The 127,647-nt window shown below is 39.4% G+C and overlaps 7 protein-coding genes and 3 non-coding genes across 16 annotated transcripts in view; 5 read left to right on the forward strand and 5 right to left on the reverse strand.

The window, feature by feature from the left end:
* LOC113067411 (tripartite motif-containing protein 35-like) overlaps positions 1–7,234 on the reverse strand; it is a 9,667-nt gene extending 2,433 nt beyond the window's left edge. The window contains exons 1-6 of the mRNA XM_026239808.1: positions 6,839–7,234; positions 6,342–6,437; positions 3,667–3,897; positions 3,562–3,584; positions 3,370–3,491; positions 1–560 (exon numbers count right to left, since the gene is read on the reverse strand). The exon at positions 1–560 is cut by the window's left edge and continues 2,433 nt beyond it. Of these exons, the coding sequence (XP_026095593.1) occupies positions 46–560; positions 3,370–3,491; positions 3,562–3,584; positions 3,667–3,897; positions 6,342–6,437; positions 6,839–7,234 (1,383 nt within the window). The 3' untranslated portion in view covers positions 1–45. The remainder of the gene's footprint in view (positions 561–3,369; positions 3,492–3,561; positions 3,585–3,666; positions 3,898–6,341; positions 6,438–6,838) is intronic.
* A 13,600-nt stretch (positions 7,235–20,834) lies between these two features.
* Positions 20,835–32,681, reverse strand: poldip3 (polymerase (DNA-directed), delta interacting protein 3). Of its 3 annotated transcripts, none has more exons than XM_026239823.1 (10): positions 32,537–32,681; positions 31,882–31,991; positions 31,489–31,814; positions 31,328–31,375; positions 31,147–31,236; positions 22,445–22,630; positions 21,562–21,639; positions 21,347–21,476; positions 21,182–21,248; positions 20,835–21,100 (listed from the first exon to the last, which is right to left on the reverse strand). In XM_026239823.1, exons 1-10 carry the CDS (start codon positions 32,602–32,604, stop codon positions 20,905–20,907), a joined length of 1,299 nt encoding a protein of 432 aa, XP_026095608.1. In that variant the 5' UTR covers positions 32,605–32,681; the 3' UTR covers positions 20,835–20,904. The 3 variants fall into 3 exon arrangements, with proteins under 3 accessions (XP_026095608.1, XP_026095607.1, XP_026095609.1); XM_026239822.1 differs by having other exon boundaries at positions 31,328–31,378; XM_026239824.1 differs by lacking the exon at positions 31,328–31,375.
* A 932-nt stretch (positions 32,682–33,613) lies between these two features.
* Positions 33,614–37,815, reverse strand: LOC113067463 (uncharacterized). 3 transcript variants are annotated; one of them, XM_026239886.1, is made up of 5 exons: positions 36,508–37,815; positions 35,018–36,339; positions 34,870–34,935; positions 34,714–34,768; positions 33,614–34,594 (listed from the first exon to the last, which is right to left on the reverse strand). In XM_026239886.1, exons 2-5 carry the CDS (start codon positions 35,241–35,243, stop codon positions 34,507–34,509), a joined length of 435 nt encoding a protein of 144 aa, XP_026095671.1. In that variant the 5' UTR covers positions 35,244–36,339; positions 36,508–37,815; the 3' UTR covers positions 33,614–34,506. The 3 variants fall into 3 exon arrangements, with proteins under 3 accessions (XP_026095671.1, XP_026095670.1, XP_026095669.1); XM_026239885.1 differs by lacking the exon at positions 34,714–34,768 and having other exon boundaries at positions 37,161–37,815; XM_026239884.1 differs by lacking the exon at positions 34,714–34,768.
* A 96-nt stretch (positions 37,816–37,911) lies between these two features.
* On the forward strand, positions 37,912–38,065 carry LOC113067899 (U12 minor spliceosomal RNA). Its single transcript, XR_003279454.1, has one exon. It is a non-coding gene; the product is annotated as a U12 minor spliceosomal RNA (small nuclear RNA).
* Positions 38,066–38,351: 286 nt separating this feature from the next.
* Positions 38,352–53,791, forward strand: fam234b (family with sequence similarity 234 member B). 2 transcript variants are annotated; one of them, XM_026239749.1, is made up of 13 exons: positions 38,352–38,594; positions 43,009–43,389; positions 43,458–43,574; positions 44,455–44,631; positions 44,709–44,824; positions 45,652–45,802; positions 47,538–47,676; positions 49,951–50,148; positions 50,682–50,760; positions 51,215–51,376; positions 51,455–51,557; positions 52,175–52,380; positions 52,661–53,791. In XM_026239749.1, the coding sequence occupies exons 1-13, from the start codon at positions 38,489–38,491 to the stop codon at positions 52,661–52,663; spliced, it is 1,938 nt and encodes a 645-aa protein (XP_026095534.1). In that variant the 5' UTR covers positions 38,352–38,488; the 3' UTR covers positions 52,664–53,791. The 2 variants fall into 2 exon arrangements, with proteins under 2 accessions (XP_026095534.1, XP_026095533.1); XM_026239748.1 differs by having other exon boundaries at positions 51,215–51,557.
* LOC113067903 (U12 minor spliceosomal RNA) lies at positions 41,085–41,238 on the forward strand. The gene has a single exon (XR_003279458.1). It is a non-coding gene; the product is annotated as a U12 minor spliceosomal RNA (small nuclear RNA).
* LOC113067900 (U12 minor spliceosomal RNA) lies at positions 42,346–42,499 on the forward strand. Its single transcript, XR_003279455.1, has one exon. It is a non-coding gene; the product is annotated as a U12 minor spliceosomal RNA (small nuclear RNA).
* Positions 53,792–58,007: 4,216 nt separating the features above from the next.
* On the forward strand, positions 58,008–71,475 carry LOC113067410 (tripartite motif-containing protein 35-like). Of its 2 annotated transcripts, XM_026239807.1 has the most exons (7): positions 58,244–58,639; positions 59,070–59,165; positions 64,959–65,189; positions 65,276–65,298; positions 65,369–65,490; positions 69,496–69,769; positions 69,800–71,475. In XM_026239807.1, exons 1-7 carry the CDS (start codon positions 58,244–58,246, stop codon positions 70,014–70,016), a joined length of 1,359 nt encoding a protein of 452 aa, XP_026095592.1. In that variant the 3' UTR covers positions 70,017–71,475. The 2 variants fall into 2 exon arrangements, with proteins under 2 accessions (XP_026095591.1, XP_026095592.1); XM_026239806.1 differs by having other exon boundaries at positions 58,008–58,639; positions 69,496–71,475.
* A 14,143-nt stretch (positions 71,476–85,618) lies between these two features.
* Positions 85,619–92,419, reverse strand: LOC113067578 (zinc finger BED domain-containing protein 4-like). The gene is made up of 4 exons (XM_026239944.1): positions 92,368–92,419; positions 90,968–91,930; positions 90,686–90,865; positions 85,619–85,659 (listed from the first exon to the last, which is right to left on the reverse strand). Exons 1-4 carry the CDS (start codon positions 92,417–92,419, stop codon positions 85,619–85,621), a joined length of 1,236 nt encoding a protein of 411 aa, XP_026095729.1.
* A 2,068-nt stretch (positions 92,420–94,487) lies between these two features.
* On the reverse strand, positions 94,488–108,639 carry LOC113067412 (tripartite motif-containing protein 35-like). Its single transcript, XM_026239809.1, has 6 exons — positions 108,244–108,639; positions 107,806–107,901; positions 106,055–106,285; positions 105,753–105,775; positions 98,067–98,188; positions 94,488–95,816 (listed from the first exon to the last, which is right to left on the reverse strand). Exons 1-6 carry the CDS (start codon positions 108,637–108,639, stop codon positions 95,311–95,313), a joined length of 1,374 nt encoding a protein of 457 aa, XP_026095594.1. The 3' UTR covers positions 94,488–95,310.
* Between the last annotated feature and the right edge of the window lie 19,008 nt (positions 108,640–127,647).

Consider the following 127,647-nt stretch of genomic DNA (forward strand, 5'->3'; position numbering starts at 1 on the left):
CATTGGTCAGATATGATTAAGATGATTTAGTCTAATCCTTTATCATCAACTATTGATCGATAAGATCCTCAGAGAAGAATGATAACAGGAGAAGAATGGAAAGAGTGTGTGAGTGAAGGAGGTTGTGAATGTGTGTAGATGTGTGTTAGTTACAGGATCAGAGAATGACACTTTTCCTCTGTCATAGTCCAGATTCACTCTCACACGATCAAACTTACGTTTAACACGAACACCAGAACCTGGAAACCCTCCGTACACAAAACTCCAGACACCGTACTGATCATACCACACACTCCAGACATCAGTCTTATAGAAACCCCATCCCTTCCTCTGGTTTGATGCTGTAGTTACTCCAAGACTCCAGTATTCACTCTGTTTAACCTCCACATCCCAGCAGTGTGTTCCTGAGTTAAAACCCTCTGAACCCAGAACACAGAGATGAGAGTCAAATCTCTCTGGATTATCAGGAACAGGTTGATCACCGCTGACTCTCACACTGGTCAGATCATCAGACAGAACGAGACGAGGATCAGCCGTGTTTGGATCCAGAATCACAGGAGCTGATGACACACACACACACACAGATCATGATCAAGAGTGAACACAACACAGATGATTATGAATTATGAGACTCTCATCACTGTCAGTCATTCTGTGTCTGATTGATTCATCAAGACTGAACGTTCAGACAGAAACAGTGAGGGACACAAACTGAAAACAGATTCATTTATATTCAGTTATAGTCAGAAGATGCTTTTAATACAAAATATTACATTTGAACAGAACTTTACACATGATTTCATGTTCAAATGAGATTATAATAATAATACAGAAATAATGATTATATCTTTATGCTTATCCTCACTGTTTCTCTCGTATGAATCACAAAGCTTTTAATAAATACTATCTATTATGATGATGATGATGATGATTATTATTATTATTGTTTTTATTATAATAATTATTATTATTAATTAATTAATTAACACTAGATAGTATTCCTCCATAATGTGGTGAAATAATAATAATAATAATAAATGTTATTAAAAATTCACAACAACACTCTCTCACACACGCACACACACACACACACTTTCATTTGTTCATTTAGCAGACACTTTTAAAAAAGTGACTCACAAATGATGAGAATAGAGTCAATCAAAAACAACACAAAGAGCAAAGATATATAAGAGCTATAACAAGTCTCAGTTAGATTAACACAGTACACGTAGCTTTTAAATAATATAATAAATAGAAAACTGATAGAATAGAACAAGAATACAGCAAGCTAGTGTTAGGGGTCTTTTTTTGCTTTTGTTAACTTTATAATAAATGAAAAGAAAACCGTTAGAATAGAAGAGGAATAAAATGAACAGAGAAGCTTTTTAAAAAAAACAAAAAAACAAGTAGTTAGTAAATGAATGGAGTGCCAGTCTAAAAGGGACAATATTTTATAAAGAATAGAATTAGAATAGAGTGTGCTAGAGTTGGCGGGGAGCGGGGCGTCATGACCTGATTATTATTTATTACTCGGAGTGTACTTGGATCATGGCACACTATAGATCAACATAATCTATATAACCTGAGAATCAAGATCTAGTCAGTGTGTTTGGGAATGTTTCGAGCGGTTCTTCAGTGGTTCTTTGGGAGGTTTAGGTGATATATAGCACCACTGCTGTACATTAAGATGTTTTTAACTGTGTGTGCACTTGGATGGAGAAGACAAATTACAAGTGTGGGTTACATTATTATACTCCATTCTTCTACAGATTTTGTAATTGTAGTTTTAATGTTCAATTCAACTTAATTTACTAATTTACTAATTTACTAATACATCAGATGTTTATTTTTTTTATTTTTTTTTTGACCCTCGAATTGCGATGCAAGGATGGATAAAATGATTAAGTGATTTATGTTATTCCCACAGTAATAATTTTATAACATCACATCTGACGAGGAGGTTGCATTTTAACAGAGTAAGGGTTTTATGTCATTTGAAATATATATTTTATAACAAATTTAATTTATAGTGATATATACCGGTTACTTACATGCCGTGCGAGTTTAAACGGGCAGAAACTTTTCTCTCAGAAAACATTTCCCTTGACTCGCAGTGAAGATACGGAGGTTTTAAAAGAGAGAAACAAGGTTGTTTAATCAATTATAAATGTGCTCAAGGATTGTCGGTCAGACCCTTGAGAAGTTTTATGATTCAGCTTATTATAAGAATTTGTTAAGACTGTCTAATAATATAGTTTCTGTTCATAACCATGTCCTGCGTAATGAGTTTGAATTATTATCATCAAACCGGACATACAGAGTCCCAAGATTGAAGAAAGTTAGGCTGAAACATTCTTGTGTGCATCAGGCGATCCTCGAAGAAACTTCATAAAAATCAAGAGTATTGTGAACAGATGTATAAGTGTAGCAGAGCGTGAGGTATAATGTGACCGAGTTTATATTTAATGTGAATTTAACATTGAAAGTTACTGTGAATAAAAACATTAGTGAGGCTACTAATCATAACACTTTCATTGTAGAGAAAGAGAGTAAAGAACATTTTCACTAACAGTCTAGAGTTCAAGCACTCTCAAAAACTCCCATTAAAAGCAGTATAAAATTAATATCTTACAGATTCATACAAACATCTGCACTTTGTTATTTCTGAAGAGATAATTCACCAGAAAGAGTTATTCAGTCTGCGAGCGAGTGAAGAAAACACTGTTTCAGCGATGACTTTCAGCCTCTGATTGGTCGATGCTTTCATAATCTCAACAGTATCGTGTGTGATTGGTTATAATGTGTAGTACTGTAAAAACATGTCTGTCTCTGGCTCAATCCCTTTCAGCGAACAAACACAGATTTGAATTGATGCAGCTGATGATATGACACACTGAACATTATAATCACGTCGGTGTGATTGTATTAAATGTAGAAAATATGTATTGGTTATTTTTTTTCTTTTGGAAGAGATGCGTTTTTAGCTGATTCTTGGAGAATATTGTTATTCTCGCTCTCTTATTCTCTGTATATATAAACCTAATTCAAAATATTAATAAATAATTAAATAAATAATTATTAATAAAATATAAACAGTAGTTATCATTTGTTTTTTTTTAGAAATGTTTCTGTCCGTCTGCTCAAATAAAGAGTGTTAAAAACTGCTGAAATCACTTCTGTGTGTTTCGTGAGACTGAAAATGAAAGTGAAGCGCACTGAATTGTGGGATTGATTATTTCTAGAAGTGAGCTGCTGATTTTGGTGCAGTAGATGATCAGGTTCTTCACAGATCATGCTGAAATCTGTCAATATTGCATCATTTCCAGTGTGTGTGTGTATGAAGCTCAGATCTTCTGCAGTCAGACTCACTGTTCTGGACGATGTCCTGCATCTTCTTCCAGACTCTGAAGGACAGGTTCCCCAAGTAACGTGACACATGAATCAAAGCTCCAGAAGGAGTCTGTGGATCCGGCTGTGATGAGATCTGGACTCTGGAAGAACATTCAGGATCAGAACTGAAGTGACTCTGGATCAGAAGCAGAGAGAGAGAAGATCACTCACCTTTCCATCGAGACCGGAAACTCCTGCAGAACAAACACAACATTGATCAATCTATCAATCAATCAACCATACATCAGTCAATCAGTGTATGATCTGAAATCAGACCTTCAGAAAGCAGACGTCACTGTCTTTCATCTTCTCCTCTGTGTCTTTGATTGTGTGTGAAAGAGCTGAGATGTGTCTGTTCATCTCCTCCAGCTTCTCCTTCATCATCTGCTTCTTCTGCTCCTCTTCCTCTCTCAGTGCAGTGATTGTAGCTTCTTCTTCATCTCTGAGAAACTGATGAAGCTTCTCAAACTGATGTTTAATCTGACACTCTGTGTGCTCAGCTTGAGACTGAAATCAAACCACATTCACTTCAATCGTCTCCATCAACACACATCAACACATCACATCATTCAGATCTGAGAGAAACTCAGAGACAGATATATAACAGATCCAGAAGAAGATTGATGATCCTCATTTACACAAATAATCAACTGGAGTCCATTATATTAAATATATCAGATCATAACTGTATATAGTGATCTACAGCTGTAATGAAAATGACTCTTGTTACAATCCCCTGCTCTTCAGAAAACAGAAATGGATGCGCAATGAGTCTCCTGGACCTCTGAACCCTTAAAATATATTATTCTGATATTGGCACCCTTCTCAGAGAAAGTTTTTGATCTATATTTTGCTCATTTTAAAAGAGTAGCATCCACACTGAAGAAGTTTCAATGTGTGTCGGTGTCTGTTGGTGTAATCTCCACTGCTACTAGTACTGCTGGTTCTTCTATGTCTGATTGGACTTCATGTAAATCTGAACCTGGAGTCACCAGGACACAGGTTTTAGCCAAAAGGCAAAGTACATCTTTCTCATCTGACTGCCCAGGAGAGAGTAGATATTACTGAGTTAATTAACTCTTTCCCTTCCTTGTTCCCTGATGCTCCAACTCGTACCTCTGTTATTCATCATGGTATTGATGTTGGTACAGCACCATCTATTAAACAACATGCATATCATGTTAATCCCAGGAAGAGGGGAATACTAGGTAAGGAAGTCAAATATCTTTTGACTCACGATCTTGCTGAGCCCAGTTTGAGTGCATGGATCTCCTCTGTCTGCTGGTTAATAAGCCAGATGGGACGTATTGTTTTTGCTCCGACTATAGAAAGCTTAATGCGAATAGAAAGCCTGACTGTTATACTTTACCACGGTGTAATGATTGCCTTGATAGAGTTGGCTCAGCTCAAATTGGTTCTCCTGAAAGGATACTGGCAGACAGTGGTGTATTGTAACAAAGTAATAATACTTTGTTATAGTACTTAAGTATCTGTACTTTACTTGAGTTTTTATATTTCAGCCAACTTTTACTTTTACTCCACTACATTTCCTAATTAAAATGTATACTTTTACTCTAATTCATTTCCCAAAGTATATTCATTACTAATCAGCTTAGATTCAGTTGAATAAATGATCCAGTATTTCACCAAATGCTCCGAATGAATGAATCTCCATTACTCACTCATTAACAGTCACTTGTTGGCACTTACTGGTGGTTTAACTTCCACATTTCTACTATTTTGTTCATGTTAGAAATTTCAAATATCAGTATTTAATGTTTTATTTTAAAAACAAACCTTTATTTATCCATCTGTAACTGTAATCTATGTCCTCTCTGAGATATATAAACTGTAAATACACCTAAATGCTTTTTCAGATGCTGATAGCAGAAATGTTTTCTTATGTTGGAATGAAAGACACTAAGTACAGATGAAGTGATTCTTATTCTGACCCAAAAATAAGAAATGGATAAAAAGAGTTAAAATTAAACAAAATCTTGCTACCCAAGCTGTTTATGAACATATTTTACATATATATATAATTTACCAAAATCATTTTCTGGTTAGATACTGTACTTTTACTTGAGTATGACTTTCACCACTGCTGCCATGTGCTTTAACCAATCCAGCTAAAGAGTTATCTGCTTTTGTGACACCTGACAATTTCTTACAGTATAAAGTTATGCCATTTGGAGTACGAAATGCTCCAGGTACATGTCAAAGTCTTGTTAACAGTGTTTTATATGGGATGCATGGATGTGAGGCCTTCATTAATGATATGGTTTGATAAAGTAATACTCTGACTGATGTTTTCTCATTTTGCCGCTGCTAACCTTACTATAAACCTGGATTAATGTGAGTTTGGGGGAGCCAGGGGTACATATCTTGGTAAGGTGATGGGTGGTGGCAGGTTAGGCCTGTAGAAGCAAAGATTGAGCTATCTGTGAGTTCCCTGTGTTTGAAAACCAACATGAACTTCACAGATTTATGGGTTTGGCAGAGTACTGTAGAGGATTTAGTAGAAACTTTACTACTGTTGTGGTGCCACTATCTGATCTTCTTAGTACCAAAGTGCCACTTGTGTGGTCAGAGAAGTGTCAGGAAGCATTTAACAATGTAAAAATGTTGTGGGCACCAGCTGTGCTTTTGGCCCCTATATTTGAAGCATACTTTTAGATTTGCAGTGTATGCCAGTGAGAGTTGGGCACAGGCTTTTCTAAATTTGTTATTTTCCCTTTTAATATTGATATTTCGTTGCATTTAGACATATATTTAAAATATCTTCTTGTTGTTTTTCTTTTTCCAAAAAACATTGTTTATTTTTTATTGCTTAATTTCTTTTTCCAATAAATTATAAATTAATTTAAACCCTATTTCGTTGTCTATCTCCCTCTTTATGTTGTGGTCTTGGAACGAGCTCGACCGTAACACTCTGGATTCTGTTTCCTCACCTTGATGTGTTCAGCTGTTTTCTCAAACTCTCCTTTTGTTTTTTCATTGTCTTTCAGTTTCTCCTGTAATGATTTCAGTGCTGTATTGAGCTCCTCCTAGAATTAAATGAAATAAAACTCCGTAAAACACCAGATTATAGTGAAAAAAGGAGATACAACCATACAGTGACATGATTATATAATGCAGTGCAAAAGTATTTGCCCCCATCCTGATTTATCATACTATCTCATATAAGATTCATTCAGAAATTAAAATCTGCCATAAAACAAAGGCAACCTGAGTGAACACAAAGTTATTTATCGAAGCAAAAAAAGTTCTCCAATACCGACTGGGCACGTGTGAAAAAGTATTTCCCCCTTAGTTAATAATTCCTAAACTCTATAAAACTTTATTGATAACGGCGTTCAGCTGAACTAAACACAACCAGATCTGATCAGATCAACTCTTAAACAGGACTTTTATAACAACATGAAGCTGAGAAAGCCATTTTTCTCACCTTATATGATGAAACCACTTCATCGATGGGTCTGAATTTATGATTGTCGTGTTTCTGAGAGTTAACACACACTAAACACACCGGCTGTTTGTCCTCCAGACAGAAGAGTTTGAGTTTCTCACTGTGTAAACTGCAGATCTCTTCAGATCCTGATGAACGAACCTCATTTCTCTCCTTCAGGAACGACTCACACAAGTTTTTTAATGCAAGACTAACTGGAGGCTGTTCTTTTGATGATCTTCTCCTGCAGACGGGACACTCCTGTGTTTTCTTAATTCTCCAGAACTGTTGAAGACACTCTTTACAGACACTGTGACTACATGATAAAACAACAGGATTCTTGAAGATTTCCTGACATACAGGACAAGAAAAATCATCTTCAGATAGAGAAGCCATTTTCACTCTTAGAGCTCCAGTGATCTAAACTTTACTTTCACTTTCTGAACGACAGATTGAAAAACAAATCCCCTTGAGAATCACAAATATTTAATATCTATTCAGAACCAAACTTCACAAAGATCCTTCTGTAAAGTGTTTCTCTTGGTTCTTCACTGATGGCTGGTTCTTTATTGTTTTTGTCAGTAGAGAAGAGAGTCAGTGTGAGAGAAGCAGAAATAACACGTCAGTCTCTTCCTGGTAAGAGCTGTGAGAGGGAGGAGCTTATGATCACATGACTGTGTTTAAACAAGTCTGACAGGTGACAGGTTTCTTCAGGTAAAATCTTTTTAAAATCTTTCAATTCTATTCAAAATGAACTAAAATAAATTACTATAAATTGTTGGATAAAATACAAAAGAACACTGAAAATACACAAATATTAACAATAACCCCCCTAAACCCTTACATTCAGGCCTGGATGAAGAATTCAGAGGCCCCTGGGCACAATATCTTGTAAGGATCCAATCATTCCTCCATGGACAGTTGACATCTTTATGGAATGCCAAATAATTCATTTCAAAATCGACTCTGGCGCAGATGGCACTATAATATCTGAGAAAGAGTGAGTGAAGTGACATTCAGCCAAGTATGGTGACCCATACTCATAATTCATGCTCTGCATTTAATCCATGCAAAGTGTACACACACAGTAGTGAACACACACACACATACACACACACTAGCCCCCACCATAGCAAAGAAACTGCACTTGTTAAAATTACAAATGACCTGCTCCTTGCGTCAGATCAAGGCTGCATCTCATTTCTAGTTTTACTTGATCTTAGTGCTGCGTTCGACACCATAGATCATGACATACTCATAGATCGATTACAAAACTATACAGGTATTCAAGGGCAGGCTCTAAGATGGTTTAGATCCTACCTGTCCGATCGCTACCATTTTGTTTACTTGAATGGGGTGTCATCTCATTTATCATCAGTAAAATATGGAGTGCCACAAGGATCCGTCCTAGGTCACCTTCTATTTTCAATATACATGTTGCCCCTTGGTAATATTATTAGAAAATACGGGATTAGCTTCCACTGTTATGCTGATGATACTCAACTATTATCTCAAGACCAGATGAAACTTATAAATTATCTAAGCTAACAGAGTGTGTTAAAAATGTAAAAGATTGGATGACCAATAATTTTCTCCAATTAAATTCAGATAAGACAGAGATATTAATTATTGGACCAAAAAACACTACACAGAATCTTGTAGATTACAATCTGCAACTAGACGGATGTACTGTTACTTCCTCTACAGTCAGAAATCTGTGTGTTATATTAGACAGCAACTTGTCTTTTGAAAATCATATTTCCAATGTTACAAAAACTGCATTCTTCCATCTTAGAAACATTGCCAAGCTACGAAACATGTTATCTGTTTCTGATGCAGAAAAGCTAGTTCATGCATTCATGACCTCTAGACTGGACTATTGTAATGCACTTCTAGGTGGTTGTCCTGCTTCTTCAATAACCAAGCTACAGGTAATCCAAAATGCAACAGCTAGAGTCCTTACGAGGTCAAGAAAATATGATCATATTACCCCAATTTTACAGTCTCTGCACGGGCTACCTATTAAGTTCCGTATCAGTTACAAATTATCATTACTTGCCTATAAGGCCCTAAATGGTTTAGCTCCTGCGTACCTAACTAGCCTTCTACCACGCTACAACCCATCACGCACCCTAAGGTCACAAAACGCTGGACTTTTGGTCGTTCCTAGGATAGCAAAGTCCACTAAAGGAGGTAGAGCTTTCTCATATTTGGCTCCCAAACTCTGGAATAGCCTTCCTGATAATGTTCGGGGTTCAGACACACTCTCTCTGTTTAAATCTAGATTAAAAACACATCTCTTTCGCCAAGCATTCGAATAATATATCTTTTACATTGTGAGTGTAGTTGCATCTGATCAAAGGTGCATTTTTATTCATTAGCTTGGGTTAAACTAATTTTACTTTGTTGGATCAGCAGCTATGCTAATGAAGTCTCTATTTGTTTCTCTGTTTCTGCTGGGATCTTCATCCCGTGGTAACTAGGATTTACACAAGCTCCAGTCTGGATCCAGAACACCTGAGAAGAGATGATGCTGACCCTCAGAGGACCTCAGATGATGCTAACCCTGAATCAACAACAGAACTAACAATTATTGCTACAAGTGTGACTGCATCATATAATAACTATTAATTAATAATATTGATAGTTCTTCATCTAGCTGACTACGTCTTGTATTATTATTATTAATTTACATTTTTCTAAAATCCTGTCAAACGTGCACAAACTACTAGCTACTACTAAATATTGTAGAAGTTACTTTGTAATGATTTGTATTGTAAAAAGCTATACAAATAAACTTGAATTGAATTGAATTAAATTGAACACACTCCCGGAGCAGTGTTCATCATTTATGCTGCAGCGCCCGGGGAGCAGTTGGGGGTTCAGTGCCTTTCTCAAGGACACCTCAGTCGTGGTGTTGCCAGCCCGAGGCTTGAACCCACAACCCTAGGGTTAGGAGTCAAACTCTCTAATAACTAGGCCACAAAGAGAAAAGCTATTAAAGCCTGAGAAATAAGATACCACCGAGCTAAACAAATGTCATACTGAACAATCCTGTTGGCAAGCTTGGTTGAATGGGCCAGATGAGATCAAACGTAAGCATTAAATATTTTTATACATACAGTCATGGCCAAAAATATTGGCACCCTTGGTAAATGTGATCAAAAAAGGCTGTGAAAATGAATCTGCATTGTTAATCCTTTTGATATTGTATTTTTTTAAAAAATCACAAAAATCTAACCTTTCATTGAATAATAATAATTTAAAATGGGGGGAAATATCATTATGAAATTAATGTTTTTCTCTAATTCACACTGGACACAATTAAGGCACCCTATTTTTATTTTTGTGTTAACACTATTACATAGTGTTTATTTTTAAAAACTCCTTTTGGAGTAATAACAGGTCTGAGTTTTCTTCTATAATGCCTGATGAGGTTAGAGAACACCTGACAAGATATCAGAGACCATTCCTTCATCCAGAATCACTCCAGACACTTTAGATTCCCAGCTCCATGTGTGTGCTTCTCATTTTGCGTAGGGTTCAGGTCAGAGGACTGGAATGGTCATAGCAGAAGATTGGTTTTGAGCCCATTTCTGTGTTGTTTTTGAGGTTTGTGTTTGAGTTATTGTACGGTTGGAAGATCCAAACATAGACCATTATAAAATGTCTAACAGAGTCAGTCACTTTTTTATTTTTTATCTGTTGGTATTTGATAGAATCAAAGATGCCATGTGTCTAAACAAGATGTCCAGGACCTCCAGTAGAAATATAGGCCCACAACATAAAAAATACAGCAGTAGATTTCATTGTACACACGGGGTACTTTTTATCCCTGTGTTCACCAAACCCATCTTGAGTGATTGCTGCTAAAAAGCTAATTTTTCTAATGTTTCATCTCACCACAGAAGCCAGTCTCATTTAAAGTTCCAGTCGTGTCTGATAACTGAATATGCTTTAGTTTGTTTTTGGATGAGCTAGGAGAGTTTTTCTTGAAACCCTCCCAAATAACATCTGGTGATGTAGGTGCTGTTTGACATTTTTTTAAAAGACTAAACTGTTTTCTGCAATTCTCCAGCTGTGATCCTTGAAGAGTCTTTAGCTACTCAAACTATCCTTCTCAAAACTCTCAGTGCATTAGGAAGCTACAGAGACACATATCCTCTTCCAGGCAGATTTATAAAATTTTCTGTCGATTGAAAACTCTTCATTATTGCCCTGATGATGGAAATGGGAATTTTCACTGCTCTAGCTCTTTTTTTATTTTTTTTAAGCCACTTCACTAATTTGTTTAAGCTCAATTATCTTTTGCTGCACATAAGAAATATATTCTTTGTTTTGTTTTGTTTTTTCATTGTGATGGATAGTTAAGGCCATTTGGGCGTGGTTTTCCTTCATATTTATATTTCTGTGAATCAGGAAGCCATAGCTGGATAAAATCATGTTCATAATCACCCTGGAGTGCTCAAAAATGTAAATATGAAAGGGAACATACTTGATACTTCTGAGATATGTTACTCATTAGAATTTCTAGGTGCTAATGATTGTTGTGTTTTTGTGAAGTAACACACACAGAACCAAACCACAAAATAAATCCCAGGCCTGGTCCTCTCTCGTCCTTCACTGTCATTACTCCTCCCTTTTATCCTTCAGGAGCTCCTCCGTGGAATGACTCGTCCAGTTGCCCTCACATCAATAGTCATGAAGGTCTTTGAGGGACTGGTTAAAAACGTCATCTGCTCCTCCATCCCGGATACTTTGGATCCTCTACAGTTTGTTATCGCCCAAACAGATCCACTGATGATGCCATCTCTCACATCCTGCACTCTTCTCTCACACACATTGACAGCAATAACAGGAACTATGTAAGGCTGCTATTCATCGACTATAGCTCAGATTTTAATACTATAGTCCTCATAAATCTAGCTTCTAAACTCATAGACCTCGGCCTGAATTCTTCACTCCACAACTGGATTATTGATTTCAAGTGATGAAACTAGGCCAGTACACCTCCAACTCCATCACCTTGAACATAGGAGCCCCATAGGGCTGTGTCCTGAGTCTCCTGCTCTTCTCTCTCTACACACATGACTGCATGTCTTCGCACAGCTCCACATCTATAATCAAATTTGCAAATAAAAATCTTGAATCTTGAACATGAGACTGGTGAGTCGTGCAGGTGTCGCTTATTTTCATATAAATATATATTAAATACTTGAATGCATATGTGGTGAGAGGAGACCACATTGTAAATATACTGCAACGCAGTGCTGCCATTCAAATGGGGCTAATAAAAAGAATAGATGAAATAACAGAGAGTGTGTTTGGCTCTGTGAGACTGATGGCATGAGAACAAGTTAAAATAATGCTTAAAAGTACAGCGGAGCCATACAGTCTTCATGTAGCTCATGAACTACCAATTCCAATGCTTAAGAAGGTAAAACAGGAATTGGACAGAATGGATCAGATGGGTGTGATTGAAGAGGTTTCTGAGGCCACTCCATGCTGTGCCCCAATGGTGCCAGTCATCAAAAGAATGGAGAGATAAGAATTTATCAAACGACTGAACAAAAACATAATTCACAAAACTTTATTCTGACATTTTAATATCCATGTTGATAATGAAAAAGATGCATTGGGATCAGCATTTATAGACATTCTGAACTCTATTGGTGTTAGACAACATGTTTCAGGACCTATCATACTCTAGATTTAATACTGTCACATGGAATTGATGTTGATAGTGTTGAAATTATTCAGCCAAGTGATGGTATCTCAGATCATTATTTAGTTCTGTGCAAACTTCATATAGCCAAAATTGTAAATTCTATTTCTTGTTACAAGTATCGAAGAACCATCACTTCTACCACAAAAGACTGCTTTTTAAGTTCTCTTCCTGATGTATACAAATTCCTTAGCATATCCAAAACCTCAGAACAACTTAATGATGTAACAGAAACTATGGACTCTCTCTTTTCTAGCACTTTAAATAAAGTTGCTCCTTTACGCTTAAGGAAGGGTAAGGAAAACAGTTTGACACCATGGTATAATGAGCGTACTCGCACCCTAAAGAGAGCAGCCCGAAAAATGGAGCGCAGCTGGAGGAAAACAAAACTAGAGGTATTTCGTATTGCTTGGCGGGAAAGTAACCTATCCTACAGAAAAGCATTAAAAACTGCTAGATCCGATTATTTTTCTTCTCTTTTAGAAGAAAACAAACACAACCCCAAGTTTTTATTCAATACAGTGGCTAAATTAACGAAAAATAAAGCCTCAACAAGTGTTGACATTTCCCAACACCACAACAGTAATGACTTTATGAACTACTTTACTTCTAAAATCGATACTATTAGAGATAAAATTGCAACCATTCAGCCGTCAGCTACAGTATCACATCAGACAGTGCACTATAGACCCCCTGAGGAACAGTTCCACTAATTCTCTACTATAGGAGAGGAAGAATTGTATAAACTTGTTAAATCATCTAAACCAACAACATGTTAGACCCTATACCAGGGATCCTCAGATCTGGACCTCGAGATCCACTTTCCTGGAGAGTTTAGCGCTAACCCTAATCAAACACACCTGAGCATGCTAATCAGTGTCCATCAATGTCTCTGGGATCATTCGAAAATGGCAGACAGGTGACTTTAATCAGGGTTGGAGCAAAACTCTGCAGTGCATTGGACCTCCAAGGTAAGATTTGAGGAAGGGGGCCCTATACCATCTAAACTCCTAAACGATGTGCTTCCAGAAGTCATAGATCCTCTTCTGACCATTATTAATTCCTCACTGTCATTAAGATATGCCCCAAAACCTTCAAACTGGCTGTTATTAAGCCTCTCATCAAAAAACCAAAACTTGACCCCAAAGAACTAGTTAATTATAGACCAATCTCGAATCTCTCTTTTCTGTCCAAGATACTAGAAAAGGTGGTATCCTCACAATTATATTCCTTCTTAGAGAAAAATGGTATATGTGAGGATTTCCAGTCAGGATTTAGACCGTATCATAGTACTGAAACTGCTCTCCTTAGAGTTACAAATTATCTGCTCTCATCATCTGATCGTGGGTGTAGCTCTCTATTAGTTTTATTGGATCTTAGTGCTGCGTTTGACACAATTGACCACAACATTCTTTTGCATAGACTTGAACACTTTGTTGGCATCAGTGGAAGTGCATTAGCATGGTTTAAATCGTACTTATATGATGCCATCAATTCGTAGCAGTGAATGAAGATGTATCATATCGATCACAAGTGCAGTATGGAGTACCTCAAGGCTCAGTACTAGGGCCGCTTCTCTTCACGCTTTATATGTTCCCCTTGGGATATATCATCAGGAAACATGGTGTTAGCTTTCACTGTTATGCTGATGATACCCAGCTCTATATTTCCTCGCAGCCCGGTGAAACACACCAATTTGAAAAACTAATGGAATGCATAGTCGATATAAAAAACTGGATGACGAGTAATTTCTTACTGCTAAATTCTGAAAAAACAGAGGTGTTAATTATAGGACCTAAAAACTCTGCTTGTAATAACCTATAACACTGTCTTAGACTTAATGGTTGCTCTGTCAATTCTTCGTCATCAGTTAGGAACCTAGGTGTGCTACTTGATCGCAATCTTTCCTTAGAAAGCCAGGTTTCTAGCATTTGTAAAACTGCATTTTTCCATCTCAAAAATATATCTAAATTACGGCCTATGCTCTCAATATCAAATGCAGAAATGTTAATCCATGCATTTATGACCTCAAGGTTAGAGTATTGTAATGCTTTATTGGGTGGTTGTTCTGCATGCTTGGTAAGCAAACTACAGCTAGTCCAAAATGCAGCAGCAAGAGTTCTTACTAGAACCAGGAAGTATGCCCATATTAGCCCGGTCCTGTCCACACTGCACTGGCTCCCTATCAAACATCATATAGATTTTAAAATATTGCTTATTACTTATAAAGCCCTGAATGGTTTAGCACCTCAGTATTTGAATGAGTTCCTTTTAAATTATGATCCTCTACGTCCGCTACGTTCCCAAAACTCAGGCAATTTGATAATACCTAGAATATCAAAATCAACTGCGGGCGGCAGATCCTTTTCCTATTTGGCGCCTAAACTCTGGAATAACCTAACTAACATTGTTCGGGAGGCAGACACACTCTTGCAGTTTAAATCTAGATTAAAGACCCATCTCTTTAACTTGGCTTACACATAACATAGTAATATGCTTTTAATATCCAAATCCGTTAAAGGATTTTTAGGCTGCATTAATTAGGTAAACCGGAACTGGAAACACTTCACATAACACCCTATGTACTTGCTATATCATTAGAAGAATGGCATATATGCTAATATTAGTCTGTTTCTCTCTTGTTCCGAGGTCACCGTGGCCACGAGATCCAGTACGTATCCAGACCAGATGGTGGATCAGCACCTAGAAAGGACCTCTACTGCCCTGAAAGACAGCGGAGACCAGGACAACTAGAGCCCCAGATACAGATCCCCGGTAAAGACCTTGTCTCAGAGGAGCACCAGGACAAGACCACAGGAAACAGATGATTCTTCTGCACAATCTGACTTTGCTGCAGTCTGGAATTGAACTACTGGTTTCTCTCTGGTCAGAGGAGAACTGACCCCCAACTGAGCCTGGTTTCTCCCAAGGTTTTTTTCTCCATTCTGTCACCGATGGAGTTTCGGTTCCTTGCCGCTGTCGCCTCTGTCTTGCTTAGTTGGGGTCACTTCATCTACAGCAATATCGTTGACTTGATTGCAAATAAATGCACAGACACTATTTAACTGAACAGAGATGACATCACTGTAGCGCCGCCGCTCCCACCACACGCATCACGCACTGTGCATAGGGCACCAAGTGCTGAGGGTGCACCAAAAATAGCCTTTTTTATTCCGGTATTATTTCATTAGCCTATAGAAATATTAGCCACAATTTAGCCATGTATATGTAACAAAAAAAGGGGGAACAAGAAAGATATTTAACAGTGGTGGACAGTAACGGAGTTTACTTCGTTACTGTACTTAAGTAAATTTTTCAAGGAACCTATCTGTTCTTTACTGGAGTAGAACATTTTGAGTAACTTTTAATTTTACTTCACTGAATTCCAAAGCATAAGATCGTACTTTTAACTTCACTACATTTCATAAAACATATCGTTACTCCCTATAATATATCACATGCTCTGACACGCAGAAGCGGTGACTGATTCATCATGAACGAACTGAGTCTTTTCAAAATAAACTTTTAAATCGCAAATCGCACCAAATGATTCGTTTAGAAATTAGAATGATCCGATTGCAGCTGTTCTGGAGTCGACCACTCGCTGATTCAAATGAACCGTTTAGTGCGAGTCTCCAGAAGTAAGAACCGGGAGATCTTGTGAGCGCGCGTGCCTCTGATGTTACTAAAAGTAAGTTATTAATGTCAAAATTGCCGTAATATTAACAGTTTTATTAAAATGCTACCATGTCCCATGTGACGTCTGTTTTTATATTGATTATCAACAGTAACGTTATATTGTTTGGATTGACTAGAGTAGACAGACATGAATGTTTAACAGTACTGAAAATAAGTTAATATTGCTAGCTGATGCTAACTTGAGGTAATTTTTATAAATAATGTCCAAATATTTTTATTCAACCACCTATATATATATATATATATAGCCTATATATATATATATATATATATATATATATATATATATATATATATATATATACAAAAAAAATATCTTGACTCCATATAATGGTTATTATGGAAAAAATCCCGGGTATTTTGAGAAGTAGGATTATAAAAAAAAAATGTGTTAATATAAAATTAAATTAAGCAGCCTATATAAAATTGCAAACATCTATCTTTCAGTACTTTTTGAGTAAAATTGAAAAAGGAGTACTTTAACCTTTGCTGGAGTAATATTTTACTTTACGTATCTGTACTTTTACTCAAGTACTTGATTTGTGTACTTCGTCCACCACTGATATTTAATAATTGCTCTAGTCTAGTCTAGAAAGTGCACCCCCACCCACCCCACCCCGTGCCGGATGGTCCATTCCGGTTGTTGGCGTGGGCGAACGTTTTTTTTTTCTTTTTTCTCGGGGTCGGGGTGGGGGGCATCATAAAGGCATTATGCTTAGGGCACCAAAATCGCTAGCAGCGGCACTGCATAACTGAATTCAATGATGAACTGCCTTTAACTATCATTTTACATTATTGACACACTGTTTTCCTAATGAATGTTGTTCAGTGCTTTGACGCAATGTATTTTGTTTAAAGCGCTATATAAATAAAGGTGACTTTGACTTTGACATCACTTCTAAACTGGTTAGGACAACAGTCGTTTCTAGCCTTGATGCTGCCAGAGGTTTCTGGTAGATAGTGTTTGACGAAACCAGCAAGATGTTGACTACTTTCATAATCCCCTTCAAGAGGCAGTGCTTTTGTTGCTTGCCATTCGGTATAACTAGTGCTCCAAAGATATTTCAGAAACTCATGATTGAGCAGCTTCGGAGCATCAAGGGAGTATGCTGCAACATGGACAACATCTTGTTTTACAGTCATACATGTGAAGTACATGACCATAGACTTGAAGTTTATGCATTTTGGTCAGAAGGAAATATGGGTTTTATGGGACATTGTTGTCAAATTAAGAGGTAACTTGTCAATTTAATAATTTTTGATTCATGCGCCTTTGAACTTGGAAACAGTGCATTAACATGAGCAACACAAACACAGACGCTGCCTTTAGGTTAATTTTGTCATGTGACAAGATGTTAAAGACCCTTTTCTCATCAAAAAGTGTTTACAAACAGATATTTGTGACATTTGAAGTATCGATATAGAATTTATGCTCTAAAGTTAAACAGAAAAAGATTGTGTCGACACATAAGAAACGTTGTATTTTTTTTTAGCAATGACTGGTGAGTATCCAACACAAATGAGAGTTCAATGAATCTTAGTTGTGTCCAGATAATTGGTTCTTTTGCAAGTTTTCAACCTGGAAACAAAGATACTGTGGTGCCAAACCCCTCACAAAAAAAAGAAAGACATCATGTTTACAGCTGTAATGACATGGGCTTATCAGCATCGACTGAACGCTGGATTTTCAAAAGTTTGTGACATATTTTAAAATAGCGGCATAGAATCTTTAAAATATGTCCAAGAGTTTTACACACCGGTCTGTTATTGTGACGACATTTCCATGCCTTAAAATAAGATGATGAATGAATCAAACTGTGATTGGTTGTTTGACATGTCAGTCAAGCAGCCTCATGGGCGGGGCTTGGCCAATGAAAGCTGCCATGAAGTCTGAAGTTTTGGCTGCACAAGACTAGATTAGGGTTAATGTTAGAGCTAAACTCTGCAGGACATCGGCACTCCAGGACTGACATTGCCTGTTATAGATAATTATTAAAAAGAAAAACTTACCCAGGGATTGCTTGATGCCTCCATCATGATGCTACATGCTACATTTACAGACCTTGATGAGGTCCCCTAATTAAGCTCCTAATTAGGATGATGCGCTTCAATCTAGTGGCAGTGTATTATCCAGCTGGAGTTCAGGATCAATGTATAGTGAGAGAAACACAAGATTTATTTTGATTCTCGATTCTTGACTCTTATTCTGAATCAAGGACTATTCTGAAAAAATAAGGACTCAGTTCACTTCCAACGACTCCGCATCAGTGTGGAAAGTCTAAAGGAGATCACCAATTACAAGACACCACCCCCCAGCACTGTAGAGAATCAACGACTGGCAGACGATCTGAACGAGTTTTACTGCAGGTTTGAAAGAACACCCATCACCTGCCCTGAACGCCTCCCCACACAACCATTCACACCCTTCACAACTCCTGCAACCAGCCCTGAATGCCTCTCCAAACAAACGTTCAGACCATTAACAGCTCCTGCAACCCATCCTGAACACCTCTCCAATCAAGCACTCTCACCATTCTCACCTCTTGCATCCCCCCTCTCCCCCACACCTGCAATTCAGATCAGCGAGGATGCGGTGCGCCAGGTCTTCCGGAAGCAGAAAAGGAAAAAAGCACCAGGCCCAGATTGTGTTACACCAGCCTGTATGAAATCCTGTGCTGACCAGCTGGCCCCCATCTTCACACAGATCTTCAACAGATCGCTGGAGCTGTGCGAAGTCCCTTCATGCCTCAAACGTTCCACCATCATCCCCATCCCTAAGAAACCCAAAATTACAGGACTAAATGACTACAGGCCTGTGGCTCTAACGTCTGTAGTCATGAAGTCATTTGAGAAACTGGTGCTGGGCCACCTGAAGGACATCACTGGGCCCTTGCTGGATCCTCTTCAGTTTGCCTACAGAGCAAACAGGTCTGTGGACGATGCAGTAAACATTGGACTGCATTATGTTCTGCAACACCTAGACAGACCGGGGACTTATGTGAGGATCCTGTTTGTGGACTTCAGCTTGGCCTTCAACACGATCATCCCAAACCTCCTCCTGCCCACACTAAATCAGCTCTCCGTGCCCACCTCAGTCTGTCAGTGGATCAACAGCTTCCTGACAGACAGGCAGCAGCTAGTGAGGTTGGGAAAATACACATCCAGCACCCGTACAATCAGCACCGGAGCTCCCCAGGGCTGTGTCCTCTCCCCACTGCTCTTCTCCCTGTACACTAATGATTGCACGTCTAAGGACCCCTCTGTCAAGCTCCTGAAGTTTGCAGATGACACCACAGTCATCGGCCTCATTCAGGACGGTGACGAGTCTGCTTACAGACAGGAGGTAAAAGAGCTGGCTGTCTGGTGCAGTCTCAACAACCTGGAGCTTAACACGCTCAAAACAGTGGAGATGATCGTGGACTTCAGGAGAGACCCCCCTGCACTCTCCCCACTCACCATCATGAACAGCACTGTGACTGCAGTGGAGTCATTCAGGTTCCTGGGCACCACCATCTCTCAGGACCTGAAGTGGGACAATCACATTGACTCCATTGTAAAAAAGGCCCAGCAGAGGTTGTACTTCCTTCGCCATCTGAGGAAGTTTAACCTGCCACAGGAGCTGCTGAAACAGTTCTACTCCACCATCATTGAATCCATCCTCTGTACTTCAGTAACTGTCTGGTTCAGCTCAGCTTCTAAATCTGACCTCAGAAGACTACAGAGGGTAGTCCGGACTGCTGAGCGAATCATCGGTTCAACTCTCCCATCTATTCAAGAACTGTACTTATCCAGAGTGAGAAAAAGGGCTGTCAAAATCACTCTGGACCCCTCACATCCAGCACACTCCCTCTTTGAACTGTTGCCATCTGGTCGACGCTACAGAGCACTGAGCACTAGAACGACCAGACACAGGACCAGTTTCTTCCCTCAGGCAATCCATCTTATGAACAGCTGACAATAACGGCGAACACACTACACTTATTTATATACACTTATTTATCTAACACACATATTTAGCGTACACTTACATTTTTTGCACATAATATACATGTACATACATAACTGCATTTTGTAATATACCTGCCTACAATTGTCATTTGTATATTGTCATTCACTGTCTACATATTTGTATTTTTATTCTTTTATTATGTGTTTTATGTTCTGTCGCTGTCATTCTGTTGCACTGCGGAGCTTCTGTCACGAAAACAAATTCCTCGTATGTGTAAACATACCTGGCAATAAAAGCTCATTCTGATTCTGATTCTTAATTAATTTTCTATGTGGCTGTTAAGAACTTAAATTCAAATAAATCAACAAACAAAACTACTTTTTATTGCAAGTCTTGTCGTTTTATTAAGATGGCAAAAAGTCACTGGAAATCTATTTATTTAGACCTCATGAGCATCTAATTTGTTGTTTTTGAGTTTCTTCTGCTCACCAAAACTGCATTTATTTCTCAAAACCACAGTAAGAAATGGTCACTTTTCATCAGTTTAATGCATCAGCTGTGAATGCTAGTGTAAATGTGACCGTCAACAGAAGGAAAGCGAGGAATAACGAGAGACACACGGCTGATTATAAAGAAGGATCTTTACTGAAGAAAAGAGAGAGTTAAAAGTGAAGCAGTGTGGACGCTCAGGCGTCAGATCTTGATGCGGAAGGCGGTGGAGTGAGGGTCTCTGGTCTCTGCTCCGCTGGAGCCGCTCTGACCGGACGACTTGAACAGAGCCTTCAGGACGGTCTGAGGATCCACCTCCGGCCCTGGAGACGTCTTGGAGCCCGAGCGAGACGAGTCCTTCTGCGCTGGAGCCACTGCGCCGGGCGAGTCGCTCAGCCTCCTGACACACACACACAGAGAGAGAGAGAGTCATCTTCTTCATCCTCATCCTCATCATCACACTGATGGAGGGGCGACTCACAGGAGGATGGGCTGCTCTGACGTGATCACGCTGCCCTGCATGTGCAGGTTACACTTCATCGGCTGACCTGGAACACACACACACACACACACACAGATCAGTGTAGCTGATACAGGCACATTTACTTCAGTGTTGTACTGAAGAAGGTGAGTGTGTGTGTCTCACCGTCCAGACAGCGGTTGTTGTACTTCCTGTAAGCGCTGACTGCATCCTCCTTACGCACAAACACCACCTCAGCCACGCCAGCCTTCACCAGCCGAGCCCGCTTCAGCGCCCCGCACACACAGAACAGCTCCTGCACACACACACAGATTAAACACACACACACACACACTCAGTGAGACGAGCGAGTGTGTGACGAGCCGCAGGCCTGAACTCACCACTATATCCTCCTCCGTCACTCGAGGGTGAAGGTTGTTGACCGTGATCTTTGTGCCCTCCAGAGGACTGGAGACAGGCTGACACACACACACACACACACACACACACACACACACACACACACACACAGGTTAGCTGTACAGGTCTGATTGGTGTGGAGTGAGAGGAGCTAAAGACACGTTTATAGTCCTGATAATGACTCATTGTGTTGTATTGTGTGTGTGTACCTGTGCAGTTTTGTGCATGTACCTGTGCAGGTGTGTGTGTGTGTGTGTGTGTGTGTGCGTACCTGTGCAGGTGTGTGTGTGTACCTGTGCAGGTGTGTGTGTGTACGTGTGTGTGTGTAGGTGTGTGTGTGTAGGTGTGTGTGTGTGTACCTGTGCAGGTGTGTGTGTGTGTGTGTGTGTGTGTGTACCTGTGCAGGTGTGTGTGTGTGTGTGTGTGTGTGGTGTACCCGTGCAGGTGTGTGTGTGTGTACCCGTGCAGGTGTGTGTGTGTGTACCTGTGCAGGTGTGTGTGTGTGTACCTGTGCAGGTGTGTGTGTGTACCTGTGCAGGTGTGTGTGTGTACCTGTGCAGGTGTGTGTGTGTGTGTGTGTACCTGTGCAGGTGCGAGTATATAGCTGTGCAGGTGTGTGTGCATGTACCTGTGCAGGTGTGTGTGTGTGTGTGTGTACCTGTGCAGGTGCGAGTATATAGCTGTGCAGGTGTGTGTGCATGTACCTGTGCAGGTGTGTGTGTGTGGGTGTGTGTGTGTGTGTGCGTGTACCTGTGCAGGTGTGTGTGTGTGGGTGTGTGTGTGTGTACCTGTGCAGGTGTGTGTACCTGTGCAGGTGTGTGTGTGTGTGTACCTGTGCAGGTGTGTGTGTGTGTGTGTGTGTACCTGGGCAGGTGTGTGTGTGGGGCCGCTGGTGTCTCTGCTGGTCTGGTGTGTGCTGACGGTGGTTCTGCAGACAGGCTGCAGACTCTGTGTGGGGGGGCGAGCGGGTGGCACTGAGACTGAAGGAGGAGTGTAAGAGTCGTTCTTCACCACCTTAGTGATGGGAGTCGAGAGAGAGATGGGCCCCGCCTACAGAGAGAGAGAGAGAGAGAGAGAGAGAGAGAGAAGGAGAGAGAGAGAGAGAGAGAGAGAGAGAGAGAGAGAGAGAAGGAGAGAGAGAGAGAGAGAGAGAGAGAGAGAGAAAATCAGATGAGAGCAACTCAAAGGGCCACAGCACTGCCACAGAGAGAAGATCTCTCAAACTGAGACACTTCCAGACCGAGAGCTGTCTGAAGATACTCACAGACTAAACCTCACAGAAACAGAGGAGAAACAGAGGAGAAGAGCACACATCAAGCAGCAACAAATAACCAACGATCAGTAATATTTACATCAGGAAGAATATATGGAATGTTTTTTTTCTCTGGCAATGTCAATGAGGATGCTCATTCTGATCTTCTTGTACTGTTTGTGCACATATTTGGATCAGTCTTTTAATATAGTGGACATATAGTTCACAGAAACTCTCAAAAACAAACAAAGAGACAGTTTTTTCAGTTATCTGTTTACATTCTAGAATCAGCAATGGCCGCTGCAGCACATAGGCCCCGCCCCTTTGTGTCCCTCAGAAGAGCTCAGAGCATTCGAGACAGCTCCACAGACAGAAACAGATCAAGGACAGTCCTGAAACACTGTTTGCTGACTCTGACCGCAGTTCAATGACCAACCTGCTCTTCTACACCGAGAACATCTCCTCATGGCATACTGCTTTCTGCCAACACTTCACCTTCACCACAAAGAGAGGCATCTGCAAAGGCAGACAGATCCTGGTATTCGAAGATGCTGAAGGAAATGAGGAATCAAGAATTTTATCTCTGAACTTATACCACAACGGCACTGTCATGATCCAAGGCTCAGAGCCTGCCCTCCGAGCATTTTCAGCTGACTTTTTACAAATTAAACAGCAGACATGTCTTAATACAAGTCTCGTACAAGACCATACAGATATGAACACAAACTCTTCTCCCGTAAAAGACACACAGAAGAAGACAACTGCAACAGCCTTAACTCAATCTCCCATGTCAAAAATGAAGGAGAAATGTTCACTTCTGGAAATCGATATGGTGGATCTAAGAGAATTAATCATGTCCAATTTGAAAGACAACAGCGACTTGGAGCAGCTTACAAAGGACATGATGAATTTAAAACAAGAGACAGAATATCTGCTGAGAAACAAAGAGCAGATGTCAAAGGAACTTCACCAAGCCAGAGAAGAGCTGAAGGAACTCAAATCAACTTTCAGAAGACAAATCACAGAAATTAAAACAGAAATGCAGGAAGAACTGTCTGTCTTGAAATCTGAACTTCGAAAGAAAGATGAACTTATAAACAACTGCTTCATGATTTATCTCCCAAAGGATCCGATGCTAAACACTTGACCGGTCTGGACGGTCAGCAATCATCTGCAGTGGACGAGCCTCAGTCTTCATCAGCTCCTCACAACTCCAGCCAAGCAGAAGCCCTTCTTCTCATCGACTCCAACGGGAAATACATCAACCAGAAACTCTTGTTTCCACACATGAAAGCACAGAAAATGTGGTGCCCGGACACTAGCGAGGCTAATCCAGTCTGTCCTGCCACAGAGTAATCTCTATCTTCCTCCTCATGATTCTCCCTACTACCAAGAAGAGAGCTTTCTCCAGCTGCAAAGAGACGTCCTGCACTTTCAGGCCAAAGGAAGTGTTCTTGTATGTGGTGACCTAAACGCAAGGACTGGGAGAGAAATTGATTATGTAAACACCACAGATAATGCTCACATTTTTGGGGACATTGTATCTCAGTCAACACCAGTCATTACTCCGAGAACCAGTTATGACAATGTCATCAACATAAATGGGAAGCAGATGTTAAAGCTTTGTAAAAGTCTAGGGCTGTTTATCATAAATGGCAGAACCAGGGGTGATTCTTTTGGTAGATTCACCTATTGCTCCACATTAGGAGCCAGCGTAGTTGATTACTCAATTACAGTCAGACCTCAACTTCCCATTTCTGACCACTGTCAAACAGTCCTTTACCTGAAACAGTCCTGTGACAGGGTCAGATCTCCCCTCAAACATGAAAACCTCTTCCCCTTAAAACCAAAACTCAACTGGAACCAATCTAACGCTGAACAATTCAAAGAAAACATGAGCAGCTCTGTAATACTAAAAATACTGGATGACTTTTTGTCCTCAGATTTCACTCCAGATACTAATGGAATAAACTCAGCAACATCCAAACTTAATTACATATTTCAAACTTTGGCCACTATATCTAACATTAAACAACCAAACAAACATAGAATAAACAAACCAAAAATTAAAAAGAATATGTGGTTTGATAATGATTGCAAATGTCTCAGAAAAGACCTTCGACGATCCGGCCAATCAGACGCTACGCCTCGCCTACTCCAGCTGCTTAAAAAATTATAAAAAACTCATTTGTAACAAAAGAGATCAATATTATGAAGCTAAAATTGATGAAATCGATCAATCAATAGACCAAAACAGTTTCTGGAATCTCTTTAAAAACTTCCCAAATCAGACCCATTCCTCCAGAGCGGCACAGTCTGGAGCTCTTACTTTAAAACTCTTTACCAAACACTAGAAGCAGACCTCAACCAGCCCCAAACTAAAACACAGAGAAAACTAGACCATCTAAAGAAAACCATCAAAAATTACCAAAATCCACTGGACATGATTATAACAACATCAGAAATATCAGAGCACATTAAACAGCTCAAATTAAAGAAGGCATGTGGACAGGACAACATCAGAAACTCAGCAGTCCTTCCATAACTCAAGCTCTGGCTAAATTATTCAATCTGATCTCAGGGTCTGGTGCAGGGATTCCCAAAGTGTGGTGCGCGCACCCCCAGGGGTACGCGAGCTGCCACCAGGGGGTGCACGAGAGGAAAAATGTAATGGCGGTCTGTTTTTTTGAAGTGGGATTTTCCATACAATAAAAACATGAACAGTAAACATTTCCTTTGTAATAGCTTTTATTTTAAATAAAAAAACTATAATTTATTAGTTTTCGACTCTTATGTACTGCAGGCTAATATGCGTGCCAACTCGTTTCATTCATTCCATAACATATAGTATTATAAATATGCTTAACTGTCTGAAATCAGGAAAACTGTCAAGTTGGATATCTTATGATAAAGTTGTTAGTCATGAGGAGAGGGGCCAAGAGAGAGTAAGGATTTGGAGGAAACATAGACGAGAGTGTGGATCGTCTGTAACTTCATTGCAATTGAATTCAATGTACTGTCGTTCTAATTTCCATAACCTTTTTTTCCACTGGGCCGCACTATGGTCCAAGTGCAAGCAGATTACACAGGTTCGAGTAGCAATGGGCTTCTTCACACTGCCTCCACATGTGCAATTGTGCTTTTGAAGCCTACTGACCACGCGCACCTGTCCAGGCAGTCATAAAAAAAATCGGAGGTACGCGTTCGTCCTCTCAGAGCCTCCGCACACACTCTTCCAAATGACGATGTTAACGTCACGCCTACTTAGCGGTCCATAATGGTCTCTCTGCAGCTATATACACCATATATTACATAGCAATCATCCTTAATTGAAGAAATGTCCCAAAACATCTCTGGAGAGAACCTCATATTATTAAATTTGAATGTACATTTGTGAACCCACATTTTCTGCATTTTCCATTTGCCTGAACTTTAAATAAAATGCGGGGCAAACCGAAAATCCAGCACTCTCCTTCACTACTGATAATGCAACTATTATTTTTTCTATGTGTTCATTCGCTGGCATTTTTCACATTCCTTTTTTTTTTTCTCCCTTAAAAAACAAAATTGTCCATTCTGATGCTCAATTTTAACGAACTAATGGCTGTTGATGACTATTTGAATTGAATTCTGCCAAAGTGGGCAAATGTTATGCGAGTAGGTCAGCTCATGTCTGAAAATAATGATACACAAAATAATTTAACATAAAAAATATTAGGCTATAGCTTATATTTCTTAAGTACATTTTTAAATTAATGTAAAAACAATAATAATAATAGTAAAAAAAAAATAATAATCATTGTGTTCAGCATGCTGGGCCGCATTTGAATTGGTGACGGGCCGCGGGTTGAGATGATGCTGCTGCTAGCTCCATGGTCATTTAATAGGCCTAGCATATTGCTGCAATGTTTCTTTTACCCGGCTGCAAATAACAGTGCTTTCTGTTACTGAGCCTGTCTCTCTCACTCGTCCTCTTAAAAGTGGAAGCTTGTGCGTAGCTTTGTTGCAATGTATTGAAACTTTGTTGATGTTTTTATTGTCATGCATGTTCTGGTTATTTGCGCACTATTAAACATGATTCTTTATATGGCGATAAAATACAGCTTTGTTGCGGTTTTTTTTTATGTTGGGATTGGGGGTGCACCAACCCGGGTTGGGACATAGAAGGGGGTGCGCAGGAAAAAAAGTTTGGGAACCGCTGGTCTGGTGACTTCCCTGAGGCCTGGTCTGAAGGACTGATCACACCCATATATAAGAACGGAGATAAACTGGATCCCAGTAATTACCGTGGCATCTGTGTGGGCAGTAGTCTAGCTAAGCTCTTCTGTAATATAATAAACAGACGCATAGTGACACAACATCCTAAATAAATCACAAATTGGCTTTTTACCAAAACAACGTACATCTGACCACATCTATTCTCTCCACACTCTAATTAACAAAAATCTAAAGGACAAACAAAGAAAAATATTTACATGTTTCATTGATTTTAAAAAAGCTTTCGATTCTATTTGGCATGACGGTTTATTGTACAAATTATTACAAATTGGCATCAGTGGAAGAACATTGGATATTATAGAATCCATGTATAAGAACGGTCAAGATTGGGAATCTGAGAACAGAGTTTTTCCAGCAGGGTCGTGGAGTGAGGAGCACAGCAGCAGCTACACTTACCTGGGCATCCAGATCTCAGCATCAGGGGTTAGAAAAAAAGAGCTGTTCAGTTCTATCATCCTCTAAACACACTCGTGCTTCAACTGATGAAGGACACACAGACTGAGTCTGACTCCAATCACAACTAGGGATGGGCATTTTGGGAAATTTCTCATTTCGATCATCGATAGGTTTCAAAAACCATTAATCGATTAATTGGAACAGATGTTGCAGGAACAGCCAGGCACCACTGAACAAGTAAACCTTCTCTGTCCCTGAAACTAACGCAGCAAATCTTTCACCACCATTTCAGCGAATAGCTTTGTCGTCTTCTCGGTTCTGCCTGCGTTGCATTTAGGTCTTACGGCAGGAGATTCAATGCTCGTCTGAGTTGCCGCTCTGTTATCGCCAGATATTTTATGTACACATTTTAGTGTGAAAAGCTTGGCGCTGCACAGCTTACCCTGAACTGTATTTTCATCGTTCTTCTCAAAGGGAAGCCAGTCATCACTATGTGACTTTGAGGCCATGATTATGTCTTCTCTTTTGAGGCATCAAGTGGAAAGCTAAATAATAATTCTGATCATCGTTTATGTGATCGATCATCGCTGTCGCGGTCGAGTACTCGATCACTGTTGCACATCGCTAATCACAACCCCAACATTCAGAAACTAACTGACACAAATCTGAAGTATAATTATGATGAAAAATTAAAAAATGAATTTGAGCTCCAAACCAAACTCCAGTGTTATTCGGCCCTAAACAGAACCACAAAACTGGCAAACTACTTATCACTCAAGCAATTAAAAGAAAGACAAATCCTTTCCAAATATCGACTCGGTGATCATGATTTGGAAATAGAGATTGGTCGACATAAAAGATCCTGGCTCCCGAGAGAAGAGCGCCTGTGCAAACACTGTGAGCTGAATCAAACCGAGGATGAGAAACACTTCCTTCTGGTCTGTCCCAAATACAGCACTGCAAGAGAAACATTCTTCCCACAGTTTGAAGCGTTGAATCCTTCATTCTTGTCTCTAAATGACTCAGAGAAACTACTCTATATACTTGGAGAGAATGAGACGGCAATGACACTAGCTGCTAAATATTTATACACCTACACACCATACGAAAGGGGTAATTGATTGTATTCAACTGTTTTATTTGATATTCTTGATTGTATATAATTACTATTATTAATATTAGAAATATTTTCTGCTGATGCTATTTTTATTGTATTGTATTTTACTGTAATCATTTACAATAAAGCAAAAACTGATTTATGGCCGGTCAACTGATCCCTAATATTTACAAATCATTTATATCCTAAATGTCCTAAACCAGCGGCATAACGAGATGTAAATATAGACTAGAAATACGTGTCCCCTTGCTCTGTCCTCCGTCCATGACACGGACTCACTGCAGTTTGATCTGAACAGCTCTGAACACCAGCGGATGTCAGATGCATGATGGGATAGTGTTAACAAGTCACAATATACTAGAATACAGTAATTAGGTAATAACATTACTGCTTTTATGATCATCTCGTCTCAGTTGTAGATTTGACTGATAAATGAGAAAGAACTATATTAACTCTATTGATTCTATTGCTCTAGACAGTAATCTATTTTCCATTTCTGAAGTGATCATCTTTTGACTCCCGGACAGAGGCACCTTGCTTAAAACTAAAAACTGATGAATAAATAAAAAGGGTTTTAGGAGATATGAGAGTTAATAATAGATTTAACAAAGAAAAAAGTGAGTGCTTGGTTTCAGAAAACAAATACAGCTCGTAAAAAATGATATGATGAAAACATTAATTCATAGAAATAATCTAAGCAATTAAAACATTTTTTATTCTAGATTTAACTTGAATTTCAGTATCAAACGGACTTTAAAATCTCAAGGAGTTTATAAGCTGAAGTGCTCAAATGTGACCGCGCATGTTAAACAGCCTAATGAGCTAAGACCTTGATAGCATGTTAGCATAAAACTAGCATTACAATTGGATTCCTGTATAAACGTGACAGCAACCTTTATATCAAACATTTGTAAAGCGTCCACAGCGGACCATCATGGGAGGCAGATTGAGCACGAAGTGATTTTCAGATGCAAGGGAAAACAAACATACACTGGAACATAGTTAACAGATAGCATAGATTAGCACAGACTACGCTCCTGAGTATATCATGGCATTTTTAACACACAGGAACACACTGTAACTGATTCATCGCTGCTAAACAATAAATTACGTTTGTGAGAGTTGTATTTCATTACATTTAGAAATAATAACGGCTGGCATAATAATGTTATTAGGGATGCACCGGTTGACCGGCCATAAAACAGGTACATTATACGCGATCGGTTCTTGGTCTTTTTTCGGCTGATTTTTCCAGAAGTGCGTCTGCGTGCACAGACGACAGTGTAATCATTCACTATCATCTCGTTCGTGAGGAAGTATTTCTAAATCTGTGCGCAGGATCAGCGCTGGAAGTGTTACACATCTGAGGCACAGAGAACAGGAAGTGAACGGCTGACTGCACAAAATAAGAGTCCCTTCCTGCTCACTGAACCTGTGTGAGTGCAGCAGAGACGTGAAGAGACGTTCAGATCAGCTCCTCGTGTGCGGGATGAGAAACTACAGACTAAACTGGGACAAAACTGACATGCTTTTTAGTGAAGTATAACTTGCAAACACGTTTGAGAAGCCAGAAGTAAACGTCAGTTCTGTATAGGATTATTTTTGTATATATATATATATATATATATATATATATATATATATATATATATATATATATATATATATATATATATATATATGTTATGATGAGTAGACTGTAGCCTAAGACTTTCCTTTTTCTTTCATTCTACAATAACATTTATTTTACAGCCCGTCCTGGTGTTAGTGTCAAATGATTTTAACACGCCACGGCCTGCAGTATCACCCATTCTGGGTGTCTACCTACTATATATTATCCTGGTGATACCAGACTCCGCTACTTCACTCTGCTTCGTAGACAGAGTCTGGAATGGCATAATAGAGAAGTGTTTTCTCTCTCGCTAGGGGGCGCTTGTCTGAAGTTTAAAATCATTGGTTACCCGTAAGCCAATCAGATACGTTTAGTTATGACATATGTTATGCGCCTGTGCAGCGGCATCGAAGCACAGACATCATGCATCGAACTCAAATCTATGATTGAACTTCCACTGTAAACCTGTTGTAAACACTCTTCTTGTTCTGGCTTCAGTTTGAAAAAGAGTTGAATGTTCTCCATAACAGAGCGCATCCCGTGTCTCGTTTCCCATTTCCGCGATTGTTTCGGTGTTCGATTTCTCTAACCTACAATGTAAAACTCTGCGCTTTGCATCTACATCACTGCTCTCAGCCCGTCCTCTGCTCGTTGATTGGCTCGGCTGTTTCCAGACCGGTGGCAAACAGAAAGCTCTCACGCTGTATCAGACTGAGTACAGAAGAGAAATGAAATTGAGCGGAAGTAGGAAGTCTGACGTAGTCAAGCTAACTATACATATCTCTCTCTCAGAAATGTTGTCAGAGGAGCAGCTGACCACTTCCAGAAAACTGAATGGATCTCTTTGGGCTTCTGCTGGATGTACATATGTTCCCTATTCAGATGTGTGTGTGCGTGTGTGTGAGTCTCACCCATGTCTGCAGGTTGCTGGCTGTACTGATCTTCATCTGTTTGTTGGGAATCACAGCTCCATCCTCCTCCTCAGGAGCAGCAGACATGACCTACAGTCAGAAATGATGGGATGTTTCATGATACACACTCATCATGATCATCTGAAGCACTGCTGAGCGTTCAGGAGGACTCGAGTCTCACCGGAGCGGCTCCACTGATGCGGAAACCACTGGTCATTCCCACAGGCCTCTGCTGCGCACACACACACACACACACACACACACACACACACACACACACACACACACAGTCACTGGGGTTCAGAGTCAGAGTCTTGCTATAACTGTCACTCATCTGCTCACCTGGATGGTTTTGGTGATCTTCATAAATGCTGCGCTCTGATTGGATGCCATCGGGACGTTCCTCTTTAAGCTCAACCTATCGCGCGCATCCACTACTGTTGTGACCCCGCCCCCTGGCTGCAGGGCCACGCCCACTCTAGCACTCAGGGTTGTGTTGTTGATGTGAGAGACTCCCGTGGTGCTCGGAGGCGGAGCCTGCTGCTGCTTGCGTGAGTTTATCAGCTGCCGCGCGTCCTGTACGGCTCCGGCTCCGCCCCCTCGACCCTGGATCCGGAGCCGAGCATCCTTCTGTCCCAGCTTCTCTCGCGCATCCTTCACCTGAAACACTGCACAGATAGAGCGATGAACAACACCAGAGTAAACCAGAGCTAGAGCTAACCTCAGGACACTTACCTGCTGCAGCTCCGCCCACTCCCAGCCGCTGCCTGACGTCACCGCTGCCAATCATCTGACGGGCGTCGAAGGACCCGCCCACTGACCCCGCCCCTCGGCCATATATGGGCCTGTAGGAGTTACCAACACATCTAAAATGTTATGAAAGTGTGTGGTTTACGATCTACAAGCAAAATCTTATAAGGGCGATATAACTCTTCTAATTAAATGATATTTACTGTGTTTCGGTAGTGACTTTTGATATTATACAATTTGCATACATACTAACTTTCTGAATAAATAAATCTTTTATGTTTTTCCAACACATGCCCTCATTAAAAGGGAATATTCCGGTCGACAGATCGATCACTGAGGGAACTCGCGTGTTGATAAACAGCTCTAGTTTGTGTAGAAATTAAATTAATGTACGAGGTTTGTTTGTGAAAGCAGCCGCGAAAAGAAACGCACAGGACGCCATAACACACGCGCAACAGCCAATGAGAAGATGAGCGTAAGCGCTGCGCGCGGATCAAACAGCCGTTTTAACCAATCAGCGGCGAGAGAAGACGGGACATCGAGCTTAGCACCAAGAGCTACTCGACCGTGTTTAAAACGACTGAATAAAACGCCTCAGCGGTTTAAACGAATGCCGTTCCGAGTGTCTGAACAGATGTACCTCTTACTGACTCCTCTGGCGTTAAAACTGCGTTGACGAATCACTTCATCCAGAGATAGATCCGCCATATCTGCGCTTGTGTGTGGATTGGATTATCTGAGTGGAACACAGCGCGCATGCGCTACATACTTATGGGCGGATCAAAGCGGTGCGTGACGGAAAGCGGAAAGGGTCAAAATACACGCGGAACACGAGAAAACGCGAGATCTTATTTATTCACGACATATATATATATATATATATATATATATATATATATATATATATATATATATATATATATATATATATATATATATATATATATAAACAACATTAACAAACATTTGAACTATTTCCGAAGTACCTATAAAACTTAAGTTTTCTTTTTATATTCATTATGTCAATGAATGTGACAAAAGCAAAACATTATATCAATGACGAAAGAAATCTAAATCAAAACAAGCAGGTTTGAATGTTTGGCACAGTTTACACCGAACTCGAATCTAATCTGGAATAACGAGACTCTACTGTACAAACACAGGTCTCTACATCTCTTACTTTACTGAGCTCCTGACGCTCAGTGCATCTTTACAAAACACTCTTTTTCATCATCTAAATGATAAAAAATTAAGAATGTAAAATGTTAATTCAGTAAGAGACAGATTACATATGAATATCCGTATCTTTTATAGATTAGTTGTGTATTATTTACAAATAATAAAGTTCTTAAAAGGAAAGTTCACCCAAAAATGCAAATATACATGCCATTCCAAACCTACTTTGGAACATGAAAAACAAGATAATCAGAGAAATTCAAGATATTTTTGTCCAGACAGTAGAAATCAAAGGTTTAAGCTAAATGTTTTGGTAACATTCTAGTTAACCCATTTGTGCCCAATCTTTCTGAATGGTTTCATGTTAATAGTGTCCTGTGTGAACATGTTCTGCAGTATTTTCCTCAGGTTTTACTTTATTTTCTTGAAAACATATCTGAATGTGTAACAGCTAAACAGTGATGTGGATTACACTTACATTTATCAATATAACACTTGCTCAAAATGACAATTTCATTCAGAACAACAGGATTACGTACATCTTCCATTAAAAAAAAAATCATATCGTTTCTATAAACTTGAGAAGATAATATAATGAATAATTAATAATTTGTAAATGGGTCAGTGACATATGTACCATAAAAAAAGTGTTTTTTTCAGAAATTTCAAATAACAGGCATAAAAATGGTTGACTTTTGTTCTACTAACTCTTATCTTTATAGAAACATATGTTGTTTCAAAATTTTCAATTATCAATTTAATTATTCTGATACTATTTTCTATGTATTCCATGAACATTTTCAGGTTTTATCATTAATAAAGGTATGTTATTTTCACAATTTGATAATGTCGGCATGTGTCAATGCAAACCATGTATTATCCTATTTATTGGTGAGTACTGATCACTCATATGGCAGGAAATATTTAACCACTCTTAAATGCTGCAAGGCAATATTCAAATTTTATTGATTTATTTGATATTTAACAATAAAACAATTTTTTTTTTAATATTTTATGAACCATATGAACATAGCTTTGTTTATCAAATTTCATTTCAATTCCAAACTGGTCTGCAATATGTATTAATATAAGTAAAACAACCAATTTTTTTATATCATATGAACTGTGAACATACAGCGTAGCTGAGTGGATCCACAAATAAATCAGTTCATCTAGACTCCATTGTACATAAGCCAGTCATATTTGGAGAGAGTAGCATACCGACTGCCTTGCTGAGGTTGTGATAAGCCACAAACAACTTCCTGATCTTGATAATAAATGCAGTCTCGCCTATTTGGCCAGACAAAACCATTTTTGTCTCCACGTTGTTTCATGCAGTTCATCTGCAGTCCCTCCATACTTATGGCAACAATTTGTCGCACGTATGGTTTTCCCTCATACTTAATTAAGACAAACTGTCCTTGCGTGTATCCTTCAGGAAATGGTGTCTGAATCCTCAGCTTGGGCCTCTTCACTTGATGCACTTGATTGGGCACCTGCATACAGCACCTGAGTAGAAGAGCTTCAGAAGGACAGATTTATATGTTAGTGACACGACTGTCTGCAGGGATTGCAATAACTAGCTTCTACTCCATCAAATTGGGTTTGCCCAATTTACAAATATGTAGGGTTTATACTGACTGGGCTTGGGGCTCTCTAGTGGGCAAGCTGGATGGAGAAGAAGGCATCACCATCACTTAAGTCAAAGAAAGAGGTTTATATGTCAGGGAAATGTTTGTTTGCAGTGAAATGTTATCACCAGCATGTCCTAAAGTTAGCTCAATATGTTATACTCACTGGGCTCGGGAATCTGCAGTGGGCCAGCTAGGTTGGACAGAGGACACTTCAGCAGATGGGCCACCGCTTCACAGTCAAAGGAAGAAAATCATGTATGTATTTATTATTGTAAAATGTAAATAATTGAATGGAAACTCATAATACTTACTCATCACTTGTCTTGTCACCTGGCACCTCATCAGGGAAAACATGGTCAAACTCAGGTTGGTGCAGCTTGTGACAGGTGCACATCCCTGGATTCTGGCAGAAACAGCTAAGATCTTTCCTGGAGCAAAAGACAGAACTTGGTGTGTACTGCTGATTCCAGTCACTGGACGCACTGACGGAGGCAGCATTTCATCCACGGTGCAGATCTGCTCTTCTTCAATCCACATGATGGTGACATTTTCAGAGGACTTTTGTAACTACTCATACAGATCCCTTGGTGTTTGTAGGTCACTGCCTCCGAGGACATACATGTCTGCCTTACGCTTCAGCACTCCCTTCCCATGGGAACGCTCTGAAAAGTTCCAGGTGACCCTCTTGAATCCCCATGCATAGGGAATGCTGCTCATGAGGAAGCAGTTTGATCGATTCCGGGACTGGGTTGACACACTGAGGACATGCAGGGTGTCGATTGCATTTTCATGTCTTCTTCGGAAATCATCAATAACTGGCTTGATGTGTGCCCACACGGCACGCTCATGAGGCAAGGACTGGGAAATGGTGGCATAGCACTGTCCCCCTCTTCTTTTTCTTCACCCAGTTCTTGTTCTTGTCGTGATCAAGCCTCTGCTTGAAAGAGCATCACTTAGGAGCGAGATGTTGGCATGTTCCCAGCAGGCACATGTGTTGCGGTCGCTGGATCTAGCCTCTGTGACATTAAAAGGTTTATACCTTATGAACTGTCTGTTTTCACATTTTTGCATGTAGGTCTTATGAAGGTCCTTTAGTGAGGAAGTCAGCACTCGTCTTTGTCTTTTCTCTTTCCTGCCTACTGTGTCCTTCTTCCCAGGAAGCACAGTGCTATTTTCATCTAACAGCAGGAAGGATTCCACCTGAGCCTTTTTCTCATTTTTTTACTTTTTCCTGGCTGGCAAGTTGGATTTTTCTCTGACTGTTAGTTTTGTTACGTTTTGCCTCACACTTTGTTTCCTATATTTCTCAGCCCTCTTCTTTTCTTTGCTGACTTTTCTCTGAAGCCTTTTGTTCTGATCCTTCAGTCTCCTTAATGATTTATTCAGCTTCTTTATCTTTTCAGTGTGTGGGCTGGTGCTGGTGACGTAGACCTGGGACTTCACCTGGATCTACCTGGATGTCTCCTTCATATCTGGGGGAGTCATGTTGAGTAATGCATTTAAATTTCTTCTTTTGCCTCTATCTTTTGTTTGAGAATTTCTCCATATCTCCCTCAGCTTCTCTCTTCTTGACGGTGGCAGAGTCTGGATCCTAAATCTAGGCATCTCCCCTTTCTGTTTCTTTTCTTGATATCTGTTAACAGAATGGTGTGAACGTTTTAACAGCTGTTCAACATTGTTTATTCTCTTCATTTCCTAACTGCGTTCCTCTTAGTTGCACTGCCTACAGTGATGATATTTTAGCTATCATGTATTGCCAGGCTTCAAGAAATCTGCCTGGAAACAGACAGTTGTTGTTTACTTTTCTTTTCTTTTCCTCAGCAACTCCTCTCTCTTTGCAGGGTCTGAATTCACTCTCTCCCTGTATCTCTTTGTCCTCTCTGCACTTGTCATCAATATCTGCCTCAAGTTGACAAAAGAAAAGGAAATGTATGGTTTGAGATGAAGACAACATTGTTTAGACTTAAACAGCATTCTAAGGTTTCTGTGAAGGGATCTGCGGTGTCTGTCTGATGAACTAGAAATCTGTATCACCGAATAAAACTAAACTAAACTAAACACAATCGATGGTGGATAATTACAGCTTTTATGTGATGTTTGACCCAAATAAATGTTTAAAAGGACAAAACATACATTGGACTTTGTTATTTATTGTTATATATGCAGGGAATTACAATTCAGATCATATGGCGTGACAGGCAGACATGTCATGTTTACGAGACATGTTTACTGCACTTAGCACAACCTTGAGTCTTGTAGCTACACATTAGCATACTAACAACATGCTAGCTATAACAAAGCAGCATAGATTTACATATAATTATGACAAAATAATAACATTTCTTTTGCATTTTTATAAAAAAATGTGTCACACCAAAAGACATCTGGAAGTGGGACTTTTGTCAGAGTGCCAACAAGATCTGATTTATTGTAAAAATAAAAATGATGACTCACCTCAGGTTGAACAGTAGAAATACACTGCTAGTTCTGTACAACATTGCTGAAGAAGGTCCTCTCCTTCCCAAGGGTGTCAAAACAGTTGCCCGTTCAAATATCCCAAAATAGTGTCACACCATATGATTTTGATTTGTGTGACAAAATCTTTTTGATAAGAACTGACTCAAAACATTATGCTTGGACTTTGAAAAGAGTAGGCTCACAAATAGACATCTGTATTATTTTTCTGTATTTTTTTGAGAAATTTTGCATTTTTTTTTATTTTATTTTTTTATTCAAGTTCTCACCATATGAGTTTTGTTATGTTTGGTTGAAAATTCTGAAAAAATTAGTTATGAACTGTTTTAATGTTGAATATTTTCACATAAAGCATAATGTTCTGCCCAATATTGAGAAGGTTTTTGGCAAATATATTTTGTATTCATACATGTTTGACACTGAAGACAGCAAAACTGCCATGTCACGTCACCCACCCAAATACAGACGCAAAGCTCCGCCTCCACAAAAAACCGAGACGCGGTGACGTCACGGCGCACGCCAAACACAGCGCTCGAGCCACAAACTACTCCTTTTCTCGCTCTGTACACTATGAAGTTCACTTGTGTGTGTGTGTGTGTGTGTGAGACAGGGTGTGTGTTTGTGTGTCATTGGTGGCCCGGGATCACTGTGTGTTTATCACTCGCTCCTCACCGTCGTCGAGCAGCAGTGCGCGCGGGAACAGGAGCGTGAGCGCGGGAAACGGCATCTCATGCCTTAAACTGATGAGTAAGGAAAATAACGACGCGGGGTGACGCCCGTGTCCTCGCTCAAACTCGCGAGATGAATTTTTGAAAGGGCACAGGTCCGTCTGCGAGGTGACTCACCTACTTAGTGAGATGCCGAGCAGAGCCAGGATCTGCCCCGAAAACACCCTCAAACTGGTGAAAAAGAGCAAAACCCTAGTGAAGGAGCAAATGCATTATTTCGATGCATAATTTTTTATGTATGTTAATGTTAATTTGCAGGGCTAGTTTTGAGTGTTTAAAGGCCAGATTGTCTAAACAGGCCAGTAAGAGACTACTCATCCTGCTGATTAAACAAATGACTTGTTAAAATGTAATACCACTCAGCTGTTTTTCAACATAATAATAATGTACTTTGGATAAAATAAATGCAGAAGAGCAGAAAGACTTATTTAAATATCACAAATCTTACTTTTCAAAAGCGTTTGACTGGTAGTGTAGATGAAAGCAAGGGTGTTTTGTGAATTTACCTATCGAAATATCACATCAAAAGTTCACAGTATTTGATTCACTCTGGCGTCATCGGAGAAGACTACACTTCCCATGATGCATCTCTCCAGCGCTGTAGCGGCAGCAGCAACAGAAGGCGCGTCGCTGATAACATCGCGCGGAATGGCTGCGTCTCTGTCCCGTGCTCTGAAATTACCAGGTGAGTCACTCACTAATAGAGAATAAACAATCAAGTAATCGATTGATAGCAGCTCGCACGCGGCGCTGCTGTGTTCTGCTCCGTGACGTCACTGATGCGATGATCAGACGCGGCTTCGTCCCGTTATATCGCTGCAACGCGTTTACATTCTGCACGATCAGAGCGATTGATCCTGATCATCAGATATTAACTCGAGCGTTGATAGTTGAACGCGTCTGCACGAGAGCCAGACGTCCAGATGCGCGCTGCATATATAACAGCCACTCGATTATACAACATCATCTTCTGATGCACATCACGACATATAATAATGCCGCGTTATATTCAGCAGCGAATAATCATCAATCAATGCTGCTGTTCTGTGCGTTAAACAGCGCGAGAATACCATGATACATCAATGAATGGAGAAACAATACAGTACCATATGGTCAACGGAGGAGTCACGTGACCACGTGTTTTCGGTTGAGGGGGTGTTTTTATTTAGTTATTCATTTACAAACATTTAAAAAAGGTAATTGTAATGCTGACTTTGAAGATAACTGCAACAAACAAATAAGTAACGGTAACTATATTGATGACTGTAACAGTAACTGAAATGATAACAACAACTGTTACTGTAACAGTAAATGTAACGTGTACACCTAGACAGCAACATAGTGTTGGCCCTGATCCGGCCCACATCTGGCCCGTATGAAATCCATGTGGGCCAGACCTGGGCTGAAACTGCTTGCTGTCTGGGCAGAGCTCACACAATGTCAAATCCCTGGTAGCCCTCGGCAGCATTCTTCAGGTTTGGTAGCCCAGAATAAATGTAACTGATCAGAACAAAAAAAGACAGCCTGAACTCCACTGTGGACAAATCATCATGATCAGCAAATACTAGAAGCATATCTGGATGTAACGATTCAATAAACGTATGATGCGATACCCCATGTTCAGCCCCAGTGTTCAGTGTGATGGTGCTGGATGTGCTGCTGCCGACTCATACTGCCTGAGGTCTTCCAGTCAGAAAGTCCAACAGCCAGTTGCACAGCGAAGTGTTGAGCCCCAGCTGGACCAGTTTGTGAATGAGTTGTTGATTCTTTAAGTCTGCGTGAACATTTAAAGGGGGGGTGAAATGCTATTTCATGCATACTGAGTTTTTGACACTGTTTAAAGAGTTGGATTCCCATGCTAAACATGGACAAAGTTTCAAAAATTAAGCTGTACGTTTGAAGTTTTGGGAACGTTTTGTTCCCAATATACTCCTTCCGGTTTGTCACAAGTTTGGGAAAGTGTTTTTCGAGTATGGCTCTGTGTGACGTTAGATGGAGCTGAATTTCCTTATATGTGTCCTGAGGCACTTCTGCCGGAAGAGCGCGCTCCCGTATAGCAGAGCACTGAGAGCACAACAGACTTCACTGATCAGAGCGAGAGCGTCGTGAAATGTCACAAAAGAAGTGTGTTTTTGGTTGCCAGGGCAAGACAACCCTGCACAGATTACCAAAAGAGAAACAGCATTAAGGGACCAGTGGATGGAGTTTATTTTTACAGAGCATCAACGGAGTTGTGCAAGTGTTTGTGTTTGTTCCCTGCATTTCGAAGATGCTTGTTTTACAAACAAGGCCCAGTTTGACGACGGATTTGCACATCGTTTATTTCTTAAGGATGATGCAATCCCAAGGAAAAAGGGTCACTATCGTGTGTTGGAACCGCAGGCGGTGAGTAAAACTGCTTCAAATATCTCTGCCTCCTTGTTAGTGCGTCCCCTCCCATGCCGGAGACCCGGGTTTGAGCCCCGCTCGGAGCGAGTCCTTGCTGCTGCTGCTCTCGTTCAGTTTCAGCCTCGGGATCTGATTCTGGATCATAATAAACGGCTGAATCTGACTGTAAGCCTTGGTTTGTTTTGGATGATGGTTTTTTCCTCACGATAATGTCATAGCTTCCAAACGCTCTCAATGCAAAAGCCTACTGGCGCTCGTGATTCTTTAGCTCCGCCCACACGTCACGCCTCCAGCCGCTCGTGTTTTTCCGGGAAAAATCGGTACAGACTATCTTTCTCTTATAAATATAATAAAACTAAAGACTTTTTGGAGTTATGAAGGGTGCAGTACTACTCTATAGGTACTCAAGATTAACAGGATATTGAGTGAAAACGAGCATTTCACCCCCCCTTTAAGTCTGTGGTTGAAATTCCCAGCAGTGATGAGAAAAGCATCGGGGTGTGCTGTCTGCTGCTCAATGATGTGCAGGTACAGTTCATTAAAGCAGCAAGTCTTAGAAACAAGTGCAAACGGTTCACTACTTTTGCTTTAATTTTGTTCAGTTAAATTTATATTAACTGCTGTATCATTTTGGTTCCTTCATGTCTGTAAAGCAAGTGTTTGTGTGTGGTGGAGTGTGTGTGTCATTGGTGGCCCGGGATCACTGTGTGTTTATCACTCGCTCCTCACCGTCGTCGAGCAGCAGTGCGCGCGGGAACAGGAGCGTGAGCGCGGGAAACACCACCTCATGCCTTAAACTGATGAGTAAGGAAGATAACGACGCGGGGTGACGCCCGTGTCCTCGCTCAAACTCGCGAGAAGAATTTTTGAAAGGGCATAGGTCCGTCTGCGAGGTGACTCACCTACTTAGTGAGATGCCGAGCAGAGCCAGGATCTGCCCCGAAAACACCCTCAAACTGGTGAAAACAGACTAAAACATTAGTGATTGAATCTTATCAATGCTTTGAATTGATTATATAAAACCACTCAGTAATTTGAAACACCAAACGCTGGTTATGCCTGCTGAGTGTATAAATACAAATGTAACAAAAATTTAGGCTAAAACATTGCACAAGTATCTTATTCAAATTATGAAACTGGTCAGAGATCAGTTTTGAAGCAGTTGTGACGTAACTGAAATCACGTGACTTTGGCAGTACTCAAGACATAACTGACTGTGTTTATGAGAAAACTTGCAGAGACCGTTATTTAGAGATGATTTTGTGTGTATGTGTTCATTCAGAAGCAAGGATACGTGAAAGAGGAATCAGTTCTGTGTACGCACATCGTCTGAAACACTGCTCTCTGTGCGCACAGAAACCAGAAACACACCGGTTGGCACTTCTGGTTGGCCTGGACAGTGATGGTTTTTGTGACTGCTACATAGGGCTGTGCAATATGGACAAAAAACCTACCGTGATTTCTTTGAACGCTCTGATCCGTTAACATGGGCTCGGACAAAAGCCGCATCACAGACAGTGTTTTAAATCTGGAGTCAGACATATGCCCGGTCTGTTCTGTTCTCTCTTTGCATTCTGATTGGATCGGATAGCATACTGCGGGAGGTTGGGGCCGCGAAAATCGTGCTGTAAAGTGATTTAGAAATCATGCATGCACAAATCGTGATTTTTGGTGTAAACAAAGTCCAAAATGTTATTACCCCGTGTTGGAAAGTTAATGTGATTGAAATCCCAAGCAGTGATGAGAAAAGCATCGGGGTGTGCTGTCTGCTGCTCAATGATGTGCAGGTACAGTTCATTAAAGCAGCAAGACTTAGAAACAAGTGCAAACGGTTCACTACTTGTGCTTTAATTTTTTGTTCAGTTACATTTATATTAACTGCTGTATCATTTTGGTTCCATCATGTCTGTAAAGCAAGTGTGTGTGTGTGGTGGAGTGTGTGTGTCATTGGTGGCCCGGGATCACTGTGTGTTTATCACTCGCTCCTCACCGTCGTCGAGCAGCAGTGCGCGCGGGAACAGGAGCGTGAGCGCGGGAAACACCACCTCATGCCTTAAACTGATGAGTAAGGAAAATAACGACGCGGGGTGACGCCCGTGTCCTCGCTCAAATTCGCGAGAAGAATTTTTGAAAGGGCATAGGTCCGTCTGCGAGGTGACTCACCTACTTAGTGAGATGCCGAGCAGAGCCAGGATCTGCCCCGAAAACACCCTCAAACTGGTGAAAACAGACTAAAACATTAGTGATGGAGCAAATGAATTGTCTATGGGGTGGGATCATTACAATATTTGTCTGATTTTAAAAAAGGTTTTCATTTAATAAAAAATTAGTCTTAATCAATGAACTACTTAACAATAAATTATAAAAGGCATTTCTTTCAGAGATTCAGCAGAAAAACACTTCTCCATAACTGAGATAACACAGGAAATGAACAAATTATCAAAAACAAGTTGATTGAGTAATTCCTGGAATTCTGAATGATTTCTAGCAAATACATAGAAGAAATAAATTCAGTTGGGTCACTTCAGACCCACGTTGTGCATCAAAGGGTTAAACTTTCGAATGATTGAGTCTGTGAAGCACTTTGAATTGCATTATCTTCTTTAGTAAACTGTAACATAAACTGTATTGATAACGAACAATAAGTAACTTCACCTGCACAGTGATCATGAGATGCTGTCGTGTTTGTGTGTGTTTGTGTGTGTGTGTAGGTAAGAAGGGCCCGGATCTGGGCGAGTATGACCCGCTGACACAGGCTGACAGCGAGGATGAGACGGAGGACGATGATCTGGTTCTGAATTATCCTCGTAACGGTCTGAACCCGGCGGTGGCTGATCTGAGGGGCGAGCAGGAGTTGGATGAGGAGGAGGAGCTGAGGGAGGGGGCGGGGCATGACGTGGGGCCTGGGCGGAGTCAGGGCGGAGCTGCGGAGGAGAAGGCGGCGCGGGTGCGAGGGGCGATGAGATCCGCAGCGTTCCTGCTGCCGCTGTCCTGCGCCGCTCTGCTGGTGCTGCTGTGTGCGTTTCTCATCCCCTGCCCACAGGGGGCGCCGCTCCAGACGCAGTGGGAGAGAGAGCTCGGAGACACAGCCGGTGAGTGACGCTCCACCGCATAACCCCTGACATACACCTGCAGCGCCAACATCTGCTCTTCCTCGCAGGTGTGACATCACCTCCCATTGCATTGTGGGATGTGGATGGGGACGGACTGGACGACGTTTTGATTGCCGTTACGAACATCTCCAACGACAGCCAGCCAATGAACGCACAGAGCAAAGGTGAGCACATGCAAAAACTGTTCAATCCAGTGTAAGAATTAATACGACTGCAACCCGTTCAATTAAGACTATAACAACAACTGTAACGATAACCGGAGTGTTAACTGTAACAACTATAATGATAACCGTAACAAGAACCATAATGATAACTGTGAAGATAACTGCCACAAAAAATAAGTAACTGGAACTGGAATGATAACTAACAAAACCTGTAACAATCACTTAAATGATAACTAACGATAACTAGCTATAACTGTATCAATAACTGAAAATAACTGTAACAGTAATGATAAAAAAAATAAAAAAAATAACTAACAATGGATATAATGATATCAATAATGATAACTGTATCAATAACTGAATAACCGTAACGGTAACTACAAATGTAACAATAATAGAAACTGTAACAAGAAAGAATTATAACTGTTACAATAGCTGTTGATAAATAACTATAACTGTAACAATACCAGTAACTGTAACTATATCTGTAAATACAACTGTAGAAATAACTATTGATAAATAACAATAACTATAACAATACCAGTAACTATATCTGTAACGATAACTGTAACAGTAACTAGAATATTAAATAACAGTAATTGAAACAATAACTATATCTGTAGCAATAGTGATAACTGTAACAATAACTAGAAAGATAACTAACAATGGCTATAACTGACAATAACAGTAACCGTAACAATAAATAACGATAGCTGTAACATTAACTTTATTTATAACTAACTGTAAAAATAACTACAGTGGTAATTGTAACAATGACTGCATTGGTCCTCTTTTTGCACTGCAGTAGTTCATCAGGAGAGTTTTGGTTCTGTGTGTGTGTGTTTAATCTGTGTGTGTGTGTGTGTGTGTGTGTGTTTAGAGTACAGCGTGTGGGCTCTCAGCGGCGTCGGGGGCCAGCTGCTCTGGAGGAAGTCGCTCAGAGAGCCGTTGATCTCTGTTCAGTGTGGACTCCAGACAGGAAGTTCAGATCCACTGCACTCGTCTGCCTGCGTCCTAATCAGCTCGGGCCACATGATCACCATCAACGCCTCCACAGGTCTCTCACACGCTCACACACTCACTCAGCTGAACGCACGAGTGTATGTGTGTGTGCTGACGGCTGCTGTGTTTCAGGATGGACGTTGTGGACGACGGCTGTAGGAGATGTGGAGTCTCACGCTGTTCTGCTGCCGGATCTACAGGGAGATGCCTTTCCAGACCTGCTGATCGCAACACTGCCGGAGGACAAGGTGACCACCGCAGCACACACACACACACACACACACACACACACACACACACACACACACACACACACACACACACACTCAAACACACACTAATTATACAGATTTTCAATATACACCTTAACTGTTTATCTCTAAAGTAATGTCAAAATTTTGCTCCTACAGCTTCAATCTTTAGGTTTACCTAGCCCTAACCCTAACTAATAATCAATTTTTTATATATTTAAATTGGTGTTCAAATCACTCCACTGCACAGTTACTGTCCCCATGAGAGTTTTAAATTATATTTTAATGACTACTGATTCTGGTAATTCTGTTATTCTGGTTAAGCTGGACTTGTCATGTGGGGGGTGTCTTAAATTGGTTTAAATGTTTTGTTTTTTAAATAGGAGATTCTCTGTAAAATCAGAAGTGTTATCTTGTCCTCTGGCAACTTAAGCTATGGGGTTCCTCAGGGTTCTGTCTTAGGTCCTTCTTTCTTCTTTCTTTACCTTCCTTGTTTTCACTGTTATGATGATATGCAAATTTACTTGCCTTTGGCTAAGAATACAATGTCTGCCATTGATACTCTATCTGCAAAGAGTACATGTCTTGATGATATCAAATCATGGCTCTCCAAAAAATATATTTTCTCGAATACAGATAAAACCGAAGTTATTGTCTTCAGGGCTTCAGAACATAGGACAAGTAATCAACTCTTCCTCGAGACCTTAAAATCCTTAAATTCACACACACTTTCACACATATACACGCACACACTCACTCTCACAAACACACACACACACATGTAAACACACACACACTTGCTGATGATCTGCGTCTGTGCTCAGGTGTCTGATCTGGCTCTGGTCCTGATCTCTGGACGCTCGGGTGCTCTGATTGGCCGGCCGGTGAACTTTAACCTTACAGCTCAGGGGAAGCTGATTGGTCCGATGCTGCACGAGACTCAAGCGGGAGCCTACTACGTGCTGTTCGGACTGGGTGAGTGTGTGTGTGTGTGTTACAGTGTGTGTGTGTTACAGTGTGTGTATTTAAATGTGTGTGTGTGTCATGGCGGCAACAGGTTCACACGCGGCTCCGCTGCACTAAAAATTTAACATCTACACCCGTCGTAGCTGCCGGCGAAAACACAGAAAAGAGCCAGTTATGTTATTATCAGGACTACTTACAATGTGCTTGGTTTCAACCTTGAAGTTTACATATAAAGCTGCTTTAAAAAGCGGTAAAATCCAAAACATCGGATTGCGAATCCATGACCCGACAAATGTTTGTCCTGAAAGTAAACATTTGTATGCCACCTGGGCAAACTTCGAACAGTACAATCGCCCACTTTCTGACCAAGAGTGGATGTGCTTTCAGGCACAGGAGAGAGAGTTCAGGAAAACCCTGGATGTTAAACTAATTAATCACAAACAAACAATACAATTCACCGGAACTAACCCGCGTTACTGGACTAAACTTATAACCATCTTATGTGGAGTATACTACAGAAATGGATCTTATACAGCAACTCACAGAGATGGGAGACCGTTAGGAATACCTTTGCGAAAATACACTGTAAGAATCCTGAAATTCCCCCTCTGTAAAGCACTCTCACCCGACCCGACTCAGAGACGCTCAGTGAATGGATAAATCAGCAGCTGCGCTTCGTACGGGACACCATCCAGCCGGCGCTCAACAAAGCCACAAACTCCAACAGTATGAGAGAACCCAGAGTGGTAAGCGGAAACGAACTAGCCTATCTTTGGGAACACCGTAGGAGTAAGGCAATAGATATAATTCTAAACAAAAGCACTTACCCAGACCCCCCTCCTGCGATAAATGATATTAATAAAGTTTATGAGTATTATGCTGCGAAATGCCAACCAGCACAGTTATACCAACAGATGGGCAGTCCTCCGTGGTGCGGCGCTCTCGACCTGGAGGACCCGAAATATGCCCCCGTTACTTCACCGCAGAGGAGATCTCAAGCGTGCTGTGGAGTCTCTCGAACAACAAAGCATGTGGTGCAGACGGTGTGACTTATGAAGTGCTCAAGGCAACAAAACAATTTTCAACAATGACATTAACTCAGATTGTTAATGTCTGTTTAATTAACCGGAAAGTTCCAGATTCTTGGAAGGGAGCTATTATATATAGGATCCCCAAAAAGAATAACATTCCAGAAGATCCCTCCACCTGGCGAGATATATCTCTGCTCCCCACTATATACAAGGTATTTATGAAGTGTGTTTTATGCCCAATTTTACCCTGGCTGGTGGAATCAGGAACATTGTCAACAAAACAGAAAGCATACATAGAGAGGCAGGGAATGAATGAGCACGTATTCTGTTTGAAGACTGCCATCGATGATTTTAAACATCAATCCTCCCGTTTCTATGCAGTATTTCTCGATTTTCGAGACGCATTTGGCTCTTTACCACATAGTGTAATGCTTCAATCCCTTGAGGAAATAAAACTGCCGGAACAGTACATACATATAGTCAAGAATGTATATTAAAATTCATTTCTACAAGTGATTTGCGGACATCAACTAACGAAACCTGTTAAACTTGAAGTTGGGATTAAGACGGGATGTCCCTGGAGTGCTGTGAACTTCACACTGGCCTTAAACCACTGGCTGAAATGGCTATGTAAACATAATAGGCTGTTTGTGAATATTTGGATGCTGTTGTTTTAATCAGTCATTCCAAATAAAATAATGAAATGTGTTCAGGAACGGTGGAGGCCGTCTCTCTCTCCCTCATCTACAGCAGAGCGACGGGTCAGACGGCAGCGTCTCGAGTTCGTCTGAAGGAGCCCAGCTGGGAGCGTCTGAGGAAGAGCAACTCGTCTTCACTCATTCACATCAGCAGGTGTGCTGCACACACACACACACACACACACACACACTATATGAGCATTTCATATAGCATTTCATCAGAGTTCAGACCAATGTGGAAATCACACAAAACACACAGAGCTTTAATTGTGAACTGGTGGATCGATAAGAAGTGTATTATAGGAATTGTAATTTATTGATGTGCGATTTGATATTTTGAGTATATCGCGAAAAGCAAGCACAAAACACTCCTACACCTACAACAGTTGAATAAACAAGTAGTTAATATTAAGAGAATTACATTTTAGACACCATATTTCCTGTTTTTGCTCTAGTTCTCCAGTAAGAATAGTTTCGACCACAGCCACAGCGCTGTTGTGCATCTCTGAGCGCCAGAACAGTTTTGTTCCAGAATGAATTAACCATTTAAATGATTCAGTTCAGACTCACTAATTAACAGTGACTTAATGCTGCCCACCGGTGGTTTGAATTTCACATTTAAGGTACCTTTTTTTATAATTTCAAACTTCATTTTTCAATATTTTATGTTTAAAATATCAAACAATTATTCATGCATTTGTAACTGCAGGTTAAAGTGTTTCATGTCCCTCTGATCTGCATTAAACAGTGTGTAGATGCATGTAAAGAACACTTCTAATGCAGCTTCTGTGTTTCCTCTGCAGAACAAAGATCAGTTCTGTTGGTGCTGATTTAATTTGCTTAGTAACAACACAAATACAAGAATTTGACTCAAAACATGCATACCTTTAGAATAAAATAGCTTAAAGGTAAAAATGCCCATAAAACGTGATGGAAATTATTAATTTCTATTATTGCTGTGAATTGACCACAAATAATATGAAGAATATCCAAAAAAATTCAGGAGTCAGCCGTTAATGGTACCAGCACAATAACACACTCTAAATATCATCTAATTATCGTTATCGATAAAATCCCAGAATAGATATAAATGTTTTTTTTATAAATATTGCATACCCCTAATTTGTTATTTAATTGATATAATAATTAATTAATAATAATTGTTTAAATTAATATAACATTTAATTTTCTGACTCATATATTTTCTTAACAATGTTTTAAAGACTGAAATGTAGCATTTATCATTTTATCATCACTTTGTTTTTGTGAAAAGTTAATTTGCAGTTTATTATGATACTATAAACATTCCCCTTACCCGCTCATATGGTATTCATTTTATTTGTATATTAATATTAATAAAAAGAGAACATCAATGGGGAGAAGATCTTGTTTAAGGTGAAACTGAAACCAAGCCGTTCACACAGAACACATATTTTGCTCTTGCGTTTCGCACAAGAGAGCCACAGGTTTAGAAAGCCATGTAAAATTAATGTAAGTTCACCTTTAAAAAAACATGCCTTGAGACTTTATGACCGGGTTTATTGCCCATCCCACTGCATCTCGTGATTTTAAATGACAAAATATTGGCTTTCACCACTTTATATTAAACTATTCATACATGATGCCGTTTTGTTGAAGTAACTTTTTCACAGATACGCTGCGTTTAAGTCCTCCTGGGACATTCGTACTTATGAGTTGACAAATCATAATTACGTTGTCAGGTGCATTCAAGTCACTTTGGTTGGAACATGATGGCAATTTAACTTTCCTACATAAAATTCAGCTTTTTTTAACTCTACATCTACAATATGATTACTTAAGAATGTGCATCGTATTTTTGTTTTTATTCAATTTTTGAATGTGACATAAACTGAATCATTATATAGAGATAATTGATAATTGTACTATAATATTTAATAATATATCTATAACTTTACATTACATAAAACAATTATGCTGTATTGATTTAAACAAAGTTACCATTGATATTATTAGGCTTAGGCTCTATTAGGAATCTATGGGCTTAAGGAAATTTTGAATGTCAAATTTCAATGTGCGTTCAACTTGTAAATATGATCAGTAGTCAAGTTTTTTTTTTTTTTTTTTTGCTTTAATAAACATTTTCCCCTAGCTAAAATTATACCTTTTAAATTCTTACATAACTTAAATAATTATAATATTTAAGTGCAAAATTCAAATGTAGTTTTTCAGCAAATTTGAAATATAGAGCTGAGTATCATCAGTGTAAACAGTGAAAGCTAATACATTGTTTCCTTATGATATCTCCCAAGGTTAACATGTAAAGCGTGAAAAGTAAGGGTCCTAGTACTGAGCCTTGAGGTACTCCATACTGCACCTGTGATCAATATGATCCTGTTCGTTCACTGCAGTGAACTGAAGTGTGTGTGTCTGACTCTCTGTGTGTCAGTGTCTCTGAGCAGGTGGACTTCCTGCTCTCTCTGGTGGTGGGCTCGTGTCAGCGTCTCAGGAATCTGGACGGAGTGTCAGCGCTGAACTGCAGTCGCAGTGACTGGATTGTGCTGAGTAACTCCAGCAGACGTCTGTCTGTGCTGAGAGCCAGCGACACTCGGCCCGTCTGGAGCCTCGGCCTCGCCTCCTTGCGCACGTGTGTACTCACACACACACACACACACACACTCCAGCACAGCAGCACCTCCACACCTGCAGGCGCTCAAACTGGAATTACTTTTTATCCTTTCTAATCACATTTAAATTTTAGTTAAACATTTTAATTGTTTGTATGTATTTGCTTATTTTTATATTTTTATAAATATTATAGCTTTAGCAATTTTTTTGTCCAGTTTTTTTATTTGATTCAGTTTTAATTTGTATCTTTTCCACTTTCCATTTTAGTTTTAGTTGAAACTTTAGTAATTTTATTTCTGTTTCTATTTTGTACTTTTTTGCTGTTTAATTTTTTTTTATTTCGTTTTCATTATATTTTAATTGATAAAAAAAATATAGTAATCCCTTTGCATGTTTTTTAAATACTGACATAAGAGTGATTTTATATTTTAAATATATTTTTATTTTAATGGTTTTAGTTTTTTTTTTTTATTATTATTGATTTATTTAACAAGAATAATCCCATGAGCAGGTAAAGAATTGAAAACTCAGTTTGAGTTTGTGTGTTTGCAGTCGTCCCGCAGCGGGCCACTTTAATGACGACGGCATTCCTGATCTGCTCATTCATCAGTCGGCCAATGGTGTGAGGAAGGTGTGCATCTCATTATTATCTCATTATGCGGTTTGAGTGGGTGTGGCGTCCCATTATTATTTTATTTTGCGGTTTGGGTGGGTATGGCATCTCAGTATCTCATTATGCGGTTGGGCAGGCGTGGCATCTCATTATTATCTCATTATGCGGTTCAGTGGGCGTGGTATCTTATTAGGATCTCATGTGATTGGGTGGGTGTATGTAGCATCTCATCATGTCATGTGGTTGGGTGGGCGTGGCATGTTACATCTCATTATGCGGTTGGGCAGGCGTGGCATCTCATTATTATCTCATTATGCGGTTCAGTGGGCGTGGTATCTTATTAGCATCTCATGTGATTGGGTGTATGTAGCATCTCATAATGTCATGCGGTTGGGTGGGCGTGGCATGTTACATCTCATTATGCGGTTGGGCAGGCGTGGCATCTCATCATCTCATTCATCATGACCCGCAGGTGAAGATTGTGGATGGCGCGCGGGGGCGGAGCCTGTGGGAGGCGGAGTTTGTGTGTCCTCGTCTGGCGGTGGAGGATTCGTCGGTCCTGACGGTGTCCGGCCAATCGGTGTTCCTCTTCTGGGCGGGAGATCCGCTGGCGCAGCCGCAGAACGTCTCCAAGGCAACGCCCCTCTGCAGATCACATGACTGTCACATGCACTCAGAGCAGCGTCTCATTGGCTGTGTTTGTGTCCCACAGGTGGCAGAGCCGGTGCTCCGCAAGCTCTTCCTGCTCCACCCGAAGTATCCCACAATCCTCCTGGAGCTCAGCAGCACCACAGACACCATCCTCAGTGCCGCCGGTGAGCCACACCCACACACTCACACTGGCCAATCAGAGCTCTCCTCCGGGTCACATGATCATCGGTGATGAGTGCCTGCAAAGTTTTCCCAATATATATATATTTATTTTTACTTTCTCTAAACTATAAAAGAGGATTGATTACATAATCGTAACTCTGCTGATTTTACAGATTTATTTTCTTTTGAATTTTGAAAAGTATTTCTAATTGATGTTCAATAATTTCTTTCTACTATAATATGACTGATTACAGAAGCAAGAAGTTAAAATAAGTCAAATCTAAAAAAATATTTATTTTTAAATGTATAAATGTCTTAAAATACCTCCCCCCCAAATTGCTTAAATATAAAATGATTTACATCTAATTTAATACTTTTTTTTTTTACAATATTTAATTGTATATATATTTTTTATTATTTTTACGTAACTGTATGTAGAATGACAGTAAACTCCACAGCTTGTTTGTGTTTATGTATTTACTGACTGAAGTGAAAGGGTGTGATATATGGGCGCTGGAAACAGAAGGAAAGGCTCTTGACGAAGCGTCTGTGTATGTGTGTGTGTGTGTGTGTGTGTGTGTGTGTGTGTGTGTGTGTGTGTGTGTGTGTGTGTGTGTAGTGAGCTACCAGGCGCAGCAGAAGGACGAGTCCTACATCAGCGTGTCGTCTCGTCCCTCGGCCGGCCGTGCTCTCGGTGCTCAGATGCTGCAGATGCTCAGTCTGAGAGCGGCCGTCGCAGACGCCAGGATCCTTCAGCTCACAGACACAGACAAACCCAGCGCTTTCCAGCTGCGCAAGATCTTCAGACGCCTGGCCTTCAGACAGGTGCAGCAGCACACACCAGATCTGCACAAACATACTCTCCGTCTCAGCTTTCACACACACACACACACACACAAGTATCTCTCTCAGACACAGCCAATCACTAATTCATCCCTAACTCCTCACATGTGCTTCACTGAACACCGACCAATCAATGAACAGCTGTCTCCTTTCTCTCCTACTCTCTAATACTCTATACACAGACACATGAAGTGTGTGCAGTTCTTGATTTGTGTGTGTAGTTGTTTTGATATGAACTGACTGAGTGTGTGTTTCTCCACAGTGACGTGTGTCGGACTCGAGCGCTGCAGACCACACACTGGTTGAACAGCAGAGCACACCCTCCTCTCACACACACACACACACACTCACACTCACCCTCACACTCACACACACACACACACACACACACACACACACACACACACACACACACACACACACACACACACACACCTTATCCTGGCTGCTCTGTGCTTGTGTCCTGACTCTGGTGTCTGCACGCTGGCTTTGCTGTAGATATAGCCCTGACTCTCTGTACAGTATTTATGTGTGTGTCTGTGTGTGTGTGTGAGGGAGATGTACACACTCATATATTGATCTACACAGTCCGAGTGGGACACACTGGAGGATGTTTAGAGAGGAACCTCTGACAGAAGGATCAGCACATTTACTGACACTGTGTGAGACACATGAAACACAAGTGTGATCTGATGATCAGACTACAAACATCAAACACTTGTGATTTATCAGACTACAGTTACCGTTTCATGGATCACATGATCTTCACACAGTGGCAGTGAATGACTGAGAATCTGTTGGATCTGTGTAAAATAACCTGTGTTCACATTCGCTCAGAAAGTCTGGTGTTGTGTGGAGATTCACTACTAAATCAGTTCAGGCTGAAGAAGTGTTTCAGTATTGACTCAACTACTGATGAACTCTGTGTTTCTGTGTCTTTACCAGGCTTTTCTTTCAAACACAATAAAAGGCACAAACTCACACACGTTTCTCTCATCTAATATGTGCTGATTTGAAGTACCCTGAGATTTTATCATAATTTAATAATACTGCATCACATCTGCATGTTCATCGGTTCTCTGGTGTTGGTTATGGTCACATTACAAATAAACAAATAAATCATGTCTTTTTATTTTGATTGCAGTTCCTTCACAAACCCAGTTTGGGAAACCCTGACGTAATATCATGTTTAATGCACTTCTTGAGAAGTACTGAGTAATATTAATGAACCACATGTATCAATACTATATGGTTAGGGTCACTCACAATTCACATTCGTAAATGCATGTAACATGTAATAAGGTCACCTTAAAATAAAGTGTTACCCAAAATAATTGTAACTATAATCTGTCAAAGTTACTAAAATAATGTGTAATTAAATTACAGTTACTTGTTTAAATCTCCCATGGTTTCAGTCAAAGATTCATCAGGGAGTGTGTGTGTTAGCATCAATCTCAGAGCAGTTTGCACAGCTATGTGTGTACAGCATGATACGACTAAGTTATTTCTTTCTTTTCATTTTGCATCCCTGTGTTGAGCTGAACATACACCTAGCTTTCATGGAAACCTCAGAAACGGTCTCTGATGGCTGTTCTTTACTGTATGTTTATTATAATCCATGCATGGTCCAGTTATGTCTGTGGTTCATGGGCCAGTGGTATGTAAGCGCTGATTTTGTTCCCTGTACCTACATTATGAAATAAACCTCATTAAACCATATTTATGATGGTTCTTGGCTTGTGCCAGAGCTGGTGACAGGTCCTCAAAGACACTCTTCACATTAAAACAAACTGTCTGTCATTTCATATTCAGGATCAATACAACACAGTAAATGAGAAAGCTGAGAGCAGGCTGATCAGGTGAGTATTAGTTATGAGGATAGGCTCAAGCATGGCATCATACACAGCACTGTAATCTAGGGATATCCAAATAGATCAACCAGATAAAATAAACTGAACACTGGGTTACCACTGTGTCATTCGTCAGCTTCATCTGACATATCTGTTCCCTCCTTCAGGGAACGAGGGTTATATTCATAACCTAGACGTTCCTTCTGACCACAAATGCACAGACTTCATCAAGTCTAGTCATGATCTTCACATGTATGACTGTGTACCAAGATGTTGTCCATGAAGCAGCGTACTCCCTCGATGCTGTGGGAAAGGCTGGAACCGCTGACAGCATCCAGGCTAGAAAAGATGGTCTTCCCCACAAGTTTAGAAGTAATGTCATCCAAGTTCGGTAGAAGTACCAATCCCAATGCGTACGAAGGTAAAAAAAAAAAAGAAGAAAAAACTGTCTGTGATTGAAGATGTTTCTGAGGCCGCTCCATGCTGTGCCCCAATGATGGCAGTCACCAGAAGGAACGGAGACGTTAGAATATGTGTTGACCTCAAACAACTGAACGAAGCCATTGTTCGCGAAAAGTATCTACCATCTACACGAAGACTCTATGGCTCCCAATGTTAGGTAGGTTGATTTTTCAGTTGATTTTGATATTCTAGGTATTTTCAAATTGCCTGAGTTTTGAGAACGTAGCGGACGTAGAGGAGTATAATGTAAAAGGAGCTCATTCAAATACTGAGGTGCTAAACCATTCAGGGCTTTATAAGTAATAAGCAATATTTTAAAATCTATACGATGTTTGATAGGGAGCCAGTGCAGTGTGGACAGAACCGGGCTAATATGGTCATACTTCCTGGTTCTAGTAAGAACTCTTGCTGCTGCATTTTGGACTAGCTGTAGTTTGTTTACCAAGCGTGCAGAACAACCACCCAATAAAGCATTACAATAGTCTAACCTTGAAGTCATAAATGCATGGATTAACATTTCTGCATTTGACATTGAGAGCATAGGCCGTAATTTAGATATATTTTTGAGATGGAAAAATGCAGTTTTACAAATGCTAGAAACGTGGCTTTCTAAGGAAAGATTGCGATCAAGTAGCACACCTAGGTTCCTAACTGATGACGAAGAATTGACAGAGCAACCATCAAGTCTTAGACAGTGTTCTAGGTTATTACAAGCAGAGTTTTTAGGCCCTATGATTAACACCTCTGTTTTTTCTGAATTTAGCAGTAAGAAATTACTCGTCATCCAGTTTTTTATATCGACTATGCATTCCATTAGTTTTTCAAATTGGTGTGTTTCACCAGGCCACGAAGAAATATAGAGCTGAGTATCATCAGCATAACAGTGAAAGCTAACACCATGTTTCCTGATGATATCTCCCAAGGGTAACATATAAAGCATGAAGAGTAGCGGCCCTAGTACTGAGCCTTGAGGTACTCCATACTGCACTTGTGATCGATATGATACATCTTCACTCACTGCTACGAACTGATGGCGGTCATATAAGTACGATTTAAACCATGCTAATGCACTTCCACTGATGCCAACAAAGTGTTCAAGTCTATGCAAAAGAATGTTGTGGTCAATTGTGTCAAACGCAGCACTAAGATCCAATAAAACTAAAAGAGAGATAGACCCACGATCAGATGATAAGAGCAGATCATTTGTAACTCTAAGGAGAGCAGTCTCAGTACTATGATACGGTCTAAATCCTGACTGGAAATCCTCACATATACCATTTTTCTCTAAGAAGGAATATAATTGTGAGGATACCACCTTTTCTAGTATCTTGGACAGAAAAGGGAGATTCGAGATTGGTCTATAATTAACTAGTTCCCTGGGGTCAAGTTGTGGTTTTTTGATGAGAGGCTTAATAACAGCCAGTTTGAAGGTTTTGGGGACATATCCTAATGACAATGAGGAATTAATAATAGTCAGAAGAGGATCTATGACTTCTGGAAGCACCTCTTTTAGGAGCTTAGATGGTATAGGGTCTAACATACATGTTGTTGGTTTAGATGATTTAACAAGTTTATACAATTCTTCCTCTCCTATAGTAGAGAATGAGTGGAACTGTTCCTCAGGGGGTCTATAGTGCACTGTCTGATGTGATACTGTAGCTGACGGCTGAATGGTTGCAATTTTATCTCTAATAGTATCGATTTTAGAAGTAAAGTAGTTCATAAAGTCATTACTGCTGTGGTGTTGGGAAATGTCAACACTTGTTGAGGCTTTATGTTTGTTTTCTTCTAAAAGAGAAGAAAAGTAATCGCATCTAGCAGTTTTTAATGCTTTTCTGTAGGATAGGTTACTTTCCCGCCAAGCAATACGAAATACCTCTAGTTTTGTTTTCCTCCAGCTGCGCTCCATTTTTCGGGCTGCTCTCTTTAGGGTGCGAGTATGCTCATTATACCATGGTGTCAAACTGTTTTCCTTAACCTTCCTTAAGCGTAAAGGAGCAACTGTATTTAAAGTGCTAGAAAAGAGAGTCCATAGTTTCTGTTACATCAGTTGTTCTGAGGTTTTGGATATGCTAAGGAATTTGGATAAATCAGGAAGATAACTTAAAAAGCAGTCTTTTGTGGTAGAAGTGATGGTTCTTCGATACTTGTAACAAGAAGTAGAATTTACAATTTTGGTTATATGAAGTTTGCACAAAACTAAATAATGATCTGAGATATCATCCAGGTATCATCCAGTCTAGAAAAGACTGTTGTCACCACAAATTTAGAAGTGATTTCATCCAAGCGTATCCAGTGGCTCAGTGGTAGAGCATTGTGTTAGCAGCTCAAAAGGTTGTGGGTTCAATTCCCAGGGAACACACATTCTGGTTAAAAAAAAGTATGGCCTGAATGCACTGTAAGTCACTTTGGATAAAAGCATCTGCTCAATGCATAGATGTAACTTTGGCAGAACATACTTTTTGCAAATTATGGCTTTGTTCAGGTGTTTAAGGTCCACATAAATTCTGAAGTCTCCGTTCTTTTGATGATTTGCACCATTGTGGCACAGCGTGAAGTGTCTATGGAGAAACCTCTTCAATCACACCCAGCTGCTCCATTCTGTCCAATTCATGTTTTACCTATGTAAGTATTGGAATTGGTACTTTACGAGCTACATAAAGACTGTATGTCTCTGATGTAGTTTTAAGCATTATTTTAACTTGTTCTCATGCCATCAGTCTCACAGAGCCAAACACACTTTCTGTTATTTCATCTATTCTTTTTATTAGCCCCATTTGAAATGCAGAACTGTGTTGCAGCAGACTTCAAATGTTGGCTCCTCTCACCACATATGCTTTCATCAAGTATATAATATATACAGGTGCATCTCAATAAATTAGAATGTTATGGAAAATGTCATTTATTTCAGTAATTCAATTCAATTCAAATTGTGAAACATTTGTATTAAGAAGTTTAAGTCTTTGGTTATTTTTAATTGTGATGATTGTGGTTCACATTTAACAAAAACACACCAATTTTCAACAATTAGAATATGGTGACATGCCAATCATCCTATCAACTCAAAACACCTGCAAAGGTTTCCTGAGCCTTCAAAAGTAATTGTAAATATTTGTGTATTTTCATTGTTCTTTTATCCAAGAGTTTATAGCAGTTTATTTTACCATTTCAGTTCAAGTTCATTTTGAATACAATTTGTTAAGATTTTACCTGAAGAAATCCAGATGTTCCTGTCAGACTTGTTTAAACACAGTCATGTGATCATAAGCTCCTCCCTCTCACAGCTTTTACCAGGAAGAGACTGACATGTTATTTCTGCTTTCTCTCACACTGACTCTCTTCTCTACTGACAAAAACAATAAAGAAACCAGCCATCAGTGAAGAACCAAGAGAAACACTTTACAGAAGGATCTTTGTGAAGTTTGGTTCTGAATAGATATTAGATATTTGTGATTCTCAGGGGGATTTATTTTTCAAACTGTCGTTCAGAAAGTGAAAGTAAAGTTTAGATCACTGGAGCTCTAAAAGTGAAAATGGCTTCTCTATCTGAAGATGATATTTCGTGTCCTGTATGTCAGGAAATCTTCAAGAATCCTGTTGTTTTATCATGTAGTCACAGTGTCTGTAAAGAGTGTCTTCAACAGTTCTGGAGAACCAAGAAATCTCAGGAGTGTCCCGTCTGCAGAAGAAGATCATCAAAAGTTGATCCTCCATGTAATCTTGTGTTAAAAAACTTGTGTGAGTCGTTCCTGAAGGAGAGAAATGAGGTTCGTTCATCAGGATCTGAGGAGATCTGTAGTTTACACAGTGAGAAACTCAAACTCTTCTGTCTGGAGGACAAACAGCCGGTGTGTGTCGTGTGTATTAATTCACAAAAACATGACAATCATAAATTCAGACCCATCGATGAAGTGGTTTCATCATATAAGGTGAGAAAAATGGCTTTTAGCCAATTGCATGTTATAAAAGTCATGTTTAAGTCTTGATTTGATTGATCAGATCTGGTTGTGTGTAGTTCAGCTGAACACCATTAACAATAAAGTTTTATAGATTTGAGGAATATATAACCACGGGGGCAAATACTTTTTCACAAAAGCCAAGTTGGTATTGGAATAACTTTTTTTGCTTTGATAAATATCTTTGTCAGTTACAAACTGTGCTTTATGTTCACTCAGGTTGCCTTTTTATGACAGGTTTTAATTTCTAAATTAATTCAGTATGAGATGTTCACAAAAACAGAAGAAATCAGGATGGGGGCAAATACTTTTGCACTGCATTATATGATAATATCATTTTACCGTTTTTTGTTTTTTCACTGTAATCTTTTTTGTTATGGATTTTTATTTCATTTAATTCTAGGAGGAGCTCAATACAGCACTGAAGTCCTTACAGGACAAACTTCAACACAATGAAAAAACAAAAGGAGAGTTTGAGAAAACAGCTGAACACATCAAGGTGAGGAAACAGAATCCAGAGTGTTAGGGTCGAGCTCGTTCCAAAACCACAACATAAAGAGGGAGACAGACAACAAAATAGGGTTTAAATAATTTATAATTTATTGGGAAAAGAAATTAAGCAATAAAAAATAAACATTGTTCTTTGGAAAAAGAAATGTAAATATGTGTCTAAATGCAATGAAATATTAATATTAAAAGGGAAAAAGAAAACCCAAGTGTGAGAGAAACTAAAGCATGTGACCTTCTTTTAAGACCAACAGCCCAGGGCCCGGTTTCCCGATAACGCTCACTCTTAGCGTGCTAAGATGACCTCGAAAGATATTTCTTACCAAAGTTGTTTATGTTCCTAAGTGTGTTCCCCGAAGTGTCCCTCAGGAAGCTTCTTAGCACGCTGCCTCTTACATCTGACGTAACAAGAGTGCTGTCCAAAGTGAGGGTGCTGAATTAGTTGGCATCGATTGCTCATGAATCGATTTTCCACTTCACGCAAAGGTGCAATACAGCGTTAAGAAAGACAACACGTTCTATGCAAATGAAACATTGCTCAAATTATCACAGTAACATTTATTTTAACATATTTTAAGTTATCAGTAGAATATAGACTACAAATTTAATTATCAAATGGTCAGTAATATGTTCACACGATATGTTGTGACGGTTAGACGAACCGGGGATCCCTCGCTAATCATCCACCCTCCTTATCCCATTGTGCCACTTGTGCCGCTTCTTGACATGGGTTTAATGACTTATAAAAACTATATAATACACTTTTATATTAATGGTAAGATACTTTACAATCAGAATTAATTGGCAAGCAGCTGCAGTTACTTCTGTTTAATGCGGTATTGATTGCAATTGGTTTATGTTTTTAATAAAAAGCAACCTATCTACAATGAACAGAGAGAGAGAGAGTTAGATACAGTATATAATGGGGAAGCAATGTAAAAAAAGGGCACCAAGCTTCTCGTCAGAGGTAGTTGCTGAAGTTTGCTGGACATTGCCACCAGGTCGGAGATCACACCCCTATGGTACATCTGCACGTTTATGGCTGCGTCTCCCATTCGCGATGAGTAGCCTACGCCTGATCAATCATTGATGGACTGGCGATAGGGATTAGTGTGCCATTAGTGTTGCACCAGGATGCAATCCCCGGCATGACGCAGAAGGGCGTTGGTGACAGTGTGAACGCACCTCCACACCGAGGTCTTGATTAGGCCATAGCCCTCTCCCACGACCTCGATGAATCTCTCTGTAGCAAAAAAAAAACAACAACAAAAAAAACGTAGTGCTGGGTTTGCGCAGGTCTGAGAAGGTCCAGCAGCTCCAAAATGAGCTGTCTTGGGAGGCGAATTTTTTTTAATATAGCCACGTCAGGCAAAATGTCAGAAGGGCTTAAGTTTTGCCGAATAAAAAAATTGACATGGACTAAATGGCTCCGCGTCCGGCTCCGTCTTTGATTCAATATAAGGACACATTAGATCGCTGCTATGGTCGCTTACTGGACACCACCATGATACTCATTTATAGATCTTAGCCATTTAGAGCCAAATTATTTGCCAGATTTTAATTATCAAAAAATTGATTGCCAATTCGCTTTAATTACATAAAATCATTGTTGAGCCACAAGATTGTCAACATACCATAGTTTGACTTGTACTTCGCTGCGCTGGTTTCTAAAGACTGCTGTACAGTAGCGTCTTGAGCTCAAACAACGCTAAGAGAGAGCTTACAAATGGTCCAGACCAACCTTATGAAAGTATGACTTATAGAAGATATACTTAGCATAAGAACGTGTCGGAAATTGTGCCATAAGGTTAAGAGAGAGGTTAAGGAATAGGTTAAGAACTACTTAGCGATAAGAACGTTTTGGGGAATCGGGCCCAGTTCTTTATATAGAAGAGAGAGCTGGTATACAGCCACCCATTCCCCAGGTGTGCCCAGTTACCTAAGTGCCCCTCAGTCCAATCCCTGCCCATGCACTGACAAAGAAAATCCCAAGGACAGCACAGGGGGTCATAACACCTCCCTCCCTAGAAAGAGGTTTACAGTTTGGAAATCCTCCAGCACACACATAAACAAACCAAAAGACCTACTGTGATGAATCCATTTTTTTCCTTCATCTTGGGCCCTAGGAAACAAGAAAATAAAACAAGAGCACCCCCTAAAAGACTAGACGTGGGACAATGCGTCCACTGATATGTCTTATGTCTTGTAGGTACTGTTGTAGAATCAAACTCCCATTATTATTATTATTATTATTATTTAGCTTTGTTGCATTTTATTAATGAACACCAAATTGTTGTGATCTGTATTTATGACTATAGGGCTGGTGGACAATTACCCAGTGATATTACTGTGAGAGACATTGAAATATATACCATTACCTAAATCAATCAATCAATCACCTTTATTTATATAGTGCTTTAAACAAAATACATTGTGTCAAAGCACTGAACAACATTCATTAGGAAAACAGTGTCTCAATAATGCAGAATGATAGTTAAAGGCAGTTCATCATTGCATTAAGTGATGTCATCTCTGTTCAGTTAAATAGTGTCTGTGCATTTATTTGCAATCAAGTCAATAATATCGCTGTAGATGAAGTGAAGTAAAACCACATACCTTCTATGTAGATCTCAGACAATAATTAAAAATATTGTATCAATGCATTCTAAGGCACCTTTAATGAAGTAACATACTGGATGTTCTATACGTTCAAACTCACCTGCATTAACACAGCACCAGCCCCACTCTCACTGGCATCCACTGCAACACTAAAAGGATGCTTAAAATTTAGGGGCATAGCTCGTGCCAACAACATTTTTGCATTGTTAAATGCTTCCTGACACTTCTATACAGATTCAGATTCAACTTTATTGTCATTGCACATGTGGGTACAAGGCAACGAAATACAGGAGTACAGGGGAAAGAGATACAGCATAACATTAGGAAAGAGAGGAGAAAAAACAACAACACCCAGACTATGCTCCTTTTGAGAGCACAGTGTGAGAACAGGAAAAACACCTCAGCAACAAAAGCACATAATCAATACACCATAAACACATGACTTTGCAACTGGGGACAGAAATTGGGAGGTCGAGGTAATCCAGCCCGTCATCCGGTCCAACAGCCATTACAGCGCTGGTCACAGACCCGCTTGCCAGACTGGCAGAACAAAGCGGCGAAGGCGAGGGATGGGGGTGGGGGGCTGAATGCAGATCTGTATATATGTGTATGTGTGTGTGTGTGTGTGTGTGTGTATGTGTATGTGCATAACTCTACCGACCTCAGTGTGTATCAGTCTCTCCTCTCTTCCTTCTCTGCAAAACTCTTCACTGCTAAAACATCCTACTAGCACAACAAAATTAACAGCTGTTTTGACACTCGGACACTCTGGATGCACTACAGTGTCCGGCTTTGCAGTTTCCTTCACAAATAAGACAAGATCCATCAGTGACCAATTCTCCACATCGCAGACTGAGGATAACTTCACAATGACCGACACACACTCTTTCTCCTCCTTCTCCCCACTCTCAGAGATAGACGTTTCCAAACTTCTCCTGTCCAATCATCCTACTACTTTTCCACTTGATCTGATCCCCACTCACCTCCTTCAAGCGATCTCTTCTTCAGTCATACCTTCACTTACTCACATTATCAACTCCTCTCTTCACTCTGGAACATTTCCCTCAGCATTTAAGCAGGCTCGGGTAAGCCCACTGCTCAAGAAACCATCTCTAAATCCAGCGCTTCTAGAAAACTACAGACTGGTATCTCCTTCTTCCATTCATTACAAAGACACTTGAGCGAGCTGTGTTCAACCAGCTTTCTATGTTCCTTGGACAGAACAACCTCCTGGACAGCAACCAATCTGGCTTCAAAAGCAGCCACTCAACTGAGACTGCTCTGCTCTCGGTTACTGAAGCCCTGCGACTAGCAAGAGCAGCTTCAAAATCCTCAGTACTCATCTTACTGGACCTGTCTGCTGCTTTTGACACTGTTAATCACCAGATTCTCCTGTCCACCCTCAGAAAGATGGGCATCTCTGGAACTGCACTCCTGTGGGTTAATTCCTACCTCTCTGACAGATCCTTCAGTGTGTCTTGGAGGGGTGATGTTTCAAAGTCACACCACCTTGCTACTGGGGTTCCTCAAGGCTCAGTACTTGGACCACTTCTCTTCTCCATCTACATGACATCTTTAGGATCTGTCATTCAGAAGCATGGCTTTTCTTATCACTGCTATGCTGATGACACCCAACTCTACTTCTCATTCCAGCCTGATGACCCGACGGTAGCTGCTCGCATTTCAGCCTGTCTGAGTGACATTTCTAGCTGGATGAATGACCATCACCTTCAGCTTAACCTTACGAAGACAGAACTCCTGGTGATTCCAGCTAACCCACTGCTTCATCACAACTTCTCTATACAGCTGGGTTCATCAACCATAACTCCTTCGAGGACAGCCAGAAACCTAGGAGTTGTGATGGATCATCAGTTAAGCTTCACAGACCACATTGCTATAACGATCCGGTCCTGCAGGTTTGCCTTATACAACATTAGGAAGATTATACCCTTCCTGTCAGAGCAAGCAAGAAAGCAAGAAAAAAATTCATAATATGTAAAATAATGTTTATAAACCAATTACAATTAATTAAGTTGCTGGAACAACTATAAACAAAACAGTGTCATGTATGCATGAATAGTTAAACACAAAGGGCAGAAAGCCAGTCACACAGAATACATTTTTTCATTTAAAAATATGAGATGCAGTGGGATGGGGATGGGATGGGCAATAACACTTACATCGTCATCGCATCTCGTGCGCCACTGTTAAAGGTCAAGTATATTTGGTAGTACACGCACTGTTTACATTATATACATTTTTTGAGACCACGCAGATGGTGTGTGTACACGAGGTGAATGATGAGACAAGAAGTGGTACTGCATGTCGAGCTCGTCCACCTTCGAAAGTTGTGCGGACGCGGCTGTGCGCGAGACGGAATGGAACACGGAATGTGAAGTATACCTGGGGCTTATAAGGCAGCCTCCTAAATGCACAACTTAAATTTGAATGCTACGTTTTTGCATTTCAATGCAGATTTTTATTTTAAATTTTACAAATATTCAAAATTCTAATTTTCTTTTGACAGCCCTACTCTACAGTACTCTCCCATACCCCAAAATCTGTGATGTTCACGTCAGTTTTTAGGCACAGGAATTCTCAGATAGCTCAATCTTTGCTTCTACAGGCCTAACCTGCCACCACCCATCACCTACTTTGCCTTTTGGCTAAAACCTCTGTGTCCTGTAGACATCCTTCTTCAACCTCCTCACGGGTGACTCCAGGTTCAGATTTACATGAAGTCCAATCAGACATAGAAGAACCAGCAGTACTAGTAGCAGTGGAGATTACACCAACAGACACCGACACACATTGAAACTTCTTCAGTGTGGACGCTACTCTTTCTGAGAAGGGTGGCAATATCAGAATAATATATTTTAAGGGTTCAGAGGTCCAGGAGTCTCATTGCGCCTCCATTTCTGATTTCTGAAGAGCAGGGGATTGTAACAAAAGTCATTTTTATTACAGCTGTAGATCACTATATACAGTTCTGATCTGATATATTTAATATAATGGACTCCAGTTGATTATTTGTGTAAATGAGGATCATCAATCTTCTTCTGGATCTGTTATATGTCTGTCTCTGAGTTTCTCTGGGATCTGAATGATGTGATTGTGTTGATGTGTGTTGATGGAGACGATTGAAGTGAATGTGGTTTGATTTCAGTCTCAAGCTGAGCACACAGAGCGTCAGATTAAACAGCAGTTTGAGAAGCTTCATCAGTTTCTCAGAGATGAAGAAGAAGCTACAATCACTGCACTGAGAGAGGAAGAGGAGCAGAAGAAGCAGATGATGAAGGAGAAGCTGGAGGAGATGAACAGACACATCTCAGCTCTTTCACACACAATCAAAGACACGGAGGAGAAGATGAGAGCCAGTGACGTCTGCTTTCTGAAGGTCTGATTTCACAGCATACACTGATTGACTGATGTATGGTTGATTGATTGATAGATTGATCAATGTTCGTTGTGTTTGTTCTGCAGGAGTTTCCGGTCTCGATGGAAAGGTGAGTGATCTTCTCTCTCTCTGCTTCTGATCCAGAGTCACTTCAGTTCTGATCCTGAATGTTCTTCCAGAGTCCAGATCTCATCACAGCCGGATCCACAGACTCCTTCTGGAGCTTTGATTCATGTGTCACGTTACTTGGGGAACCTGTCCTTCAGAGTCTGGAAGAAGATGCAGGACATCGTCCAGAACAGTGAGTCTGACTGCAGAAGATCTGAGCTTCATACACACACACTGGAAATGATGCAATATTGACAGATTTCAGCATTATCTGTGAAGAACCTGATCATCTACTGCACCAAAATCAGCAGCTCACTTTTCCCATATGATTACTGCTGTTTATATTTTATTAATAATACTTTATTTAATTATTTATTAATATTTTGAATTAGGTTTATATATACAGAGAATAAGAGAGCGAGTATAACAATATTCTCCAAGAATCAGCTAAAAACACATCTCTTCCAAAAGAAAAAAAATAACCAATACATATTTTCTATATTTATACAATCACATCGACGTGATTATAACGATCAGCGAGTCATTATCATTATCATTATCATTATCTGCATCAATTAAAATCTGTGTTCATCCGCTGGCTGTACAATGAAACAATGAAAGTGTTATGATTAGTAAATTAACTAATGTTTTTATTCACAGTAACTTTCAATGTTAAATTCACATTAAATATAAACTCGGTCACATTATACCTCACGCTCTGCTACACTTATACATCTGTTCACAATACTCTTGATTTTTATGAAGTTTCTTCTAGGATTGCCTGATGCACACAAGAATGTTTCAGCCTAACTTTGTTCAATCTTGGGACTCTGTACGTCCGGTTTGATGATAATAATTCAAACTCATTACGCAGGACATGGTTATGAACAGAAACTATATTATTAGACAGTCTTAACAAATTCTTATAATAAGCTGAATCATAAAACCTCTCAAGGGTCTGATCGACAGTCCTTGAGCACATTTATAATTGATTAAACAACTTTGTTTTTAGCACAACAGACAAACTTATATACCAAATGGAGTAACAATATTGCAGTGTATTCATTATCACGGACATAAAGAGCAACAGAAGAATCTGCTTTCTTTCTCCGAATGACCGAAGACGATTCTCAGCTTTGTTCTTTTACAGAGAGCATCGATACGATCTTTCCATGATAACATACCATCAATCATCCCTCCTAAATACTTGTGTTTTAACCTGTTGAAGTTTTCCATTCTAAATTAAAACAGGCGTTGTATTAATATCAGATGTAGACCTGAATATAATCTCTTCTGTTTTACTTGTATTGATGTCAAGATCAGAAACAGGAAGTCAGAGAGAGTCTCTGCTGGTATTGGACACAAGATTTGTCTGACAGTATTTTATCAGCACCATCTTTTCTTTGGTCAATCTCCTCTGTTTCCTCCTTCATTACACGCAGATGCTCCTGATGCTTTAATATTCTCCTGCATCAAACTATTGGGGTAGTTAAATGGTTAGAAATGGGGGCTGCCAATAAGATGTACAAAAAAATAAGAAAAATAAGAAAACCTTTAGTAGAGGGAAACCCTACTAGAAAGAGTCAATAACAAATATTAATGATCAAAAGGTTCAGTCAATAATCTTAAATATGTAAATGTGGCTTAATGAGCTTGACAATGTACTGATGATTGCATACTCACATTTACTTTTGATTTTAGACATTAGAGGAATAATTTACTCAGAAATGTAATCCCAAACTCTTTTAACTCACTTTTGATGAACACAAAACACATTCTTAAAAAAGAAAAAAACACCCATAAAAAATAATGTGTCATATCTTCTATGATGTTATAAATACATAATGTGAATTTAAATCTCTTACTTTTGGTGTTTTCCAAACAGTAAAATCATCTCAGTCTTCTCAGTATCACTAGTAAAAGATTATTATTATAAAAGTTTAGGAGCGCACAGCACAAAAATATGGTTATAAAATAAAATGGTACATAAAATACATATGTAAATGAGACTAAACACTTAATTTCAGTGTTCTGTTCACTGCGAGTCAAGGGAAATGTTTTCTGAGAGAAAAGTTTCGGCCTGTTTAAACTCGCACGGCATGTAAGTTATCGGTATATACCACTATAAATTAAATTTGTTATAAAATATATATTGCAAATGAGATAAAACCCTAACTTTCAGTGTTCCTGTTAAAAAGCAACCTCCTCGTCAGATGTGATGTTATAAAATCTGACGAAGTCGTGGCCTAGTGGTTAGAGAGTTTGACTCCTAAGCCTAGGGTTGTGGGTTTCAATCTCGGGCCGGCAACACCACGACTGAGATCGAACCCCCAACTGCTCCCCGGGCGCCGCAGCATAAATGGGTGTGTGTTCACAGTGTGTGTGTGTGTGTTCACTGCTCTGTGTGTGTGTGTGTGTGTGTGTGTTCACTGCTCCGGGTGTGTGTTCACAGTGTGTGTGTGTGTGTTCACTGCTCTGTGTGTGTGTGTGTGTGTGTGTGTGTGTTCACTGCTCCGGGTGTGTGTGTGTGTTCACTGCTCTGTGTGTGTGTGTGTGTGTGTGTGTTCACTGCTCCGGGTGTGTGTTCACAGTGTGTGTGTGTGTGTTCACTGCTCTGAGTGTGTGTTCACTGCTCCGGGTGTGTGTTCACTGCTCCGGGTGTGTGTTCACAGTGTGTGTGTGTGTGTGTGTGTTCACTGCTCTGAGTGTGTGTGTGTTCACTGCTCCGGGTGTGTGTTCACAGTGTGTGTGTGTGTGTGTGTGTGTGTGTGTTCACTGCTCTGTGTGTGTGCACTTGGATGAAAAGAATTCTGAGTATGGGTCACAATTCTTGGCTGAATGTCACCTCACTTTTAAAATGATTACTGTGTGAATAACATAATTGAATTGAACATTAAAACTACAATGACAAAATCTGGAGAAGAATGGAGTATAATAATGTAACCCACACTTGTAATTTGTGTTCTGCATCAATCCCATCCAAGTGCACACACAGTTAAAAACATCTTAATGTACAGCAGTGGTGCTATATATCACCTAAACCTCACAAAGAACCACTGAAGAACCGCTCAAAACATTCCCAAACACATTGACTAGATCTTGATTCTCAGGTTATATAGATTATGTTGATCTATAGTGTGCCATGATCCAAGTACACTCTGAGTAATAAATAATAATCAGGTCATGACGCCCCGCTCCCCTCCAACTCTAGCACACTCTATTCTAATTCTATTCTTTATAAAATATTGTCCCTTTTAGACTGGCTCTCCATTCATTTACTAACTACTTGTTTAAAAAAAAAAAAACACTAGCTTCTCTGTTCTTTTTATTCCTCTTCTATTCTAACGGTTTTCTTTTCATTTATTATAAAATGAACAAAAGCAAAAAAAGACCCCTAACACTAGCTTGCTGTATTCTTGTTCTATTCTATCAGTTTTCTATTTATTATATTATTTAAAAGCTATGTGTACTGTGTTAATCTAACTGAGACTTGTTATAGCTCTTATATATCTTTGCTCTTTGTGTTGTTTTTGATTGATTCTATTCTCATCATTTGTGAGTCACTTTGGCTTGATCTTTTTATTACTGTAAAAATCTATTAATCTATTATTACTTATAACTAATTATATTTCATTTTCTAATCATTCAATTGAATATTTTTTTTAGATTATCATCTAATATTTATAATTTATTTTAAGAATTACTTTAATTACTGAATAATTAAAAATGAATTATTTTAGTTGTAGTTTGTTAATACCAGCAAGCTTTTTATTGTTGTTATTTATAACATTTATTATTATTATTATTTCACCACACTTTTGAGGAATACTATCTAGTGTTTATAAATAATAATACTAGTATTTAGTAAAAGCTTTGTTATTGAAACGAGAGAAACAGTGAGGGAAATCATAAAGATATAATCATTATTTCTGTATTATTATAATCTCATTTGAACATGAAATCATGTGTAAAGTTCTGTTCAAATGTAATATTTTGTATTAAAAGCATCTTCTGACTATAACTGAATATAAATGAATCTGTTTTCAGTTTGTGTCCCTCACTGTTTCTGTCTGAACGTTCAGTCTTGATGAATCAATCAGACAGAGAATGACTGACAGTGATGAGAGTCTCATAATTCATAATCATCTGTGTTGTGTTCACTCTTGATCATGATCTGTGTGTGTGTGTGTGTCATCAGCTCCTGTGATTCTGGATCCAAACACGGCTCATCCTCGTCTCGTTCTGTCTGAGGATCTGACCAGTGTGAGATTCAGCGGTGATCAACCTGTTCCTGATAATCCAGAGAGATTTGACTCTCATCCCTGTGTTCTGGGTTCAGAGGGTTTTAACTCAGGAACACACTGCTGGGATGTGGAGGTTAAAGAGAGTTCAGTCTGGAGACTTGGAGTAACTACAGCATCAAACCAGAGGAAGGGATGGGGTTTCTATAAGACTGGTGTCTGGTGTGTGTGGTATGATCAGTACAGTGTCTGGAGTGTGTGGTATGGAGTGTCTCCAGGTTCTGGTGTTCGTGTTAAACGTAAGTTTGATCGTGTGAGAGTGAATCTGGACTATGACAGAGGAAAAGTGTCATTCTCTGATCCTGTAACTAACACACATCTACACACATTCACAACCTCCTTCACTCACACACTCTTTCCATTCTTCTGTAATTATGATTTATCTTCTTCTCTGAGGATCTTATCGATCAGTAGTTGATGATAAAGGATTAGACTAAATCATCTTAATCATATCTGACCAATGAGAAACAGTGATGTGTCACAGATCCTGATTAAATGATCATATCATATTAATTGAAGTAAATGGTCTAGAAATACTTTATTCAGCTGTTTATGAATCTGATTCTCAGATCAAATGATCAAATCTGAGTCAGTTACACAACAAATATTAATAATCACTTATATAAACTAACAATGTGTGATTTCATGATTTCAGTCTCATTTTCAGATTGAAACATTAAAAGTTTGTCATGATTGTTAGGTTTTAAACTGTGGTCAAGTGTCTGGAAAACCTGATTTTTTCTTTGTTTCTCAAACTAAATATTCAAGTCACTTTTATTTCTAAAGAACTTTATATAATTCAGTTTAATTCAAAGCAGCTTTATATTAATAAACAGGAAAATAACAGCATCAGTGTTGGAAACTGAATTAATTTGTTCCTAATGTCAGATATGAAGCAGATCTTCAGAAGAGAGTATATCGTGTCATTATTCAGATGATGGTTATGTTCTGTTTGGGTTTAGTTTTCCCCGTGTTTCTGTTTCCTGATTTAATTATTCATTAGTTTCTCTGGTTTGGATTGTTTCAGTTTTCTAGTGTTGAAGTCCTGTGTTTTGCCTTAGCTCCTCAGTTCTGCTCCTGATGTTATCTGTGTTGGTTTTCTGTGAGGATGTTATTAAAGATGTGACATGAAGTCAAACATTAACAGTGATGAAGCGGATGTATTCAGTATTCAGTATTAGTGGCCACTATACGATGTATGATCCTCCACTTCTCTTTGGTATTGGGGTTTATATAAAAGTCTCCAGGAAGAAGTCACTTCTTTGGGAACAGAGAGATAAACCTCCATTTACTATCAACCCTTTCTCTTAACTGATTACAATAAGCATCTTTTACACAAAAGCTTTTTCCCGAGGGATTGGAAATCCAAAACTTCATACCCCTTCAACAAAGAAACCTGTCCACTTTCATTCATTTTCACATGTTTGGGTATAACGTTTAAAACAGGAAAGGTCTGAGGCTCTTCACCATTATGAACAACATTGTTAACAAAGGACATAAGTTTAGAAGGAAAAGAGGCTCTAAGACTGTTAACAAAACCTTCCATTGATCTGACTGATCTAAGACCAACCTGATCATTCTTCCATGGTCTATTGTGCAAATCAGTAATGCTTACTATTCCTGCTGTAGAAAACAATACAACAAATGACCTCAGTACACTTGATTTTATATTCAACAATGGATTAAAATAATGTGCACTTTAATCTCTTACCACCTTAACCACACATAAAAATCATCATGAGGCAAAAGAGTTTTTAGATCAGAAGTATTTTCAGTTAAAAACTAATGTTTGTCCAACTTTACATTGGTTTTATTTTGCAACAGAATGAGACTGAATGATATCCAAGTTACTCTGTCCAATAAAATATCTTTTTCAATGTTTGTAGTCTCATAGCCTTCATTTTTGATTCCAGATGAATGAGTCCTTGTCCTCCTTCTGCCACCGCCGAGTACAGGTGTTTCAATCTTCATGAAAAAACCTTTAGGAGGACTCAAAACTGTGAGTTTATGCCACAGCATTGAGGCTGCCAGAATATGAACAATTAAAACTCTTCCTCTGTATGAAAGATGTGGAAGAATCCATCTCCATCTCTGGATTCTCCCTATCACTTTATCAGAAAGTCCTTCCCAATTTTTCTCCATATAGTCCCAAGAATTTTAAAACCATCTCGAGTCCGTTACACTGATGAGGTTTCCCTCCATTCACCCATAAGAAAAGCTGTACATTTCTCCCAGTTTATACTTGCTTTATGAAAACTATTTAAACAAGCTGTTAAAGTATTTATATCATCAACATTTCTTATAAAAACAGTAACATCATCAGCCACAAATTGAAAAATTAATGGTTGCCAGCAAAAAAAGTGTTTTTCTACAGTTTGTTGCCGTTAAGTCAAGGAAAAACAATAATATACTGTAAAATGTAAACGTCAGATTTACCAAATGAAAAAAAAAAGTGAATTTAACTAAAATATTTGTGAACATCCATAGAAAAAAATGTATGCAAAGTCATAGACTGATAATAAAAAAGTAAATACTGAACTCAACTGTATTAATGTGTTTTCACAAGAGAGATCTGTTAGTTTAATGCAGTTTTGTTGTTCACCATTGTGCTGGAGAGTAGAGCCGGTGCTTCAGTCAAAGATGAGCCACAATTTCAGAATTTCTGCTTCTTTATATAAAGACTGTAAATGTGAAGTCGCTGATACAGTGGTGATCTCTGTGTTAAGCATTTCAGCACATATATGTGTGCTACACTGTTAAAAATTGCTGTAAAAAAACGGCCAGATTTCGACAGTAACATACTGTTTTTCATTAAAACAGTGCATTCTGGGTAATATTCATAATTTTCGAGAAGGTAGCCTGCTGCTATATATCGTAAATTAACAACGTTCAAACTCGACACTCAGCGGCTGTGTTTCAAATCACACCCTACACCCTCATTCACTATTCCCTACATGAGTTTACTAATATAGTCCACCTAACAGAGAGAATGAACACTAATGAGTGAATTCAGACACTGATCAACAGCTGCTGTTAACGAGTAGAATCACTGAAGAAAAAAGAAACAAGACACACACAAGAACTACAACTGACTTCAGCCACTGTTACTGCAATGTCAATGTTGATAATCAAGTGATTATGGCGGTTTCTGTCAGGCATGATCTACTAGAATGACTTAAAGAGTTGCTTTAGTAGTCAAATATTAGTTTGGTGTTGCAATATTTGAGAAAATTACACAAATTTTTTTTTCTTACATTTTATGATAATGAACCGTAATGTGATAATCTAAACATATTTTTTAACAACAGTTTGAGTTTTAAATATTTTGGGCAGCGGTGTCCTCCACACTCAAAGAGAGAAATCAACAATCAGCATATGAATCTCAACAATGGTGATAATCAAAAGGTTTATGATGCAATGCATGCTGGGTACCAGCACAGGATAAAACTCATCCATGACTCCCAGCATGCATTGCGGCATGAATAAATTATGATGGTGAATTCTTTACTTATTTTCTTGAATTCTTATGTGCTTATAATTTTGCTTTTGTCTTAAGTTTTAGTAGCATGTTCTGTTTATTTATTTTGTGGATTCTCACCATTGTTGTGATTCATACGCTGATTATTGATGTTTCTGTCTAAATATCAGCACATGTTTTTTTATGAGTGAAATTTTCTTAACAGTCTTTCATAACTTAAGGCTCAGCAGTGTTTCTTATTTTGCTGTAGTGTCAATATTCAATAAGAGAAGGGACACAGGATTGGATCACAAATAATAGATTGTTTGTTGTTGTCAATCTATGAACAGCAATACCTTTTTTTTCTCGCTATAACAGGTTCCAAAAATGCATTGTTACAGCATGTAAAAAAAAAAAAAAACAGTTGTTTTAAAATCAATTTCAAGAGCCCAACTAAAGTAAACACTGATCTCCATCATGGTAGTGAAAAAAAACACCTAAACCTATTTAACTCTCAATAAGATCTTCTGTAGACATCTGACAAAAATAAAGTCAGTCTGGTTAGTAATGTGAATCTGGTGAAGCTGTTTTAGTAGTTGTTTAATCAGATCTTGAGAGATTTGATGAATTATTTTATTTCAGTTTATTTCATCTAAGGCTGTGGCTGAAGTCATTTGTAGTTCTTGTGTTTCTCTTTCCTTTAGTAATTATGTGTGTTAATAGCAGGTGTTCATCACTCATGCTCAATCATCAATTAATCACATAATTAGCTCATTAACTTCACTAATTCAGTGTTACTCAAACACTCTGTAGTGTGCACACCTTATAAGTGTTCATTTAAAACTGAGGATTTGTTGTGGGGTTTAAAGGGTTAAAAATTTAATATGAAGAAAAAACAGCATGAAACATAATTTAACAGTAATAAACTGTAATTAATTTACAGGAAATAAACTTTAGAAAAACAGTTATTTACTGGCACCCCTGTTTTTCTACAGTTTGTTGCCATAAATTAATGGTTGCCAGCAAAAAAAGTGTTTTTCTACAGTTTGTTGCCGTTAAGTCAAGGAAAAACAGTAATATACTGTTAAACGTAAATGTCAGATTTACCAAATGAAAAAAAAACTAATAATTTAACTAAAATATTTGTGAACATCCATAGAAAAAAATTTATGCAAAGTCATACACTGATAATGAGAGTAAATACTGAACTCAACTGTATTAATGTGTTTTCACAAGAGAGATCTGTTAGTTTAATGCAGTTTTGTTGTTCACCATTGTGCTGGAGAGTAGAGCCTGTGCTTCAGTCAATGATGAGCCACAAATTCTGATTTTCTGCTGCTGTATATAAAGATGCTGATACAGGGGTGATCTCTGTGTTAAGTACTTCAGCACATACATGTGTGCTATAGCTGACAATTAACTGCAGTGATTTAAGTTAAAGTCATGCATTTAGTTACTTTACTACTACACATTAAGTGTTTGCAGTTTTATATTAAGAAATATTCCTTCTCAGTGGACTCTAGTGATGGGATTTATGGCTCTTTGAGGGGATCCGGATCTTCGCGATCTGTTCCTTTCAAAGAGCCGTTCAAAAGAATGGCTCTTTTGGCTCTTTTTAAATATTTAGTCAGTTTTAAGAAGCCAGCTTGGGGGCATCTCAGTTTATCCTGGAAATAATCACTGGGAGGTATTATGAGGTGAGATTTGTAGTCAAATAATTAAAGCTCAGATATCACACACCAATATCTGAGTTTGAATTATTCTGAAATATTGATTATTACCTCATTTCTCATGTGTCGACTATATTCCATAGGGTTGCACAAATCCCTCTGCTTAGACAGTGACATCATTATTTTGATTTACTTTTAGTACAAAGTGTGTGTGTGTGTGTGTGTGTGTGTAAAACTACGTTGACTTATGTTATTCATACAATACCTACTCACAAATAAACATAAAAAACAAAGCCGGCTGCAATGAATTTCTGTGCAAAACAGCTTTTACTACAAACACTTCCACACAACTAATAACTAATATCATCACGCTATAAAGGGTTGGCCTGCGCTGGGTGCGCCCCTCCCCCTATAACTGTTCTGTCTCCTGGCGGAGCTCATTTGTATGAACACGCATAGGAAAAAAGAACGATAGAAAGAACGGCTCCTCTCCAGTCGCGACTCGGCTCCCATCGTTCATGTTTATGAGCCGTTCAAAAGAATCGGTTCGTTCGCGAACGTCACAACTCTAGTGGACTCAGATGGAATAAGTTCATAGTACTAACATCATAGGAATGCTAGCTTTTAAACTCGAACTGTTTGAAGCAGTGGGAGTGGAGTTAATTTCCATGGTATAATTTACGGTAAAATATTGGAAAAAAATAAATAAAATAAGAGTGGTAAATTAATGGTTGAAAGCTGTAAATTAACAGTACTTTACTGGCGCCCCTGCTGCCAGTAAATTACTGTTATTTAACGGCACAATTTTTTACAGTGTATACATGACAATGAGCTGCAGTGATTTAAGTTAAAGTCATGCATTTAGTTACTTTACTACTACACATTAAGTGTTTGCAGTTTTATATTAAGAAATATTCCTTCTCAGTGGACTCAAATGGAATAAGTTCATAGTACTAACATCATAGGAATGCTAGCTTTTAAACTCGAACTGTTTGAAGCAGTGGGAGTGGAGTTAATTTCCATGGTATAATTTACGGTAAAATATTGGAATAAAAAAAATAAAATAAGAGTGGTAAATTAATGGTTGAAAGCTGTAAATTAACAGTACTTTACTGGCGCCCCTGCTGCCAGTAAATTACTGTTATTTAACGGCACAATTTTTTACAGTGTATAGATGACAATGAGCTGCAGTGATTTAAGTTAAAGTCATGCATTTAGTTACTTTACTACTACACATTAAGTGTTTGCAGTTTTATATTAAGAAATATTCCTTCTCAGTGGACTCAAATGGAATAAGTTCATAGTACTAACATCATAGGAATGCTAGCTTTTAAACTCGAACTGTTTGAAGCAGTGGGAGTGGAGTTAATTTCCATGGTATAATTTACGGTAAAATATTGTAAAAAAAAATAAATAAATAAGAGTGGTAAATTAATGGTTGAAAGCTGTAAATTAACAGTACTTTACTGGCGCCCCTGCTGCCAGTAAATTACTGTTATTTAACGGCACAATTTTTTACAGTGTATAGATGACAATGAGCTGCAGTGATTTGAGTAAAAGTCATGTATTTAGTTACTTTATTACTGCACATTAAGTGTTTGCATCTTTATATTAAGAACTATTCCATCTCAGTGAAATCAAATGAAATAAGTTCATAGTACTAACATCGTAGGAATGCTAGCTTTTAAACTCGAACTGTTTGAAGCAGTGGGAGTGGAGTTAATTTCCATGGTAGAATTTACGGTAAAATACTGTTAAAAAAATAATAGTGGTAAATGAATGGTTGAGAGCTGTAAATTAACAGTACTTTACTGGCACCCCTGCTGCCAGAAAATTACTGTTATTTAACGGCACAATTTTTTACAGTGTAGCTGCTGTTCTAATATATGTAGAAATAAAAATACAGTTCAAAATTCAGAATATTTTTGGCCTTTTTTCTTCTCGTCAAATGACTGTCAGCAACAGCTTCCAATAAATAAATTAATACATTAATATATGGAACTCTGATCTCTGGTCACTATGTGTGTTAGTTATTCATTTCACACATTAATCTGTGCAGCAAATGAGGGACATTGAAACAAAGAGAAGACATTTGTACAGAATTCAAGGAAATGTGAGTAAAGAAGAATCAGTTATAACAAGATCAGGCATAGCTCATACTGGACTTGGGTTTTGCAGTTATTGAACAGTTATTATACTGTACAGAAATAGACAAGTGTTGCTTATAAAATTTACATTTTAAATATCATTCAAAATCTGTTGCCAAGGAAACAAGGTACAAAAGAAGAGGTGTTGCAATATATAAAACAACAAGATTATGTTTTAGAATAAAATTAAGAGGGTAATTTATGTATTTAGTTATAATTATTAGTTTTTAGTCATGTTTCTGTTTATTTATTAGTATGAAGGTTTTTTTGTATTAATTAATTTATTTACTCTTTTTATATGCATTTATATATATATGTGTATATTATTTATAAAATTCGCTAGTAAAAGTCCTTCCTCATTGCTGTTTCACACTCCAGCTCAGTTGGTGACAGTAATGCACCTGAAATATGGTTTGCCAAGCACCAATAAACACAAGAAGAAGGACAAGAACGAGAAGAAGAAGAAGAAGAAGAAGAAGAAACTTTCGCAGCTGTATCAGGAGAGGTGAAAAACAAGACCAGGTTCATTAACAGTGACAACTGCTTTTTAACACCCCATATCATTTCAAATGAAATCGTATTTTTTTTTTTTATATGCAGATAAAATGTATACTCAGTAACAATTCTGGATTTTACCAAAAAATTAAACATCGTCACCAAATCCACATCTTGATCTTCTCTCTTACGCTGATGGGACTTTAGAATAAGACTTTAGATAGGACTTTAGCCAATTTAGCTTGTCCCACCAAAAAGTTGACATTCTCCTCGCCAAGAACGTCTATACATATTCCCAAAAATAAACATTGTCTTATTAAATAAAAACCCAAGTTTAGAGATTATTTCATCAAACAACACAAACAAAGACTCGAAAACAACTGTTACAAATAGGTGTGTATGCTAACGCAAGACAAAAGTGCTCTAGGAGGATGGTGATCAAAATGAGGAGTTTACTGGATGAAGGAGAATACAGACAATATATTAGGTTTACAATACAATTTGGATAACATGCACATACATTGACACATACAGTATAATAACAGACTAGGAGGAACTGAACAGAACGTAATGAGGGAACTGGAGACAGGTGGGGAATAATCAATTAACCAAAACTAGAACAGGAAGACAAAATAAGGAAACAGAAAGTTCATAATCGTAACAACAACCACAAAATAAATGAAAAACATTCTCAACATCATTACAAAAGGACATTTTGATGAAACGGATGTATTCAGTATTCAGTATTAGTGGCCACTGTACGATGTATGATCCTCCACTGAAGATCCCCACTTCTCTCAGAATAGACAGATAAAAATCATCATGAGACAAAAGAGTTTTTAGATCAGAAGTCTTTTCAGTTAAAAACTAATGTTTGTCCAACTTTACATTGGTCGTATTTTGCAACAGAATGAGACTGAATGATATCCAAGTTACTCTGTCTGTCCAATAAAATATATTTTTCAATGTTTGTAGTCTCATAGCCTTCATTTTTGATTCCAGATGAAAAAGTCCTTGTCCTCCTCCAGCAAGTACAAAACCCCAGGTGGAAGCCAATGATGGCCATTCCAGAAAAATCTTTATGAAAAAACCTTTAGGAGGACTCAAAACTGTGAGTTTATGCCACATCATTGAGGCTGCCAGAATATGAACAATTAAAACTCGTCCTCTGTATGAAAGACGTGGAAGAATGCATCTCCATCTCTGGATTCTCCCTATCACTTTATCAGAAAGTCCTTCCCAATTTTTCTCCATATAGTCCTCAGTACCAAAATAGATCCCAAGAATTTTAAAACCATCTCGAGTCCATTACACTGATGAGGTTTCCCTCCATTCACCCATAAGAAAAGCTGTACATTTCTCCCAGTTTATACTTGCTTTATGAAAACTATTTAAACAAGCTGTTAAAGTATTTATATCATCAACATTTCTTATAAAAACAGTGCGATCATCAGCATATGCTGTAAGTTTTACTGGGGTTCAATCTGGGTAACTTGAAATGTTCACACCTTGTAGCTTATTCCTTAAAGAAACCAACAATGGTTCAATGGAAATAGCATACAATAATCTTATACCCCGAGTTACAGAAAATGGTCTGGCCAAGGAACCGTTCATTCTAAGCATACTGGAAATATTATTATACAGCATCTTAATAATAGCCACAAATTGTGACCCAAAACCAAAAGCCTCTAAAGTCTTAAAAAGATATAAATGATAAAACGCATCTGCAGCCGATTCTTCACATGATTCTGCTTGATACAATCTTTCATTAAATGACAAAGCAATAGCATTCATTTCTTTTTGATCAGTTATTTGATGGCCATTGGAAAGTTTTAAATGATGAAAATACTTCTTATCCCTAAACTTTTTTCCTAATCCAAAAAAGAAAGCTGTAGGAGCATCCATATAATTTAAAGGAGTATACCTCGCTCTAATCAAAGATCCTTTGCCCCTTTCCTCCAAAATATTAAAAAAAAAGAAATGTATTTCTTTCAATATCTGCAAAAACAGTGAAAAGCATGAAGAAAGGATTTATCTTGGAGCAGTCTATTTATAAAATGCCAATATGTTGAATACTATTTAATATAAGGAACAGAAACAGTCATAGAAATATAGTGGTGATCAGACAAGAAATTTGGAGAAATGGAAACACCAAAAAATCTGCCTCTATTATTGGTTTTCACATAAAACCTATCAATCCTTGCCCCTGACATTTCATTATAATTTTGTTTAAGCCAGGGATACTGCCTCACCCCTGGACAAGTATTTCTCCATAAATCAATAAAACTATGATGATTAATTAAAGATCTAATTTCCTCAGCTGAACCAGGATGAGGTTCAGCATGATTTCGATCAATAGCTTGATTTACAGTTAAAATCACCCCCTAACACAATAATCTGATCTTGGGAACACTCTGATATAGCTTCAGACAGTTTTTAAAAAAAGGTATACGTTAATTTCCTGTATTTGGTGCATAGACACTAAAAAACTAAAAAATGTATCTCCTTATGTAACATCCACACACAAAATCCAACCAGGAAATATCTCAGAAACAAAAGTATGACAGTTTACCCTTGAAGAAAAAAGTATTGCAACACACTTACGTTCGATCCATGACTAAGAAGTACACTACCCTTCCATTCGGTCATCCATGGCATTTGAGAACAAAAAGAGGGTGTTTCTCAATTACTGGGCATTTTCACATCGGGATAGGCATTTTAACTCATCAGAACAGCACAAAAAACATACAGGCCATGTGATATTATTCTGCTTTTACTTTATGAAGTTTCCAGCAATTTTGTTATGTCTTGATCACAAGAACTTAAGACCAGATCAAAATAAATAAATAAAACAAGGAAGCTGTGTTTTTCTTCAGTGCACAGACGTATGCATATATTACATTTAGATTAAAATTAAATTAGATTAAAATTAGAATTCATTTAGATAAGATTAAACACATTTGCTTAAAGAAGTTTTGTCTACAAGATCACTAAAACTGCTGGAGATTAACCTCATTCTTCAGTCTCTATACATAAAGAGATATTTGTGTAGATGAACGAACATAATCACCTGATTCTGTAAATTACATTTGCATTGAGCAGCCAGTTTGTGTTTGTCTATCATTTAAATTAATAATTTACATTAACAAAATGAACCTTTTAAATGAAAGCAAAGTCCATGCTTAATACAATTTTCAATAACAATGTAAATGTTGAATTAGAAATGAAGATTGTTGTTCAATCAAGTTTTATACATATGTGACAGAGATGGTCAATAATGCACACACACTTGTGAAAGCACAGCAAATTATTAAGCACAGCACTCTGTGTACACACTAGAGGAGAGCGAAACTTTCTCAGTTTGTGTAAATTAATTATTTATCCTCTAATTACAGTATATATGTTTTTCTTTATTTACCCCAAAAAGTGAATTGAAATGTGACAACATGCCCCGTAGGTGGGGTACATTATAACATCTGAGGGGCACGTTGTAACATGATCACTAAAACGTTATCTGATCAAATTAAAAAATATACAAGACAAACTAAATATTTTTTGTTAATAAAATTAACAAATTATAATTTTTTTCTAAAAAAATAAGAATTTTAGGAATTACAGATAATCTGATTTGAGTTTGACAAACACATTGAAACTTGGGACGACCCACATAAACGAGTAAAAATGTTTGACATGTCCTGAAATAATCATTTATGAACATTTAATATTGACTGTCAGTCTTTATTCACCTGTTTCTCATCATTTCTCATTCAAATGAAAGTAAATAGTATAAATCAGTGTGCAACTGCAGTTTAAAACTGGTTGGTGTCTTCTGCTAGTTATCAAAGCTTTAAAAAACGATCTGAACTGAGATTTGAGATTGAAATAATAGCACATTTGTCTCATTTTAAATGAAAACTAAGATGAAAAATGTAAGTCAGAATTGTACACTTACTGTGGTAAAAAGTTCAGCGATATCTTCAAAAGATTTTAGAATTTTGTCACATTATTTTTCTATATAATGTTGATATGGTAAACGCCGCTCCACCTGAAAGTAGGTGATGGAGATTTACGGCTAATCAGGAAAACATGTGACACTGTCACAACCTGAAGCTTTAATTAATGGTTAATATTTAATATTTCCAGGGATCCCTAACACAAATATGATAAAGCTGTTCAGTAAAAAGCAAACAAGATCAGAAGTGGTAAAGAGGGATAGAAATATTAAGCCAGTATTGAAATCACTGATGTTAAGCTATCTGAACAGATTACAACTCTGCTCAATTCAAAATGAATCCGGTTTACTTGTATTCTTCATGTACGTCACAAAGGAAGTGTGTTGCTAATGATAGCAGCTGATAAAAGGGAACGAGGAGTTGTTCCTGGGTTAAGGCTAGAAGGGATACAGCTAAAACTACTGGGAATACACACATCAGTATACTGTACTTTTTGTCACACTGAACAGCAATAATTCATTTATTGTTAGTTTATGAATTTAGCTGTATCTGTTCTAGCTACAACCTTCCTGAAGCAGATCTCTGGCAGGAAAGGAGAGCAGTGAACGTGAACACATGTGAGATGAGGAGTGATGTTTGATGTATGCCATATGCTGCTCTCTGGATGTGCTCCAGTGAGAAATGATGTTCTGTTCCTGCGTGTACAAGTTACACACAATCCTGCTCCAGTCGAAGCATGTTGCACAGCTGATACTGCGGCATTCGATGAATTCACAGCGATTAGACGCCTCTTCGTTTCCTGAACACACATCAGTGAACCTGTGATCTGCTCAAACCTGCTCAGTGACTCTTTGCCTGCTCCAAACACACACACACACACACACACACACACACACACACACACACACACACACACACACACACACACACACACACACACACACACACACACACACACACAACACACACACACACACACACATGTTTGTTTTTGTGTAAAGTGTGTTCATCCCATAGGTGTAATGGTGTTTATTCTGTAGAAACTGTATATTCTATGTCCCTTCACCAACCCTACACCTAACCCTAACCCTCACAGGAAACTTTGTGCATTTTTACTTTCTCAAAAAAACTCATTCTGTATGATTTATAAGTGTTTTGAAAAATGGGGACATGGGTTATGTCCTCATAAGTCACCCTCTCCTTGTAATACCTGTGTCATACCCATGTCATTATACAGAGTTGTGTCCTGATATGTCACAAAAACAAGAGCACTCTCTCTCTCACACACACACACACACACACACACACACACGTTAAGAGTGAAACTACCTGCAGACAAAATAATGAGATACAGACTGTTCTCTCTGTGAAGCCCATCAGCAGTAGAACAGGAGTGTTTGATGATGATGATGATGATTATATCAGGAGGACAGGAGTGTTTGTGGATCACAGCGCAGGAACTCTGTCCTTCTACAGCGTCTCCAGAAACACAATGAGCCTCATCCACACAGTCCAGACCACATTCACTCAGCCGCTCTATCCTGGGTTTAGTGTTTCTGGTTATAAATCATCAGTGAAACTGTGCTGATGAATCAGAAGAGACGTGTTTGGACACACAATCAACAGATCATGATCAAGAGTGAACACAACACAGATGATTATGAATTATGAGACTCTCATCACTGTCAGTCATTCTGTGTCTGATTGATTCATCAAGACTGAACGTTCAGACAGAAACAGTGAGGGACACAAACTGAGAACAGATTCATTTATATTCAGTTATAGTCAGAAGCTGCTTTGAATTGCATTATCATGGAATAATATCTACTGTTATATATTTTTAATAATTAGGCAGCATTTCAGCTTTGTGATTCAAACGAGAGAAACAGTGAGGGAAATCATAAAGATATAATCATTATTTCTGTATTATAATAATCTCAGTTGAATATGAAATCATGTGTAAAGTTCTGTTCAAAGGTAATATTTTCTATCAGTTATATAATGATGATAATAAGGTAAATCATTCTGTGAAAATGTAACCTGGATATCTTCAATATTTACTGAGTAAGACCGTGACAGATGAATATAATGCTATAAAACATTTAATGAAATCGGCTGTAATGTACGGCTGTGATGTACGGCTGAAAATAGCTGCACATCACAGAAATAATTTACACTTCTAGTAAATTGTTATGTTCAGTTGCAATCATAGGCTATTTCACAAAATAACAGTTTTGTTCTGTATTTTTGATCAAGTAAATGCAGGCTTTATGAGCTTAATAAACTTCTTTAAAAACATTCAGTGTACACATCTATAGATCTAGCTCATGAACAGTTCAATCTTCTCCCGTTGTGTAATAACCTCATACTATTCATCACTTTACATCCCAATACATCCCTACAGCATCATTTTTTATTCTCTTGATATTCTACAGTATTTTATCTATAGCACACCTTTATTTTCCTTCTCTGAGTGTGTGTCTTCTTTATATGTACACATATGTATATATTATTCACATCTTATTCTTATGATCTGTGTGTAGTTGTTGTCTCTGTGTACTGGAAGCTTGTGACACTAAAACAAATCCTCATCATCAGGGTCAATAATGCACCATGTATCTATTAACACATGAATAATACTCATCTGAACTGAGTAGTTCTACTTTATAATTTGAGATTAAATCATAAGCAGACGTTGGTCAGCTCTTATACTCTCATCTGCTCCTTTACATGTTGAGCAGCAATCTAGCACAAACCTGAGGAATATTTCTAGACAAAGTCATTAAAACAAGTGTGTTAAATACTATTTAAGAGCATTTAAAATTGTGTTCATTAATGAAAACGTCATGTAATCAGCTGAACCTTTCAAAACAATAGTCAAGCCATTAAAACTATATTAAAACCAAATGTGAATTATATTCAGTAATACAAATGTAATACAGGAAGATATTAAAGCAGAAGATACAAAATTTTACAAAAGATTACAAAACCCTCTAAATTAAGCCTTCAGTTATTACATCTTAATAGGAAAAATATTAAAGCAGTCTAAAAAAAACAGTACTCATTAAAAACCAATTGCTATTACAATCATGTCCTCAGTTCATCTGTAGGAAATAAAGTAAGCATATTAAGTCAAGAACCAACACTCAATAGTGAGTTTAAATAGATTACAGTGATTAGTATTGTTTGTTAACTGAGGAATTACTGGAATAATGAATGATACGGTTATCTTAAATTAATTACACTTATGTAGCTTTCCTAAGTAGGCTATTTCAGCATGATCTTTTAATCAAAAGCACCCCTCTTTTAATAATTGTGGTCATTGTAAAAACAGAATACAATATGGTTATCAAAAGTCTCATATTCATAATAGTGAGCACACAGGCTTTAGGTGTAACTCACGGATGTGGTTTGTCATCTGTAATAGCACCAATCACTGGTAATATGGCACAACGAGCTCAAACCTCATTGGAGGAGGAATCTTTTTAACTGCATTGCTTTAAACATCAGATGTTGAAGGGGTTCTTGCTGTCATGGACCCTAACTAGTGCTCATTGGTTTTAAAGCAGGGAACGCTCCTGTATACACACCCTGAGGTGCACACGAACACATTTAAAGTGTCTGTAATGAGTCGATTTCCTGGATGAGTAAAGAAGCCCTATGACTGCAACTACCATCATTTACATTTCTGAAATTATCATACATTACGGGATTTTTTCATTATTGATCATACATCATACAGAGGTAAATATGATCGTACAAATACGATAATTATGGTACGTCTGGCAACACTGTGGCGAATTCTCTCGTCAAAAACAACAAAGTGCAGATGTGTGTACGAATATCTGTAATTAAGAGATTCTGAGAGTGCTTGAGCTCTAGACTGTCAGTGGAAATGATCTTTACTCTCTTTCTGAACAATGAAAGATTAGTAGCCTAACTTACAACATTTTTATATCACATAAACTTTCATTGTTTAATTCACATTTAATTTAAAGTCAGTCGTATTAAGATATGTTATGGCATGACACTGAAATCTGTTACTATTAATGCATAGTTAATAGATTACATTATAGATACATTGACAATCGCATATTATCTAACAAACTATGAAGGTGAGAATCGCGATATTTCATGATATGCTATAATTAATTATCGTTCTCAATATAATAATATGAAGTAGTCCCTCTTCTGTTGTGTCTTCTGCAGTATTTTGGGTTTTATCTGGCTCAGTTTTTGTGCTGTGGTGGTTTGTTTTTGGCTTCATCGCTGTGTCTGGAATCATCTGCTGATGGGACTCATCTCTGGACTTTGTGATGACTGTGGCAGTGTTTGGGATCTAAAAATAAAGACACAAACGATAGCAGAGGCCACAGAAACTGATGAAAGTGTAACTTCAGTGTGTGACAGATCATCATTTACAACAAGCAGGAGGTGGCCAACTCTTCTAGAAACTGTCTGACACACTGTGAAGAGCAAAGATGTAAGACTGGGAACTGAAGATGGCCACTGTTTGCTTTGTTCAAATCAATGCGCTGGGCTCTATGTTAATATTTCTTTGTTGAAGAACACTTGACATTAGTCCCCAGCTGAAGTCAGTCTCCACTTGATGGACCAAGAGCCCTTAATGTTTCCATGAGCCAACACGTCAGAGCTGGACCTGAGAGATGATTTGATATGAGCTCACCAACTGGAAGTGGAGCCATGGTTTATTCCCATTCGTTTTATTCCCATGCGTAGCACAACACACATCAAGACCTGGCTGAATTCTTTACAAATGAAATCTGTCCATGGTCTCTGGAGTTGGTTTGAACCAGGCAGAGGCTTCATTTTTTTTTCCATCTTTCCTGTTTTATTTCTATTCAGGAATGTTTTGGACCTGGTGTTGTGTCCTCCGCTCTTCATTATTTGGGTTATGTTCATGTTCCTTTTCATATTCCCTTTTGTCTTCATTTTCTGAATATGTGGACACTGACAGGAAGTCACTGTCCATGATTTTAAATCCAGTTCTCCTGTATTTTGTATGGAGTGATGTTCGTCTTTGCTCTTCCAAAACACTGTCTTCTGTCTGCTCTTTTTCTTGTAGTTGTGTCTCATTCTGGTCAGGATCTGTGCATCTTGTTGTCCATCAGTGTTTTCTAATATGACATTATTATTATTATTATTATTATTATTATTTCATTATAATTCTTCCAGTTGTAATGTTTAAAACTCAAGTAGTTGCATTATTGTATTAGGGATGTTTCACCTAAAAATGAATGTCTGCTCAACATTTAATAATAGAAAAAAAAATCATAAAACGGAAGTCAGCGGCGACGTCAACTGTGTGATTGTTCATGTCTGGTTTGTGTTCAACAGAACAAAGACAGAACATTTTGGATAAAATAAATGTTAAAACCTAAGAGGTTCAGTTCAGTAAAACAATTCTTTATAGACTTTAGTCTTTGTGATATTTGTGATCATTTCAGATTTTAATGCCATCACGTGTCACCGAACTTTAGGTTTTGGTTGCACCGAAAAACATGATACTACATTTTTTAAAGGTACGTGGTTAAAAAAAACCCTAAAAATTAAAAACCCTTTATTGTGCCAAATACAATTTCTTAAGGGATCCTTAAAGAATCATACTGTCCAATATATCTATTTAGCACCTTAATGGTGTCATAAATAACCTTTTAATGATGTATTCAGTTTAAGATTCGTATGTTCGTATATTTCTATCAGAATATTTGTATTATTTGTAAATATTTTATTTATTTATTTATTGTTTTCACCCCTCTGTCTGTCTGGTCATGCTTTAATTAGAAATTTACTTTACACATAATCATCATTTCACAAACGCAAGACTATTTGTAAGAACTTGTAATGACAAATAGTTTAATCACACAAGATCATGACTACATTTCCTTTTAGTGGAGTAAGTTTAGCAATCTTTTCCATCAGTGGCAAACAATGATCAAATATATGTTACATCCTTGTTCCTGAATGAAAATGACTGCAGAATAATACACAGGAAAATCTAACACATGATTATGAAAACAGCACCAAAGTCTGTCTTACCTTTACTGAGAACTTGAGGATGAAACCTGACCTGTTGATTTTCCATATCAGCATCAGCCATTTGATCAGTTTTTCATTGCTCTTATTAAAATCATCAATGGCAAGGTTTGAACATGTTTCTGTAGGGATTTTTATCTTTTTACTGATATTGTGAGCAGTGTTAATTTCGTTGACTAAATATTTTCATCATTATTTTCGTCACGAATATATTTTTGCGGACGAAAACGAAACGAAAACTAAGATAGAAGGCACTGATGGAGACTAAAACTATGACTAAATTGATTGACATGATCGTCAACGAATAAAGGACGAGACGAAAATAGACTGTGACGAAAATCAAATCAGCAGACGGGAGAGATGCGAGGAATGAGCAAAAGAACCGGCAAACAAGAACAGACTGCATGAGAGAAGAGAACCAATCCGAACCTGACTTATTGAGACGTGAAGCGAAGGTTTTCAGTTTTTATGAGCTCCCGGGAAGTCGGCTTTCGAAGAGGTGATGTCTAAAAGAGCGACAAAATGTCCACAGCTCACTTCACGTTTGAAGACGAACAAAACAAAGTGTAAAGCACGCGGAGCGCTCATTCGTGGCAAGAACACCACCAATTTGAAAGGACATTTACAGACGAGCCACCCGGACATTTTCTCAAATGTAATTTCACAACGATGTTCTTTTGTTTATTGAGCTAAGCAAAATTGGAAGACTGCAGTGCGTAGATGTTGTAGCATTAAATATTACGAACTGAAAAGTACTGTAAAATAGCCCCTTCTTCAAGTTAGATGAGAGCACAATACTAATACGTAATATTATGATACATACATTTGATTAATACTAATGTTTAGTATATTTTATAATGTTCTACTTGTTGACAATATCACAAATATTTCTATATTAGTCATGTGAAACATGAATGTTCACATCCTATCATTATACATACAAATCTAGCAATATTGTAGTATTTAAAACATACAATATTTCTAAACAAATGAATACCTTATAAAATCTTGTTACTTTTTTTATCCACCTAGCTGCCAACTTATTAAATATTTACTTTAAATGTATGCACTTATTGTTCAGCTCAGCTGTAAGCTTTAAGGTCCTGGACCTAACGTTATTTTTCTTTTATTGATGGTCAATTGGCAGCTAGTTATTGTTTACATTATCATGACAGTGTTTGTTGCTGCATAAAAGCTTTTGAATCGAAATAAAGACACAGTTGTGTTGAAATAAAGTTGAATTTGTGTTTTATATATTTTGGTTAAGTTTGTTTCCTATACCAGCTGTAAAAAATTGTCTAGTAAATCTGTTATTAAAATATTAAAACTAAAATAAGACTAAAATTAAAACAAATCAGATGACTAAAACTTGACTAAAACTAAAAAGAATTATAGTCAAAAGACTAAGACTAAAACTAAATTAAAATTTCGTGTCAAAATTAACACTGATTGTGAGCAATGAATGCTTTCAGAACAGCTTCTCTCCCACCAGCATCTTTCATGAGGTCTTTGTTTCTTTGTTTTTGGCCTTTTTTGTATCTGCTCATGTTTGAACATGTGTGAAACAATCAGCAATTCTTCTAACATCTCCATCTATATGTGCATTGTTTGCACCTTTGAGATATACTGCCACCTACAGGAGTGGAGACCGATCGAATTATGATTTCAGGAAGAAAACACTGTTACTGAAACTAATATCTGGATAATCTTCTAGAATACAGTAACCACACACAGCCTTCAGAGCTGAGATACAACATATGATTTATTCTCATAGGATTTCAAAATAAAACGGATTACATTTGATTCAATAGCAGGTATCCTAAAATGAAATGAAAATATTGTTCTTGGAGGCAATAACAAAAAACACACTTTATAATTTTATTGAATTGATGCATGTTTCAACAGCAATAGCTTGTTTTCTACTAGTATTCTGTGGCTTGAATCACTTTTAAATCGTTCTTCTTGGAGCCAGTTACAAACACACACCTTTTAGATTGCCTGAAAGAAAAAACGATGTGTTTTAAATTAATTTATAAAGCGTTTTAATTTCAAACTGAGTCGAAGTGATTGTAATAACGTTGTCAGGATCCTGCCCTGACAGCCCTGTCAATCTTGTGTCTGTTCCATGTTTCTTTGTTTGTTTTGTGTCTAAGCACATGGTTCTGTCTTTGTTCGTGTCTGCCACGTGCTCCACTTCTCCCACCTCCTTGTTACCCCTGGTCACGCCCCCTTGTTTAGCCCTTGTCTGCTTGATTGTTTTCACCTGATCCTCATGTGTACAGTCCTATACATTGGGGTTTCTTTCCTTGTGTTTCTGCTGGTTTGTTTTTTGGTGTTTACCTGTCTCTTGGACCAGAATTTATCGCTTTGAGCTTGATAATTATTTCGATCTCTTATCTAGTTGTTTATATCCTTTTGGTCTTTAGCCTTGTCTAGTTTAAAAGAAAGGGAAATATTTTTGTGTATTCTAATCTAGTGGTGGGCAGAGCGAGGCTTCATGAAACACTGAAACAGTTGAAGCAAAGTGCCGTATTTGTTTCGAGGCTTCGAAACTTTACCGACACCCGTCTCCATGGTGACACCTAGTGGCCAATTGCCCATGTTATCTGAAACAACTTTGACAACAAGCCATTTAAAAATAAATAAAAATATTTTGTTTTCGTTAATGTGGTGATATTTTAAAATCCTATAATAATATCCTATATAATCCTATATCATAATAATAACTAGGTTATTTTGGTCATGAAAAAATGAATAAAACAAATAAATCCACAATGGTCTAATTTTTTTTTTTAAGATTTTTATTCAAAAATATTAATTGCTCTGCTGTGGAAGGGCTTAGCCTACTTCTTTTTTTACTGATAATTTCTCCAGCCTTAGAAAAAATCCTCTCACAAGGGACACTTGTTGCTGGCATGCATAGATATTTTTTAGCAAGGACATACAAATGAGGAAAAATCACAGCTCTCTCTTTCCAGTAACTTAGTGGATCATGGGTTCTTGGCAAAAATGCATCTTTTAGGTACTTTTTAACTTCTACTGTGGCATCTGCTGTGGCACTGTGTATCGCCTGGGTTTCATGGATACGACTATCAAAAAGTTCCCATAAACTGTCCTGGGTTTCTGTTGTTGATGTTGTTGTTGATGATGATGATGATGATGGGCCTGATGTTGACTGTGGCTCTGAATGAAAGTAAAAACAACAATTAGTTACTAAGTCTAAACTGACAGCATATATGAAGTATAAGTCACATAATTATTCAGATGACATAACTCCATAATGTCAGATGAAGAGTGAAACTGCTTACCAGGAGTTGCTGTGTTTGAACGCATCAGCGAAGCACACTCCAGTGAAGCCTCCTGGGCTTTGGCAGGATTTCCAAAACCCACATTTTTGAACCTTGGGTCCAGCAGTGTAGCCAGAGCCAAGGCTCTGAATGACTCGTACCCACCACATCTTGAGTGCAGACCTTCTTGCAGGTGTGTGCCTGTTCAAAACACAAGCAAACCATATTGGTTATATTGATAAAAAATAATATGACAGTTGTGGCCAATACATTACATACAGTAGTATGGTCATTGTGGCCTACCTAATTGTGCAGTTGATTCCTGTGCTGATTGGCCTTTTTTCTGCGATAGCTTGTGCTGCAACATCCTGTAAAGTGGTATGAGCTTTGAAGCAGACACTCTCTGTTCCTCTGACAACTCTGTCGTTGCGAGTTTGAAAGGCTGCAGTAGTGACAATGATTCTTGTATAATGTTATACTCAAAACTTGTCAGCGGAGCAGTATCACTGTTTAAATTTGATAGCGCTGCACCCACTGGCTTTCGTTGCTCATACAAGCGCTGCAACATGTCGTAAGTGCTGTTCCATCTTGTGTCCACCTCCTGCATCAGTTTCAGAGCTGGTCTGCCCATCAAGCCCTGCATCTCCACAAGCTTGTCCTTTGCTTTGCAGCTGGATCTAAATAACCCCACTATCTTTCTGGCTTTCTGTCGTATTTCATTGATGAGTGGGGTTTGATCTAGGGCCTTTTTTACAATTAAATTTAAATTGTGGGCAAAACATGGGACATGCCGAATGTTCAGTAGCTGGGCACTTAAGATCATGTTGGATGCATTATCAGTCACCATACACTGAACTTTGGTGGTTATTCCCCACTCGGCCATTAGCAAAGCTTTAGCCTCCATGAGATGCTGGGCTGTGTGTGTTTGGTAAAACCTCCTTACACCCAGTACAACAGTTGCCAGCTTTGCCTCTGGTGTTATGTAGAGGCAAGTAACACCAAGGTATCCGTCCATATTAATGGAGGACCACATGTCAGCTGTAAGGCTAACAAAATCTGCCTTTTTTAGGTCCTCCATTGTCTTCTCCTTAGAAATGTTGTACCTTTCGGTTACCATCGTTTTAAGTGCCTTCCGGGATGGGAGGACATAGCTTGGATCAAGTTTGTTCACAAAAGCCATGAAACCCTCATCCTCCACGATAGTGAAGGGCTGCAAATCCTTTACCACCACGTCTACAAGAGCCTCATCCAATTCCCTCTGTCTGCCTTTTAAAAGAAAATAAAGATAAAAGATTAAAAGTACTTTCACAAAACTAAATTTCAAAAAAAAATAAAAGCTTTTTCAAGTTTGGAAAAGTTTATGCTCAGTGTGCAAAGACAGATCAAATACAATATAAAATTACAACAATTAGGAAAACCAAAATGTTGTCTTCAAGCCTATAAAAATATCTATGTAATACAGTGACTAAGTTTGTGAGATGTTACATTTACATATTCAGAGTGAAGCTGTTTTCAACATGATTGGGAGTTTTGGAAAAGATTGACGTTACGTTGTAAGGCTGGTGGACACAAGCCTAAGTCTATTTAAAACTATGGACTTTCTAAACAGTGTTACATGAAGTACATATTATATCAAACAATGTATACCTTGTTTAGATGGCCCAGCAGTGTCAGTAGCAGGCCTAGTACAGGGGGAATGTTACCATCCTCTGCACACTGCAAAATGGCAGGATGAGTGCTCCTCAAATGGCGCATCATGGATGATGTATTGTTGAAGTAGGCTAGCTGCCTATCACAATACATACATCTCACTTTATTTGGGGTTTCCAAATGGAAATGCTCCCACACCACAGATTTACGGCATCTCTTCTGTGGAGCCTCCATTTCTATCTATTCTATTAATGTCTATATATATCTATCTATCTATGAATCTATATATTTATGAAAGTATATATATATATATGAATCTCTCTCTCTCTCTCTCTATATATATATATTAATATATGAATCTATATATAAATTTATATATCTATGAATCTATCTATCTATATATATATATATGAATCTATCTAAATTCTATATCTCTAACTACTGTGCTATCTGTCAATATCTAACTTAGCCTATATAAATGTGTCACTATATCTATCCTAACTATCTGTCACTGTCTTTAGTTTATCAGTAAATATATTTAACTTAAATGTAACCTAAATATAACTAACTAAATCGCACTATAAATGTCAATAAATCGTAAACGCTATCTCAAAATCTTTCTCCTCTCACAAAAACCCACGAGGTGAAGGTGCATTAACTCCTCTTTTAAACTTTGTGGCAGTTGAGACAGATGTGCGATTGTGTGGTTTGTTCCCGCCCCTGTCAATCAAACGCAGACTCGGCAAGCGTGCCACCTGTCGGTCGAGACACTTATGAAACGCGCAGAAGCTTCGTTTAGCCATAGTCACGTGACATGGGTGTTTTGAATCACAGTTCGGAGCAGTGTTTCGAAACATCTACGCTTCGGGATCTCGACACTGTGTCGAAACGTTAGTTTCGCGTCAGCCATCCCTATTCTAATCTAGAATAGTCTATTCTAGACTATCTAGTTTTGTTTCTCATTCGATTTAGATTCTCATTTATTCTTGCTTAAGTGATTCCAGTTTTAGATTTAGTTTTTTGTTCTTTCTCTTGGATTATAGCTTTGGTTTTCTTTTGCTTTGTTCTAATTTTGCCTCTTGTTCACTCTTTGTCATTTTTGAGTCTTGTCTTGTTTTTGTGTATTGTCCTGTCTTGCCCCCACTCAGATTTCCTGGCCACTGAACCCCACTGCCTGGAAGCAGCTCACCTCTCTCACATGTCAAGTCTCTGGTCTTGTGAGTCTACCTGGCGATTTAGACTGGTGACATTTGAGTTTCACTTAAAGCTACGGGTTTCCTGTGTCTACCTGGCCCTGCCTCTGGAGCTGCCTACTCCGTGCTTGGGCCCATGGTCATCTTGGACTGTCTCAGTGGTCATCCCTCCTGCCCGTATTGTTGTCTGCCCTGCCCATCTGTTAGAACAGTTTCACTACAAATTCCCCCAGCTGTTCCAGTCTACGTTTTGTTAATAAAATACCCTTGTCTGCTCATTCTGCATTTGGGTCCCATTTCTTGCAGATCCCTGACAAACGTCCTCTAGGGGCAGCACACAGCACACTTCAGAAGAGTTTGTGAGGTTTTCTTCTGTCAATAGCTTGTCTTCAGCATCTCTCTCAGAAATAAAACAAACCTGAAAGTGTTGTTCCCCGAGTCAGTTACAAAACACACACTTTAGAGTTCAGACAGCCCGCTCGATGTATTTTTATTCAATTTAAGATGTTTGAATATCAAACTCTGTCCAAATAACTGAGACATTTGCTCTCTCTGAGAAAATATTTAAAGCTAAAGATCTTATACCAAGAGTTATTCTGAAGAACGTCAGTGCTGTCAACACAATATCAAAAGAACAGCTACATGTATTACTGATCACACACTGGGTTATTTAGAGGTATTTTAATCATGATTTCATTAGTGCTGTGCTCTGAGCATTAATGCTAGCAAGTGGAGTTCTTGGCAAAAATAAAATAAAACCGTCAATTCTGTTACTGTTAAACTCTGTTACCAAGGCAGAGTAACAATGCTGACAATAGTGTAACAGAATTGATTTCACTGGACAATTGTTTCTATTCTGTTACTTTCAGGATCAACTCTGTTTAGCAACTATTTACAATTACATTTGTTGTTATAACATTACTCATAAACATCATATCTCATAAACATTACTGAAAAATAATGTTTGAAACTTCAGGGCATTTTATATGAAATATAGATTTAATCACAAGATTCAAAACATTTGTTTACTCTTATGTTAAGTCAAGAACAACTATTGCGTATATGAAAACTAAAACATACAGGCATCATACACTTACTGACTTTGTAAATAGACACAAAGGCATCATACACTACACGACTGAGGATCACACAATACCAGACTTTATATTCCTTCTGATCACAACAAACTCACACAAATGTAGCTAGAAGATATGTGACAAATGAAATCATCTGTGTTATAACATCTGCTGAAAATATCACACACTGATCTCCTCTGAGCTTGTGTCTGTGATCATCATACATTACATGATTTTCAATTAAATATGTCAACTCAAATCTACAGACTTGGCCAACTATCATCATCTTCTCCAGACTGTAAATCTCTGGAAAATTTGGCTAACAGATTACGTTATCAGACTACAAAATATCTTTATGGGAGATCTTTGATCCCATTTCTTTCTTCTGTAGATCTGTATAATTTAAAACTGAATTTATTTGTTCATAACTCAAGAAATTTGAAACATTGATGCTGTTATCTTCCTTTTTCACATAAGCATACAATATAAGTGAATATTACAAAAGACATTTAACCCCCCCAAAAAACTCTTTCATTGAAACTCATTTATCAGGGAGAGAAAGACTGCAGAAAGACTAAAAACTTACAAATATGACAGCTAGCATCTGGTTATGGTTGTTATTAAGATGTTTCTCACGTTATCTAACTGTAATTATAGTATAACTGTAGAACTTATCTCTTACTCATGTGATTAAAACATGATGAAAGATGAAAGCAGGAGCTACAGATTACTGACTACTGATCGATAAGATCCTCAGAGAAGAAGAATAATCATAATTACAGAAGAAAGGAAAGAGTGTGTGAGTGAAGGAGGTTGTGAATGTGTGTAGATGTGTGTTAGTTACAGGATCAGAGAATGACACTGTTCCTCTGTCATAGTCCAGATTCACTCTCACACGATCAAGATTATGATAAACAGGAAAACCAGAACCTGGAGACAGTCCTATTGGATCATACCACACACACCAGACATCAGTGTAGAAGAAATCCCGTCCCTTCCTCTGGTTTGATGCTGTAGTTACTCCAAGTCTCCAGAATGCACTCTGTTTAACCTCCACATCCCAGCAGTGTGTTCCTGAGTTAAAACCCTCTGAACCCAGAACACAGGGATGAAAGTCAAATCTCTCTGGATTATCAGGAACAGGTTCATTTTTCATGATGCATGTCACACTGGTCAGATCCTCAGACAGAACGAGATGAGGATCAGCCGTGTTTGGATCCAGAATCACAGGAGCTGATGACACACAATCAATAGATCATGATCAAGAGTGAACACAACACAGATGATTCGTTTGTTATAAAGCAAACATACAATAATTAAATATGATTAAAAAAAATCTGCATCAGTATCAGCCACTTTACTTGATAATTATTCAGTAATTAAAATAAACGTTAAATAATAATAAATAAAAAAAATAGCAAAAGAACATCAACAAAAAAATTATTATTAATTATTAAAAACAATTTAGCAACTACTTGAAATAAAATAATTAACAAAACTGAAAATATTTTTTTTACAGTAATAAAACGTACAAAAACATAAATAAATGTACAGTACAGACCAAAAGTTTGGACACACCTTCTCATTCAAAGAGTTTTCTTTATTTTCATTACTATGAAAATTGTAGATTCACACTGAAGACATCAAAACTATGAATTAACACATGTGGAATTATATACATGACAAAAAAGTGTGAAACAACTGAAAATATGTCATATTCTAGGTTCTTCAAAGTAGCCACCTTATGCTTTGATTACTGCTTTGCACACTCCTGGCTTTCTCTTGATGAGCTTCAAGAGGTAGTCACCTGAAATGGTTTTGACTTCACATGTGTGCCCTGTCAGGTTTAATAAGTGTGATTTCTTGCCTTATAAATGGGGTTGGGACCATCAGTTGTGTTGTGCAGAAGTCATATGGATACACAGCTGATAGTCTTACTGAATAGACTGTTAGAATTTGGATTATGGCAAGAAAAAAAGCAGCTAAGTACAGGAAAACGAGTGGCTATCATTACTTTAAGGAATGAAGGTCAGTCAGTCTGAAAAATTGGGAAAACTTTGGAAGTGTCCCCAAGTGCAGTCACAAAAACCATCAAGGGCTACATAGAAACTGGCTCACATGCAGACCACCCCAGGAAAGGAAGACCAAGAGTCACCTCTGCTGCGGAGGATAAGTTCATCCGAGTCACCAGCCTCAGAGATCGCAGGTTAACAGCAGCTCAGATTAGAGACCAGGTCAATGGAACACGGAGTTCTAGCAGCAGACAGAAAAACTGTTAAGAGGAGACTGTGTGAATCAGGCCTCCATGGTAGAATATCTGCTAGGAAACCACTGCTAAAGAAAGGCAACAAGCAGAAGAGACTTGATTGGGCTAAAGAACACAAGGAATGGACATTAGACCAGTGGAAATCTGTGCTTTGGTCTGATGAATCCAAATTTGAGATCTTTGGTTCCAACCACCGTGTCTTTGTGCGACGCAGAAAAGGTGAACAGATGGACTCTACATGCCTGGTTCCCACCGTGAAGCATGGAGGAGGAGGTGTGATGGTGTGGGGGTGCTTTGCTGGTGACACTGTTGGGGATTTATTTAAAATTGAAGGCATACTGAACCAGCATTGTTACCACAGCATCTTGCAGCGGCATGCTATTCTATCCGGTTTGCGTTTAGTTGGACCATCATTTATTTTTCAACCGGACAATGACCCCAAACACACCTCCAGGCTGTATTAGGGCTATTTGACCAAGAAGGAGAGTGAGGGGTGCTGCGCCAGATGACCTGGCCTCCCTGACCTGAACCCACACGAGATGGCTTAGGGGTGAGTTGGACCGCAGACAGAAGGCAAAAGGACCAACAAGTGCTAAGCATCTCTCGGGGAACTCCTTCAAGACTGTTGGAAGACCATTTCAGGTGACTACCTCTTGAAGCTCAACAAGAGAATGACAAGAGTGTGCAAGGCAGTAATCAAAGCAAAAGGTGGCTACTTTGAAGAACCCAGAATATGACATATTTTCAGTTGTTTCACACTTTTTTGATATGTATATAATTCCATATATAATCCCACATGTGTTAATTCATAGTTTTGATGCCTTCAGTGTGAATCTATAATTTTCATAGTCATAAAAAAAAAGAAAACTCTTTGAATGAGAATGTGTGTCCAAACTTTTGGTCTGTACTCTATATATTAAAAATAAATAAATCCTAATTCAAAATACTGACAATTAAACACTTAAAGAAGTATATAAAATATTGACAGATTTCAGCATTATCTGTGAAGAACCTGATCATCTACTGCACCAAAATCAGCAGCTCACTTCTAGAAATAATCAATCCCACAATTCAGTGCGCTTCACTTTCATTTTCAGTCACAAAACACACAGAAGTGATTTCAGCAGTTTTTAAGACTCTAAAAAACTTTTTTATTTTGATGTGCATCATTTCCAGTGTGTGTGTATGAAGCTCAGATCTTCTGCAGTCAGACTCACTGTTCTGGACGATGTCCTGCATCTTCTTCCAGACTCTGAAGGACAGGTTCCCCAAGTAACGTGGCACATGAATCAAAGCTCCAGAAGGAGTCTGTGGATCCGGCTGTGATGAGATCTGGAATCTGGAAGAACATTCAGAATCAGAACTGAAGTGTCTCTGTGTAACCGGTGGCTCACGACACCAGTTTTAAAATCACTTTTCTCTGCGTTGTGAAAGCAGACACGGGACAACAGGCGGCGGTTTCGCTGGGTTTTACTCTGAGATCTGATGTAAAACAAAATAAAAACAGCCTTTGAGTACAATCACCCTTATCTTGCTCTATAAAACAAATGTGACGTAGATTTAATTACCATGTGCTTTTCATCTCCACATTAGGCCAAAGACACAAATATAACTTAAATTGGGCAAAATGACAAAAATAACCACACAGGTAAGTAAAATAACATAATACACAATTTGCAACGAAGATATAGAAATAAAAGCAACAATTAAAATAAAGATTAATAAGGCTTAGCAGGAGCCAAAAATAACCCACCTCTTCCATGCAATTACAATGCCAAGAGGAAGAGGAGGGGACATAACAGGAAATTATGTAGGCTCATGATGACATCACCGCAATAAAGGGGAAGCGTACTCAACACACTTAGGCAATCATATCAGGTTCATGTGAAAAACAATTTTGTGAGAATTATAACAATCAATACATAGGTTTTAACAAAACACTTTCTGTACCTGTTACACTCACCCCCCAGAATTCACACAAAATTCTTAAGAGTATAACAAATAAAACACTGGTCACTTGAATTACATGGTCTACACTTTAAAGACAGTGAAGACTCCACCTAGAAAGTTACCCAAACAAGGGATACAAATATGGAGAAAGTTGGCCAAACTTCTACACATTTTGCAGGCACACACAAAGTGCCCATTACACTTCGATAAACTCATACCAAGTACATAAACAGGATTAATATACACAAAATAGAGAAGATTACACTTTGGTTGAGATGTATTACCAGAGATTGTGTAATACTATACACAACCCTATACATGAATAAAAGGAGATACAGACTCCACACCAAGTAAGATTTCGAGTTGAATCATTGATTCAATCAGCCTACGAACAGGTCTTAGTACTCTACCAAACCTGGTAGTGTAACGATCGTCAAAGTTATGGTCAACCAAAGGACCACGTGAACTGTCAGGAACAGGAACAGTAGAAAAGGCACTAGATACAGTGTCAAGGTCAACAGAAAACTCATTTTGTGCTTCAGAAACAGTTTGAGAAGAATGAGATGAGACCCAAGCAGCAGTACTATCATTGTCACAAACAGCAATGTGAGAAATGACAGACATGGACTCAGCATGTGACAAATCATCAGTGACAGGTAAGGTAGACTCAACCACATCACATACAGATTGAGAAGGTGTGGTACAAGGACCACCACTAGCACTTTCACCAACAGAAACCTCAGTTGAAGGCAAAGGAAGAAAGTTAACTGGCAACAACAGATTCCGATGTACCACTTTCTCATGACCAGATTTGTCACTGATCTTGTAAATGTGCAGTGAAGGTTTGGAGTCAACAACGGAATACATGGTGGGCTCCCATTTGTCGGCAAGCTTCCGTTTACCTCTACAACCTCTGTTGGCAATGAGAACATGATCACCAACTGACAGGGGCAATCCTTTGACTCTCTTATTGTACTGATCAGACTGATGTTTTTGTTCAGCAGTAGAGTTCTTTTGAGCCAGCGTCATAGCAGACTGTAGATCACTGACAAGAGATTGAACATAGTCATGAACATGTAATCACAGATCGACTCATCACGAAGCACGCTTTGAAACATAAGGTCAACAGGCAATCTCTGCACCCTCCCGAACATCAGGTAAAAAGGGGCAAACCCAGTCGTTTCATGGGCAGTGCAGTTATATATGAATGTCATTGTTTGTACCAACTGTGGCCACTTTTGCTTGGATCTGGGTGGAAGCGATCTCAGCATGTTCCCCAATGTTCTGTTGAACCTTTCAGTCCCACCATTCCCCATTGGGTGGTACGGTGAAGTCCGTGACTTGTCAACGCCAGCAATATCAAGAAGCTCTGCTATCAGCTCACTTCCAAAATTTGCTCCCTGGTCCGAATGGATACGCTGGGGAAATCCATAGATACAAAAGAAGCCATCCCAGAGTTTCTTAGCAACACTTTTAGCACATTGGTTTTGGCAAGGAAAAGCGTGAGCTAACTTGGTGAAATGATCCGTAATTACCAAGACATCCACAGATTTATTGTGCCTATCTTCAGCAGACCAGAAATCAATACAGACGAGCTCCAATGGGGCAGTGGTCTTGATGCTCTCCAAAGGCGCTCTTGCTGCTGGCTCCGGAGTTTTACTCAGGACACAACGGGCACAAGTCTTGACATAATCACGTACATCACGTTCCATCCCAGGCCAATAGAACCTCTGGCGGGCTAAAGACAGGGTACGAGGCTGACCTTGGTGACCGGCCAGATCATGAACACCAGAGAGTGCTTGCTGTTTCATACAGGCAGGCAGGACAAATTGAAACTTTTTATGCTTATAGAGTGGATCTTTGACAGCTCTATACAGGATGCCATGAAGCAAACAGAGTTTTTCCCACTGCCTCAAAATCCTCAAAACTATCAAATCCTCATTCGCACGCTCACGCCTGGTAGGCCTGCGCTTCCTGCTGACATAGAAAGCCACCCTCGAAATAACTGAATCTTTGTGCTGCTGACACTGCAGTTCAGACAATGAAAAGGCATGGATTACGTCTTGACAGTCGGGAATCAAAGAAGTCAAATGATTACCCACAGATGTTGCTCTGGATGCAGCTCCTGAATCCCAATCATCACAGAGAGACAAGATTGATGAAACATCCTCAGTGCCAGATCGATTACGGCTATTTGTGCCTTTTATCAAACGTTTTTGACCGGCCGTCAAATTGAACAATGGCTTTGCGACACGTGTACAGCCAGGGATTAAGCTCTGGTAGTATAGAACCATGCCCAGAAATGATCTTAGTTTCTTAGGCGAAGGTGTGACATTATCTTCCTTCATCAGGTCATTCTTTTGAAAGGCTGAAATGACTGCTACATGGTCTTTGTCCACGGAAACTCCAGATCCGCTGATCACATGGCCCAGAAATTTGATGGAGCGCCTGAGAAAGCGACACTTTTTCGGAGCCAACTTCAAATTACTAGCTCTCAACCGTGAAAACACTACTTCCAAGCGTTTCAAAGCCTCCTCTTCAGAGCGGGAGAAAAACCAGCAAATCAAGATAGCAAAGAAGGCTGGAAAAATTTAGATCTCGAAACACACTGAGCATCATGCGCATAAAGGATGCTGGGCTGTTACACAGGCCTTGGGGAAGACTGTTGTATTCGTACAAGCCCATTGGTGTTGTAAATGCGGTGTAATGACGATCAGAAACATGGAGCGGGACGTTGTAAAATCCTGACATCAAATCAACAGAGCTGAAGAAAAGATTGCCTCCTAGAGCAGCCAGGCAGTCTGCCTGATGAGGCAAAGGATGAGCATCCTTAATGGTCTTTGCATTAAGCCAGCGAAAGTCCGTACAGACTCTGAGAGATCCATCGTTCTTCCATACCATTACTAAAGGAGATGCATACTCGCTGACGGATTTGCTAATGATGCCTTTCTCTTCCATTTCAGAAAGTACCTCTCTCAACTTCTGGTAGTGGGCAGGAGGGGTTCGGCGATATGGCAGACGAAACGGACGCTCATCGCTCAGATGAATCCGGTGTACAAAGTCTTTCACCTCTCCACAATCGAGTCTGTCTCTGGAGAAAACATCACGATAGGACACGATAAGACTCGTCAACTCCTCCTTCCATGACTTGAGGACCTCACACCCTTCGATATCAATGCGCTCCAAACCATACTCATGCAGTAACTGCACAGGATCAACAGTTGGAATAGACTTGGGGAAAGCTGCATCAGGAACTTGAGGTCTGCACACATCTTGTGAAACTGTAACATCCTCCACTGCCAAACAAGGAGACACATCAGCCAGCTTAGCATTAGGTCGAAGAGTTATTGGAGACTCGGTGGGATTTAAGATCTTCATCAGCACCCATCGATTACCCCACATAGGAGTCACCACATGTCCAACAAGAACATGATGTGGCGCTGAACGTGACGTAGTGGGCTCGACGATGACGGAGCTTCCTGGGGAGACATTAGTGTTAGAAGGTAGTTTTCCCCAGACAACGTGCTCACACCTGGGAAGCAAGGTAACGGCCTGACGAAGCCTAACCGTGCCGAGCTTAGCAGGCTGTTGGGGACCAGACCAACGAGAAACACCGCTCAAGAGCTCAAGAAATTCTTCACACTCAGGGTTGCTGTTTTGGCAGGAAATCAGTTCCCAGTATCTCTTTTCGGCTTTCATCTTCTGGAGCACACATTTGATTACATTACTGCCGATAATGAACTCATCCTTCTGTCCAGGCACTACTAAGGTTGGTACGATAAACTTGAACCCGTAGACTTCGATTTCCAGGTCATATGCGCACTTAGGCTGAGTAGTCAGACCACCGCAGCCCACCAGGACCACATTACCAGGAATCACTGAGGGTTGAGGGAGAACTCCATCGGCACGCAACTTGGATTCACTTTCCATACTCAGTGTGCAAGCCATGCTGCCAGAATCTAGCATACCGTTCAGCACGGACTGGCCACCGACAGTCACAGGGGCATAAAAGAGTTCACTAGCTCCATCAAATTTCTGAGATCCCACATACAGCACTGTTTTGTCTGGTGGCAACAATTTGCAACTATTTACAAAAATCTCATGTGGGTCTGACTCATCTTTTGGGGGAAATACAACACTGCCCATGTTATCCCCCTCCGCACATGGGCTATTTAGTTTAACTGAATGGCTGAAGGTGGCAGCTCAAGGCCTGTCGTCCTAGGACAATTGCTCTTAAAGTGTCCAGGTTTGAAGCAGTTACGACAGAGCCTCTGGCGCATACAATGAGTATGTGTACTGTGCTCTTTAGATTGACATACTCTACATGCTGAGCTCAGACTGGGCTTGGGGTCTGAAGTTCTGACAGGACCATTTGGGATGGACGAGGACAGTGAAGCAGTGCAGAGAGATAAAACTTTGCCCATCATGCCAACCAACTGCTGCATACTAGCATCAGGAGTAAAAGGAGCAGCGTTGGGGTTCAACTGACCAGTTAAACTTGGTATCTGGCTTGTGAGTTCAGGCTGTTTGGGAGAACTTGACACAGAATCGTCACAGACAGTTGCAGTGTTCTGATGGCAAGCGGATACAGGCAATGAGCGTGAAGTTCTAGCAAAAGCCCTCTTCAGAGTCCTGCGATGACTATCCAGTCGCTCTTGAACTTCAGCAGCACTCCACTGTTCAGCAGGCTTGAACTGAAAAGACAAAGCAAGGCCAGGATCTGGACAGTGTGAGATAAACAACATAACAGCTTCAGTAGCAGGGTCCTCAACACACTTGTTCCGTCTACGCAAACACTCATCAGCCACATCAATCGCCTTATTGAGCCGTATCCAGTAGTCCATCGGGCTCTCATCCGCCCTAGGCAGGGTGTTATAGAAGTCAGACATAGGCATATTTGAATACATCAACTCACTGAAATTGCGCTTCAGTATATCAAACACGGCGGTGGGGAGCACTTCAGCAGTCAGCCCAGGGAAGCTGCGCAAGGACACTTTGACTACATCTCTCGCTTTTCCAGCTAACCTGCTCAAAATGAGATCAGAGGCAGTTTCATCAGTGCATTTCTTTCTGTTCAAATAACTGTACATCAAATCTTCCCATTCATGTACAGTAAATGAATCACTTTGATCTCCTCTAAAGAACGGTGGAGGCACAACATCATGTTGGACAATGATTTTCAAATTAGAAGCATCAAAACATTCACCTGAATGCTGTACATTTGATTTAGATTGCACTGGGCTGGGCTGTTGCGTTAAGTTGAGACTGGCTGAAATGCTTTCACCAATTTCCTGTGCCAAATCAGAAATAATACTCCCCAAAGACTCGATCAGTGTTAGGGCGTGCAAAAGGGGTAGAGCAAGCAGCTGGGCTCCCTGAGGTACCAATAGCTGAATCAGATGCATGAACATGGTCAATATCTGCAGTAAAGAATGTCCTCCCTCTCCCAAAACATTGAGGTGAAACTCCATACATATTGTCAGGACGATTAAGTACAGCCCCACTACCCCTGCCTACTGGTAGCATGGCACTAGGTCTTTGTGCAGGGCTAAAATTATCCTGACTGACAGTGTCCTCAAACATGACTCAGTTCGAATAGAAAAAAAAAAAAAAAAAAAAAATGCTATAACAGTTTCAAAGAATATGAGAAGAAAAAAAAAAACACTGAGATTATTTAACTAATATGCAGATAAGTGTAGTTTGCAGAAATACTCATTTAGACCCTCTCAAAACAGTCCAATTTTAGTTTCAGGGAGAAAAAATAATAATAATTATGTGACGACGATCACAAAACACTGTCCTTCAGCTTGCAGCAACACAAAGAACAGTTCAGTACAGCGTTGCACGAGGAGAAATAAAATAAAATGTGATCACAAAAATATCCCGTCAGTGATGAGCGTGCAGCAATGCAAAAGAGGAGAAAAAGAGAGAGCGTCAACACTTCAAAACGCTTACGGCGATCGTCATTAATAAAAGTCACAACAGTTTTTCATCATACTTCATAAAAGGGCAACCGTTCAACCTTTACCGTCTGCGATATGAGCAACAGAAGATAGAACCCTGACAACGGGATCGGACGAGATGAACGGAGCTGCGACCTCCGCTAACGGCGAAACACTCTCACTCACATCCAGCGATCTTTCATGGCACACCGTAGTCTGTTGAAGCAGCAATTCCGGCGACTGGTAATCAGCCGTTCATGCGAAATCCGAAGGGTCACAGCACTACGTGTAACCGGTGGCTCACGACACCAGTTTTAAAATCACTTTTCTCTGCGTTGTGAAAGCAGACACGGGACAACAGGCGGCGGTTTCGCTGGGTTTTACTCTGAGATCTGATGTAAAACTAAATAAAAACAGCCTCTGAGTACAATCACCCTTATCTTGCTCTCTTCCATGCAATTACAATGCCAAGAGGAAGGAGAATACAGAGAAAACATACCTGATGTAAAACAAAATAAAAACAGCCTTTGAGTACAATCACCCTTATCTTGCTCTATAAAACAAATGTGACGTAGATTTAATTACCATGTGCTTTTCATCTCCACATTAGGCCAAAGACACAAATATAACTTAAATTGGGCAAAATGACAAAAATAACCACACAGGTAAGTAAAATAACATAATACACAATTTGCAACGAAGATATAGAAATAAAAGCAACAATTAAAATAAAGATTAATAAGGCTTAGCAGGAGCCAAAAATAACCCACCTCTTCCATGCAATTACAATGCCAAGAGGAAGAGGAGGGGACATAACAGGAAATTATGTAGGCTCATGATGACATCACCGCAATAAAGGGGAAGCGTACTCAACACACTTAGGCAATCATATCAGGTTCATGTGAAAAACAATTTTGTGAGAATTATAACAATCAATACATAGGTTTTAACAAAACACTTTCTGTACCTGTTACATCTGGATCAGAAGCAGAGAGAGAGAAGATCACTCACCTTTCCATCGAGACTGGAAACTCCTGCAGAACAAACACAACATTGATCAATCAATCAATCCTTCAATCAATCAATCAATAAATCAATCAGTCAGTCAATCAATCCACCCATCCATCAATCATCAACAACTCAGTCAATCAATCAATCAATTCATCAATCAATCAATCAATCAATCAATCAATCAATCAATCAATCAATCAATCAATCATCAAGAACTCAATCAATCAATTAATCCATCCATCAATCAATCAATCATCAATCAATCAACCATACATCAGTCAGAGTATGCTGTGAAATCAGACCTTCAGAAAGCAGACGTCACTGTCTTTCATCTTCTCCTCCGTGTCTTTGATTGTGTGTGAAAGAGCTGAGATGTGTCTGTTCATCTCCTCCAGCTTCTCCTTCATCATCTGCTTCTTCTGCTCCTCTTCCTCTCTCAGTGCAGTGATTGTAGCTTCTTCTTCATCTCTGAGAAACTGATGAAGCTTCTCAAACTGCTGTTTAATCTGACGCTCTGTGTGCTCAGCTTGAGACTGAAATCAAACCACATTCACTTCAATCGTCTCCATCAACACACATCAACACAATCACATCATTCAGATCTGAGAGAAACTCATAGACAGACATATAACAGATCCAGAAGAAGATTGATGATCCTCATTTACACAAATAATCAACTGGAGTCCATTATATTAAATATATCAGATCATAACTGTATATAGTTGTGGCGAGTGGGGCGGGGCAGAGAGACGTGGGAACGAGGAGTGAGGCCAGGTGTAGTGATTGGAGATGAGCTGCACCTGCGCCCCACCACCTGTCTCGAGTCCCACGTAGGAGATGGAAGGATATAAAACTGGAGCGACGACCGTGAAGGACGAGAGAGGCAGTTTTGCTTTTTATTTGCGTGTATCAGACGTCCGTGAGGGGCTGATGCGCTGTTTTGTTATTATTAAAGTTTCAGTTTGATTGTGCGCCGGTTCCCGCCTCCTTCTTGCCGATGAGTATGGAGTTTTAATATCATTACAGTGGTGCCGAAGCCCGGGAGAAGGAGGGACGAGCTGCTGAAGATCCCTCACCGCTGTGGTGAATCCGCGGTGCCCTCGAGCTGGCGAAGTATGTGCCGCCATGGACGCTCGAGGCGGTGGGCTGGAGCGAGTTGCCGGGGACGGGCGAGCTCGCTGCCGGCCGCCCACGATATGGAGGGGCGGCTGCCGTCCGTGAGGGAGCGGAGGAGTCGGCGCCGTTCGCCAGGGGGCCGGAGCCTGCAGCCTCTGCGATGGAATCCGGAGGGGCAGGGAACGGGGGACTCCTGCCGCTGCCCAAAATCGGAGGAGCCATCGCCGTCCATCGGGCGGCGGAGGAGTGTCGTGCCGTCCGGCGAGGGCCGTCCAGTGCCACCGCCAGGCACCGCGGAGGAGATCACCCAGCCGGTGGAGGGCCGAGCAGCAGTGCGTCTGGGAACCGGAATTATTATTATTTTTTTCTCTCTCCCCTCTCTCGTCCCTGTCGCTCCTCCTTCCATCTCCTTTTCTCTCGCCTCGTCTGTCCTACCCCCAGGTTCCTTCAGGTCCCCGTGAGCACACCCCCCCCCCCCCCCCCGGAGGGAAGGGGAGGGGGGAGTAGAGCGCAGTCTCAAGGGTACCCCCCAGCCTGCGAGGGGCGATGGGGGTATGTGACGAGTGGGGCGGGGACGAGAGACGTGAGAACGAGGAGTGAGGCCAGGTGTAGTGATTGGAGATGAGCTGCACCTGCGCCCCACCACCTGTCTCGAGTCCCACGTAGGAGATGGAAGGATATAAAACTGGAGCGACGACCGTGAAGGACGAGAGAGGACCAGGCCTGGGATATTATTTTATGTTTTGCTTTTTATTTGCGCGCATCAGTCGTCCGTGAGGGGCTGATGCGCTGTTTTTTTGTTTTGTTATTATTAAAGTTTCAGTTTGATTGTGCGCCGGTTCCCGCCTCCTTCTTGCCGATGAGTATGGAGTTTTAATATCGTTACAATAGTGATCTACAGCTGTAATGAAAATGACTCTGGATTCTGTTTCCTCACCTTGATGTGTTGAACTGTTTTCTCAAACTCTTCTTTTGTTTTTTCATTGTGTAAAAGTTTCTCCTGTAAGGACTTCAGTGCTGTATTGAGCTCCTCCTAGAATTAAATAAAAATACATAAAACACCAGATTACAGTGACAAAGCAAAAGACGATCCAGTGATATGATCATATAATGCAGTGCAAAAGTATTTGCCCCATCCAGATTTCTCATACTATCTCATATAAAATTAATTCAGAAATTAAAACCTGTCTTAAACAAACACAACCTGAGTGAACACAAAGCACAGTTTGTAACTGACAAAGTTATTTATTGAAGCAAAAATAGTTATCCAACACCAACTGGGTCTGTGTGATACTGGAGTTCAGCTGTACTGAACACAACCGGCTCGGATTACTTTTATAATAACATGAATTTGTCCCAAACTGATTTCTCTCACCTTATATGATGAAACCACTTCATCGATGGGTCTGAATGTGTTATTGTCGTGTTTCTGAGAGTTAACACACACTAAACACACCGGCTGTTTGTCCTCCAGACAGAAGAGTTTGAGTTTCTCACTGTGTAAACTGCAGATCTCTTCAGATCCTGATGAACGAACCTCATTTCTCTCCTTCAGGAACGACTCACACAAGTTTTTTAACACAAGATTACATGGAGGATCAACTTTTGAGGATCTTCTTCTGCAGACGGGACACTCCTGAGTTTTCTTGGTTCTCCAGAACTGTTGAAGACACTCTTTACAGACACTGTGACTACATGATAAAACTACAGGATTCTTGAAGATTTCCTGACATACAGGACAAGAAATATCATCTTCAGATAGAGAAGCCATTTTCACTCTTAGAGCTCCAGTGATCTAAACTTTACTTATGACAGTTTGAAAAACAAATCCCCTCGAGAATCACAAATATCTAATATCTATTCAGAACCAAACTTCACAAAGATCCTTCTGTAAAGTGTTTCTCTTGGTTCTTCACTGATGGCTGGTTCTTTATTGTTTTTGTCAGTAGAGAAGAGAGTCAGTGTGAGAGAAGCAGAAATAACACGTCAGTCTCTTCCTGGTAAAAGCTGTGAGAGTGAGGAGCTTATGATCACATGACTGTGTTTAAACAAGTCTGACAGGAACATCAGGATTTCTTCAGGTAAAATCTTAACAAACTGCATTCAGAATGAACTTTGAAACGTTAAAATAAACTGCTATAAAACACACACACACACACACACACACACACACACACACACACACAAAAGAACAACGAAGAATACACATTATTTGGTGCATTTAGTGAAATGAAATGGTATATGTGAAGATTTCCAGTCAGGATTTAGACCGTATCATAGTACTGAGACTGCTCTCCTTAGAGTTACAAATGATCTGCTCTTATCATCTGATCGTGGTTGTATCTCTCTATTAGTTTTATTGGATCTTAGTGCTGTGTTTGACACAATTGACCACAGCATTCTTTTGCATAGACTTGAACACTTTGTTGGCATCAGTGGAAGTGCATTAGCATGGTTTAAATCGTACTTATATGATCGCCATCAGTTCGTAGCAGTGAATGAAGATGTATCATATCGATCACAAGTGCAGTATGGAGTACCTCAAGGCTCAGTACTAGGGCCGCTACTCTTCACGCTTTATATGTTACCCTTGGGAGATATCATCAGGAAACATGGTGTTAGCTTTCACTGTTATGCTGATGATACTCAGCTCTATATTTCTTCGCGGCCCGGTGAAACACACCAATTTGAAAAACGAATGGAATGCATAGTCGATATAAAAAACTGGATGACGAGTAATTTCTTATTGCTAAATTCAGAAAAAACAGAGGTGTTAATTATAGGACCTAAAAACTCTGGTTGTAATAACCTAGAACACTGTCTAAGACTTGATGGTTGCTCTGTCAATTCTTCGTCATCAGTTAGGAACCTAGTTATGCTACTTGATCGCAATCTTTCCTTAGAAAGCCACGTCTCTAGCATTTGTAAAACTGCATTTTTCCATCTCAAAAATATATATAAATTACACCCTATGCTCTCAATGTCAAATGCAGAAATGTTAATCCATGCATTTATGACTTCAAGGTTAGACTATTGTAATGCTTTATTGGGTGGTTGTTCTGCACGCATAGTAAACAAACTACAGCTAGTCCAAAATGCAGCAGCAAGAGTTCCTACTAGAACCAGGAAGTATGACCATATTAGCCCGGTCCTGTCCACACTGCACTGGCTCCCTATCAAACATCGTATAGATTTTAAAATATTGCTTATTACTTATAAAGCCCTGAATGGTTTAGCACCTCAGTATTTGAATGAGCTCCTTTTACATTATACTCCTCTACGTCCGCTACGTTCTCAAAACTCAGGCAATTTGATAATACCTAGAATATCAAAATCAACTGCGGGTGGCAGATCCTTTTCCTATTTGGCGCCTAAACTCTGGAATAACCTACCTAACATTGTTCGGGAGGCAGACACACTCTTGCAGTTTAAATCTAGATTAAAGACCCATCTCTTTAAACTGGCATACACATAACATACTAATATGCTTTTAATATTCAAATCCGTTAAAGGATTTTTAGGCTGCATTAATTAGGTAAACTGTAACCGGAACACTTCACATAACACCGTACTTTCTACATCATTAGAAGAATGGCATCTACGGTAACATTTGTCTGTTTCTCTCTTGTTCCGAGGTCACCGTGGCCACCAGATCCAGTCTGTGTCCAGATCAGAGGGTCACTGCAGTCACCCGGATCCAGTACGTATCCAGACCAGATGGTGGATCAGCACCTAGAAAGGACCTCTACTGCCCTGAAAGACAGCGGAGACCAGGACAACTAGAGCCCCAGATACAGATCCCCTGTAAAGACCTTGTCTCAGAGGAGCACCAGGACAAGACCACAGGAAACAGATGATTCTTCTGCACAATCTGACTTTGCTGCAGCCTGGAATTGAACTAATGGTTTCGTCTGGTCAGAGGAGAACTGGCCCCCAACTGAGCCTGGTTTCTCCCAAGGTTTTTTTCTCCATTCTGTCACCGATGGAGTTTCGGTTCCTTGCCGCTGTCGCCTCTGGCTTGCTTAGTTGGGGTCACTTCATCTACAGCGATATCATTGACTTGATTGCAAATTAAAACAGACACTATTTCAACTGAACAGAGATGACATAAATTAATTCAATGATGAACTGCCTTTAACTATCATTTTGCATTATTGAGACACTGTTTTCCAAATGAATGTTGTTCAGTGCTTTGGCGCAATGTATTTTGTTTAAAGCACTATATAAATAAAGGTGATTGATTGATTGATTGATGATTGGTTGATTGATGATTGATAGATTGATCAATGTTGTGTTTGTTCTGCAGGAGTTTCCAGTCTCGATGGAAAGGTGAGTGATCTTCTCTCTCTATGCTTCTGATCCTGAGTCACTTCAGTTCTGTGAGAGAAGCAGAAATAACACGTCAGTCTCTTCCTGGTAAAAGCTGTGAGAGTGAGGAGCTTATGATCACATGACTGTGTTTAAACAAGTCTGACAGGAACATCAGGATTTCTTCAGGTAAAATCTTAACAAACTGCATTCAGAATGAACTTTGAAACGTTAAAATAAACTGCTATAAAACACACACACACACACAAAAGAACAACGAAGAATACACATTATTTGGTGCATTTAGTGAAATGAAATGGTATATGTGAAGATTTCCAGTCAGGATTTAGACCGTATCATAGTACTGAGACTGCTCTCCTTAGAGTTACAAATGATCTGCTCTTATCATCTGATCGTGGGTGTATCTCTCTAAAACTCTAAAACTCTGCTTGTAATAACCTAGAACACTGTCTAAGACTTGATGGTTGCTCTGTCAATTCTTCGTCATCAGTTAGGAACCTAGGTGTGCTACTTGATCGCAATCTTTCCTTAGAAAGCCACGTTTCTAGCATTTGTAAAACTGCATTTTTCCATCTCAAAAATATATCTAAATGACGGCCTATGCTCTCAATGTCAAATGCAGAAATGTTAATCCATGCATTTATGACTTCAAGGTTAGACTATTGTAATGCTTTATTTTCAGAATCAGAATCAGAATGAGCTTTATTGCCAGGTATGTTCACACATGCGAGGAATTTGTTTTCGTGACAGAAGCTCCGCAGTACAACAGAATGACAGCGACAGAACATAAAACACATAATAAAAGAATAAAAAATACAAATAAGTAGATAGTGAATGACAATATACAAATGACAATTGTAGGCAGGTATATTACAAAATGAAGTTATGTATGTACATATATATTGTGTGCAAAATTTAAGTGTATACTAAGTATGTGTGTTAGATAAATAAAGTGTGTGTGTATATAAATATAAAGTGTAGTGTGTTTGCCGTTATTATCAGCTGTTCATAAGATGGATTGCCTGAGGGAAGAAACTGGTCCTGTGTCTGGTCGTTCTAGTGCTCAGTGCTCTGTAGCGTCGACCAGATGGCAACAGTTCAAAGAGGGAGTGTGCTGGATGTGAGGGGTCCAGAGTGATTTTGACAGCCCTTTTTCTCACTCTGGATAAGTACAGTTCTTGAATAGAAGGGAGAGTTGAACCGATGATTCGCTCAGCAGTCCGGACTACCCTCTGTAGTCTTCTGAGGTCAGATTTAGAAGCTGAGCTGAACCAGACAGTTACTGAAGTGCAGAGGATGGATTCAATGATGGTGGAGTAGAACTGTTTCAGCAGCTCCTGTGGCAGGTTAAACTTCCTCAGCTGGCGAAGGAAGTACAACCTCTGCTGGGCCTTTTTCACAATGGAGTCAATGTGAATGTCCCACTTCAGGTCCTGAGAGATGGTGGTTCCCAGGAATCTGAATGACTCCACTGCAGTCACAGTGCTGTTCATGATGGTGAGTGGGGAAAGTGCAGAGGGGTCTCTCCTGAAGTCCACGATCATCTCCACTGTTTTGAGCGTGTTAAGCTCCAGGTTGTTGAGACTGCACCAGACAGCCAGCTCTTTTACCTCCTGTCTGTAAGCAGACTCGTCACCGTCCTGAATGAGGCCGATGAGTGTGGTGTCATCTGCAAACTTCAGGAGCTTGACAGAGGGGTCCTTAGATGTGCAATCGTTGGTGTACAGGGAGAAGAGCAGTGGGGAGAGAACACAGCCCTGGGGAGCTCCGGTGCTGATTGTACGGGTGCTGGATGTGTATTTTCCCAGCCTCACTAGCTGCTGCCTGTCTGTCAAGAAGCTGTTGATCCACTGACAGATGGAGGTGGGCACGGAGAGCTGATTTAGTTTGGGCAGGAGGAGGTTTGGGATGATCGTGTTGAAGGCCGAGCTGAAGTCCACAAACAGGATCCTCACATAAGTCCCCGGTCTGTCTAGGTGTTGCAGAACATAATGCAGTCCGATGTTTACTGCATCGTCCACAGACCTGTTTGCTCTGTAGGCAAACTGAAGAGGATCCAGCAAGGGCCCAGTGATGTCCTTCAGGTGGGCCAGCACCAGTTTTTCAAATGACTTCATGACTACAGACGTTAGAGCCACAGGCCTGTAGTCATTTAGTCCTGTAATTTTGGGTTTCTTAGGGATGGGGATGATGGTGGAACGTTTGAGGCATGAAGGGACATCGCACAGCTCCAGCGATCTGTTGAAGATCTGTGTGAAGATGGGGGCCAGCTGGTCAGCACAGGATTTCAGACAGGCTGGTGTAACACAATCTGGGCCTGGTGCTTTTTTCCTTTTCTGCTTCCGGAAGACCTGGCGCACCGCATCCTCGCTGATCTGAATTGCAGGTGCCCCACCTGAGAGGGGGGATGCAGGAGGTGTGAATGGTGAGAGTGCTTGATTGGAGAGGCATTCAGGGCTGGTTGCAGGAGTTGTGAAGGGTGTGAATGGTTGTGTGGGGAGGCGTTCAGGGCAGGTGATAGGTGTTCTTTCAAACCTGCAGTAAAACTCGTTCAGATCGTCTGCCAGTCGTTGATTCTCTACAGTGCTGGGGGGTGGTGTCTTGTAATCGGTGATCTTCTTTAGACTTTCCACACTGATGCGGAGTCGTTGGAACTGAACTGAGTCCTTATTTTTTCAGAATAATTCCTCTTTGCCACTTTGATCTCCTTTTCCAATGTGTATTTAGCCTGTTTATACAAGACATTGTCCCCCTTCACGTAAGCATCTTCTTTGGCCTGACGGAGCTGTCTGAGTTTTGCAGTGAACCACGGTTTGTCATTATTGTAAATTAGTTGAGTCTTTGTAGGAATACACATATCCTCACAGAAGCTGATATATGATGTTACGGTCTCTGTGAGTTCGTCCAGATCGGTGGCAGCAGCTTCAAAAACACTCCAATCAGTGAGGTCAAAACAAGATTGTAAATCCTGCTCTGCTTCATTAGTCCATCTTTTTACAGTCCTTGATACAGGTTTAGCTGATTTTAGTTTCTGCCTGTAGGACGGTATTAGATGAACCAGAAGGTGATCAGAACGTCCCAAAGCTGCTCGTGGAACAGAGTGAAATGCATCCTTTATTGTGGTGTAACAGTGATCCAATATATTACTGTCTCTTGTGGGACAAGTAACATGCTGTCTGTATTTTGGCAGTTCACGGGACAGATTGGCTTTATTAAAGTCCCCGAGAATGATTAAAACAGAGTCCGGGTGTTGTTGTTCTGTCTCTGTGATCTGATCGGCGAGTTTCTGTAAAGCTGAGGTCACATGCGCTTGAGGATGGATGTAAACACTGACCAGAATGAACGAGTGAAACTCCCGTGGTGAATAGAATGGCTTGCAGTTAATGAAGAGTGTTTCGAGATTTGAGCAGCACGTCTTCTTTAACACAGTTACATCTGTACATCACCGTTCATTGATGTAAAAGCATGTCCCGCCGCCGCGCGATTTCCCAGTCGATTCTGATTAGCGATCCGCTCTAAACAGCTGAAAGTCCGGCAGATGGAGCGCGCTGTCCGGTATGGTGTCATTCAGCCAGGTTTCCGTGAAACACAGAGCAGCAGAGTGTGTGAAATCCTTATTTGTCCGAGAAAGCAGAAGGAGTTCGTCCGTTTTGTTGGGTAGAGAGCGGAGATTTGCCAGATGGATGCTAGGCAACGGCGTTCGAAATCCGCGCTTCCTGAGTCTGACGAGCGCTCACGCTCGCTTCCCCCGTCTGCGCGTCCTGAAGCGCTTGATCAGCGCCGCCGCTCCTCCGATAACAACGTTCAGTAAAACATCTGAATAATTGAAATCCGGAAAAACATCTTGTGGTGCGTTCTGCCGAATGTTCAGCAGTTCTTCCCTGGTGAAACTGATGGCAGGAATATAACTAAAGACAGGACAAACTAACAAAAACACAAAAACATATGCAGAGCTCGTCACGGAGGCAGCCATCCTGTATCGGCGCCAGCGATCAGGTGGTTGTTCTGCACGCTTGGTAAACAAACTGCAGCTAGTCCAAAATGCAGCAGCAAGAGTTCTTACTAGAACCAGGAAGTATGACCATATTAGCCCGGTCCTGTCCACACTGCACTGGCTCCCTATCAAACATCGTATGGATTTTAAAATATTGCTTATTACTTATAAAGCCCTGAATGGTTTAGCACCTCAGTATTTGAATGAGCTCCTTTTACATTATTCTCCTCTACGTCCGCTACGTTCTCAAAACTCAGGCAATTTGATAATACCTAGAATATCAAAATCAACTGCGGGCGGCAGATACTTTTCCTATTTGGCGCCTAAACTCTGGAATAACCTACCTAACATTGTTCGGGAGGCAGACACACTTTTGCAGTTTAAATCTAGATTAAAGACCCATCTCTTTAACCTGGCATACACATAACATACTAATATGCTTTTAATATCCAAATCCGTTAAAGGATTTTTAGGCTGCATTAATTACGTAAACCGGAACCAGAAACACTTCACATAACACCGTACTTTCTACATCATTAGAAGAATGGCATCTATGCTAATATTTGTCTGTTTCTCTCTTGTTCCGAGGTCACCGTGGCCACGAGATCCAGTCTGTGTCCAGATCAGAGGGTCACTGCAGTCACCCGGATCCAGTACGTATCCAGACCAGATGGTGGATCAGCACCTAGAAAGGACCTCTACTGCCCTGAAAGACAGCGGAGACCAGGACAACTAGAGCCCCAGATACAGATCCCCTGTAAAGACCTTGTCTCAGAGGAGCACCAGGACAAGACCACAGGAAACAGATGATTCTTCTGCACTCTGCAATCTGCAATCTGCAATCTGACTTTGCTGCAGCCTGGAATTGAACTACTGGTTTCGTCTGGTCAGAGGAGAACTGACCCCCCAACTGAGCCTGGTTTCTCCCAAGGTTTTTTCTCCATTCTGTCACCGATGGAGTTTCGGTTCCTTGCCGCTGTCGCCTCTGGCTTGCTTAGTTGGGGTCACTTCATCTACAGCGATATCATTGACTTGATTGCAAATAAAAACAGACACTATTTCAACTGAACAGAGATGACATAACTGAATTCAATGATGAACTGCCTTTAACTATCATTTTGCATTATTGAGACACTGTTTTCCAAATGAATGTTGTTCAGTGCTTTGACGCAATGTATTTTGTTTAAAACACTATATAAATAAAGGTGATTGATTGATTGATTGATTGAATAATAAATCATTTTATTAGTTTGTGGATTTGCTTCAGCTAGAAAGGACTACTGAAAATAAACAAAATGTGCAAAAGGATTTTGAAAAAAAAAATACCCTTAGAAAGAGCTACTGCATTCAAACCAGTGTTTTAAGTGGGCCGGTACGCACCTGTACTCTTGAGCGTACCGCCACCTCTCCGTGCGCCCAGAACGTGCTTTTAGCGTACCGGTACGTTCATTTGGACCAAATGAGGTTTTAATCCTTTGCCTGCGCTGCCGCTTTTCAGAACGCACTTCACAATTCACACTTCCTAATTCTTACTAGTTCGGAGTTTGGAGCGTGAATCATTTGCACCAGTTCGGGAGTTCGGAGCGGGTTTGTGAATCATTTGAGTCAGATCAGGAGTTCGGAGCGGGTACGCGTATCATTTGAGTCAGTTTGGGGATCGCGAATCATTTGAGTCAGTTTAGGGATCGCGTATCATTTGAGTCAGTTTGGGGATCGCGAATCATTTGAGTCAGTTTAGGGATCGCGTATCATTTGAGTCAGTTTGGGAGTTCGGAGCGGGATCGCAAATCTTTTGAGTCAGTTCGGGAGTTCGTAGCGGGTTCGCGAATCATTTGAGTCAGTTTGAATGCAGTAGCTCTTTCTAAGGGTATTTTTTCAAAATCCTTTTGCATATTTTATTTATGTTCAGTAGTTCTTTCTAGCTCAAGCAAATCCACAAACTAATAAAATGATTTATTATTAAGGTCGCCTGTTGACTGCTGTATATAAAACTCCTTCAATATAGTTGTTGTTACCTCAGGGGATGAGGGGAGTTATAAAAAATAAAAAAATAGAAAGTACATATATTTTTTTGGCTATAATAGAGTACCGTTTTGGGCCACTTAAAGCACTGATTCAAACTGACTCAAATGATTCGCGAACCCGCTACGAACTCCCGAACTGATTCAAATTATTCGCGATCCCACTTCGAACTCCCGAACTGATTCATATGATTCGCGATCGCCAAACTGACTCAAATGATTCTCGAACCCGCTACGAACTCTCGAATTGATTCAAATGATCAGCGAAGCCGCTCCGAACTCCCGAACTGAATTCAAATGATTTGCGATCCCCAAATTGACTCAATGATTTGCGAACCCGCTCCGAACTCCCGAACTGACTCAAATGATTCGCCATCCCGCTCCGAACTCCCAAACTGACTCAAATGATTTGCGATCCCCAAACTGACTCAAATGATTTGCGAACCCGCTACGAACTCCCGAATTGACTTAAATGATTTGCGAACCTGCTCCGAACTCCCGATCTGACTCTAATGATTCGCGAACCCGCTCCGAACTCCCGAACTGGTTCAAATGATTCACGCTCCATACTCCGACCAGAATCGTAAAGCCACGTTCTGGGCGCACGGAGAGGTGGTGGTACGCTCAAGAGCTATATTTGGAAGTGGCGGCTGTGTATATATAAAAGCACTGTGAATATATATATATATATATATATATATATATATATATATATATATATATATATATATACAGTATTGTTCAAAATAATAGCAGTACAATGTGACTAACCAGAATAATCAAGGTTTTTAGTATATTTTTTATTTGCTACGTGGCAAACAAGTTACCAGTAGGTTCAGTAGATTGTCAGAAAACAAACAAGACCCAGCATTCATGATATGCACGCTCTTAAGGCTGTGCAATTGGGCAATTAGTTGAAAGGGGTGTGTTCAAAAAAATAGCAGTGTCTACCTTTGACTGTACAAACTCAAAACTATTTTGTACAAACATTTTTTTTTCTGGGATTTAGCAATCCTGTGAATCACTAAACTAATATTTAGTTGTATGACCACAGTTTTTTAAAACTGCTTGACATCTGTGTGGCATGGAGTCAACCAACTTGTGGCTCCTCTCAGCTGTTATTCCACTCCATGATTCTTTAACAACATTCCACAATTCATTCACATTTCTTGGTTTTGCTTTAGAAACAGCATTTTTGATATCACCCCACAAGTTCTCAATTGGATTAAGGTCTGTAGATTGGGCTGGCCACTCCATAACATTAATTTTGTTGGTTTGGAACCAAGACTTTGCCCGTTTACTAGTGTGTTTTGGGTCATTGTCTTGTTGAAACAACCATTTCAAGGGCATGTCCTCTTCAGCATAGGGCAACATGACCTCTTCAAGTATTTTAACATATGCAAACTGATCCATGATCCCTGGTATGCGATAAATAGGCCCAACACCATAGTAGGAGAAACATGCCCATATCATGATGCTTGCACCTCCATGCTTCACTGTCTTCACTGTGTACTGTGGCTTGAATTCAGAGTTTGGGGGTCGTCTCACAAACTGCCTGTGGCCCTTGGACCCAAAAAGAACAATTTTACTCTCATCAGTGCACAAAATGTTCCTCCATTTCTCTTTAGGCCAGTTGATGTGTTCTTTGGCAAATTGTAACCTCTTCTGCATATGCCTTTTTTTTAACAGAGGGACTTTGCGGGGGATTCTTGAAAATAGATTAGCTTCACACAGACGTCTTCTAACTGTCACAGTACTTACAGGTAACTCCAGACTGTCTTTGATCATCCTGGAGGTGATCATTGGCTGAGCCTTTGCCATTCTGGTTATTCTTCTATCCATTTTGATGGTTGTCTTCCGTTTTCTTCCACGTCTCTCTGGTTTTGCTCTCCATTTTAAGGCATTGGAGATCATTTTAGCTGAACAGCCTATCATTTTTTGCACCTCTTTATAGGTTTTCCCCTCTCTAATCAACTTTTTAATCAAAGTACGCTGTTCTTCTGAACAATGTCTTGAACGACCCATTTTCCTCAGCTTTCAAATGCATGTTCAACAAGTGTTGGCTTCATCCTTAAATAGGGGCCACCTGATTCACACCTGTTTCTTCACAAAATTGATGACCTCAGTGATTGAATGCCACACTGCTATTTTTTTGAACACACCCCTTTCAACTAATTCAACTAATTACCCAATTGCACAGCCTTAAGAGCGTGCATATCATGAATGCTGGGTCTCATTTGTTTTCTGAGAATCTACTGAACCTACTGGTAACTTGTTTGCCACGTAGCAATAAAAAAATATACGAAAAACCTTGATTATTCTGGTTAGTCACATTGTACTGCTATTATTTTGAACAATACTGTATATATACACACAAATTCTCTGACATATAGCAACTTTTTTTTTTTTTTTTTTTTTACAGTAACGCAAATAGTTACTTTCCCTGGTAATGAGTTACTTTTATTATAATTCAGTTACTTTTTGGAACAAGTAGTGAGTAACTATAACTAATTAATTTTTTAAAGTAAGGTTCCCAACAGTGAGAATAACCAATACATTTTTTCCCGCATCTTTTATTGTTGGTCTACAGTGTTTTTGTTTTTGCCCTGAAATGCAACAAAAGTCTTCAGATGGATAATGCTTGTTTTATCACTTTCCTACTGATGTGGAGACTCTATTACGATAAACTATTACGATTATTCCATGTAAACACCACATTTACTGGCTTAGTCACTGTGAAAGTGAAACTTTAATTATGCATAGTGCTTAAAGCCACATTAAATTTTGTTCAATAAAATAATTTTAATCTTACCATATCCAAAAACACAGCTTGCTTTACTTTTATTTAATAGATGAAATGCGCTAGAATATAACTGAATAATAAGTAAAGACTATTAAAATAATCATCAAGTTCAAGTTCACGTTACTTTATTTATACCTGAAGGTAGATTTTGTTTGCAGTAGAGTCCTCACACACACACATGAAACAGAGCACTTATCACACATCATCCAAAACTACATCATCAAAAAGTTCTTATCGGTCCAGAATAAGTAATACATACATAAAAACGAAAAAAAAAAGAAATAATAATAATAATACAAATAAAAATTTTGTTTCAGAAGACTGCTCATACACGAATAGGAAGTAAAATACATAAAAACCAAGTACACTATAAGCTATAACTTATTCCTCAAAGTAATGGCTGTAGGAACAAAACTGTTTTTGTGTCTTTTTGTTCTACACCTGGGGATTATAAACCTACGCCCAAAGGGTAGAAGCTGGAATTCTGTGTGCAAAGGATTTGAACTGTCATTTAGAATCGAACTAGTTATGCGCTGTAACTGTTTTGTGTACAAGCTCTCCACATTAAGCTGCGGGTCACCTATCAGCCTGCTGGACCACTTTACTATTTTATTGAAAAAGTTTTTATTTTTCAAAGTGAGTTTTCCAAACCAGACTGCTAGCGCAAAGGATAAAATTGACTCGTGATAAAAATGAAAGCGTGATAAAAAAGGGTCATGATGGATTATTTGAACTCAATTTATTTTTATTAAAATTGTGAAATTGATTCAGTTTCCTCAAACAAAACAAACGCTGATGCCCTTTTTTACAGACTTGTTCACCGTTAGGTCAGGTTTTGAGTGTGCACCCACAGATTTTATCTGGACCATGACTTATTAACTCTTATAGAGAGTAATGCTTTCTGTTTGTGTTATATTAAAATGTTGAGTGTCTACAAGCTGTTTACTCAAATTGTCGATCTCATAGATAAAATCAAAAATATTAAAACGATTATAAAATTGAATAAGAGCACTGGCCAGCTCAGTATCTGAGCTGAAGCCATCCAAGGTGGCTGGGCTGCTGCTTTTTAGATTCTGGAGGTCTGCTATGGTTTTCATACTGTCCAAGGCTGATCCAAGATTGTTTGTTGCCATCTGGTTCTCCAGTTTATATTTATAGTCTCGTTTTGCTTTGATAATTCCAATTTTTAAATCCTTTTTTGCTATTTGTAGTTCAGCAATGTCACCCCCCTTAAAACATGATTGTTTTTTTCTGTAAACTATCTTTAACAGTTTTAGTTATCCATGGTTTGTTATTAGGATAAATCTTCACCTATTTAAATGGGACAATCGTGTCTCTACAAAAAGCAATATATGTGCATGTCACATCAGTCCATTCATTTAAGTCATCCCCACAAGACTTTTTAAACATTTCCCAGTCTGTACAATCAAAACAGTCTTGTAAGCATAGTACTGATTCATCAGTCCAGTCTTTAATTACTCGAACTTGAGCTTTATGTCTTCATAGGACAGTTTTATATGTTGGCAGCAAATGCACACAGTTGTGGTCCGCTGAACCCAGCGGCGGTAAAGGCAGCGATTTGTAAGCGTCTTTTATAGATCCATAGCAGAGGTCCCGGGTTTTATCCCGTCTAGTAGGACAGGAACACACCCAGTATGAAGTTTGGCGCCTCAGGTGAGATTAATTGTAATTTCTGCACAGTTTCGAAGATGGTGTTAGAGGCCGACGCATCTTTCGCCCTTGGGTGAATATAGACTCTTGTAATAAAAACTTGTGGAAAGTCACGGGGTAAGTAGAAAGGTCGTAGTGATACTAATAAAAGTTCAACATCTGATGTACAGATACGCTCTCTTACAGTCACAGAAGTGCAGTATCGTTTGTTAAAATATAAGCATACCCCACCACCTTGAGATTTCCCCGTTACCTCTCTCTCCGATCAAGTCGATAAGGTGCCCCAAATCCATCAATTGACAAGTCGGTGTCCTGATCATTCTCCGTCAAAGGAGCCAGGACACAACACTCCCTGAAGTCCTTCAGAAAACTGACGTTCCCCTGGAGCTCATCCATTTTATTCCTCAGGGACCGGACGTTCCCTAGGATCATGGAGGGTAGAGTAATGCGAGAAAATCGGTTTTCGGAAGCGTTGCCTGAGGCCTCCCCGCTTACCTCACTTTCTCTTTGTTGCCGCTATTTCCCCGCTGGGTTTTTTAGGATTCAATTAGGCAGTTGTAGCATGATGACGGTCCCACACATTCTCCCACAGTTCAATTGCAGCAGTGTGGTTCTGGTGTACTGTAGCTTTCCATGGCTAACAGCTCCTTTGACGAAGTCGGAGATAATTCATCCAAGGAAGAGCGTCCAAGGACACAAAGAGTTCTAATGTCCATTGTGTTTACGTGCATACAGAAACGAAGCTATAAACCGGACCCGTAAGAACTTTTACAAAAAAATAAAGAAGGAAAACACAAACACGGATGTTCTAAAACTTCCACGCCAAACTTTCACAGCGTGCACTTGCACCCAAAAAGTATATATAGTAAATATATTTAACTTATTTCATTTATTTACTATACTATTTATGTTTAATGTCTCATATCAGTTTTAGTTTGCCTCTAAATTTGTATTTATTCTAGTTTATATAAGAAGGTTTCTGTAGTGTGGATTCAAATTAATATACAGAGTAAATCCTTTTCACTGAACACATTAAAAATAAGTTTGATTAAGGTGTGGGAAGTGTGGTGTTGACACTGAAGGCGAACGACCATGGCGCTGTAGTCTGTTTATAGCCTAAGCTAAGTTTTTTAATTCTGCTGCTTTTATTTAGGCTTCAAAATTCATCAAAGTTTTATTATTTTTTATATTGTTTATATTGATGGATAAAACATGCAAGTTTCATGAACTATTGTTGAACACAGAGCTTATTTTTTGTGATAATCCAAATGGAAAATCCTATAGGCTTTTAGTTGAGGGAACCAGTGTTATGCTAACAGCCGATCGGCCTACAAAGTGACATCATAGTTTCCCACTCTATAAATGCATAGATTAAACAGTGGTGATATTATAATGAGATCCCTTTGCCACGTCACCAAGGGAGCAAAATCAGACACACTAGTTTTCTCAAAGGCTTGCAGAAAAAGGATTAGTGGATTAAAGGATCCTTTTCACATTTCATTGATTGATAGATGCCCTGGGGACCTGATTATAGCACTTAAAACCTGGAAAAAGTCAGATTTTCATGTTATGTCTCGCGCCCCTAGACTCATTATGTTGTGTTTTCCTCCATGTGTTCTGTGTCCCATGATGATTTTTGTCATTCCTAGTAGCTGTTTTCCCATGTTGTCCATTCAGTTCAGTTTTTTCTGAGATTATACGTCTACCTGTGTCCTGTGCTCCTGTCTACCCTGTGTATTCCTCTGGATTATTTGAATTAAAAGAAAATTGTTCTGTGCATTCTCATGGCCTCGTGGATCTCTTCCTTCCCCCCAAATTCATCCTCCTCCAGCTGGAGCAAGGGGAAAATTCACTCAAGGGTCATATCAGACTGTTTCTGGCTGTGGCCCATCTCACCTCTTATCCAGATGACGCACTCTTTGTGTACTATGAGGAGGAGGATCTTATTGACTGGTAATTTGATCTGGAGAACGAATTGCCCCCTCTCCTCTCTCCGCTGTCTCTGCTGATCCTGTTCAGCTCTCCTTCATCCATGGTTCCCTCGTCCAGCCCTGAAGAAGCTTCTGATTCTCCAGTGCCTGTCCCTAGAAAGTTTCCTTCAGTGCCTGCTCCTAGAACGTGCACTCCAGTGCCTGCTCTTAGAATGTGTCCTCCTGTGCCTGCTCGTAGAATATGCCCTCAACTCCTTGAAAATGTCCACCCTCCCACCCGCTCCTGCATCCTCCACCACTTTCGTCAGGCAGCCCCATCATCCAGCATAGCCGTGGTTGGAGTCTCCCTCATCGCCGCATTCAGCCTCTGAGGCCTGGACTCCGCATCAGTCTGTTGACTTGTCTGCTCCACCATGGCTCCTAGCTCCTTCCTCTCTGTCGTGGCCCGGCAATCCACAAGCTCCACCTCGCTCCTTTGTCCCTGTGGCCCCACAATGGTCTGGCATCGACCATCCCTCGCCCCTGGACTCCCCTCCACTTTGCCTTGTCCCTCCATCCCTCTGGCTCAACTTCAGTCCTCTGTCACTCCCTCTCCACCATGGCCTCCCAGATGCACATCTCTGCATCGGTCGCTGGTGCCATCGGCTCCTCCTAAGATCTCTGGATCCTCCTTGTCACACTGGCTTTTTGGCTCCCGTCTCCGCCTCGGGCTCCTACTCCACCTGCTCCACTGCCATTGGTCGCTCCCAGGGAGTCAGTGGCCATTCCTCCTCCATGGCTCCTTCCTCCATCGGCTCCACCATGGATCAACATCATGACTGTGGCCTGGGTCCAGCTGGACTCCTCCTGCTCTGGGTTCCTCCTGTCTCCTTTCTTCCTCTTCCCTCTGTGGTCTCTGTCTGCTGACCACCTCTCGGGGGTCCGTCCTCCACCGGAACATCCTCCTTTGTTCCCACCCAGTCCCCCCCTTCCCTCTATTGTTCCAATGTGCAAGGTCGCATCTTCCGGAGGGGGTAGTAATATCATGCCCCTGGGCACATCATGTTGTGTTTTCCCTCCATGTTTTCTGTGTTCCATGTTGATTGTGTCATTCCTAGCACCTGTGTTTTCCCAATCATCCTGTGTTTAAAAGTCCATGTCAATTCAGTTCAGTTTTGCCGGAGATTATATGTCTGCCCATGTCCACACTATATTATAAATGATTTTATTTCAGTAATTTAATACTTCACATTAATTCATTTAATTTTGAGTAGTTGCCAAAACAACCTTTATAATAACTAAATTTTTATTTTTCGATTTTCATCTAATGTTTGGGAATCCAGTGCTAAAGTCTCAAAAAAAAAAATCACAGCTAATGACTGACAGTGATGAGAGGAAAATGTCTGATGTGTTTGTTCAACAGGACGAATGTCTTAATTCATTATCATCTGTGTTGTGTTCACTCTTAATCATTATATGTTGATTGTGTCTCATCAGCTCCTGTGATTCTGGATCCAAACACGGCTTATCAAGATCTCGTTCTGTCTGATGAACTGACCAGTGTGAGATACAGCAGTGATCATTCTGTTCCTGATAATCCAGAGAGATTTGACTCCTATTCCTGTGTTCTGGGTTCAGAGGGGTTTAACTCAGGAACACACTGCTGGGATGTGGAAGTTAAACAGAGTAAATACTGGAGTCTTGGAGTAACTACAGCATCAAACCAGAGGAAGGGATGGGGCTTCTTTAATACTGATGTCTGGTGTGTGTGGTATAATCAGTATGGAGTTTCTTTAGCTTCTGGTTTTCATGTGAAACAGAATCTTGATCATGTGAGAGTGAATCTGGACTATGAGAGAGGAACAGTGTCATTCTCTGATCCAGTAACTAACACGCATCTACACACATTCACAATCTCCTTCACTCACACACTCTTTCCTTTCTTCTGGTGTTATGACTATTCTTCTTCTCTGAGGATCTTATCGATCAACAGTCAGTAATCTGTAGCTCTTGATCTTCTTGCTTTTATTTTTCATCATGTTTCAATATTTATTCACAGAAGTAAGATTGTTGATCTGAACAACAGATTAGAAAACAAGCACATTTATTCATCTTTAAAAATTAAGAATTATAAAAACAATTAAAATAATTAAAATAACTAAAATATTTAAATCTTAATCATATCCGACTAATGAAAAACAATGATCTCAATAACTCTCTAACAACAACAAACCATCCACCAAGCAACCACCCAGAACACCCTAGCAACTGTGTAGCAGTGCTCTTGTTAGTGATCTGTGTGTTTGTATGCGAGAAAAAGCAGCAACTTCAAACCTCTTTAAACTACTTTCAGAGCATCAGACTATACTTTTTCAAGATGACATCAAAGATTGTCTAAAAACTTAATCTAGTTCAGGATGCATGATAATATCATATTGTTTGTAGAACTGCAGCACTAAAAGAGATGATTCAACACATGTTCAGTGTTTGTTGTAAATAAATAATGATTTCAGTTCTAGAGATTAAATGATTTTTTGTTTATTCAAAGTAAATTTATGTAAAAGGTTCTTGCTGATCAACACTGTTGAATGAAATATAAATTTTTGGTCTAGAAAGTTACACAACAAATATCAATAATCTCTAACTAACAATGTGTGATTTCATGTCTCATTTTCAGATTGAAATATAAAAGAATTGTCACGATTGTAAGGTTTTAATAATGTGATTGTTTGTTTGTACTGGCTACTGTTATACAGACCACCAGGGCACCATACAGACTTTATTAAAGAGTTTGCTGATTTTACATCCGAGTTACTGAATTACTAAAAGAGTTGTTATCTGTAGCTGAAGAACTGCTTCTCAACATTATTAACTTGTCGTTATCTTTAGGTCATGTCCCAAAACCATTTAAGATGGCGGTTATTAAGCCTCTTTAATTAAGAAACCAAAACTAGAACCTAGTGAACTGGCAAATTATAGGTCTATTTCAAATCTCCCATTTATGTCTAAATTTTTGAAAAAGTTGTGTCTGCTCAATTTAGCACCTTCCTGCACAAAAATTATCTGTATGAATAATTTCAGTCAGGTTTCAGGCCCCAACACAGCACAGAAACTGCACTTGTTAAAGTTACAAATGACCTACTTTCAGACCATAGATCATGACATACTCATAGATAGATTACAAAACTATATAGATATTCAAGGGCAGGATTTAAGATGGTTTAGATCATACCTGTCCGATTGTTTCTATTTTGTTTACTTAAATGGGGAGTCATCTCATTTATCATCCATAAAATATGGAGTGCCACAAGGATCCGTCCTAGGTCCCCTTCTATTTTCAATATACAATGTGCCCCATGGTAATATTATTAGAAAATACGGGATTAATTTCCACTGTGATGCTGATGATATTCAGCTATATATCTCAACAAGACCAGATGAAACTTCTAAATTATCTAAGCTAACAGAGTGGGTTAAAAATGTAAAAGATTGGGTGACCAATATTTTTCTCCTAATAAATTCGGATATGACAGAGATATTAATTATTGGACCAAAAAACAGTACACAGAATCTTGTAGATACAATTTGCATCTAGACAGATATACTGTTACTTCCTCTACAGTCAAAAATCTGGGTGTTATATTAGACCGCAACTTGTCTTTTGAAAATCCTATTTCCCATGAAATAATCAGGGGGAAAAAAGAGAAAGAAAGAAAAACAGGAAGAAAAAAAACCTGACCTTGAATACAAGAATAGATGTGGCCGCTAAACCCGTGATGAGCAGGTGCAGGTAGTTGCGTCAGCAACTTCCGCAGCCGCTCCAGATGGTCCTCCCAGGTCTCCGAGTGGATAACGACGTCATCGAGGTAGGCCACCACATAGGCATTAGCCATTGGAAAGTGGCCGGGGCACCGTGTAGGCCAAAGGGAAGGACCCGGTACTGGCAGTGGCCACTTGGGGTAGAGAAGGCCGTTTTCGGTTTCGAAGAGCAGTTCGAATAGGGTGAAACCAGTGGAGGCCTGGGGGATCTCTCGAATGCCGAAGAGCACAT

This window comes from Carassius auratus, linkage group LG28B (genome assembly GCF_003368295.1).
Source record: "Carassius auratus strain Wakin linkage group LG28B, ASM336829v1, whole genome shotgun sequence".
NCBI lineage: Eukaryota > Metazoa > Chordata > Actinopteri > Cypriniformes > Cyprinidae > Carassius > Carassius auratus.

Bases quoted from the DNA above. Each gene is read 5' to 3' on its own strand.
- LOC113067412 (XM_026239809.1), bottom strand. From the start codon at position 108,639: ATGGCTTCTCTATCTGAAGATGATATTTCTTGTCCTGTATGTCAGGAA. The intron at 98,189-105,752 runs GTGAGTGATCTT...ATGTTCTTCCAG, and splicing joins TTTCCAGTCTCGATGGAAAG to ATTCCAGATCTCATCACAGC. The intron at 95,817-98,066 runs GTGAGTCTGACT...GTGTGTCATCAG, and splicing joins GCAGGACATCGTCCAGAACA to CTCCTGTGATTCTGGATCCA.
- poldip3 (XM_026239822.1), bottom strand. From the start codon at position 32,604: ATGGCGGATCTATCTCTGGATGAAGTGATTCGTCAACGCAGTTTTAAC. The intron at 31,815-31,881 runs GTAAGTGTCCTG...CTATCTGTGCAG, and splicing joins AGTGGGCGGAGCTGCAGCAG to TGTTTCAGGTGAAGGATGCG. The intron at 31,237-31,327 runs GTGAGACTCGAG...TTCTGACTGTAG, and splicing joins GCATCAGTGGAGCCGCTCCG to GTCATGTCTGCTGCTCCTGA.
- LOC113067463 (XM_026239885.1), bottom strand. From the start codon at position 35,243: ATGTGGATTGAAGAAGAGCAGATCTGCACCGTGGATGAAATGCTGCCT. The intron at 34,936-35,017 runs GTAAGTATTATG...TTGACTGTGAAG, and splicing joins GGTGACAAGACAAGTGATGA to CGGTGGCCCATCTGCTGAAG. The intron at 34,595-34,869 runs GTGAGTATAACA...GTCCTTCTGAAG, and splicing joins ACTGCAGATTCCCGAGCCCA to CTCTTCTACTCAGGTGCTGT.
- fam234b (XM_026239748.1), top strand. From the start codon at position 38,489: ATGATGCATCTCTCCAGCGCTGTAGCGGCAGCAGCAACAGAAGGCGCG. The intron at 44,632-44,708 runs GTCTCTCACACG...GCTGTGTTTCAG, and splicing joins CACCATCAACGCCTCCACAG to GATGGACGTTGTGGACGACG. The intron at 45,803-47,537 runs GTGAGTGTGTGT...AAATGTGTTCAG, and splicing joins CTACGTGCTGTTCGGACTGG to GAACGGTGGAGGCCGTCTCT.
- LOC113067410 (XM_026239806.1), top strand. From the start codon at position 58,244: ATGGCTTCTCTATCTGAAGATGATATTTCGTGTCCTGTATGTCAGGAA. The intron at 58,640-59,069 runs GTGAGAAAAATG...ATTTAATTCTAG, and splicing joins AAGTGGTTTCATCATATAAG to GAGGAGCTCAATACAGCACT. The intron at 59,166-64,958 runs GTGAGGAAACAG...GTTTGATTTCAG, and splicing joins AAACAGCTGAACACATCAAG to TCTCAAGCTGAGCACACAGA.
- LOC113067578 (XM_026239944.1), bottom strand. From the start codon at position 92,419: ATGCGCCATTTGAGGAGCACTCATCCTGCCATTTTGCAGTGTGCAGAG. The intron at 91,931-92,367 runs GTAACATTCCCC...TTCTTTTAAAAG, and splicing joins TTTGCAGTGTGCAGAGGATG to GCAGACAGAGGGAATTGGAT. The intron at 85,660-90,685 runs GTAAGCAGTTTC...CTTTATTTTTAG, and splicing joins TTCAAACACAGCAACTCCTG to ATCCCAAACACTGCCACAGT.